Genomic DNA, 144179 nt, shown 5'->3' with positions numbered 1-144179 from the left:
ATATTTGCTCTTGCAGCAATTATGTCAGCGCTGCTTGAGACAGAAGTGCAAGTGAAGCAAATCACAGAATTCCACCGTGTTTTTTGATCTACAGGCCATGAACATACAGGACGCTCTTTAGGAAGCAACACCCACATCTCATGCTCATTTTGGTTTCAAGCTCAACATATTTGAGCTTGTTACACTGTGTATTTCATAACTACAAATTCAATAGCAAGGACCACACCATTGATTTGAAGCTTGATTGTTCATTGGATGCAAAGTGTCATCATGTTGGTGATGATTGAGATGAGCTGATGTGGTGTCGGGGAAAAGCTTAGTTGGAGATCAGCAGCAGCTCCTGGGCTGGTGGACCTCCTAGGAAAAGGAGAAGACAGGAAGAGGAGGCTGAAGTAAAGGGAGGATGGGTGGCGAGGCACAAGAAGTGAGAACGAATAAGCAAGTGGGAAGGGCAGAGTGGTATGTATACAGTACATGTATACAGTCTATACATACCACTCTGCCCTTCCTACTTGTTTATTCACCTCAATCACTCCCCTGCGTCTCAGATGTACAACAGAAAGGGGAGTGATTGAGGTGTGGTCCTGCTTCTGAACCTCATCTAAAAAATCTTATCTACATAATAACAACAAAAAACAACAACAACAAATGAAACACTTGGCAGCTTTTGCTTGATTTTAATGGTCATAATTTCTAGGTTTATGGTGTAGTATCTGCATGCCATTTATTGATTTAATGTTATCAATATAACTCAGCCTGATGAGAATTACCATCATTTGGAAAGTGAGTGACTCTCTGCATTGCAGATTCATTCTGCATGTTGTTGTTGTTTTTGAAACTTTACCCTACAACTGTCAAGTAAAAGGTGAATAGTTCCTGCTATGATAACATTTTGTCTTTTTTCACTTTAAAATAGAATAGCATAGAAGTCTTTTTATTATCATGGCAAATTTTTATCATCATTGCAAAATTAACCAACAATCTCTCAAAGCATTATAAATGCATACAAAGTGCATTAGGTGGTTGATACGTGGCTAGTAGGTACTCAGGTCCAGACAGTTAGTTTGAGTGTAGTGGGATAGAAAATTTCCTTTTAATTATGATTAGTGAGTAATTCAAATGGATGCATAGTGTTCTGGCATCTGTTCAGCCAGTCGAGCTGACAAGGAGTTAGTTTGACCCACTTGGTGTTTTCTAATTTCTGTAACTGTTAAAATAAAATCCATACATTTTTAAATCATGACTTTATTTGACATTGGGTTTAATAATCATCAAGTGAATTATGAGGGCATAAGCCAAAATAAAAAAAATATAAATAAATTCAGAAAAATTTTTACTTTTACTCATCATAGAAACTGCCGCAAATATACTATCTATCTATCTATCTATCTGTCTATATATCTGTCTGTCTATTTTTAATACTAAGTAGTGTCAGCTCAACTGGATCCAAGCTAGCTGCATGAAACTGGCAAGGACAGAACTATACAGCCAGGAGGGCAGACAGGGACAGTGTAGTCACAAAGCAAATTAATAGAAGAAGCTGGTGTAACAGCCCCCACACACCACAGCACTGATGACCCTCTGAGCATTAGTTCATGTGTTTGATGGATCCTGTGATACTGCAGCACATTTATCAGTATCAGTATCAGTATTCCGTGGAGAGGAAGGTTGGGAGGTGAGCGTGATGGCACTGAAGACAGAAACTGCACTTTTCCCAGCCAGGTGTGCATAACAGAAGAAAAACAGTCATGGAGACTTGTCAAAAGAATAGGATGCCCCCTTTTTTTCATCATGCACTGGTGGTTAGCTTCCAACAGTTGACTTGAAAAATGTGAGTTCCTACCGCAGTTTGTGAAAGTCTACATCGTGTGTGCCTGTTTTAAGTAGTGTGCACTGTATATTTCTTGTTGAAACGGTGGGAAAGGCACAATTTTCAATAACAAGTGAGAATAGAAGTTATAAACCATTTTCATCTGAGGTTTAGAAATTATTAGTCAAATCATCCTTTGGGAGCAGTCCCAACTGTACTAACTGGTAATCTAAGTGTGAAACATCATGTGTCTGAAGTGAGTAAAGTGAGTAAAGGACCTGCTAGATCCTCACCAGTCACATCTGTCACATAAAAAAATTATTATATATTATGAGGTGGTGTGCCATGTGCATAGAAGTGCACAACTTGTCTCTTTAGGAGAAACCCATGTGGATCCTGCTCCAGGGACTTATTAAATACAAAACCTATCCCACATGAAAACAGCTGGAGGCAACAAACAGAGCTTCAATAGCCTTGTTGATGTTTTGGAAAAAGCTCTGAATTACTCTCAGTGGCAAAGGGAGAAAGGGAGACCTGGTAACTGAATCTGTAGATAACAATAATACATTTGTTTGTTAATTTGGGTTTTACTTAAGGTCTTAATGGATACAAATGACCAGAGTTTTGGAGCTGTGTCAAATATTATTGTACAATAAAATCAATATGCTGATCTATATTTCAGAATAGAATATCATAGAACAGAACAGAATTCTTTTTCATCGCAAATTTGCAGTGTAATCAATCAATAGTCTTGCAGTGCATTATAAATAAATACAAAGTGCATAAGTAGGTAACAAAGTGCTGTTTCAGGTCACATTGACAGCTACACAGCAATGCTTTCCTGTTACTCCTGGGGGACCCTGAGGCAGTCCCAGGCCATATGAGATAATATTGCCCTCCAGTGACCTCTGTGGCTACCCTGGGGTCTTCTCCCAGATGGGCATCACCTGAGCTCCTCACCTAATCTCTAAGGCTGAATGATCCTCAGGAGGAAACTCATTTCAGCTGCTTGTATTCACGATTTCCATTGGAACACCGGTGGAGGTGTTAAAAAGTGAATATATCACCGAGCTTTCCATACCTTCCATTTAAATATGATTCCATCTATTTGAAGTAATTAGCTCAAATATGAGAGGCACAAGACTAATATATATATATATATATATATATATATATATATATATATATATATATATATATATATATATATATATATATATATATATATATATATATATATATATATATATATAATATAGACTTCAACACCAAAGCCACTGACTGGTTAAGACAATAATAGCAGTTAGGCAGAGCTTATGGGCAGGTTGTTGAAATCACCAGGCCTGTGTTTTCCCTGTGAGAGTGCCATGCACTCTACCATACATCTAACGCTTGAAAACGCAGACTTCATCTTTTCCACTCTAGTAGCCATTCTTTTTAATATCATAAGTGAATCAGAACACTGTCCATGATGTGAAAGAATCATTATTCCCATGTTAGGTGTTGTCAGAGGGATCACATGCTTTTCGGTTATGAATAGTCATCATCTCTATCTCACAGTGCAACACTAAAAAGCACTAAGGGTGCCAGTAACCACTTTTATCCCAGCTTTGCTGGAAGTCATCCACAAGTTTTGAGAGAAAGTCAAACAATTTGATGGCTTTTCTCTTACATGCCCTGCTGATCTCTTACTCCCGCTGCAGCCCACATGCTGCAGCTTTTCAGCTTCGTCATTCTCGTCATCCAGAGCTTCTAGTGTGTCAGAGGGCTGAGGTGACCTAGCCATCTGCAAGGTAAGAAATCAACAGCAAACCCTCTGCCCAGGTGAACAGTGGGTAGAGATCTTATTCTGAGGTCTTTATTGTATGCCCATGTCAAGATATGTAGTTCACTGGCACTCAAAAACATGTGGATGGCAAGGTGTTAAAAGACCACTTAACAATAAGAATGATATATATGTTTTTGAGTACCTGTGAACTACACATCTCAACATGGACATACTATATATATATATATATATATATATATATATATATATATATATATATATATATATATATATATATATATATATATATATATATATATGTACACTAGTCCATACCAGACTACCATATTTAGATGATTGAAATACATATGTTGATAAATACCGAAATAATATATACTGAACTATCAATTAAATGCAAAAAGTAATAACATTGAAAGCTGCTCTTTAACACTTGCTGTAACAAAGCCCAAAATATTAAATACAGCAAACAACAGTCTTCCACAATAAATAACATACATTACACACAGATTTGATATTGATAATACACGCTTTACAAATCTTGCTAGATCATTTAGCAACAAACTCTCTTCGCGTTGTGAGTGATGTTAATGTATACAATATGATGTAAAATTGGTTTAATCAATCTTCAATATTGGCTGAAATTAATTTTATTCATGTAAAAAAAACACATTCATATGTTACCACATTACATACAAACAAATACATTGCAGTACATCTTAATTTTACTGGAATTATGAATATTAAGAAGTTGAGGTAATAATTTATACTCTTTTATATTACTTACTTGCCACAATGAAGATTGAGTTTTAAATTTGAAATTATTAAGGCCTCCACTACAAAAGTTATACTTATTCAGTCTGAGCAGGATTGATAATCCCTCTCCAGAGCATGCAGTCTGTCATTAACGACTTGATCTCAGTCGCTGCCTGTGCACCAATGTCTTTACGCAGGCAGTCCATGTAATTAAGAGGCTGTCTTTCTTTGTTAGTTTTAGCACTGGAGGACTCCCATAAGACTAGTTTGGAAGCCTCCTCATCCTGATGTCTGACAAGGTGACCGGCCAGCTTTAGATGCCTCCCACCAGCTTTTGCTCATACTTAGGAAATCATCCTTACAGGTCATTGTTTGTCCTGTGGTCTCTTCAGGAGATGTTCAGGACTATGTGCAACAATTTCATGTATGTGCCATTGAGAGATTTTTCTTTAGCATCTGTCAGTGTGCACATACTGCATCCATACAATAGAACTGATTCTACTGTTGCAACGAAGAGATGGATTTTGATATCTCGATCGCTGTTACTTTTCCAGATCTTTTTTTTAAAATTTGTGGCATGCTTTCCATGCTAATACTTTTCTGACCTTGATGTCTCGCTTTGAAGTTAATTTAAACACAAGATACTTGTACTCCAAACAAAGAGGATGTGCACTCAATGAAGGACCTAGGATCCCTGACCCATCACTATACACACCAGTGAGCAGTGATTCCTAACACATCTCTGGGGGTCATCAGGTGGAAACCTCCCTTCAACAGTGTTTCATCTATTTAGCCCCACAACACCTCCAGGAGGCTAGGCGCTGAACTCTTGCATCCCAGATTCACCCCCTAGTGCCAGTTCACACTGCTCCTACACAATCCAAGCAGCACTACCATGTTCAACTGACCCAGGCCCGTTTAGGAGATGGTCCAGGTAGTGAGCAGTGCTGATGCTACCAGTTAGCTAGTGCAAGATGCTGAATACCTAGTGTCAACTGCTAAGAAATGACAAAGCAATTATACATACAGACTCTCCAAACCTGCTAGTGCTAACTCTCAATGCTAATGCTAGCTGCAAGATTACTACAATGTCCAAAGCAAACTTATCACTGACAAATGCTAAGTTGAAGAGCTTATCCACGATCCCAGGTACACGAAGTCGTCAACCTGTGAAATCATTTCTCCTTTTCTGCCTAATTGTTTGTCTGTGTTAACATTAAATGACATACCTTCAGTCTTTTTGGCATTTATATGCAAATCAATGTTTGCACATGAATTTTCGACCCTGTTCAGCAATTCCTGAGCCTGTAATTTCCATAACCATGGCTATGTCATCTGCAAAAAGAGGTGCAACTGAATTTCTTCTCCTCCACTGTACCTTGAAACCAAGTTCTTCACTTCTACCTTCCAGTGCAACATATCAACATCAAAAAGTTTTGTAACTCCACCTGATGATTTCATTCTGGCTTGTGTGCCCTTACATAGTTTTCCAGTTGAATCAACTAGCTCACTGAGGATGTCGTGCGCAGCTAGTATCTTGAGTATTTTACGTCTAAAGTAAAATGCTCTAATGCTTTTTTGAAATCATTAAAAGTTACTGTGGCATGCAGATTGTTGCTTTTTACACCTTCAATAAGACATCTCAGAGCCAGAATTTCCCAGGCCTAAATCCATTTTGATTTCATCTAAGATGTCAGAGCTCCTGACTCCAGCTCACTTCTTGTTGGCGCCCCCTCATGTTCTGCTCTGCTCTCCAGCCACAGTCAATTAAACAACAATCAAGTCACCAGGAACTCCAGTCAGCTGCAGGCCAGCACACCTGCAACACATTAGATCACCAATTAACTCTGCAATAAAGCCTGGCTCAGGACTCCACTCAGCGCCAGATCCTCAGTTCAGCTACAGCATCCTGCTGACCACACTGCTACAATCTTCCTGATAGAGGGCTTGGACCCCTGCAGTCCTCCCGATACAGGACATGGACCCCCTAACTGCTTCACTTGACCCGGCCGCTTGCCGGATCTCCGGATTTCCCCCGACCCAAAGAGAACCCAGCTCTCCTTTCTGCCCGCTGTTGCTGCTCTCCGCTGACTGTCGTCCATGGCGACATGTGCCTCCCCGACTGCTGGTCCCCGGGAGCCTCTTTTCTCCTCTCCTGTCCTTAGTGAGTTTGGCCATAGTTTAACTCCTTGGACATAGTTCTGTTTTGTTTAATCCTGGTTTGTGAATAAATCTGTTTAAATTTCAACCTTTCTCTGCCAACTGTCTGTGTGCTCTCCCTTCAGGTTCTCACCCACCGTACCGTGACATAAGATAAGAGCTGAACATTTGTTGTATATGATTCAAGATCATGCGATTGATAAGCTTGACTACAATTGCTGGCTAATTCCTCTGTAGTTTTCGTGCTTGTTTCCATTATTGGCAAACATGGGAAACAAAAGTCATGTTATAATCAAGTTACACTCAATAAAACAAAATTGTAATCATATCTCCAAATAAAACTGTAACCAATTTGCCAACGGCCATCAGTGGACACTGTATGGGCACCAATGCATGATTCCACCAGGTAATGGCTTCATTGTCCATCACAGCAGAAGTGCTAACTCTTTTTCATTTGTTGAAATTGTTTGAACCACAGCTCTTCACTTCTTTGGCTAAAAATTGAGTACACTTTGGTGAAACTTCTCTTCATCTGAAGGATTGGGCGATGTGGCTCTGAGTCGTCTGTGTGGGGAATCTTGTACAAAATATGTTGTATCTAGTGAATCAGAATAGGTGAAAAAAGTTGAAAGAGAAAACAAGGAGAGTGGACAGAGATGGAGCAGAAGAAAAGATAAGTCATAATTGTTTACGTAGTATGCTTATAATATTGACGGTGTACAGATTTTCCACAGAAGCTTAATATACTGATCTCTGTGTGACAGAGTGCCCACAATATGTTTCCTAGCTGCATTCTACCTGCACATGTACTGTAGTTAGGTGAAAAAGGTTTAATCTGCCAACTTGAAGAGATTCATATTTCATATATATTGCAGTGCTCTCTTTAAAGGAAAGACATTTTGGTCATCAACATGTCTTATTTCCCAGTGTGTGCTATATTGTTTGATCTATTAATATACTCACGGAATAAAGATTAGGGAATTATCTAGTTTTAAATTCATATGTTTTTCTGAAATCAAACATAGTGATTTATTTCTGTAAATATGTTTAGATTCTGCAATAATACTTTGCAACTCTATTAAGTGACGTTTGCAAAACTATCACCTGCTTCCTATTTTAATCAAACTGTTACTTAGATTAACAAGTGCATTTTCAATAGGGGTCAATATTTACGCAATAATTTGCAGGATGACATGCCTGATTGCTTGGAGGTCAGGCACTGTTCTGTTCTGATCTCCATCATTTCAGACTACAAGTCTGTCTCAGTGGGATAGACTTGCAATATTTCCTTGGCTGAGATCTACCAGCATAACTGTAGTTGACATATCTCACATGGTAAGGCCTGGGATTGGAGCCAGGTCCCCAGATCACTGCACAACATCTCTTTGGCTCAATCTTGTTTTGATACACTATCTGTGTAATTGCACTTAATTTATGTGTGACCTCTTTCGAGATACTTCTGTATCACTTGCTTCAGTTTTTTCAGTAGAGTGCATTGCTTATGTGCATGTTTCATTTCTAGTAGTTGCATCCATCACTCTGGAGAATGTTCTCTTCCTACAAGGGATTTGCTTGGACAAAGTGCACAATAAGTGAAGCAGACCTGTTGGCAGAGAAACCAGGCTCACCATCATGTCAAAAGTTGTGCATTGATCTTCAGGAAAAGTTCCATGTTGCTTCAACAGAGAAGACATACTGTGGTAGGATAATGTAACTTATAGAAGGTCCAGAAGGAAGAACATCCTGCTCTTCTGTCCTCAGTCTCAGTCTCACTCTCTCTTCTCAGAACTATCCCCCGTTCTCCCTCTCTATTTCAAAATACACTACTGCTTTACACTTTGAGCTGACAGGAAACAAAAACATTAACAACTGATGCTGGCTTCATCTTCTGTTAGCCACCACTTACACTGCTCACCTGCACAAAAGACTTAACAACAAATTTCCTCTCTCTTCCGACCAGTTTTCCATAGAAATAGTTAAAGATCTCCTACTTTATCAATTCTTCTACTTTCTACAGTGCTGTTTAATGGATTTTGGCAAGTCACAGACAAGCATGGCATCCTTGTTTGTTCTGCCTTCTGCAAAACAGGCTCTTGAGTCTTCCTCCCAAGATAGGATTGCAACTCATTCTCCACCATTTCTGGATGTTAAAGAAGTTCTAATTCATTGGATTTGCCGTCAACGTCGGCCTTCATTAATTAGTCTTCCCACATGAGGAATCTTCCTCAACTTCTTCTCTTTCTAACTCAAAGAAAAAAATGGACAACACATATTTCGTAAATTGATGCTGTTCTCACATTATGTTTCAGTAGATTTCTGTGTTTCAAACACAAGAGTGTGCAAGACAGTGGGCACACATGCCCACTGTCTTGCACACTCTTGTGTTTGTTTTGATTAATACTTCTGAGATCCAAAAGAGACACTTGTTAAAGAAGTGATGTAAGAAAACATCTTTCCACTGCTCATTGAGATGCCCAGTCAACAGAAGATAATGTGCATGTTCCATCTACAGTAAAAAAAATTAAATAATCAAAAATTGAGATAAGCGGTTTTCATAAGACAGCAATGTACTGCCAGCTCTTAGTCACTGCAGTAATGCAGGGCTGCTATTCCTTAACAGTACTGAGCTTATTTCACCTGTTTTGGGTAGAGTTTATAGACTTAATGTCAGCAAGAAGTGTGCATGGGCCTGGCGGATTACATTGTAGCATAAACGCTCTAATTCTACTGTTGTTTACTACTACTAATAACTTACTTGTATGATTTCCCAGAACTGTAACATTATATTTCATCGTCAAGAATGCAGTGAAGTGTTTTGTTGTAAGAAGACAAGATATGACATTCACATATTTGTGTCAAAAACTGGAGTACCTGGATTGCATCGATGCTCAACTGGTATCAAAAGCAACAAATCCCCACTACATTAAACGAAACCTTGCACTGCTTAATGCAGGGTTAATTTTATTATGAACACCTGTTATGTTGATATAGTGTGGGGAATTCTTATGAATATATGCTGTAACAAACTGACAATCAGCGCACCAGCTTCTGGGAGCTGTGAGGGTCTGTGGCCCTGGGGCAGTTCCACTTTGCTTAGCTGATTAGTCAATCTTGATGGCAGAGCTGTAGGTGAGCTTGGTTAGTGCTGCCTTCATGCTCTGTATGCGTGATACATCTAAATCCCAAATGGTGACATGAACAGTATTGCTGACTATTGTCATAAATGTGTTTTTTAGACATAACCCCAGTTATTAAATGTATTGTATCAGTTTGTATGCACATGCTCAGTTGCCTTCTACATCACTATGAGACTAATATGACTGGGGCTTTCACATGTCTCCAAGCAAGATTGAAGTGTTCTCATTAAAAAGTAGGTACTATGGTCTGTGCTATTCAGATCACACATGCTGTAATTTGAATCATTCGGATCCCCATGAGTACTTAAAATTCCATTTTATTGTGTCTGCTTGCTGGGTCATGAGGGTGACAACAAAACAGCTATAGATGGTGGCTGTTTATGTGGAGTTTCATCAAAGCTTTAAAAGCATGATTTATGAACATTTTATTTTCTCCACCTATGATTCATTTTTAATGTGTGTTATTAAAACAGTAAACTGTCTTATTTTTTTCTTTTATTTTCTTTCTTTTTGCTCTAAATGAGCTGCAACTAAAAAATTGGAAGTCCAAGGGCAACAACATTATTAGAAAGAATTTTAAATCACCCTAAAGGTAACAAAAATTAGACATGAAGGTCAGATCATGCTGCTTTTAAACCTGCCTTCACATTTACCGACAATAACTCCAGAACTTGGAGCTCTTGGGGAAGAAAAAAAATCCTCTTATTGTCTTTGTTTTTCAAACCTTAGGCAAGTTAATTGCACAACAAATTTCAAATGTCTTATTATTAGTATTATTATTTTTAAGTTATTTTTTGGCCTTTTTGCCTTTATTAGATAGGTGCAGTGAAGACAGACAGGAAAGGAGGGAGAAGAGTGGGAGGAAGACGTGCAGCAAATGGCCGTGAACGGGAATCAGACACAGGCTGCTGCATCAGGGACCTGTACATGGGTCGCCCGCTGAACCCGTTGAGCTCACCATTATCAGAAAAGACATTCTGGCACAACCAGTTCAACCACTGCTACCAGAACTGATCGGAACTACATAATCACGGTCTTGTCAACGTGATCTGGCTCTTGTCAGTGTCTTTGAACTGTGAAAACCTTATTCTGCACCTAGACCCCTCAGATTAGTGCTATTATTAAACTATGCTGTGTGCCGTGTAGTGGAAAGCTCTCTCTCCATAAATGACCCGGTCGTTGAGCTATAATGCACCTTTATGCCTGGATGCCTGAATGTATGAATGCGTATCTGAAGGAACCAGGCAGTCAGTGTAAGTAACTGGACAAGCCTGGTCTTAATTACCACATAAATGTTCCTAACAGAGGGCTGTAGAAGTAATTAGTTTTGTGTGAATGTTCAGGTCTTGTGAGTCACCCTGAACATTGGGGGGTGGACAAGGTCTACTAATCATAAAACCAAGACCTGCATGGCTCGCCTGCAGCCCAGATAATCTTCAGACTTGCTTAGCTGGTGGGAAGAGGCCTCATCGGAACCTTACAGAGTATCACACCAATATGGCGCATAAAAATGACAATGGCAGTCCTTGATGCCAGTTGCCACCCTCGGCAGGACAATGCTCCCCGACACACTGCAAAAACTGCTCAGGAGTGGCCCAAGGAATGCAACAGAGCTAAGGTGTTCACTTGGGTTCCACACTCCCTAGATCAAAATCTTATTGAGCATCTGTGGGATGTGCCAGAGCAAGCCTGATCTAGGTCGGTCCCACCCTGCAACCCACAGGACCTGCAGAACCTACTGCCACCATGCTACTGCTGCAGGACATCCTCAGAGGTCCTGTGTTTATGCCCCACTGAGTCAGAGGCGTTTTAACAGCATAAAGGGAACCAACACAATATTAAGCAGGTGGTCATAATGTTTTGCCTAATCTGTGTATAATTACTCTTTTGCATTTGTTTAATAAGGTCCTTTTGATCTAATTGTATTACTTGTGTGAAAATATGATTATGTTTTAGCTCATACTTGTGCAGAAATACAGATATTTCTTAGAGTTCAAAAATTTTCAAGTACCATGTATATAATATGATGTAGAATATACTGACAGTTTGGTCATTTATGATGATCGTGGATGATCGTGTGCAAAGCAGTCAAGGAAAAACAATAGAGAATAGGACCAGTCCCTTCAGATTTCCAAGTTACTATGCATGCTAAATATGAAGCTCTTGAAGCAGTGTTTGTTCCATGAAACATTTCAATAGCTACTTAGCATTTGCATTTAGAAACCATTTTATAAATGAAACTAGAAGCCTGACCTGTTACTGAAGGTTTCTTTTTTTTTTCCTCTTGTAAAATTGTTGCTTCTTCGACTGTAGTCAAAAATGTTCTTCTGCCACTCACTGTTAAAGGTCTTTTGCAGTAGAAAGACCTGGAAAAATATGTATATAATGTCCCGTTCAGGTACAAAGAACTCCTTGTTGCATAGCCATTAGTGATCACAATCAGAAATACAGTTAACGCCTACTTGCCCAGAAAAATCTTTTCCCCACTCTTAAGTTATTCCTTCGCCAAAGTAAGAGTTGAGGCAGAGGTATGTTTTCTGAGTTATGTGTGATTTGATGTTTGTTGATATGACAATGTCAGCTATGACGTGAATTCACTTTGATTTAGGGGCTGATATGAGATTGATATGAGACTCAAGTTAAGACAACCAATTACATTTACATTATCGACACAAAAAAAAAACTAAGAAAATGGTGGTTTCATTTGGCAAAATATTGTGTTCTTACAGACATTTGTTTTTAAAATGTCATTTAGTTGTTTTCATTTATTTATTTAAAAGCTTATTTTAGCGTACTTCCACACAACAGATTTGCACACAGGGGAGCAAATATCTTCTCTTCCTTGCCTTGGTTGCTTGCTTTTATCTGAGTTCCTAGTCTAGTGTCGCTAGCTAACTAACATTAGTACTTCACAGTGCCGTTGTCCTTTGCTTGGGAGGAACAGGATGTGTTAGGTTACCTGTGGAGCAGAACTGGTAACGTGGATGCGTAATTTCAAAATAAAAGTGCACCGTTATTGTCCCAATACAATACGGATTAAGTCGGGGATTTTCAGTCAGTGCCATTGTATCATTGACTGTTAAGATACATTAATCTAGATGTATTTTGACACACATGGTAACTAGTTTCATTAAAATGTTTTTTGTGCCCTTTATTTGTGTGCCAGCTTAACCAGAGGACTCTACTGCATATATTCTACAGGGTAGAACATACAAAACTTTTGAAGGCCTAATAAATGGGGCCAGCTGAACAAGATGCTTTTTTAAAGTTATTTTTTGGTCTTTTGCTAGCTTCATTAGAAAGGCTGACAAGAAAGTAGGGAGAAGAATAGGGGGAGACCTGCAGCAATGGACCACGAGCTGGAATCGAACAATTCAATTCAATTCAATTCAATTCAGTTTTATTTATATAGCACCAATTACAGTCAAATTGTCTCGAGACGCTTTACAGAACCCATATGCCTGACCCCCAGAGCAAGCCAAAAGGGGACAGTGGCAGGAAAACACCCTTTTAACAGGGAAAAAAACCTGGAGCAGAACCCGGCTCTAATGTGGGGGGACCCATCTGCCTGCTGGCCGGGCGGGTTGAGAGGAACAGAAGAGGTAGAGATAGAGGGGTAGAGGTAGAGGAAGAGGGGTAGCGGTGGAGAGGTTGGGGGGGGGGACCATAAAACACACAATTTGACACATGCATGATAGGACAGGGGCTGCACAGTGGCGTAGTGGTTAGCACTTTCGCCTTGCAGCAAGAAGGTCCCTGGTTTGCGTCCCGGCTTTCCCGGGATCTTTCTGCATGGAGTTTGCATGTTCTCCCTGTGCATGCGTGGGTTCTCTCCGGGTACTCCGGCTTCCTCCCACAGTCCAAAAATATGCTGAGGTTAATTGATTATTCTAAATTGCCCGTAGGTGTGAATGTGAGAGTGCTTGTTTCTCTTTGTATGTAGCCCTGCGACAGACTGGCGATCTGTCTAGGGTGTCCCCTGCCTTCGCCCGAGTCAGCTGGGATAGGCTCCAGCACCCCCCCCCGCGACCCTAGTGAGAATTAAGCGGTGTATAGATAATGGATGGATGGATGGATGATAGGACAGATGATACATGCAAAGTACAACTAACATGGAAACTGATTATAGTTTACTGCTATGGTGTACAGCTCTGGCATTAAATATACTACATACATAGCTGGTGGTAAATTCAAAAATATGTAGATGAGCAAATCAAGTATAGTAAGGGCAATGCAGAGTAGATTGGTGGAAATGGGCAGCTGGAAGCAGTGGGCTGGAGGAAGGTCAGCAGCAGCATCTCACAGATGGAGATTAGGCCAGTTGGTGTGAGAACAACCACAGATCTGAAGCATCCAGCTCTGGGACCTGGGACACTTGGAGAAAGGACACAGGGAGAAACAGAGTGAGTGTAATGCAATAATGGTATATATAGTAAATACATAGGTAGTTAGAGAAGGGCTCAGTGCATCAAGAGAGGTTCCCCAGCAGCCTAGGCCTATAGCAGCATAACTAGGGGCAAACTAAAGGACGTCAAGAGGGGAAGTCAGTTGTGCAAATGAAAACACCAGCTCACCCCGTCAGGGTCACCCAGTCAGCCCTAACTATAAGCTTTGTCAAAAAGGAAGGTTTTAAGCCTGGTCTTAAAAATAGAGAGGGTGTCGGCCTCCCGAACCCAAACTGGGAGCTGGTTCCACAGGAGAGGTGCCTGATAACTGAAGGCTCTGCCTCCCATTCTACTTTTAGAGATTCTAAGAACAACAAGTAAGCCTGCAGTCTGAGAGCGAAGAGTTCTGCTAGGATAATATGGTACTATCAGGTCTTTAAGATATGATGGAGATTGGTTGTTAAGAGCTTTATATGTCAGAAGAAGGATTTTGAATTCTATTCTAGATTTAACAGGAAGCCAATGAAGAAAAACCAATATAGGAGAAATATGATCTCTCTTGCTAACTCCCGTCAGTACTCTGGCTGCAGCATTTTGGATCAACTGTAAATGTCTGAGAGAGCTTTTGGGACAACCCAATAATGAGGAATTACAATAGTTAAGCCTAGAAGTAACAAATGCATGGACTAGTTTTTCTGCATCACTCTGAGACAGGATGTTTCTGATTGAAACAAAGGCCGCTGTGTCAGAAACTATAGCCCCTGTTCATGGGTCACCCGCTAAACCAGCTGAGCTATCTGGGCTCTTGGGAAAAAGAGTCTTGTTGAAGAAAAGAATGTTACATTTGAACATGGCATTTAAAATGCATCAGTAACCATGTATAGGAACCAACAAACAGGACTCGGAGTGTGTTTATGCCTTCAACTATTATATCCCTTCTAAATGCCAGACAGTTGATTTCTTAAAACCATAATAATATTCTTCGCTCTTGTTTTAATTCTGTAATAAATTAGGACATTAGAGTAATACAAGAGTCTAACAGTCAGAGAACTGACACACTGATGATGGTTGCACAGAAATATGTGGCTCACATTTGTTACCATATACTATAAGTTATACCCAGACCAAGTACAGCTAGGGAGGAAATCCCAAGTGTATGAAATTGAGCAACCTGTGACTTAGCACTTGGGTTAAGTTTAAGGGAAATACAACATGAGAGATTTAAAGTTACACAAACCACTTCAGTTTATCCAATTCAGACTCTCACAGAGTGGTTCAGAAACTGACTGAGATGTATGCCCTTCAGAGTGAATAAACTGTTACTGATCCTTAACTCATTCACAGCTTACAATAAAAAACAAAACAACAACTACCAATAAAAAGAAAATCTGAGTTTGTTTATCTCGTATGGCATTCACAGAAAGACCAGAAAATAGGTCTAGCTATGCATCACTCTTTAGTTGCTGTACATTCATGCTGCATTAGTCTCTTTCTGCTATAGCCCAGAGAATTTACGCAGCTCTGTTATTGACCTTGCTGTGTTCAAACAAATGATGAATAGAGCATGCAATGCTATACAATGGTTTGTTCAGTCTTTTGTGCAAGCTGTTTCCTTTTCAGCGTATTGTCTCAGTGAAACGCTTTTTGTTTTCTGGAGGCAGAGAGGCTTAGTATGCATGCCAAACAAACCTCTCCAGTATGTCATCACAGAACATGTGATAAGTATCTGCTTTCCAGTAACGAATGGAAACAAAGACATCAGCTTGAGCATCCTCCGAAGCCTTGTCATTTTGTTTTTCATGCATTTTTAAATCCTCGTCAGGATCCAACCGACTCCACTATCTAGGTGTAATGTGTTGAAAAATGTAAATATCATTATGCATGAGCATTTGTGTGTGTTTCTGAGATCTGACTGTGGGTAGCTTTGTGCTCAGTGGACCCACATGGTTCCTGCTCTCTACTGGATACACAGCATCCCAAAAAGCCAGCCCAATAATCCAATTAGGGACACTTGACTGGTAGAGCTAATTAGGGCTGGGGACATTGTCTTCCATCTATGGATCAAGTCTCATGGACCAGTGAGCTAACAGCCTGAGCACTGGCCCCGACATCTGGATGCAACTTGGGCTGATCCACTTTCACCATCCATGGGAATGCTAATTACCTCCTTCAATTCATCTGAGCATTGACCCGGACCTAAATCGTGTCTTTACATCTTTAATGAACACGGGGCCCTGAACCTCAGAGGGTGCCTTTCTGTTGGATCTCAAAACGTGAAAAGCTTGGATTTTCACATGATAAAAAGCATGAAATAAGCTTGATTGTTGTCGCTGAAGTAGCTTGGTTCTAAAGGTTTTTCTGAAGCCATGTACTTGTCCATTTGTGCTTTTCAGGGTTGTGGTGCATTTGGCATGAAAAGAGCTCATCAAGAAAGCAGGGCCAACCTTTGTACCTCACACAAAGGTAATTGGAGCCTGACAGAAAGATGAGGCATTGAGATTCAGAGAGAGAGAGCAAGAGAGAGTGATGCATTCTTCTCGACTTCAGTCCTGCTCTTGTTTCACATAGCAAGTGCAGGACTGAAATTGGAAGGCAGGAAAACTTTTAGGCAAGCTGTGTTGATCGGCATCAGATGCATAATTTTACAAGTTGCCAATGCACACATAGATTTACATGTTAAAGAGCAAGGCAGAGAGTGAAACAAAGGCAGACCCTCTCGCTTACCCTCTCTCTATCCCCCATCTCTCTCTGGACTTCCAGCTGGCAACTACAAGCCAGTCAAGCAGCATAAGAGGATTGAAGCTCAGATACCACTTGATTAGGCCACAGTGAATGAAGCTATGTGCTGAGTCCCAACAGGATTTCCATGGCACTTGACTGAGGACAAATGGGATTTAACCCAGTGCCGAGAAACATCCCGTGTTCTGCTGCTTTTCTTTTTCTGTGCATGTGTTCAACATGGGGAATAAGAACACCCAGGCAGCTTTAAACCATCCCAGTTAGTATGCACAGAACAGCAGAAAGCATGCCACGACTGCTGCTTAAAAGAGTTGTACCCTTGGAATGGGTCACGGAGCTTACACTAACCTAATTACTATATGATAGAGCTGAGTTAGGAGCCGTTTTAATTAATGTAAGCTTAGAAACACAATGGTTGTTGTTTTCTCAAGTGGAAAGGGGAATGAAATGTAGATAACGTATGCAAACATTATGGAAGTCGTCATGGATAATTCAGACTTACAAATCCACCTCTCAGCAATATAGAGGGTATAAAGGCAAAAGCTGATCTTCATTTTCCTGAGGCTTTGCCAGCTTTCTGTAAATACATGTACTTGATTGACCTTGTCCCCACAGACAGCGAGCGTTGTAAAGCTGTAGGGGTTTTTGTTGCACTGCTGGTGAAGTTTGACAGCTGTACTTGCTAAAAAGCAGAGTAAATCTGTCAGTCATAGATATGTAAAACACTGGCTGGGAGAGATCGAGTGGGAAGATAAATTGTACATGAAATCTGTAGGTTTCTTCATAAGGTTAACAGGTTGCATATCTCACATAACAGAAGGGGCTATGTAGCATATTAATCACACATGCTTAATGTGCTGCACCAAAGATCCTCATCTCATGAGGAATAATCCCCATGATTGTCTCCAAACTAGAGAAAACTTAAACCATATCTGGCTGTCCCTAACCATGATAATCAACATTATAAGTTTTTGACTCCTAAAAGCATAGTTCAACATTTTGAAAATATTATTCACTGTCCATTTGTAACATGTACACTGATTAGCACATTCCATGTCTTATGTTAAATGCATTGATGAAAATAACTGCTAAAACAAACAGTTCTTTTACAGTGATTTAAATATTTCTTGTGAATTTTTTTTCCCCTTAGCATACTGTTTGCTGACTTTTTCTTCTACTGAGCGATTAATAATGGTCCTATTAGTATTGTTACAATATAAATGTAATACCCACAATGTGGCAACTGGACTAAGTAAAAACAAGGGATTTTATCAGTAAAGATAGGTTAGTCAGTACCCAAGTTGTGTATAGCAAATAACATACTATAGGAAGAGATGACAGGTCTTTGTAACCTAGCTGAGCAAAGCATCTCTTGGTCCATTGGTGTCTTGCATACTTGCAGCCACTTCCATCCTTGGGTCTGACAAAGTGTGCCAGAAATGCAACTATTTGCTACATTTTAGGAATGTGAATGGTGTTTTTAAACCGTAGCAAACACGTGTTTTTATGCTCCGAGTACTAGGCTGAATGTGCCTGACAGCAATGGCTAATGGTTTACAATGCTGTGCAAAAGTATTTGTGGCTTGTGGCTTATCATTGTATAATATTAAATAAATATAAATCTTAGTTCGATGATCTGGATCATTTAAGGGTGAGAAATATGCATGTAGGGGGGCAAATACTTTTACACAGCACTGTAGGTGGCTCACAGGTCTGGTTACTAGTGTATGTAGTTGTTTTTTGTGTGCTTGTTTTTGTAATGTGCTTTTAAATGTTTCTAATCCTAGAGGGGGTTTTTTTGGATCAGCTTTTTGATTAAAGTTTGCTTTTCATTTCCTTAATACCTCTCATTTGTGTCTGCATTTGGGCCCATGATTCACTGATTCATGATAATTTCAGCTTTTGCGTTTACCAGCTTACGTTGCATCACTATTACTCCATAGTATTTAATGACTCTAAACCCATTAAAACTCAGTGTAAAACTTGATTGTTTTTGTATTGAATGTCAGTGCATATTCTGTATAAAAATATGAGGTTATTTTAAATATTTCTGAGAAACAAAACAAACAAACAAACATTCCTTTCATTCAGCTTTGTAATGGTTACTTAGGAAAAAATGTTTCAGAAAGAAAAGAAATGATGTTGATAATTCACACTGTGAATTCTTTGGAAAGTGAATTTTAATTTCCAGGGTTTGCTTTTTTAAATAATAAATAAAGTCTGACCACATTTCTAATTATTTATTTAATTATTTAAGCTTCCAGATCATTCTGTTTCTCAATGTTTGTCCTTAACAACGTTCTGATATGCATACACGATGAAAAACATTGTTTTTGTAATGTTTTATCAAAAATGTATAGGCCATAGGAAAGAATCAAGAAGGGTATCAGTATAGAGCAGGGGAGTGAAATTCATTTTAGTTCAGGTTCCACATTCAGTCCAATTTGATCTCAAATGGGCCAGACCACTAAAATCATATCTTAATAACCTTTAAATAACCACAACTCCACATTTTTTCCTTTGTTTTAGTGCAAAAAAAGTAAATTCTGAAAATGTTCACATTTAAGGAATTATCTTTTTACGCAACATTATGAACAACCTGAAATTTCTTAAGGAAAATAAGTTCAATTTTAACAACATTATGCCTCAGTTTATCATTTACACATGACAACTTCCAGATCACAGTGTTTCTACAAAGGCACAAAACATTTAGTTGCAGCTATCTGGAACTGAATGATATACTATTTTACTTTATGATCAAAACACCAAATGTCAGACAAAAAAAAAGACAAAAAACAACAAAAATAAGAGAAAATATTAGAGAAATGAGACATAAAATGACAAAAAATGTGACAAATGACAGAAAACCAAATTAAAAAAAGAAAAAATTAGACAAAAATGTTACACAAATAACACAAACAAGACCAAAAATGACAAAAGCAAGAAACAAATGATGCACAAAACAACAAATAAAGCAAAACACTAATGACAAAAATAAGACAAAGATCACATGTGAGACAAAAAGGTAACACAAAATGACAATAACGAGAAACAAAACAACAAAAATGAGAAACAAAGCAAACACATGAAGCAAACAACAAAAGTCAAAGAACAACAAAAACAAGACAATTTTTTTAAAAAATGAGACACAAAATGACAACAGAACAACTAGCAATATATTATTTTACTTTAAGATTTAAACAACTTGTCAAAGTCCAGAAATTATTTTAAATTCATAGTTTTACAAATTTACAATTTGCAGCTAATGTCTCCTCTGTGGTTTTTACACTTTACAAAGTCGTTCCACAGGCCAGATTGGAGCTTCTGGTGGGCTGATTTTGGCCTGCAGGTTACATGTTTGATACCATTGGTATAGAGCATAGTGGTGGAGTTTCCAGTTTGACCTAATGGTAACAGTGATGTCTCACTGTTGCAATGCCTGAACCCAGCCACAATGATCCAGAAGTGTGACTGTGTGGCTCAAAGTAATATGACGGAGCTGCAGCTGGTTACAGGTTTAGTTCAGAACAGCATTTCCTTTGATATTGAAGATTCTGATGACAGCAGCTCTACACATGAAGATGCATCTAAGTAAATGAGAAGGTAGTTTTTGTACTATCCAGGAGTCAGGTCAGTTAAAAGTAGACCTAGAGTGTAAAAATGACAAAGCTGGCTCATATTGTATAAGCTCTGAATGTCTAAATGGTAAACAAACAAACAAACAAACACCAAAATAACCAATGCTTCATCTGTCCATCCATGCTGACAGATCTGGGTTTGACAGGTGTCACTTATGCTGTCTTATCTTGCACACAGCTAATATAGTAGACGCATGAAATATAGCAGTCTGCACTTATCATGTCTCGTTTCAAAAGACTAACACAATGATGGGTAAATGCCAAAATTCAGGATTCAAAACAATAGCCCAAAAGCAAATGAGTGACATCACAGTCGCCACGTTCATATATGTACACTCCCCTCCAAAAGTATTGGAACACTGAGGCCAATTATTTTACTTTTCCTGTAGACTAAAAACATTTGGGTTTGACATGAAATGATGGATATGAGACCAGAGATCATCATTTCAGCTTTGATTTCCAGGTATTTATATTTGGATCTGATGCACAACTTAGAAAAAAGTACCTTTTGTTTGAACCCACAGATTTTTCGTTTGAGGAAAAGTATTGGAACATGTGACTGACAGGTGTGTTTTATTGTCCTGGTGTGTCCTATTACATTGATTATTTAAATGATAAACAGCGCTCAGTGTCTACATTCAGTTTCAGATTTGAGTTTTGCTGTGCAGACTGCATCTATAGTTAGAGGTGTAGCCAGCATGAAAACCAGAGAGCTGTCTATGGCTGAAATACAAGCAATTGTGAAGCTGAGAGAAGATTTAAAATCAATCAGAGCCATTCCACAAACACTGGCCATAGTCAGTACAACCATCTGAAATGTCAGCAAGAAAGAAAGAAACCACTGGTGGACTCAGTAACAGACTTTGAACAGGTAGAACAAGGAAAACAGCTGCAGACAGAAACATTGTGAGAGCTGTAAAGGAAGACCCTAAAACAACTGTTAGTGATCAACAACAACCTCCAGAGGGCGGGAGTGAAGGTATCACAATCTACTGTTCACAGAAGACTTCATGAACAAAAGTACAGAGGCTACACCAGAAGATCAAACCATACATTAGCAAGAAGAACAGGAAGGGCAAGCTGGAATTAGCCAAACAAGTAGAGAAATGAGCCTCAAAAAACATGACTCTTTACCAAAGTGATGAAAAGGCTAAAGTCTGGAGAAAGGAAGGATCTGCTCATGATCCCAAAACATACAGTGGAGGTACGGTCATGGCTTGGGCTTGCATGACTTCTTCTGGGACGGAGTCATTAATCTTCGTTGATGATGGAACATATGATGGCAGCAGCGAACTGAACTCAGAAGTTACAGAAACATTTCATCTGACAATTTAAAGAAAGATGCAACCAAACTGATTGGGAGATCAAGATAACGATCCAAAACACACTGCCAAAACAACACAGGGTTCATCAGGGCCAAGAAATGGAAGGTTTTAGACCAGCCAAGTCAATCTCCAGACTTCAACCTATGGAGCTGCATTTTACCTGATAAAGACTGAAGGGAGGAACGCCCAAAACAAACAACTGAAAGACGATGAGGTGAAAGCCTGGAAAAGCATCACAAAAGAAGAATGCTAAAGTTTGGTGATGTCAGTGGGTCAAAGGCTTGATGCAGTTATTGCAATTAAATAGTAAGTCTTATTCACCTTAAACTAATTTAAGTCTGTCTGTTCCAGTACTTTTTTTTTCACCTGAAAATTTGGTGTTCCATTAAAAATAAAATGCTTTCTTCTAAGTTGTGTATCAGGGAGTGTACACCCTTTTTATATACAAGCTGGAGTCTGGTGTTCAGAAAATTACTCAGTTTGCAGGTTAGAAGTGTTGATAATATGGGACACAGTGGCCATGGGTTCAAATCCAGCCCATGACCCTTTGCTGCAGGTCCTTCCCCCATTCTTCTCTCCACTTTCCCGTCTTCCTCCCTCTACGATCCTGGCAATAAAGTCAAAGGGCAAAAAAATAAATACAATTTAAAAGTGTTGATTATATGATCTCAAGAAAATATGTGTTTTCAAACCAGGTAAATTATTTCTTTGAACTTATTGTTTGCAGTATACTAAGCTGAGATGTGAGATATGTGAATAATGAAACTTGATTGCAGATCCTTATAGATGCAAGAGCTCTATTGTTTTTACTGCAGGAAAAAAGAAGAAAGTGTTAATACAATGTAAAATGTAATATCGACAATCACAGATGTTGATTACACAGAGATTTGTTATTTATAGCAAAAAAAGGTGATTTTAATATTTCATTTAGTGTTTGTCTGGGGATTGACTAAAGATACATTTATCATAAAAGCTTTGTCAGTTCACATTTACATCTTCAAACAGAGCCCAGCAGTCTTTACAGTTTCCAGAAAGATATGTTTCAGAAAAAGATACAGGTGCATAGGGCTTCAGATGCATGAACAAACACACACATAAGCACACTGATATATACCTTTGAAGACACTTGCCAGCACACACCAGGCCTGAGCTGCCAGACCCTTTTAGATCACATCCCCTCCCATCTCTCTTTTACAAACACACACACACACACACACACACACACACACACACACACACACACTGCTGAAGGTGTGTGAGTGTGCATGACACGTACAGTCTGTCTGTCAGGGTAGCCACAAATACTCTGACATCTCCCGGCTGTGTTCAGCAGGCCTTGTGATCCTTCATGTCCCCCCTGCCATTCCTCTTTCCCTGCCCTCCATACCTCCCTCACCGCTCCTTTACCTGTGGATAGAGGCATCACATCCCATCATGTCTAACCAGCCAGGCACGGCTTCCTCCTCCCCCTTTACTAGGATTAGACTGATGGCAGTGTGTTGATATTTCATACCACCTTGGACATCGTGTTTACTGCATGATGTAATGTCTGATCTGTGTCCAGGGCAACTAATGATGCTATACAGCAAAAGACATACTGCAGTTTTAGATGAAGGGGACATTCCTATGCTGACAGATCAACAGAAGCAGTAAATATCCCCACAAGCAAGTCTGACTTTAGAAAAATCAAACACTTTAATTTTCTTACAGGTTGTTTGCATAATCCCTGGTGATCTATTTTAAAAACTGTTCTTTTCAGGATGAGATAAGCTACTCAGAAATCTCTTCAATCTGTATATAAAGTGTGACTCTAGCATTTAATCTATGCATACAATACCCAATGCAGGTGGCCTATGTTGTGAGCATAGATGCTTGTGCTGTGCAATTACACCAGTGCTACTAGTTAGTTTGTACTGCAAACAACAGTTGCTGAAACATAGTGGATCATGTTGGAGTTGAAGCTACTCTGTGTAAAGGGACTTTTAACAAAACTACAGCACAGTAAAGAGAGAAAATGTTACGGCAGGTGCAAAAGGCTCAGGAGCAGGAAATGAAACAACACCAGCGTAAGCGTTTTAAAAATGCTTTTATTCACAACAAGAAACTCAATACAGGAACCGGAACTAGAATCTTAGACACAGAAGAACTAAACTACTACTAGAACTAAAAATCGAAAACCATCTAGAGGTACGGAGGAATAACTACATGAACATAGAAACTGAAACTAAGGTTAACCCACGTATGCTAACACCAAGGTAGGGAAACAACTGAAAATACAAAACTAACCCAGCCTAGACTACCAGTAATTATGAGCTGAAACCCCAGACTAAAGCTATCCTATGCAAAGCATAAAATACATTAAGTTAAACACGGAACGCAGATTATTTAATTTGACGTATTAACAATACAAATAGTCTGGTAATACTAGGGCTTGGAGACTTAACTGATGAGCTGAGAACAGTCCTTTTGGTTTGATTTCATCTAGAACTCTCCCTCCCGGTGTTTGCCATGTGCTTGGTAAGTTGGTATCAGTAGAACCCGGTTGTAGCAGATGTTTCCAGAGAAAGTCCTCTTTCCAGGTGTACGTTGATGTTCCCAGGTTAAGCTGGCGACAGGTGGAGATCCTCCGGAGAAGAAGGCAGAATCCGTAGCAGAGCGGAAAACCAGCAGACGAAGGAACCCAGGCAACTCAGCAGGCAGGAATCAGCTTTCTAAACACAGAAAACAGAATTACTGGCAATTCTAGGCTGGTGGCAAAGACAGTTCTACTCCCAGCACTAACTGGAGATTAGACGACGGTCCAGCTTGGAATGACGGGTGCCATCTGCTTTTATAGAGATGCTCAGAGACCAGTCACTCAGCTCCACCTGCAGCTCGTTTGCTGATTACGATGCACCACACCTGCTGCCAGCTTCACCAAGAACACACCTAGGAGAGAGAGAGAGAGAGAGAGAGAGAGAGAGAGAGAGAGAGCGAGCACTACCACAGCCCACAGCCTTAAGCTGTGGCTGTGACAGAAAAGGTATTATCTCTACTGAGTACTTCTCTCTTAGACTGCAAGCTTACATGTGGTTCCTAGAATTTCCAGAAGTAGAATGGGAGGCAGAATCCTCAGCTATCAGGCAGGTTATCCCGAACCATCCCTTGACGATGCTGCTTTAGATCTAGACTTCTGGGAGACTTCCCATGATGCAATGAGCACTTCTCATCTACTCTACTCTTTCCTGTATATACATTCATATGTGCCCATTGCATGTTGCTGTCTTCAAGATTTAACATTCAAGAGTTTCATTTATGAGGCTATAGAGCAGTGCACACAGTGCAAGAGTGCAATTGTGTGTGTGTATGTGTGAGTCATATTATGCATTAGAGCATGATCTTCATGATCCTGTTTGTACTGACCACACTCCTCCTGGTGTAGATATCCTTAAGGGTAGGGAGCACTGAGGCCATGGTACGCTCTGCTGACCACAGCACCGTCTGCAGGGCTCTTAAGTCTCGGGCAATGCTGCTTTCCATACCACTGGGGAACATTCCCAGTCAGAGCGATCCACTGTTCCATTGTAAAACATTCTCAGGACCTTCAAAAAGACTCTAAAGTTCCTCAGCTCTCTGAGATGATAAAGACACTGCCTTACCTTCTTCAAATGGCTGTCAAAATGTTTGACCCATGACGAATTCACAGAGGTATGCCCTTCTAGGTACTGGCCTCTCCCAAAGTCCACAATCAGCTCCTTGGTTGTTTTTTTTCATTTTTTTGTTTTTTTTTTTTTGTCTGACACTACTGTGACATACTGTCAACCTCCTCTGAGTACCTCTGTTTATCATTATAACTGTGTAATCTGCAAATTTCAAAATAATGTTAGAGCTGTTTGTAGCCACACAGTCGTGCATGCAAAGAGAGAAGAGCAGATGGCTATTCTGTACCTCTCTGGACTGCTGGTCTCAGACTATATGATGCCACCTTGTATCCCTCCAAACAGCCGTTAAGGCCCAAGATGCAAGCAGTGGAGGGAGTGTTTAGAGTGGTGCAGATACATTTATCTACCTCTGGCATTACATCATCCACTAGCTTGACTGTGAAGCCCATAACTACTTCCGTAAACTATTTCACATGACTGAAGCTGGAATGGAACATGTCCCAGTCGACGTCACTCAGTGTATCCTGCAACATAGCCTCTAAATGGTCACTCTAGCGCTTTACCTGCTTTTTCACAACACCTCCTTCCTTACATTTTTTGTTTCTTGCTTGGGATCAGGAGAATGGTAGCACTGTCTGATTTCCCAAGTGTAGGCAGAGAAATCGCTTTGTAGCCCTCTTTGAATAGTGTGTAGCAGTGGTCCATTATGTTGCTCCCTCTGGTGCAGTTGTTGATCATGAAACAAACTCCACCACCTTTAGACTTGCCAGACTTTTCCGTACTGTCCTTATGAAACAACAACAAAAAAATACTCCAATGGCTGTATCGGTCGGTCAAAAAAAAAAACAGTGAGAACAATGGAGCTTCACGCTAGTTCATACAGGTACCCTTTTCTGTCCAATAGTTTTCCATTGTCCAGCCCACCCACTTAGTGTGCTTTATAACTCAGTGTTCATTCATTCTGTCCGCTCCACGCTCACCGCATTGCTGCTACACCAGCCTCTACAAATCTCCCCCTTCTCCCTAACCTCCTCCTTTTTAAAGGTTCCGTTTCATAACTCTGAAAATTTTGCAAAGCACTCTGCAGCACACCTCTGCATCTACCCTGTTCAGTTGATGGAAGAGGACAAGGAGCCAGCTGGGAGCAGTGCATATCTTGTCATGACATCTCAACAAGCTGCAAACCTGAACTGCTCATTCAGAGACACACTTTCTAATCAGTAGAGGAAGAAAGAATTAAGGGATGGGTTGTCTCTCATAATTTGTAGGACTGTAGAACTGAACACAGATAACTGTACATTGAAACTATGTGAAATGATCACAGGGAGTGCCTTTGTCATGCTTGCTCAGATTGTTCCAGTGATGTAGGTGAAGTAAATACACAAATTAGAGATATTGGGATTGAGTACCAGAGCAATATCTAGTCTCCCAACAGCTGTCTCATTCCACTGTCAGCTAGCTATAGTCATTCTTCTCCATCTCTAGGCCTATTTTTTTAAATACTACTAAACTCATACATTTTTCTGCATAATTTTTTTCTGTTTTTGTTTTAACGTTAAGAGCATGTTGCCCGTTACAATTGTGTTTCACAATATGCACATCTCTGTGAGTGAAGTGTTAATTATACAGGGTGTCCATAAAGTCTCTTTACAATTTTAAGAATTTATTACAAAGGCAGTTGATAAGATATCTTAACCAGATTTGTTTTATTGTAATCAGTGGTTCTCAAAGTTTTTTCTACCTCATTTAATACACCTCTATATGGGCACCATTAGTTGCACGAAACACATCAAGATGGTACTTGATTTCTTGCCATGCTCGCTGTAGCATAGCCTCATCAATGGTGGCATGGCATCAGAAATCTTTTGCTTCAAGTCAGTAATGTCCTGTATCTTTGTTTGATACATAATATCTTTAACATAGCCCAGTGTCCAAAGTACAGACTCCTGAGAACGGGAGAACGCATCGTTAATGTGCAGTCGGAATACCAGCATACTTGATCACGTCACGTACTCGGCTCATCTACTCCGATTATTTTTTACCAGTGATGTCAAACATATGGCCTGCCAGACGGTCCATTTCAGCCCGTGGGACGACTTTACAAAGGATAAAAATTACAGTGACATTAACTGTAAATTGTAAATTTGTAAAATTGTGAATTTAAAATAATTTCTAGACCATGACAAGTTGTTTAGATCATAAAGTAAAATACTAGATTGTTGAGTTGCAGATGCCTGTGACTGAATGTTTTGTGTTTTTGTAGACAAACTGTGATCTGGCAGTTACAATGCATGTGTAAATGATGAACTGAGGGATAATAGGCTACTGTTGAAATTGAACTTGTTTTTCTTAAGAAATTTCAAGTTCATAATGTTTTGTAAAAAAGATTCATTAAATGTGAACATTTTTAGGATGTAATTTTTTAAAACTAAAACAAAGGGGAAAAGTTGGAGTTGTGGTTATTTATTGGTTATTATGCTGTACTTTTACTGGTGGGGCCCACTGGAGATCAGATTGGGCTTTATGTTGTTTGACACCCCTGATCTCTACTGTGAAAAACAACAAAATGGAATCAGATAAAATAGCACAGCCCTGCATATTCATGTTTTTGGGTGGGGCGCGGAAGCTTTTTGTCCTCCGAAGAGGGTTCCCACAGAAAAAAAATTGAGACGCAATGACATAACCCCATAGAAAGGAGTCCAAGGGAGTGATATCTGGTGAACGCGGTGGCCAAGGAATTGGCCCATCCCTTCCAATCCTAAGTCTGAGGAGTTGCCATTTTTTTAGGGTTTCATTTAAAAGTACCTCTTTCACCAACAGGATACCTGAAATACACAGTTTCTTTTTTTTTTGGCATTTTCACAGCTTTATTTGATAGGTGCAGTGGAGATGGACAGAATAGGAGGGAGAAGACATGCAGCAAAGCGCCATGAGCGGGAATCGAACCCGGGCCAATGCGTCAGGGATGCCCCTGTACATGGGTCGCTCGCTTAACCCATTGAGCTATTTGGGTACCCAAAATGCACACTTTCATTGTGACTACAAGATAGGATATCTTATCAACTGCCTTTGTGATAAATTCTTAAAATTGTAAAGAGACTTTATGGACACCCTGTATGTTTGCTTTTATCATATACACTGAATTATTGAACATGTGCATGCCAGGCTTTTACTTTTAAAATTGGAGAAGAAATACTGAGGAGCTATCAGTTTTACTCTGGGTCAAGAAAAATATCTTTCCAAGTTAATCTAAAAAACAAGCAAACGACAAATTAAAGTTTTATAGTATGATTTTTACCTAAATTGAATGTTCTGTCTCATATTTCCATGTGATTTCTATGTATGATATGTATAAAAACTCAAAATAACATGCCCTACAGGTAGGTCAGTCATAAATCGTTATGTTTGGGCCGACTTAAAAACATCATTAAACCTGTTCAAGAATACATTTGAGAGAACGTAGAAGGATCTCTGCAGGGTTTGGGAGAGGAGAGGGGTAACTCTGGGGGTGCTGAAGGGTGAGCATGGGAACTGGGGGTGGGCAGCATCAGTATGATCCACACTGACAGTCCCTGTCTATGTCTGCAGGAAAGGCCACAACACCAAAAACACCCCAGATGCCACACTGACAACTGGAAATGGTTAGAGAGACATCGCACTAATGAGTGTGCTTGTGTGTTTGCATGTGTAGGTGTGTGTGTGTCTGTGTATGTGCACGCGTGTCTGTAGGTGAGTGGGAGTGTGCTCCTTATGACACTAGTTGAATGGTTGGTTATTTAGAAAGGTCAGAGTCAGTCTTATGCCTATTCTATCTTTAATGGTTTATGGTATTATCCTCATTTTTGCAATTTTCACACACACACACACACACACACACACACACACACACACACACACACACACACACACACACACACACACACACAAACACCAGAAATGCAACCAATCATCGTCGTCATTGTTGTCATCATTATTGCCACTACCTTGTGCGTACTTATCCTTATCTTCATCCGTATGGTGATCATCATCGTTATCACCACTACAATGATCATACAGTAATTATCCTCCTCCAAATTTTTTATCATCTTTCTAGTATCTTTACCATGGCTGCACAGTGACTTGACAGTTAGCAGTTGCATGTTCTCCCTGTGAACGTGTGAGTTTTCTCCGGGTTCTCCAGCTTCCTCCCACAGTCCAAAAACATGCTGAGGTTAATTGATGATTCTAAATTGTGTGTAGGTGTGAATGTGAGTGTGGTTGTTTGTCTCTATATGTAGTCCTGTGATAACCTTTCCAGGTGTCCTCTGCCTTCACCCAAAGTCAGCTTAGATAGACTCTAGTCCCCCATGATCCTAATGAGGATTAAGCATTGTATAGATAATGGATGGATGAATACTAGTTATAATGAGTATGGTAATCCTTATCATGCTCATTCTCATTACTATCTTCATCATCATCATCATCATCATCATCATCATCATTACCATTCCCTGATCATTACATCCTGACATCAGATAAGGATATGGATTTTTATTGTCATCTTTATCCTATTCTCAGACTTTTTTTTCTTTCATTCATTCACTCACACACAAATAGTGGCATTTTGATGATGATGATGATGATCATTGTCATTGTCATCATCATTGTTATCTTTGTCATCATTCTCATCATTTTGCTTATGATTATCATCCTTATCACATTATCATCTGGATGATCACCACCACAGTTATTCTCATCATCTTCATTCTCATCCTTACCATCACCAGCAATGCAACATTAAGTACTGTTATCATCTTGCTTAACTTTCTCATCTTAATTCTCCCAATCATCCTTGTGATTATTACCCTTATTATGTGTATCATCACCCTTATCGTCATTTGTCTTACATGATCATAATCATCATCGCCATTATTTTCTTGACTACAATCCTCCTCACCATCATTATCCCTGTCAATCTTCACGTCCTCATCGTAAGCATCATCATCCCTATCATCATTCTTTTGTTCATCATCACCATCCTCATTATCATCCTCAATTGTCCTCATCACCATCAACATCATCATCATCACCAAAATTGCCATTTTCATCCTTATCATCGTTACTCCATCCTCATCAGCAGTGCCATTGTCAGGATCATTATTTTTTTGATATATCTTCATCCTCATCATAACCCTCATTATCATTATCATCACCATCATCCCCATTTTCATCTAAGAGCAGTATGTGTACATTTTATGTGTATTGTACATATACGTTTACAATATCTTGAGACACATGCTAATATAAAAACACTGTTTTGTCATTTTGACTAAATATACATATGCACACTGTATGCACACACAGATAAAGAGCCTGGTGCACCAACTGGGGTTTGTCTCTGTATATAATACTAATGTTTTATGAAGCTCCCATCTGTTAAAGTAACCCAGGCTGTCATCAATCTTTGCACTTTATCAACAAGCAGTCTCAGATTCGCAAAGTGATGCTCAATTAATTTCTAGCAGCACTATATAGGTTCCTGCCTCACCACTCACAAAGTGTCTTCCATGCACAATTTATAAGGGGCTTCCATAAAAGTGGGTGTTATTGTAAATCTTTCACGCAACACAACACACAGATGCACATTTTTCCCTGAGCCCAGGATCTGTGCGCCTGTCAACATAAATATGCAAATCAACTAATGAGAATGCCATAAAGTAACGTGGCAAGGTGTGGAGCAGGCAAAATGGAAATGAGCAGTGGAGGAAGACTGAGTTTAGGTATCATCAATAACCCCTTGTCCTGTCGCTGTCATGGAAAACAAGGCTGCAACTAGAATATCTCACATATTGTATACACAAAAGCACACACAAGTAAAGTTAGGTTAGCAGGTTAAGACACATAGCAAACAAATGTGCATTTGTGCATAAATACATAAATGGCACAGATATTAGAAACACACATTCTCAGGGATGCAAATCATTGTTGGGTATATTTTCCTGTTTTTTGCTTTTAGCTGTAGAGGGCCATAGACAGCAGAAAATAGCAACTATGTAACATACAACTGTAAAGTGATCACTAATGAGATAAAAAGTCTTAATGAAATAAATCAAATCTTTTGTCCTAGGTTGATAAAAATAGGAGAGAAGATGAGTGTTTTCATACATTTCACATTTCTGTGAGATGTGCGTTCTTATGTAAAATGAATGTCAGAACTTGCAGCTCAATTTAGTTTGAAGAAGTAATGATTGCATCTTGCCTTTATAAGGCAGAATACTTATTTGACCTGATTATTTAACATGAACCTGTCAGATTCCTCAGGTCAGAAGTATCAATCAAAAGTTAAACAAACACCTTGTTAGTAATAACATAATACTTTAGCGGACACAGATTGGCCTTCTTTGGAATGCCAAGGAAGAAGTCAAGCCAGGTAACAATCCCCCTTTTGTTCAGGTTCTGGACCTAAACTTACCATAAAACTGCCATCTTAGCCACTACACAGAACATGGGGACCCTCCCATTCTCAAGAAGAACCACCATTACTGTCAGAAGAGAATTACAGAAGGAGTCTGTTATCAAGATCGCCAGAAATTCACTGGAGCAAATGGTGCCACATCTATTTCTTTCCAGTATGGGTGTGAGTCTCATACCTCCTGTGGAGGGATGAAACTACACGAGGAACACTAACATTTTAGAGACAACAATTTCATTGAGTTGTGAACTCTCCTGCCCTCCTTGCCTATGCATTCATTCTCTCCCTCTTCTACAAACACAGACGCTCTGATCCCAAGCAGGACAGTTGATAAGAAACCACCAGAAACTGTTGCTGCATACCAGCACAGATCTGGAGTAAAGCTCATGTTTTCCAGTTGATGCAAACACAGACTAAATAATTGTTTTTCTAGCCTCTGTTTTCTGTATTTGTACATACTTCAGTCCTAATAAGAAGTTATTTTATTACCTATCTAAAAATGACATCTGTAGGTGATATGGAGACAAAGTTTATGTTTTAGCGAAATATTCACATTTTTAACATGGACCCACAGTGCCACCTAGTGACACTGGATGGTCAGGCGATGTCAGGACTAAATCAATATTGATAGCTATGTTACTGTTGATTAAATGTGGGAAATGTGAAATCATTTCTATTTACAACTATACACTTCACTGAAATGTGTCACATTCTCCCACAATAACATACATTCTTCATATTTAAGCATTTTTATATATCATGCTTAGATGTATCATTTCTATGTTTGGTGTAGCCTACGCTATCTGTATTGTATATGTACATCATTGATCTTTTATTCCATGTTGATGGGTCCCGGTGAAAGACGGATAGATCGCGTTTGAACATGTATTGTAATTTTAATTTGATTCAACAAATGCAGCCTTCTCTTCTCCTGATAGCAAAGAGAGAGGAGTAAATTTACCCAAAAATTTGTGGCAAAGTTTTCTCCACGCATCCGTGCGCACTCCCGAATTTTTGAGTATAAAAAGCAGTAAGAATCAATCAAAAATTAAATTCCCTCAATTCCACCGCACTTTTGCTCTCAGTTTTCAGAACTTTTTGAATCATCAGCCTAATGCCAAGCATTGCTGAAAGCACAGCGAGAGCCATCATTAATACCACAGTTATTTTTCATCAACCCTGAGGACCGGGCACACTGCACACTGAACACCGACTGTCTACCAACACACCACCGCCTGTGTGCCAACGTTGGAAGTCTGCTGGCAGACCTGTGCTGCTGAGGGCTCCACGACAGAACTCGTTCCCCAGCAACCAACACTTCAGGACGAGACAGCCTGAGTCTGTTGTGAAGACGTTTCTGGCCCAACCACAACCAACCAGCGCTGCACAAAGTGGCCAAAGTCAGCCTTTTCTATCTGCTTCAGATCGGGTTAATGTTCAATAACTTAGCAATAGACATTAAATTTATTTGTTCATCAGTGTATCAATTGTGAACCCAGACCATAGATTCATAACATTAGGTCATTTGCTAACTATCCTCCTTTCACCATAATCCTCTTCATTTAGTTGGTTAATCTATTCAGTTCAATTTTCAATTCAATTTTATTTATATAGCGCCAATCACAGGTCAAATTGTCTCAAGACACTTTACAGAACCCATATGCCTGAACCCCCAGAGCAGTGGCAAGAAAAAAGAAAAACACCCTTTTAACAGGGAAGAAACCTTGAGCAGAACATGGCTCTTTATGTGGGGGGACCCATCTGCCTGATGGCCGGTGGGTTGAGAGGGACAGAAGAGGTAGAGAGGTAGAGGTAGAGGTAGAAGTAGAGGGATAGAGAGGTAGAGGGTTAGAGAGGTAGAAGGGTAGAGGTAGAGGTAGAGGGATAGAGAGGTAGAGGTAGAGGGATAGAGAGGTAGAGGTAGAGGAATAGAGATAGAGGGATAGAGATAGAGGGGTAGAGAGGTAGAGGGGGAGGCATGGGAGAAGAGGAGGGTGGGGAACAAGGAACATACAACACACAGTTCAATACATGCATGATAAGCTAGATGATACGTACAAAGTACAAGCTAACATTGAAAATGATTGATAACTTTATTGTTATGGTGTAAGGTTCTGGCATTAAATATACTACATATATAGCTGTTAGTAAAATTCAAACAGTATGTAGATGAAAAATATCAAGTATAGTGAGGGTGATGCAGAGTAGGTTGGGGGAAATGGGCAGCTGGAAGCAGTTGCCTGGAGGAAGGTCAGCAGCAGCATCCCACAGTGGACATGATGGAGACTAGGCCAGTTGGGGGGACAGCAAACACAGATCTGAAGCATCCAGCTCTGGGACCAGGGACACTTGGAGAAAGGACACAGGGAGAAACAGAGTGAATGCAATGCAATAATGGTATATATAGTAAATACATAGGTAGTTAGAGAAGGGCTCAGTGCATCAAGAGAGGTTCCCCAGCAGCCTAGGCCTATAGCAGCATAACTAGGGGCAAACTAAAGGACATCGAGGAAGTCAATTGTGCAAATGGAGACACCAGCTCACCCCGTCAGGGTCCCCCAGTCAGCCCTAACTATAAGCTCTGTCAAAAAGGAAGGTTTTAAGCCTGGTCTTAAAAATAGAGAGGGTGTCCGCCTCCCGAACCCAAACTGGGAGCTGGTTCCACAGGAGAGGCGCCTGATAACTGAAGGCTCTGCCTCCCATTCTACTTTTAGAGATTCTAGGAACAACAAGTAAGCCTGCAGTCTGAGAGCGAAGAGTTCTGCTAGGATAATATGGTACTATCAGGTCTTTAAGATATGATGGAGATTGGTTGTTAAGAGCTTTATATAATATATAATAAAATAATAATAATTATATAATATGACACTACACATCCTCTACACACACTCTAATTCCATTGTATATATATATATATCACGTGTATTATGTTAGTAGAATAGTTAATATACATTTTTCATTTAAACCAATTCACGGTCTCGGGTTTTTCTTTGTTTCTTTTTGTAACTAAGGTCAATTTAATCAGAACTTTAGACTTTCAGATAACAGACTGATCAACAAAGTCTCTTTGAGACTTCGTTGAAATTAATATTTTTCTCAATAAACTGAGATGGTGCCCCTAAATTAACGAGTTCAATTTAACTATATTAGTAGTTACGCTACAATACCTTATATGTTGGTATTATGGTGTCAACTTTTGAATACTTTGATTTGTCAGTTTTGTTTTACATATGGCATTGTTGTATTTGTTTGTTGCTATGTGTGTATGTGTGCATTCCATGTGTATGTACTAGACTGTATGCTTTAAATGTAAAGTGCATTTAATTTTCAGTGGGAATAATAAATTGCTTTAATTTTCTTTGTTAACTTATGACAAAATGTTCATTGTTTCATGATACAGCATCTGTCATCACAACAGTAGACACCATCGTAGCTAAAGAGTATTTAACTTTGATATTAGGGTGTTGGGCGTATTTGTCCCTCATTGAAGAGGGCAGTTCAATAAAAGTACTAATTTTGATTGTATTTTTAAAATATGAAAAAAATGTTTTTCCAGTCTGTTGTGAGAGTTTTCTGGAAGAGCCCACCAGCAGATGGCCTTTGATACAGTGGAAGTTGGAGGGCTCAGTGTGTGCTCATTCCAGCATTATCCACAGTGGTGGTTTTGTTTGCTTTGGCATGTTGTCTTGGGTCTATCAGCCTGCTACTCTCTGCTTCTTAATCCACACTGGAATTGTGTTTGCTTTTTTTTGTTTGTTTTGTTGCTGTTGTTACCAATGTAGTTTATATTCTGAAAACAGATCTAGTCGTGAGGTAAAGGGCCTAATAAGGTCGTAGATTTATTTCACAAAGGTCTGCAAGATGTCTGTATGGAAGTCAACAAATTAGACTGTGTAAATGACATGTATACTGTGTTTTGTGAGAACTTTCAAATGAATGCCAAAAATCAGTGAAGCCACACAAAAGCTAATTTGAGATGCCTATTGAACCACAAGTTTGTGATACTAGTGAAATTGCAAAACAAATGTATTTAAAATAAGGTCTGAAGGGCTGGCACCGCAAATGAACATATCGTAAATGTTTTTTTTTTTTTTTTTTTTTTTTTACCTTTAATATCTTAAGCTTCCTCCACTCCAAGTTTGTTAAAACCTGATATGCCATGTTGTCTCAACATGATCTGACAATGTTCCAAAGAGCTTCTTGCCATGTCATTGTACATCCACTGATTTTTCAACATCCACTTTGAAATGCTGATATGTCTTAGATCAAATCAAAGTGTTTGTCCTTGTTTTATACATCTGACTGCTGTGCTGCATTGGTCTGAAACCACATCTTTAAGTATGCAGATGATACAACAGTGGTGGGTCTCATTCAGGACAATAACAAACTGTCCTACAGAGAGGAGGTGAAGCAGCTGGTGGACTGGTGCTCTGAGAACAACTTGATCCTGAATGTTGATAAGACCAAAGAAATGATCATCGACTTCAGGAGAAAACAGCCCAGCCATTCACCAGTCATCACTGACAACAAGGCTGTGGAGGTAGTCAGCAGCACCAAATTCCTGGGGGTGCGCATGACTGACAGTCTGGACTGGTCACTACAAACCACATCACCGGCCAAATGGGCTCAACAGCATCTGCACTTTCTGCATCAGATGAGGGCACAGCTGTCCCCTCCCATCCAGACCACCTTCTAGAGAGGTTCCATAGAGAGCGTGCTGAACAACTGCATCTCCATCTGTTTTGTCAGCTCTGGGGTCTCCGACAGAAAGTCGCTGCAGAGGGTGGTGAGGACGGCAGAAAAGATCATCCGAAATTCTCTTCCATCCATTCATCCGTCCATGACATTTCACACAAACACTGTCTCAGCAGAGCCCACAACATTATCAGAGACTCCACATACCCCCATCATGGACTGTTCTCCCTGCTCCCCATCAGAACTAGGACAGCCAGATTCTGCAATAGTTCCATTCCCAAAGCCTTCAGACTGCTGAACACCTGATAACATGACCATAACCTTTTGCACAAGACAGCTGTTGCAACTGCTGCTGTAGTGTTTTCAACTGCTGCTGCTGTACTGTTTTTGTTACGATTTTTGAGGCTCAAGCGCAGGAAAAGAGATGGAGAACGGTATTGTTAAACAAAGACTTTTATTTTGCAAAACAGAACACAAAAAAGGACTACAAAGCTAACCGGAAAACTACAACCGGAAATGGAATATGAAAACAGGTACCGACGACAAAGAATAACTCAGAAGAGCCCCTAGTGGCCTGGAGGGGAATTTCGACTTAAACGGTATTCAGGAACAAACTAACCCCCGGAAGGTAATACCTAGGCAGGCAAGTATAGCAATTCAGAACTCGACCAAGCGAGAATAATAACTGAAACGACAAATTCAGAAGAGTGATTACACTCACTAAGAACTACTAGGAATACGGATTCAGAAGTTCACTCAGAACAATACAAACCTGAGAATAATTCTACAAGCAATAGTACAAGACTGAGAATACAAGAACTATAAGTACACAAGAGCAACTACACTCACTAGACAGAAGAAACTCAAATAACACTATACTTTGATGAAAATACTAACCTAAGAACTACAATGAGACAGAATACTATGAGCAAGATAACTCAGATTACAAATACTTAGGTACGCGAAGCTACTCGAGTCTGGAATATCAGGACTGGGACTTAGCTGACAAAACTGAGGGGAAGGAGACCAGAAGAACCGGAGAGCCTTCTTGCTGAGATAGTACGAGCTGGAGCAGCGGAGAGGACTAGTGTGCAGCTGGAGAGGAACACGGTGGCTGGAGACTGCAGCGACAGGTTAGTAGTGAGACGTCAGAGGAAAGGAGGCAGTGGACCAGGTGAGGGATTTCCAGAAGGGCTGGAGGACGTGGACAGGTGGCAGGCTGGTGGTGTGCAGTGTAGCGGATAACTGCCAAGAACTGGAAGATCCAGGAAGACGAGGGGCAGACAGTACACGATAGTGATGTTACGAGATGTGCCGAGGCTTCGAAGCGTGTGTCAAGTAATGGTAAGGGCGTTTCCATGAAGGGCGTATCGAGGCTTGCTTCATTTAGGGGAGGAGCCAAAAATGACCACGTCCGATGCCTCACTGCCTGGCTTGAACCACATGACTGCTTCAGAAAGTGGTTCAGATTTTGTGGCGAGGTTTGACAGCAATATAAACCCCTCAGGCTCCGTTCAAAATGTGGGTTTTTGATAGAGAGTTGCGGTCAGTTGAGAGCTTGGATAGTCTGGATAGAATTCTGATAATTTGAATACTAGAGTTTGGATAGCATTTATGCAGTTTGGATATAGTTTGGAGAGTTTAGAGAGAGAGAGATAGTTTGGAGATTTAGGAGAGTGAGGAGAGAAGGATAGATGATAGGATGGAGCCAGCTAGGAAGAGGATGATTTCCCCTGTGTGGGAACATTTCGATTTGATAACTCCTAATAAGGTAAGCTAAATGTAACATTATTACAGATGCATTAGCTTTGCTTATCAAGAGCTGTATTTTTCACCGTTTTTTATTTTATTTAAATGTGAGGTGTTTATTGTGTGTCAAAAAAAGGAATTGTTTAAAACCAAAAACTCTTGAGAAGCTGTTATTTCTGAATAAAAGGAATAAAATCTCCCCTTTCTTGTACATCATTGTCCAAGTTACACAATCATATTCAGTGAGATCTTCCTAGCTCCACAAACAGTTTCACTGTCCTCTGCCTGCTTAAGGCCATGTCATCTTCCTAAAGTGACAGAAAAGTATTATTACACAACCTGCCACATCATATGATACTACCATTTTGGGGAAAATTTACACACACAGAATACATGAAAATATATTTTATTATACACATGTGATAATTTATCTACAGAATTTGTTTGATCATACATTTTCTTGCATTTCATAGTCATTCCCAACAGCCACAACAGACAAAAAATCAATGCAGCAGGCTTGTGGTTCAGATACAGCTGCCTGTGATTATACACTTGGCTAGTAGCTGGTTTCTCATGTTCATGAAGCTTCAATAAATGAACCCTTTCTCAAACCAATTGGCTCAAGTGGTTCGATGCCTCATGAGGCTTCATCTCACCATCGCTAGCACATGAGCAGGTGGGAATCCAGACTAGGAGAGAACAAACACAAGTTAATAAGGGTTATGAGACCCAGAGGCTGGAGAGAACGGTGCACAGAACTAATCGATTGTCGTCCACGGTCCGGCAACGAGTGGTGAGTGGAGTCAGTCTTTATTGCAGCAGAGGTGAGTCTGATTGACCCAATCCCACCTGCTCGTGCTTCTGCTGATGCTGATTACTGATTACCCACACCTGCCATTGCAGCCTCTGTGCCAAGAACACCTAAAAGAAACAGAAAGGGCGGGGGAAGGGGAGAGCACTATCTGGAGCCCGCAGCAGTGGGTCTGACACTTTATCAATTTAAATTATTTAAAAAGTTTTACATTGTGTATATATTGTGATATTTTGTCCAAATATTTCTGAATTATTTTTTTTACCAGTCCGATGATGAGCAAATGCGCTGAAATTTCATTTGAATGTACACCAACTAGTGTATGAAAGACAATAAAGTGGCTATTCTATTGTAATGTATTCAAGTAATTACCACCTGAAAAGAGGCTTACAATCTTAGCAGAACTACGCATGCTGCCTTGTTTATTCAAGAGAATCACAAGGTAAAAAATATTTTAAAAATGAGGTATGGGAAGAAAAAAATAATGTAAAAAATACTGAAATTTGGCATCAATTGATACACAAACTTATATGCAAATAGGCTGAGTTCTAGCATGGCATTTCAACAACACAGCATCTTACACCAGAAATCAACTAAGGTGATGTTTATTTCTCTTTGTAAAATGTAATATGATAAGACAGCCCAAAAAATAAATAAATAAATAAAAAAGAGACAGTAAATAAACCCAGGCTAAATTATTAATTCTGTTTCTCTCTCTCATGCCGAAAGCTCCTGACGTTCTCAGCTGTCTTTGCTAACTCTAATGCTCAAGGGAAATTCAAGAGCTCTCAGAATTTCAGGGATTTCAGATTTACAAAACATCACTGGAAACCTCCTATGCAATGTCAACTTCACCTCCCCAAACTGTTATTTGGGGAGGTTATGTGTTAATGCTCTGTTCTAAAGAAGACCCAAATTCAAGGAACTACACAGGAGCTCAAGGAGATACAAAGGAGGTAAGCAGGACAAACTGGTAACTTAATGAGGGAAGTCAAAACTATATGTACATACACAGGAGCTGAATGAATGAGAAGACACAGGTGAAACTACTGAGGGTGGGGCAGACGCTCAAACAGGTGGGAAAATACAAAGACAAAGCAAAACTAATGATGACACAAGAAGGACATCTTTTCAAACTAAAACAGAAAATCAACTACTGGGAAAATCGCAAACCATGACATAAACAGAACTGCACTCTGTTGAAGTCATGTTTGTTTCAGCATTTTAAATTTGATTTCAACATGAAATAACATTTTATCAATAACATTTTTGGTGGCTTCACATGCAGAATTTATGTTTGCCTAACAACTTCTGCTTCAAAAACTATTAGAATTCTGCTTAGAGTAAAAAATGTCAACTCTTAAACATCAGCTGTCCTACTTATTAAAGGCATCTGCCAGAATTTTGGTGAAACTGACAAACTATTGTATGTTCTTGCCATAGCTTCAATAATAATAATAAGAACAATGAACCTATATACTCTTGGGAAAAGATTATATCAATGATTTTGGGATTCCAACATAGGCAGTAGCATAATCCTGGTTTAGTCACTAAAATGAATAGATGCCAATATAAAACATTAATTAAAAATAGGTTAAAACATTTAAAAATAAAAATAAATAATGTGATAGTCAGCAGGCAGCTGACGTAGTATATCCGTGGATCTAGACTATAAGCCGCATCACTGCCAAAATCTAATAAATGAGTCTTTGTGTCATTTCTGACCTTCCCTGAAAATTTCATCCAAATCTCTTAGCCTGTTTTTGAGTAATGTTGCTAACAGACGGAATAACAGTAGAAACTGAACTTTTAAATAATAATACACACCAGCACACTAAAGTGTTTTTAAACATTTTCTCCAATCAAACCATATCACTAATATTTGTGACTTCTTAGAACTATTTACAAAAGCTTCTTTACAAATAAAACACAGAAACATGGTATATATTCCAAATAGTAAATGCAAACTTTACAGTCTCTCAGTAACCACAATGTGATGTACACAGTGTGCATTCCAACCTAACATGACCAGACGTCTTTCAATCTTGTTCTTCTATTAGAACATGAATATTGTGAATATTAGTAAAGTGATGGTGTGCTTCCTTTACTGTAAGCAGTGAGAAAAACACCTGCATGCCAGTGGGTCTGATCTAGCCAGACATCACACTTAGGTTAATATTAAATAAATGAAGAATAAAAGAAAAGACACACACACATAAAAATAGAAGAACATCAATGTATGTTTAATTTTGTTTGAATCAACAGAACAAAAAACTGAATTACTTACAGAAATACTATATACATACATATATATATATATATATATATATATATATATATATATATATATATAAAGAAATACTATATACATACATATATATATATATATATATATATATATATATATATATATACTGTAAAACCCCAAATCATGCACTGTATACTGTACTATACTGTAAATAATAGTAATAATTGAAAAACCTTATTAAAAAATGTAAAAGTTGACACATATTTTACAAAACTGAAGGTCAAATAAAATAAAACAATTTGAAATTTTGAATAAATATTGCAGGTGATAGAAGATGGGGAAGGTGGGGAAAAATCTAAAAATGGGATCAATAAGCCATGATTAATACAATGCCTTAAGGCACCTTGTACAGTAAGTACACAAGTACTGGATGTTGTGTTGAGAATGTTATATTAAACTGTTGTGTTCAAGAATAAATGAAAAAAACAACAAAAAAAGAATAAATAAAAAAGCCAAGATATTTCAAAGTTTCATCACTAATAAGTTGAATAACACTGTTTAGGCTTATTTAACAATTACAGTAATAATAACTATCAAATTAAAACTCTTTGAATTCCATATGCATACTACTTCATTTATGTATTTTGAATTAACCAGAGTACAGGCATCACACATACACACAAATAACACTCTTTGCTGGCTATATGTGGTATATTGTGGTATATTTGCAGATGAACAGTGACTTCCAACAGTTGTTTACATGAATGGACTCAGGCCTGCAGAGATAGCTGCAGATGTTGCTCAGTACTAATCCAAAGAATGAAACCATGGAAGCAAATGATATTAAAAACAAAGAAAGGGCAACAGGGGCTAATCCCTGCTAATGCCATGTGCTCAGCTTATCAATCAAGTTCTCCCCTAATTCTGAGTGATAGAATTAGAATTTCATTAGAATGGAAACAGGAAGACCTGGAGAGAGATAAAGTGATGCACATAGGGAAGAAAGGCAGCTCTGAAGCAGACTGGTAGACCAATATAGGCTCAGCAAAACGGCAGATCCAGAAAAGTCAGAGGTCAATCTGTGGATGATTAGATCCAATATATCATCTCTTCAAGCAAAATGGTTTTTTTTTGTTTTTTTTTTTTATTGTTGTTTTGTTTTTGTTTTCTTGATTTGATAGCAGCATAGATGACTGCTACATTACAGTGGGCACACAAAACCCACGAGCTCGTGTGTGTGTGTGTGTGTGTGTGTGTGTGTGTGTGTGTGCGTGCGTCTGTGCGACATGTACGCATGAGACAACGGCTTGTTTTCATATCCACACGGATGTTCAGTGGTCCCTTAAGTGCTTGTCACGCTCACACTGGCGCTTACTCAGGTGATCCCCGTGGGAAAGCACTGGAAAACAAACAACAAACATTAGAGAGAAGAAGAGAGATGAAGATAAAATACACACACACACACACACACGCACACAAACACACACACATGCACAACAAAGTAGAGCAAATGGAGGAGTAAAGTGACGCTATAAAAGATGCATCATCAATCCCCCCTCGCTCCTCCATCTCTATCCTGTTAGTTTGCCTGGAGGTCTGCCTGCCTGTCAGTCTCCTATGAGTTGTGATAGCTGTCAGTTTGCAAAAAGCTAAATGAAATAAGTGACACCGTTTAATATTCATACCGCAGCATAAATCCATACAGCACTTTTATGAGCCTGTTTTGTGTTTCATTTCAATACTTCATTGGCATGAACCACAGTTGCAGCAGATGCTAGTTATTTATAGCTGTCTGACAACCTCAGTCCTGACGCATTAGTCACTGGGTCATTTTCTGATGCCTATAAATTAGCCATGTTGTTCTTTAAGCCACTCTGTCTCATTCTACATCCAGCTAAGTGATGAATATGATAGTGAGTGTTGTAGTGAATATACTGTTAGCTAACAGTTTTGTTTTTGTTGTCGTTGTTTTAGTGCTCAGGCTGCACAATGGCGAGGTGGTTACTCCCGTCACCTCACTGCTAGAAGACCCCTGGTTCGTGTCCCGGCCTAGGCCTGGGATCTTTCTGCATGGAGTTTGCACGTTCTCCCCGTACAGGCGTGAGTTTTCTCCAGGTACTCTGGCGTCCTCCTACGGTCCAAAAACATGCTGAGGTAAACTGGTGATTCTATATTGTCCGTAGGTTTGAATGTGAGTGTGATTGTTTCTCTCTATGTGTAGCCCTGTGATAGACTGTTACCTGTTCAGGTGTTCCCTGCCTTCACCCTAAGTCAGCTGGGATAGACTCCAGCCCCCAACAACCCTAATGAGGACGAAGCAGTGTATAGATAATGGATGGATGTTTTAATGCTTAAGTGAGATACTGTAGGCTAAACATGCCCTGAACCCATCTTTAAGCCACTGCTATCTAAATCATGGAAAATCTCCCTTTTTATTTTGCACACAACTTATGCATTTTGAAACAGTCTGAACATATGGCTCGGTGGAGAAGCCGTTTATGCAGGCAGAGTTGTGGACAGAGTGTTGGTGAAATTTCAGCAGACATCTGATAGGTCTTATTGTGATGACATTTACATTCAGAATTCATTGCCAGTGGGCATTTTGAAGTGAAGTGTCCCATTACTAACCTGTTTCCACAAAGATTTTGGGGTCATGGATTCCACAAGATGTTGGAAACCTACCTCTGAAATTCTTCTCCATGTTTCTGTGATTCATCACATCAGTTCTGTGTCAGCTGCACATTCATGCTGCCAATCTACAACATCCCAAAGGTGTCCAATTGGATTTACAAGTGGGGACTGATGAGGCCACTGATGTCCAGTAAACTCATTGTCATATTCATGAAACCAGTTTGTCTGCTTTGACATGGAGCATTATCTAACATTAGAAGACAGTAAATTGTGGCCATGAAGAGAAGTTTATGTAGCGATTGTCTGCAACAACACCTTACATACAACAAAATCCCTTTGCCAGGGTAGGCCCAAAAAATGGCACTAAAACGTACTCAAATCACAGCATAACTGTCCAAACCAATGTGTATACAAATACATACAAAGTACCCCAATGAGCAATGCTCTATGTGGCAACTCTGGAAACTGGGCCAAAATATTAAATTTGCAGACTGTGAGAGCAAGAAAATGATTGTAGAAATGACTTTGACTATAAAACTCCATAAAACTGAGTGGAACTGAAGAGTAGGTTTTAATTCTCTGCGCCTATCGTTCCTAGTGACACTGTTACATTAAACATTACTGATCCTTGCACTGTCATTAACTTGTAAAATGCCTGTTTAAAACGTGAAGTTCAGAAAAGGCCAATTGCTTGCCAACAGAATGGTGCTGTCTATCACTTCAGTCTTTTTTTGGGCTTCTGTTGTCTGAGGAATCCATTCTTTGACTGGGTGCTGCCATTTCTACTATATCCATCCATTATCTGTACACTGCTTCATAACCGCTTAGGGTGAAGGCAGGGGACACCCTGGACAGGTCACCAGTCTATCACAGGACTACGCATAGAGACAGACAACCAAGCAGACTCACATTCACACCTATGGACAATTTAGAATCACCAGTTAACCTCATCATGTTTTTGGACTGTGAGAGGAAGCAGGAGAACCTGGTGAGAACTGACACAGGAGAACATGCAAACTCCACACAAAAAACCCAGGCTGAACCCAGGACTTTTGAGCGACAGTGAGGTGACAGTGCTAACCACTACACTACTGTGCCACCCTCTTTGCAATATGCCATGGTCATGCTCAATGACATTATCTCCCCCACTCACTTAGTGAGTGACTGCCATTTAATGTTTATCTTCTTACTGTGTCTTGAGACAATCTTTCTCTTATATATATATATATATATATATATATATATATATATATATATATATATATATATATATATATATATATATATATATATATATACACTGTGGCTAAGCACTGACAGCTACCTGCTGTCAGTTTGACTAAAAGTATCATCCACTATCAGCAGCAAGCTACAAACTGTTCAGATCCAGCAGAAAGTAAGAAAGTATTCAAAGATTTGATTTACTTTTTAAATAGAGTATATTTTCACATTATTGCGGTCCTTTAAATACTGTATTTTTGTTGTGGAAGGTTCAACTTCTGTACATTTTTGCTATGTCACAGCTACATCATGGTCATTGTACTTCCCTGTGTCATATGCTCTCAGCTCTCGTAGGAGGCGGTCGCACTTTTCTTCACTCCGCAGCTATCTCTGTTCCTCCCCATACCCTCATGTTTCCCTGCTTGCTGCATTTCTTCGTCTTTGTCTTGTCTGTCTGACTTGGAGCGATCGCTTGGCACTGGACCTTCGAAACACCGATCATGCAATTGATTAACTGGTCTCTCAACGCAATTGACAAGATTGTCGCCACAAAGCACAGGCCTAGGGGAGCCTACCTGCCTGGATGGGAGTTTCGCATCTGGTTACGTGATCGATGCCTGGGGGAAGTGGAAGGGGATCATGTGCCTGGCACCCCTATCCATGGAGGATGTGGGAGATGTTTATATATTTGGATTTATGATGACAGGCCTGCGGATAATTGGCTTGTTCACTGGCCTGAGCTTCTGGAAATTCAGGAAGACCGCAGACAGAAACGACGTCCAAACACTGCTGGTCTATGCAAACAATCTGATCACGGCTGCCGATGCTCGGTATGACGAACTCAATCGTAAGATGAACAATTTGCTTGGTGTGACTGTTGATTTGAGTCACAAATTGGAAGCCATCAGGGTAAGAATCGCTACAGCTGGGGTCTAACATTGTTGAGAGCAGTAGGGGAAAGGTGAAGTTACTCCTCTCCCACCTAAACTTGAAGATAACTGATTACATTCTGGCACCCCTGGAACAATAACAAACTCCTCTGGAAGTTTCATGGCCAAGAGATAGCTCTCCTTCACCCCCCCCCACTTTCCCAAGGACACCTGTTGACTTTTGGACCGGGCCAACCGAGGACGTCTCCATAGCAACCTGATGTGTTATCGTGCTCCCACCCTCACGAACTGAGACACCGGAGGTCTGAGACGGAAGAAGATGGGCTACACGCATACACAAACATTCGGACTCATGAACTGAGGACTGAGCTAAACATTCGCACACATGTCCATATCCCCCATCCCCCCCGCCTCCACAAGCTTTCCTCACTATACACAGGAGCCAGGAATCCGTGCGCAGTAATTTGCTGCACAGGAACCAGCTAACTGTGCGGTGCTCCCCCCTCCACCACCCCACATCCTTATCCCAACTATCCTTGTCTAACATCATGCTTTGCCTCTTTTACCCTCTGCTATCCCTGCCCAGATCCCAACATGTCCTTTTTCCCCTCAAGAAAGGTGCACGCAGCACTGCGCAGCAGCCAGAGCTGTCATTGGCAGGGCAGCTCAATGAAATTTTGTTGTATATGAAAGTGTGCAATGACGAATAAAGATTGATTAAATATTCTTGGCTGTAGTCAGCTAGATTTTGTAATTGGTGTGGTGGAATATGAGTAAACAATGGCATGCTTTGATTTTGAAGCTTTTTAGGTTTGAAGTGAATAAAAACCATTGAGTTCTACCTTTTGCCTGGTTATTAGGTACCCACACAAATCATTATGTCAGAAATGAGATTCCTGGACAAAGTAAAGAGAGCGGGCAGCTGGAAGAGCTGTGCATAAAAATCCCCATCTGCGGGCAGTGAGTTGAATGAAGACAGCAATGCAGAGGCAGCAGCTAACAATTCAAATGCTGCAGTGGTTAACGCTCCTCTTAGCACTAGGTATACGATACAACCTCCTGAAGTATTTGAGTTTTAAAAATCCCAGAACTTTGAAAGGTGGATTCGGAGGTTTGAGCGATTCAGATTTGCCAGTAATCTGCATCTTATTCTACATGGCCAGGTCCTCTCAGAGGCAGAGAGACGACAATATGATGCAGTCAAACAGTACTTTGAAACATATTTTGTTGTCAAGAAAATTGTTATATATAAGAGAGCAATATTTAATCAAAGACTGCAGCAAGCTAATGAGACTGAAGACTTTCTTTAATCACTGCACTGTATGCCCTTGCTGAAAAGTATACAGCTATGAAGCACTCCATGATGAGCTAATCGTCATAGAGTGCAAATACGATCTTGACAAACATGGTGCTGTTGGAGCCATGTTTTTAAACTTTAAGAAGGCATTTGACAGTTGATCATAACATTTTGCTTTCTAAGCTGTCTAAATTTAATGTATCTGTCAAAGCCCTGACCAAGATTAAATCCGACTTAAATGAAAGGAAGTTTGTACAAGAGAGGATGATGAGTGTTTTCCATTTAGTAGTTGTACAGAAGGGGTCCCACAAGGGTCAATTTTAGGAACAGTTTTATTTAGTATTTACATTATTAACCTTCAGGTGTGTCCAGATGTATGTCGATGATACTGTGATTTTTACTCATGCACAACCAAACTCACAGCTGCAATGACCAACGTCACAGATTGGTCACAGAATTCTTGTTTAAAACATAACAATTTGAACATAAACAAAGGGCCAAATGATGGATATGCTGTCAGTTAGTCTTCCCATATGTTTTTCTATTTGTCTTTGGTCTTGACTGAGGAGTCTCAGCAACTATGGAACAGATTATTATTAAATTTGTGTTATATCACAACTCCCCAGAGGATTATTTCAAACTTTTGACATTTTAACCCACTTAATCCCAAATTTTTCCCTGCAAAATAAGTGCATGTATTTCACTCCTTAGACCTCCCTAACACATATTATGTGTATTTTTTTTTTTTTTTATTTCATGTTGGTTTTGTTAGTATAAATGTAGGTTTTATGCTCGGCAACAATTGTTGCTGGTGGGAAACTGCATAGTCTAAATTTACACAAATTCTTCAGTTTGACCTATTTACACATTCTTTTAAAAAGTAAGAATAACACTAATAAGTGTAATATATCATAACTAGGCATGGTTATAAGTGTGTTCACAACTTTATCAGACACATAAAGATACCATGGCAATTCATACTGAAGAGAACTAAAATTGAAAACATTGCAATTACTGCATTTCACAGTCTCATAAAACAGTTAAATAACCGTAGAGCTAAGAGTGTTTGATCTTACAAAATAAGAACTGACCATAGTTTACAAAAACAAAATAAATACACATTGTGGCAGCAGCTTAGATTGACTATTTACTGACCACTAACATCATGGCCAGAAGATGAGTGTACATAATGCGTTCATGCAATTGATAGCTGTTTTGTGTATGGCATCATGTTGTGAGCACCCTTAGAGTTAGAGGATACATCAGCAGGAACAAATCAACAGGGTCTGCTTTAGTTTGTTTCATGCAGTCTGCTGCAGTTCCTCCATAGGTCACAAAATCTGGTTTACTGGATGGACTATGTATTGACTATGTATGTATGTATTGGACTATGTATTATGCTCGCGGCAAAAAATGTTGCCATGCTTACGTTTACTCTTATGATCAAAAGATGCATGCAGGCATAAAATTCTCATTATATATCAGTAATAGACAATTTTAAAAATGTATGTACAAAATATCTCAGTTATATCTGTTAATTAAGGTATTTAAATAAATTCTTCTTGTACAAGTTTGAGGCAGACATCTCCTTCCGTCGGTGCAGGCAGGAAGTAAAGAGGCCTAGTCATGTGACCATTCACACTAGTTACATGACATTGATGCAATTTAGAGGAGACAACCTATTCTTTGATTTTAAAACTTGCATGAGCTGCCCAAAGGCAAAACAACACTTTTAGAGAATAAAAATTAAAAGTAAAAATGAGCTGCAACAATTGTTGCCAGTGGGATTAAACGGGTTAATGTCATGTCAAAACTCAGTTATTGCACTGGCTCTTGAGAAAGTAATCTTGAAAAATGTATTACAATCATTTTGAAGCCCAAAGTTGCAGTTTACGGTCTGCACCATCATTTTTGTTTGGAGCCAGGCCCTTCAAATGAACAATGTCAGACTGTCTTTCTCACACTGGAAACATGTTAGCTTAGTGGAAACATCAACTGGTCCAACATGGGCAAAATTAGCTGCTTTAGCTACACTGTACAAACAGTGCAAGTACTATACAGTTCAAACAACTTTGTAAAAGAATTTCAAAACTTTGTAAAATATTGCATTGCAACATTCAGTGAGAGTCTTGTCTGGAGAAAAAAGTCAGTGGTGATTGTTCAAACTTCAAATGCTAGGATCTTTCTTCATGGACTTTGCATGTTCTCCCTGAGAATCTGTAGGTTTTCTCCAGGTGTTGCAGCTTCCTCCCACAGTCCAAAAACATGTTCAGGTTAACTGGTGATTCTAAATTGTCTGCAGGTGTGAATATGAGTGTGATTGTTTGTTTCCATATGTAGCCCTGTGATAGACTGGTGACCTGTCCAGGGTGTCCCCTGCCTTCACCCTACATCAGCTGGGATAGACTCCAGCCCCCATGACCCTAATGAGGATTAAGGGGTGTATAGATGATGGATGGACAAATATTGGGGAATGTAGTGCACAGAGTCTAAAGCATGCAGGTACTGGCTTTAGGCTGTCAGTCTCATTCCTGCATTTCATTCATGAATGTCAAGCAGCTTTCTCAAAAGTTACTGAATACTCTATTTAATATTGCTGGTCAAACCCACTTACATGTGAAAATATATATAGTTATAAAGCAATAAAACTTTTTTTCTATTTTTTTGCTATTGAAGAATAAATGATGCCTTTCTGTTGCAATAGAGTTAATTACCATTGTCAAGACAATTACAACATTGCATGATATATGCTTCATTTAGGTTGTAGTTTGAGTCTGATGCTGTAACATGCAGGGTGAATAAATGAGGCGGAGCTAAAGATTTTGTGCAATGACAATAATTCAAAAAAGAGGAGAAATGTGAATTACAAACAGAAATATGACAGGTAATAGAAATATATGTTGTAAAATTCATACTAACCTGGTGTGTTGATCTACTTTTTAGCCATATTGTAACTGAACTTATTACGGTTTCAGTGAGGCTCAGACGCAGGAATGAGAAAGAGAATGAATGAGTTCCAAAAGAGGTTTATTTACAGAAAATTCCAAATGACAAAAACTACGGAACAAGGCCAGAAGACTACAACCGGAAACGACGCTAAATACTTGCGACTAAGAAAACTAGTAAACTCAAGACATCCCCTAGAGGCCTGGTGAAGTACAAAGAAGCAAAAGCAATCAAACTGAACCACTTTAGGCAACACCTAGGTAGGAAAGTGCAAAAACAAAGTAACGAAAATGCAAGGAATCGAATCCGAGAACAGATAGTCAATAATACTAAATAGGTTATGCAAACCAAAAGACCAGACTAAACTGGAGAACAAAATTTACATGCTGAATGACTACACTCAGCATAATCGTACAAGAAATACAAGAATACGAAAATATAACTCTAAGCTGGTGAACCAGGAATTTACAAAGGCAGTGACTACACTCAAAAACAAACTCCAGAATACTAATCTACAGAGAATTAGAAAAAAATTTGCTAGTCTGGAATGCTCGTGCTGTGACTTAACTGAACGGCCAATGGTTAAAGGGTGAATGGGGAACCAGATGTTTGTCCAGTCAAGGGGGAGGAAGCTGGAGAAGCTCAGAGTGGGGGGCCTTTTATTTTTGTTTGTTTGTTTGTTGTTCCTGTTATGATTTCTCTGAGGCTCAGGCACAGGGAAAGAGAAAGAGATGAGTGAATGCAGATACAATGATTTATCTACAAAAAGAAGCTGATATAAGGACTATAAGTCCCAGCAGTAGTGAACTAATGGAACTACAAATTCTAACAGAAACTCTAGCACCTCTAATGGCGGGCGGATGACAACCAAGAGTTACAAAAAACAAGATGACTAACCCACGGCAGGTATTACCTGGGCAGAAAAGCTAAGAATAAAGATAAAAATTCAGACTACAAGATACCGCAAATACTATAGGTAAATACAGAAAGAGCTAAGGACTCCAGAAGATTCCTAAACCAGAGCTGAGCTTAACAGAAACAAAAGAGTAACAATGCTCTCTAGAAAAATACTAGTACTGAAACTTGAGCCGAAAGAGCAACCACGCTCACTAGGAAAACTAGATACAGAACTCGAGAGGAAGAACTATTATTCTCACTCAACAAAGATCTATAATCATCAAAATACGGAACAAAACTATGAAGCTCGAAAAAGCAACCGGTGATCTCTCCACTACTAGTTAACAAGAACAAAAATACTAACCCACAATACAAAATATCAATCATGAACTGAGACTGCTCATGCTGGAACAAACTGTTGGCATGGCAGCTATGGAACTAAAGGGCTGTGACGGGGTGAGGGAATGGGACCCAGGAGGTTGGAGCTGGATGGTCGCGGCAGCGACGGCAGATGTTGGCGTGGATGGTTGGATGGGTGTGGAGATGATCCAGGTGTCGGCTCGGAGGTGAGCACGAAGGCTTGACGGATCCAAAGGGATTCTGAACGGGTCATCTGCAGGAGCTGGCAGGGTCCGGACTACCAAAGAACATAGAGTTACTGAACGTCTACAGAACTTGGCTTAGAGTGAATGTGTCGAGACTGACTATGAGCATTCGCGATCCGGCATCGAACTGATGACTGGAGTCCGAATATATTGTGTGGAGGTAGTTGGCCAATTGGCACTGGCACACCTGCTCCTGCTTCCACTGATTACCAGGATTGTTCTCACCTGCCGCTGCCTCAGTGCCCCAAATAACTAAAAAGGAAAGAACAACAAAGGAAAGGAGGGGCCCTAACCAGAGCCTGTGGTGGCAGGCCTGACAGTTCCGGAGGCTGCGGCGGCAGGCTTGAGGGTGGAAAGATGAAATATTTATGCCCCTATCATGTCCTGTCTGGAGCTGTGTTGTATTGCATTTTGTGCAGCTACGATCTGTCTTGTACAAATTCTTTTTATTTTCTGTAAACATCTTTAATGTGTTAACAATATATGCTAAAGAGTGTAACAAAATTTAATGGACAACATTTTGAGTTGAAACTGTTTCTTAAAAGGAAATGAATAGCGGCCACATTTTGTTGTTACGGTTTCAGAGAGGCTCAGGTGCAGGATGTGAGACACGACATGGGGAATGTAAAAATAGAAAGCTTTTATTTCACAATGCAAGATAACAACAGGGAAAACTATAATCGTAACTGGTTGACTACAACCGGAAGTGACGATAGGTCACAACAAGATCCGCTTAAAGCGACTAGAAGAACAGGAGCCTTCTAGTGGGCTGGTGGACAGATAGCAATCGACTGGGGTAAAGCACTGCTAAACTAAACCCAGGGAACACCTAGGCTGGCCGAAATAGCAGAACTAATATCAAGATAGAGAACATATGACAGAACACTAACCAGAGATAACCGGGCAATAATGAACCCAAATATTAATCTAAGAAACAAGTAATCGAACTATACACACAAATACTAACCTGGAAATACTGGGCAACAGAATAATATATGAAATACTAACCAAGAATAATCAAACTAGTCTACCAGTCTGGCTCGGAAATACACAGGGACTTAACTGGGGGAATACAGGGTGGAGAGTCCAGAGGCCGAAGCAGAGGAGATCCTTGGTGTGTGGTATGTGGAATGGCAGGACAGACAGTGGTGTAGCCTTGGCGTGTGGTGTGGCGGTGAAGGAGGAGACGATGGGGCGGACTGTGTCGGAGGTGGACAGGAATGATCTGGAGAATAGGTGGGTGCAAGAGGTTCCAGGAACCACCAAACCTCTGCTGCTGACAGCAGAGGTTTGGTGTCGGAGGTTCCAGGAGTAACAGCAGGTGGGAGTCCAGACTGGAAGGGAGAAAAAACAGGATTAACCAGTCAAGGGTACGGAAAGCTAGACTGAACAGTGCACAGAACTAACTGTTGGTCGTACATGGTCCAGCGTCGAGTAGTGAGTGACGTCTGTCTTTATGTCTCAAGGAAGTGACTGATTGAATCACTCCCGCCTGCTCGTGCACTGCTCTCGCTGATTTGGAATCTCACACACCTGTCACCACAGCCTCACCTGCACACTCTCGATCTAGGAAAAGGGAAAGGAGGGGGGTAGGGAGAATACTGCCACTACCTAGGGCCCGAGGCTGCGAGTATGACATTTGTAACAAGAAAAGCACTCAGAGAGTGCAGTGCCCCGCCAAGGCTGCTCAGTCGTTGTATAATTTCCTACAGATAAGTCCCGATAAAAAATCCCATGGATTTGTAGTAGGATCGCAATCACGTGATCGTCAGCAGGCAGCTGACGTAGTGTTCACTTGTTGTCATAGTTACAGTGACGCTGTGCCACTATCTCGCAATGATATGGAAATCCTTGACAAATCTATGAATCCAGACTATAACCTGCATCACTGCCAAAATCTAATCAGGGGGTTCTTTTGTCATTTTTAACCTTACCTGAAAATTTCATCCAAATCCGTTAGTCTGTTTTTGAATAATGTTGCGCACAGACAGACAAATGTACACCGACTGTCACAGAACTCTGCCGCGTTCCTTGGCAGAGCAATCAGGATCACTATTTTCACCACACCTATGAGCTTTTCCTGACTCAGTGCATCTAGAGGACTGAACTAGGATCGTCCAAATACTGACTCTTTAAAATATTGTAAATCAGATGCTGACTGATCAGATTGTAACCACTAACTGTAAATCTGACCCACGGGTACAGGCTATATTTCAACAGCCAAATGATGGGGATGTACTGATAAACAGACAAAATCAAGCTAATATCAAACTGTCCAAACAACTAATAGCCTAGTTTATTTAGGCTTTATATAGGCTATATAATAAAAATTATGCCCATGCATGACAATAATCTAACTACTACATTATCAACAGCAAAATTAAAATATGCAGACAGGACTAAACCAGAGGATAACAAATGAGTGGATGAGAAAGGTGTATTGTGGTGTGTCAGACAACTGTTTCTTTTGCTCTGTACAATGTTTTTGGACCAGTATTTGTCCTGAAATGTGGGGAAAAAAAGCCTTTCCCAAATCGTTTCACTCAACTCAGTTTGTGTGTGTCGATCTATTACTGTGACAGCAAGTAGAACACTACTTCAGTGTGTCAGCATGGATAAAAAAGAAAAAAACAAACCAAAACATTAATGCCACAAGACACTGGCCTACTAAGTTAAACCCCCAATAACGTAAAAGTTTTAACAAACTGTTGTTAAATCTGTAGAGCACAGTCATAGCCGCATACAAACTACAGAGACATCAAAAATCAGCCCCAGAACCCAGTACATTTAAAAGTTGCATCACTACTAAACTCCAGTCATACTTGTGTGTTCAGACTGAACTTGTTTCTATGTGGTCTGATATCTTGTTAACTGTGCTGACAGGGTGAATGAGTCTTCCAGAAAGTTGCATGGCTGACTAAACTGTCTTAGTATTGATCTCTACAACCTCAACCCATTCCAACCTAGTTTCAACAATCAATAAAAAAGATGGCCTCAGACACTACTTAGTCAAAAACACATACTGCAGACTCACTATGTCTCTAACTCAAGCTGAGTTTCAGTGCACAACCTTTTAAAATAATTTGTCACTTGACTTTTCTCTTTCCCTGTCTGTATTTGGTTTTCTGCATATTGTTTAACAGGAAACAAAGGCAGCAGCCACAGAGGAGGCAGTTAAAAAAAAAAAAAACACAAGCGCTCAGCTCTGGACTCAGTTATCCACAAATTTACTCTTTTATTCATCTCTCCCCCTCAAAAGACACAGCTCATGGCTTGCACCATGCCTTTTTTTTAATCTGCCTGTTACTGTATTCCCTCTGGCCACAGAGCAAATACCAACCCAAATCAAACAATTTTTTATTTACTTTGCTCAGCATTGGATAAAAATGACCTCTGCTATCCTTCCAGTGCAATTGAATTTAAGCCAAAGTGCTTGACACTCAGCTTTCAGGACATTACCAAATCTCAGCAGCTACAAAGAAATCAGTTTAACCATGGAAGCAGTGTGGCAGCGGATTGGACAGCCACTGGCTCTTATCCAGAGAGAGAGAAGATCCCGATCAGTGTCCGGGACCCATTGACTGGAGCTGGGAAATAGCTTTGGATTCTCACTAGAGGCTAGACAGATTACCAGTCTGGGAGACCTTAAAGTTCCTGTTTCCTTTATGGCCTTTGGAAACTATATATTTTTAGGTGAAGAAAAGAAAAAGAAAAAAAAAATCTGGTCAGCATGGAACAGGAGCGGGGACCGTTAAAACCTTAGCTGAATGAGTTATACACGGTGCAGTTCCAGGTTATGAAAGACATGAACTCAGCACCTTGGCATTAGTTACTATTTATCTTTGACAGTATTCTGGTGTCAAAAGGTAAAAAAAATAAAAAATAAAGAAAAAAAAACAAGCAAAACAAGCAAGTTTTTTTTTCTTAACAGTATTTGTGGGGCTACTACTAGTACCCAGAGTTATGTAGGAGAGTACTCTTTTACAGGATGCTGGATGAAAGTGATAATCAGTATTGTTATTTTTCCAGTTTGATTTTATGGTTGTAGTGTTGTGTCACAGTATCACGATGGGCTTGCAGCTGCAAGTTTCATTGATGCTGCATTTTCTTTAATGATAGCTTTTTCTATAAATGAATCAGACTATTAATACGATTATGTGTGTCTATATATATATATATATATATATATATATATATATAGAGAGAGAGAGAGAGAGAGAGCACAGTGTACAGTTATTGCCATCATGTTTTATTTACTTACTTCACTATTGATTACCTTTGAACTCTTATGTACCTTTTTCCTGTTTATTTCCCCTTGTTTACAAAACATAAAACTCAAGAAATATAATATTTGTGACATTGCATTTGTAGGGTTGCATTTGTATTTGTATGTTTGTATTTGCTGTCTTCCACAGTATTGAAAAAAAAGCCATTTAATTATATTCTGCAATATTAGGGTTATATTTTCCAAAAACCCTTCTTTTCAGATCTTAAGAAAGTTACATGTACTATACTATACTATACTATACTATACTATACTATACTGTGACAGTTCCTAGGCCTCATGAGCTGTTCCTGTTATCTGGTTGCTAGGGAGCTGGGAGAGTGGCTCATTGGCCATGATGACTGACACCTGGGTTGACTGCTCACCTCTATATGATGATGTTCACGGAGTCATGGCTGAACGAACTCACTCCGGACTCACTTTTAACTCTGGACAAATTTCATCTCATCAGAGCGGACTGGAACATGAGGGAGAGTGTTAAGATAAAGGGTGGGGCCTCGTGATGTATGTGAATGAGAGATGGTGTAATGCTGGACACATTAGCGTAAAAGAGCAGCTCTGCACTAAGGATGTAGAACTACTGGCAGTCAGTCTGCATCCGTTCTATCTGCCCCGGGAGTATTCACATGTAATAGCTATTACTGTGTACATCCCTCTGTCAGCTGATGTGGCTGCAGCCTGTGAACTCGTCCACAGTGAAGTGTCTCAGCTGCAAACATCACACCCTCAGTCTCTTATCATCATCTCAGGAGACTTTAATCATGCATCGTTCTCTGCCACTCTCCCCACGTTCACCCAGTATGTGACCTGCCATACTAGAGACAGTAAAACCCTGGACCTGCTGTATGCAAACATCAAGGATGCATACAGCTCCTCCCCCCTCCCCCCACTGGGCCGCTCAGATACAACCTGATGAGACAGCAGGCCATTTACATACCTATGGTAAAGAAACATCCTCCCACCATAAGGTATGTGAAGAAGTGGTTTAACGAGGCCACTGAGGTGCAGCAGGACTGCTTTGAGACCACAGACTGGGATGTGCTGTGTGGTCCACATGGGGAGGACACTGATGCACTGACTGACACTATTACGGACTACATCAACTTCTGTGCAGAGAACACCGTACCAACCAGGAAAGTACGGTGTTTCTCTAACAGCAAACCCTGGGTGTCCGTAGAACTGAAGGCCCTGCTGAAGAAGAAGAGAAGGGTTTTTGGATCCGGGGACAAAGAGGAGCTGAGGAGGGTGCAGAAGGAGATAAAGAAGATCAAGGAGGACAAGGCCAGCTACAGGACCAAGATGGAATCTCCCCTGCAGGACAATAACACAAGGGAGGTCTGGAGAGACCTGAGATCCATCTCTGTTTACAGCAGAGGCCATGAGAGGGGAGCTGCAGCAGGAGGCCAGGAGTTGGCCAATGAGCTGAATCTGTTCTTTAACAGATTCGACTCTGCTCCCACTCCTCCCCCTCTCATCAAAGCACCGACCAGCCAGCTTCTTCTTCACACCTCAGCTCTCTACCACCAACAGCACCCCTCCTCTCCCCATCCTCCACCACCTCCAGACTCCACATACAGCCCTATCACCCCTCCTCCTCTCACCCCCCACCACCACCATCATCCCTCCTCCTGCCACCCTCCTCTACCACCCCCGGCCTCTCCATAACAGCTGATCAGGTGAGAAGTGAGCTTAAAAAGATCAAGACCAGAAAGGCCGCAGGTCCTGATGGAATCAGCTCCAGAATCCTTAGAGACTGTGCAGACCAGCTCTGTCAGGTGCTGCTGCACATCTTTAACCTGAGCCTTGAGTCTGGAGAGGGTTCCCCTGTTATGGAGGACTTCCTGCCTGGTTCCTGTCTCTAAGACCAGGAACCCCAGGGAGCCTAACCACTTCAGACCTGTGGCCCTCACTTCTCACCTGATGAAGACCATGGAGAGGATCGTCCTCAGGAACCTCCGTCACCAGGTGAGCCCACATCTGGATCTACTGCAGTTCGCTTACCAACCGAACATTGGAGTGGATGATGCAGTCGTCTACCTGCTGTACAGTTCGCTGACTCACCTGGAGAACCCCAGCAGCACTGTGAGGGTCATGTTCTTTGACTTCTCCAGTGCTTTCAACACAATCCAGCCTTCTCTGCTCAGGGTGAAGCTTGAAGGAGCGGGAGTAGACTGTCACCTGGCTGCTTGGACCATCGACTACCTCACCAACAGACCACAGTACGTGAGGCTTCAGGACTGTGTGTCTGATGTGGTAGTCAGCAGCATGGAGGTCCACAGGGAACAGTGCTCTCCCCCTTTCTCTTCACCCTGTACACATCAGACTTCCACTACAACTCTGGGAGCTGTCACCTCCAGAAGTTCTCCGATGATACAGCCATTGTCGAGTGTGTATCTGAGGGGGACGATTGGGAGTACAGGATGGTCATCTCTGACTTTGTTGACTGGTGTGAGTGAAACCATCTGCAGCTCAACACTGGTAAGATGAAGGAGATGGTCATCAACTTCCACAGGAGGATGACACCTCAGACTGCACCGGTGAACATCCAAAGTTTGGACATTGACATGGTGGACACATACAAATACCTGGGTGTTCACCTCAATAATAAACTGGACTGGACACACAATACAGAGGTTCTGTACAAGAAGGGCCAAAGTCGTCTCCACCTGCTGAGGAGACTGAGCTCCTTTGGAGTGTGCAGGACTCTGCTCAGGACATTTTATGACACTGTGGTAGCGTCTGCTATTTTCTATGCAGTGGTCTGCTGTGGAGCAGGGAGCACTGAAAGGGACAGAAAGAGACTGAACAGAAGGTCAGGAGGAGGTTCTGTCCTGGACTGTTCCCTGGACTCCATAGAGGAGGTGGGTGAGAGGAGGATGTTGGCAAAGCTCACATCCATCATGGACAATCCCTCTCACCCACTGCATGACACTGTGGGGTCTTTAAGCAGCTCCTTCAGCAGCAGACTGAGACACCCACCCTGCAAGAAGGAGCGCTATCACAGGTCCTTCATCCCATCTGCTGTAAGACTTTACAACATCAGCATCAGTGGCTGATGCTAGCATATACTGGACTCATATCACCCCAAACCATAAAAATTTGCACAGCAATTCTTGCACTGCTGGCATTTTCTGCGCTTTTACAGTTACATTTATTCCAGAAGCCACTTTATGCTGATGTCACTTATAGTGTAGTAATACTGTATTTTTTCGTTCTTCATTCTTGTATATATTGTATATATTATTGTTATTATATTTATTATCTTTACATATGGTTAGTGCTGCTCTAAAAGATTTTTGCTGCTGTAACACTGGAAATTTCCCCAGACCTGGGGAGTAATAAAGGACTATCTTATCTTATGTTATCTTATGTTATCTTATCTTATCTTATCTTATCTTATCTTATCTTATCTTATCTTATCTTATCTTATCTTGTCTTGTCTTATCTTATATACTGGTGTTTTTTTGTAGGCAATCTCGCTCGTCATCTACTTCTTCTTGGGTTCCCTGTGGTCTGGTTTGGCTGAGTTATTTTGTTTTCTCATACACATGATCACACATCCATACACCACACACATTACTGATGAACTGACTGCACATGTAACTCAGTCTCTTTAATAAATGTCATTTAACTTTAATTTGCCATGTGTGATCTCCATCTTTTGTCCTTCCTCTGAGCCAGGTTGTGACTATACTATACTATACTATACTATACTATACTATACTATACTATACTATACTATACTATACTATACTATACTATACTATACTATACTATACTGTACTATACTATACTATAACAGCACATACTCTCTCCCATTGCCCCTCTTCATTTGTTGTTCTTGGTTTGTCCTTCAGGAAATGACTCTTTTTCTATCTATATGTTTCCTGTCTCCAACTGCACGCTGACAGAAGCTGGGATTGTAAATGAGGCTTCAGACTGCAGAATGTGGATTGAGATGTAAATATGGAACGTGCTGTAACCAGCTAAGAGACATGCAAATGTGAAAATATGAAACGGATCAACTGTGCATTTCGACTTATTATCCTGCTAGAAAGAAAGTAAACATGTAGTGCACTTAAAGTCTGTAGCCTGACATGCTTTTTTGTTCAAATATTGGTTACATTTGTAAATTTTCATGCAACTGTAGCAGCATTGATATTGCATCTCTTAATGCTGTACGGCCTCACCTGATGCTGTGCATCTGGTGACCAATCATTGACGGGGGGCTGAGTGTTTGAGCTGTGGCCCTTCCCCTGGTTCTCTGCTCACAGCTGTGTCACTTCTGTGCCACAAGTTTGTCTGCTCCTGTATCTCACTGGTGGGGTTTCTCTGTTGGTATGCTTAGGGCATTTGCTTTGTGCTGTAGAGCGACTGGTGTCCCCGGTTGGTGCGCCTCAGTTGGTGTGTGTGTGTCACTTGCTCCTGGCTGCATGTGGTAGGTGTTCTCTCTTGTAGTGTGCTATTGTGTATGCTATTATCATCTGGCTAACCCGCCTGTGGTCACAGGAAACATACCGAGCTCCATAGGCTCTCGTCCTCCCTCCCCGTGTGTGTGTGTGTGTGTGTGTGTGTGTGTGTGTGTGTGTGTGTGTGTGTGTGTGTGTGTGTGTGTGTGTGTGTGTGTGTACTTGCCTCAACTGACTGGTACGTACATTTCTAAATGTAGTGACCACACCGTCTGTTAGCTATTTAGCGTAGTAATGCTAATGTTGTTTTTAGCAGGCTTGGGTGCTTGTGCATGCTGCTGATGTCAGCTGACTGGGACCGCTGCTGTTTTGTCTCCGGCTGCTGCTTTGTCTTCGCTGCTTGGTCTCCTACCGCTGCTTCGCCTCTGCAGCGTGGACCTCTGCTTCGCTGTGTGCAGTTTTAAATGTTGTTTGTGCATTGTGTGTACATACCGCGTGCACTAATGAGCTTCATTTTAATTGTATGACTGGAGAAATTAGATTTCGATTTGAATTATTTTGTTTATTGGTTAACTGTTGTTTCTGTTTGTTTTGATTTTGTTCGGGGCATTTAGTGTTTTGTACAATTTATATAGTTTAATTTGAACCCGCCCCTTTTTGTATATTCTGTTTTTGTAGTATATTTTGATGTCTTAATTGCCCCCCACCCCCCTAGTAATTTGTTTTTGGTTTCCTTTTCAGTTGCTGAGGGCCGGCGGTGGTGGTGCTGGTGTCTGGGTGGTGGTGTCCCCCTCCTTCTTGTGTGCTGTGCTCCCAGGGAATTGGTTCACATCATGAGTGTATGTCACGTATGCTTGGGGTATTTTTATATTATTTTGGGGTATTCCCTTCCCCTTCACTAGCCCCATACACCTGGTGGCCCAGCAACTGATTTGATTTCTTTTGTTTCTTTTGCCCCTAGTGTGAATGGTGTCTGTTTAAAACAAGTACGTTTTTTAGAAAATTGTATTACAATAAAGTATTTTAATTTGGGGATCCACGTCTCAAGCCTAATGAGTAAAACGAACTTGTGTACCTCCAGTGGTAGAGGAAGATAATTCTCTGGGTGAAATTCCCAGAGTGGCGTTGTCTGGCACCTGATCTCATCTCGAAATCATATAGTGTATTGTGCTCGTGTGGTCACCCTGCGACACTACTATTGTTCAAAAGTCTTTATTAACTGTTGTCCAAATTGATCAACCCAAATATAAGGCACAAATAAGACCAAGGGATGTGGAAAAGTATATGGTTTTAAACTACGCCAAAGGCAAACTTTAAAAATATTTCTGAAGAAGATGTCATTCTTTTGTTATTGTTTGCACAATGACATAATGTAATTATTCAACCAAATGATATTAGAGACCACTGACATATCCATTATGATGTTTTCACATGCAGAACTGATGTTTCTGTATGTGCCCCATCAATATGCACACCATCAGTCAGATGTTCAGTAGACCACAGGAGGTGGGGAAACATTGTCTTTTTTTCGGGTTCACCCACCTGTTCTCCTTTGGTGCCACCCACCTACTTTAGTTCCAGGAACATTTTTGAACTCCCAACAGAGGTTTATGTCGACATGTTATAACTCATTACTTGCAAAGACTTTTTTTTTTTTGCAACTTTGAATTTTCATTATGTTAAGTTGTTAAAATGACAGCCTAGATGTGCCTGAGCAATGTTTCATAATAACAGACAAATTAAATTCAGATCACTTGTTTTTTTTCTTCTTGCATTGTGAGATACTCAGTTGTCCATGCAATGTAGCCTTGTCACTTGATTCCCCCTCAAGCCACGTGTCCACTAGATCCGTTTTTCCCGCATGTAAATGCGCCGCATCTGAAAATCGCATGGATGGTGGGCGGTCACTAGTGGACCACAACATTGTCGCATGACATGGCTTGAGCAACAGCGGGTCACTACGTGGTCACGTGACCGCGCTTTCAGCTTAACGGTCCGGCAGACATGTCGGATAAACAAAGCAGCTCTATTTCGAAAACACGTCAGCCACAAGTATGTCTGAAAGCATTTGAGGTGAGAAATAAGCTGTGCAGTAGCTGAATCTGTCCTCCTTTTAGGTCAGCGATGGCTAGTTTAGATGTTTGAGGACAGTTTCATGATGCATGTGATCTACGCACGCTGCAATGAATTTGCATAAAGTAGAAGTCAACTCTACTTTATGCAAATGAGCTCCAGGTAAAAACGCCGGAACGCAGCTCGAAACACACCATGCTGGTCGGGTTGCGGTGCGTTTTCGGCTGTGATCCAGTGTGTTTACCTGGAGCTCATTTGCATAAGGCCCCGTTAAAATAAACGGTGCCTTCTGCTCCTCTGAGTTCATGCTGTTTCAATGTCTCACATAACCCCGGTAATGCAATTTCAACTGTCAAGGTTCTAACCTTTAAATGTCTAGCTTTACAGTCACAGAGCTGTTCTATAAGTATAGTATAATATTTAAGTTAATATTCAGTAGAAACCAACTCAGCTCCATGAGGTTATTAGTGCTCCACACCGAATCTATCCACAGTTAATGTATTTTCATTTAATTTGTAAAATATTAAAAATAAAAAAAATAAAAAAAATGCATGAAAACTTTGCTTTGGAACGGGGCTTACAAGCTGCTCGTCGTTCAAGTTCTTTACTCGTTAGACACTCTGATTGGCATAATCAGGTTACAACGAACCTGAAAGGAAAAGACCATCAGCAGGAATTAGCATCACTGCGTTGCACTAACGATCAGTAATGTCAACAGGATCTGTATCAGATATGGAGGAGGCAATGAAAAAGCACATTTGGCTGTGAGTCCTTAGTTTAGGACCCCACCTGATCAACCAGGAATGGCTGCTTGATGAAATCTAACATTAGCAGTGCTTTCTAAGGAGGAGTGGGGTGCTGGGGGGGTTGGCATAGAAAACAGCAGTGGCAGACAGATTTGAGGTGACAAGGCACCTACAAAGTCCTGTCAGGAGCCTGAGATGTGAAGAAAGGCTGTCAAGCTGCAGAGGAAGGCAGGCATGCTGTGGTCTTTTGAAGGAGCTTGTCATTACAACAAATTGTTTCTTCAGGTTTGATTTCTAATTTAGCCGTCTATTTACAGTGATCATTTGAATATTCACCGCTGATCACTCCACTAAATTGTTTTGTGCATGCCGTTTGTTGGAAGGGGTTTGGTGTATTTTTGGAAGAACTGTAGCTTTGCACCATTTAATTACCTGCCGGGTTGACTTGTAATTATAAGTTGGAATGACAGCGTTGGAGTGATTAAGTCAGCGTAATTTATAAGTTTGCATATTGATGGAATGTCAAACCCTGACTATGCTGTTATTCAGTCAGTGATGGATTTTCAGGTACTGCAAGCTGTTGGAACAAGAAAAAAAAGGACAATTTCACGATCTGATCCACAGGAAATAGTCGGCACTGTGTTTGCAATAAAGATGCAGTGAAAAATTAAAATAGATCAGAAAAATATTCAGAAATAAGAAGAGAATTAATATAAATAAATTGGGCACTGTATAAATATTAATCAGCAGGAATGAGATAAAAACTAGCTAAAAATGAATTTTAAAAAACTAGCACGGAAAATAGAAACAAAACAACAACAAAAACATACACACTCAAACCAAAGCATAGACTGAATGAAGGGACAAAAGAAATATCAATCAAGATGCCTTCTGAAACTCTGAAATGGAAGTTGGAAAGCAATTTAAATATAACAGACATCATGCAAAGTGGAAAACGGAGCTACAGTGTGATAATGAGTGTGATCAGGTTGTGATCAGCATTCGAATCTGCTCTGGCAAGTTGAGCTTTGCATAAAGGTGTTAATCAAAAAAAGAAACACTGTATTTATATGTAGTGAACTGTGGGTGGTTCTGTACAAATGATTCATCTTGAAATGCAATTTATGCTGTTTGCGGTTTGATAAACGTACTAGTCGATGCATTAACACCTTCTGAATAAAACTGTTGTATTAACCTCAGATGTTTTTTGTTTTCTTTTTTTTACATTTGTTTTTTTTTTTTTTTTAAAGAAAAACAAACTCAAAAGTCACAAAAGCAACAAATGTCCCTCCAGACTGTATGGGTGGGTGAAGTGGTGAGGAGCAGCTCAACACACTTTATTGTTATTCCATGTCCTGCTGGGGGTTTCTCTTTTCCTTCCAGATGTTTTCCTGGGCATAGTAAATGCAACACATACAGGGTCTCATTATCCGATAACATCTTAAGGTGATGGAAACTGCATTAATTATTCATAAATATTAATCATCTTCAAATGTACATCACACTTCTCACATATGCGCTATCCTCCGTAGGTTCCAAGCTGCTGTATATAGATCAACACAATCTGGTTCATTTGACATAAACTGGATAACAACTATTAGAACTACCTCAAACAACCCATTGTGTGTTGCAGCCGAATGCCCATGTTTCTGTGGTGCAAATTGTATGATAACTTGTACATTTGAAACAATCTGTATTTTTTTTTTAGTCTGGAAGCTGATTAATCGATGTGCATTACCGTAAAACATTTCAAAACAAAACTCACACAAGGGTCAATTTCTGCTCAGCTATCTCTGATGTACGTAGAATTTTTCATTGCAGGAAAAATTGATGCATTAAGTACTTTCGTACTTGAAGCACATTTTCGATCTTTGAAATTACAGGCTACGTTTGAACAACAATATCTTGAGACCAATTCAAGATAAAAACCTGAAAATGTCCCTGTTACATCTTGTCATCCCATTAATTTAGAATGTTGGACAACCAGATCAAATAGTTTCTGGTCAAGCGTGAGTTGAAATAATCAAAAAAAAAAAAAAAAAGAAAGTCCCATCTATGAGCACACATTAAAAAAAATACATAAAATAAAATAAATGCTAATGTAGTCAAAAAATCAAAACTAACAAATGTGGAAAACAAAATTATGTATATATATATATATATATATATATATATATATATATATATATATATATATATATATATATATATATATATATATATATATATATATATATATATATATATATATACACACTGCCAAAAGTATTCGCTCACCTGCCTTGACTCGCATATGAACGTAAGTGACATCCCATTCCTAACCCATAGGGTTCAATATGACGTCGGTCCACCCTTTGCAGCTATAACAGCTTCAACTCTTCTGGGAAGGCTGTCCACAAGGTTTAGGAGTGTGTTCATGTGAATTTTTGACCATTATTCCAGAAGCGCATTTGTGAGGTCACACACTGATGTTGGACCAGAAGGCCTGGCTCTCAGTCTCTGCTCTAATTCATCCCAAAGGTGTTCTATTGGGTTGAGGTCAGGACTCTGTGCAGGCCAGTCAAGTTCATCCACACCAGACTCTGTCATCCATGTCTTTATGGACCTTGCTTTGTGCACTGGTGCACAGTCATGTTGGAAGAGGAAGGGGCCAGCTCCAAACTGTTCCCACAAAGTTGGGAGCATGGAATTGTCCAAAATGTCTTGGTATGCTGAAGCATTCAGAGTTCCTTTCACTGGAACTAAGGGGCCAAGCCCAGTTCCTGAAAAACAACCCCACACCATAATCCCCCCTCCACCAAACTTTACACTTGACACAATGCAGTCCGACAAGTATCGTTCTCCTGGCAACCGCCAAATCCAGACTCGTCCATCAGATTGCCAGATGGAGAAGCGTGATTGGTCACTCCAGAGAACGCGTCTCCACTGCTCTAGAGTCCAGTGGCGGCTGCTTTACACCACTGTATCCCACGCTTTGCATTGCACTTGGTGATGTATGGCTTGGATGCAGCTGCTCGGCCATGGAAACCCATTCCATGAAGCTCTCTGCTGAAGCACTGTTCTTGAGCTAATCTGAAGGCCACATGACGTTTGAAGGTCTGTAGTGATTGACTCTGCAGAAAGTTGGCGACCTCTTCGCACTATGCACCTCAGCATCTGCTGACCCCGCTCTGTCAGTTTACGTGGCCTACCACTTGGTGGCTGAGTTGCTGTCGTTCCCACACACTTCCACTTTCTTATAATACAGCTGACAGTTGACTGTGGAATATTTAGGAGCGAGGAAATGTCACGACTGGATTTGTTGCACAGGTGGCATCCTATCACAGTTTCACGCTGGAATTCACTGAGCTCCTGAGAGCGATCCATTCTTTCACAAATGTTTGTAAAAGCAGTCTGCATGCCTAGGTGCTTGATTTTATACACCTGTGGCCATGGAAATGATTGGAACACCTGATTCTGATTATTTGGATGGGTGAGCGAATACTTTTGGCAATATAGTGTATATATATATATATATATATATATATATATATATAAATGGCTGCATTTTTCAATCTCAAACCCAATTTCGTAGATGAAGTAAACTGTCACCATACCTGTTATATTGAATGAATTCATATATGTACTGGAAGCTAAGGTCTTAAGCTAAAACTACAAATGTACATGTACTCACACTTTAACTTTCTGCATAGTCCAACTTTTGAAATTGGTCTTGAAGGTCAAGTTTATTCCCATTAGAACATGAAGCAAGGGAATCTATTTTGACTGACTTGTTTATTTTCAAAAAAATAAGACAATTAAAAGATGACATACATGCAAAGCAAAGAGACACAAATGTAATAGACACAGAGTTGTCCTCACTTCTTTCAGCAAAGTGCAGCTGCTTCTCCACTTGAGGACAGCAAATTTCTAAAGTACAAAAAGGGGGGCTGGAGCACACTGCAATTCACAGTCTTTTACTGTGTAAACACACTGCTGTGTCTTCATCACAGTCAAGACACAAATATACAAGGAGTAATTAAGCACTGTATGGCTTGACCAATGCTATCATTGCATTGAAAATTTGCACTGAAACAAATCTATTTAAATAACTCAAGAACTATTTATACTTTATAATAGTAATAATAATAACAATAATTTAATTTATGTAGCACCCTTAAGAACAGCGTTCACAAAGTGCTTTGATGTGTGGGATCAACAATTTATTTATTTTATTTATGTAACCTTTATTTTACTAGGTAATTAGTTGAGAACTGGTTTTATTTTCAATAATGACCTGGTCAGGAGGCGTCATACAACAAGATGAATAACAAAAACTGATTACATGTACAGCAAAGCACACAGTATTACAAGTCAAATTACACAAAGATTATAAATGTCGCTCGGGGCGAGACCCTGGCAAGCTTTAAAAGTGATCAGTAAAATCTTAAATTCAATCCTAGGATGAAGAGGGAGCCAATGGAGGGAAGCCTGGATAAGTGTGATGTGATGTCTGTCAACCAGGAAAGGCCTTATGCCTTGCATTATTAGTGATATGTGGTGTTTGAGACTCTTGTGACCAGAAGACAGACTAATTACTCAACAACTCGTTAAACCAAATTAGTCATTATCAAATATCTTGTTATTCAAATATGCCTGCACTCCTGTTGTGTGGCTTGTGTTCTCGTCCAACGGGGCACACGAAACATGCAAACCTGTACGGGAGCCCTCCTGCAGTGTGAGCAGTGTTCGTGGGCCCATCACAGAGTCTGAACGGTGTAATTAACAGCATCCCCCGGGTCCCTGCCTCGCTGCCTGAAACAGTCCTCTCTAATGAACTACAGCTACCGTGAAGTACAGGTCGCACAAACTGAAGACTTGCCAGACTGTTTAACCCTGCCAAACACTTCCACCACCTCCTGTGAACATACACACAGTGATATGTCAGAACATCACCCGCCTCCCCTGAAGGCATCAAACCAAGGGGCCAGTTTGTTTTGGCCTCTGACAGGTTTGTATGTTTATCCACTTGCTTTTTTTCCTCCTCCTAGCAATGTTTGACTATGCATCTCAGGGCAGCATCACAGTACTTCAAAGGTGTCTGTCCTCCCGCAAACGCACACATCAGGCTGAAATGTGTGTGTCTGCCTCTCTAGCCAGAGATAGGCTAGATGTAATTGAGCAGGCATTAGCTGATGCCCAGCAGAGACAGGTCCACAGCAAGCGAGCTGATTTAGCTTGAAAGAGATGGTCCTCTGCAGAAGGGTGGAAGAAAAACCACACACACACACACAAACACATGCAGCAAACTCCCCATCGAGCTGAAAACATACTACTACCCACTCTCTAGAGGCTGTGGTTATATTTACCTCGGGCAGAGTTGATGCAGAAGAGAAAACTAGAAAACTAAGGTGAGGGGGAGCTGGAGAAGTTTCTGGCCGCTAAAATCGAGTGGCTAATGCTGGAGACAGAAGCTCCCCGGTGACCAGACTAGCTGGGCGGAAACGCATCACTGCCTTTTCCTATTACATCCAGAACTCTAAAGGCAATTTTCTCTCCCCTGTCTGGCCTTGAGATCCTCTCCATCCTCTCATTCATCTACCACCCACAATAGATAGATCCTACGAAGACGGCCTTCAAACCACGATCCTGAATGTGCCTAATGCTTCAGTACCTCCTCTTCTTTTCGAAGAGCTACGAACTATAGATGTGTCCATGCTCTTTTTATCCTGATGTGTAGTCACATATTGAAAGAAATCTACAACAGTACAGCAGTGGCAGCATTACCGGGATGGTGGTGGTGGTGGAGAGGGGTAACCAAACCAAATGCACTGGAGTTTGTTTGAAACAGAAACACCTTAAGTTGCTCATTTAAGTAGTTTATTGTGTAAGTTCATTTGCAATTATCCAGAACCTACTAAAAGTGGGGAACTGTTTCTTTTAGCACTATGATCAGAGAGCAGATTACTGTCAGCATCTTACTGCAGAGTCTGCAAACCTCCAAAACAGCATGAGAAGTCAATACATTATTATTGTTCAGTACTGCTGGTCGCTGTATTAAAAAGTTCTGTTGAAAAGTTCATAAGGATTTACAACTCATTGTATTATGATCTTACATACAGTTAACTGTATATATGTCAAAACACATAATTTCAAAATTAAAAGGTAAATTGAATTTATCTGCATGAAATTATAAATTTTATGATTCTGTTTTTTTTGTTGCTGTAGTGTCTTTTGTTGTATTTATTTTTTTAAAGCACAGGGGAAGAGTCCTTAAATTTCCATCATTCTAAAGACTTATTAACAAAAAAGTGGACTATGCACTTTGTGCTGCTGCAGCTACATATAGCAAAATAACAGGTGTGGTTGTTTGGTTTAAAACTGGGCTTTTAGTCTTTCATCATCTTTATGTCTTCAGATGACAGCTGCTCAGGATGTCTCATTATCTTTGAACTGGCAGGAGGCAAATCTCCACACTACTGCTGCTGTTTCTATGGATGTGGAGTAAACTAGATAACACACAACGCTTCCCAGCCTAAGTCATGCTTGAGAGCAAAATAAGGCCCGTGGCTTTTTCAAATGATGCAAGGTTTTGATCTGAAAACCCATGTGATCATACATCTGTTGTTTTGTTTGCAGAGCAGATCCCCATGTCCACCCTCAGTATTTACATAGCTGTCATCACTCGTGCATGAGCGGGTGAGTAATATGCCTGTACCTGACACCCTTAATGCACTGCACTTGTTCGGAAGAGATGCTGAACGTGTGACACCTTGACAGCAGCAGGCACTGGCCTCTTCACACCTGTTTGTGAAATAAGCTGAGCTGATGTGTTCAGACCAGCGCAGCCAAATGTGTGCAGCTGCTCCCCCGTACACACACATATACACAACTGATCACACTTTCTGTCCCATTTTTGTTTTGTGTCCTTGATGTAATCTTAGCACCTGAAAGACACGGCATCTGTGACTTGTGTCCATTACACAGCTCATCAGCAGCATGCCTGTCCTGGGTCCTGTAAGTGTCTTCAGCATAATTCCAAACTAGCTTAGTCCATCTGGCAGTGATCAGCATGTATTTGTAGTAGTATGTAGGCTATTTATGTCAGCACAAACAGTTTTACCAAACATAATATCCTCTCATACACTTACAGGCCTTGCATTTCTAGAAGTGGTGGAAGAGCAAATTGCTTTTCAATTCCTCTTACCGGTTTTTCTTTGCACTTTTTTCAGTGAATAACTCTATTATTCATCACGTTGTCCTATGAAATCTACACTTCAATCATTTGTAACTTAATAAAATATTTAATTTTAAGTCTAGGAAATGGGAGATCAAACAGCAGAGAAGTGGAAGGAAGAACACGCTTTTAGTTTTTTGTGCACTTTACTTAATGATAATTTTTCTTTTTAATTAAAAGGTCATTTGGAGCAGTGCTGTCTTTATAAATGGCACAAACGTCATAACTTCTCCTCTCATGACATTTACAACAATCTACCTTTCATTTAATTTAATTTCAGTAATTGGACCTAGAGTTTGGATTGCTTTGTCTAATTGAGATTTTATTTTTGTCATCTGGAAAGTAACAATGTCTGCAGTACGTAGGCGGATATATAGGGAGGAAAATTACAAAACACTGGTGCAGTATTCATATTGGCAGTCTCAAAATACAGAATCACATATAGAAACACATTCTTGATACATTTTGAACAACATTTTTTTTTTCTTTGCCAGACAGTCTGGGTGTATTGTTTATTAATAGGAGTATAATCTGTGCTTGGCATGGTGGGCAAGAAGTGCATAGATTACAGCATATGGAGCTGACTAAGTGCCTCCCTTCTCCTGATCCTTCATATTTAATTACAAGTGATTTTAAGTTAACAGAGAAAATTGAGACATTCAAGCACATCTTGCAAAATTAAGACATAATCAAACACGGGTTCAGCACCTACAATGGTCTGTTGATGTCTGTGGGAACCACTGGTGCATCTATGGAGCTTGAAAGCCAAAGAAAAAAGGATGTAAGTTGAATAAAGACCTTAGACTTTTCTTCTTAGGGCACTAAAACCAGTGCAGTTCAGTTAGCCATTTATGAAGTAAAATGTCCAAAATGACCAAGGCATGATTAAAGAAAGAAAGAAAGAAAGAAAGAAAGAAAGAAAGAAAGAAAGAAAGAAAATGACATTTTTGCAAATACGCAAGGCTTAGTGAGGACAATGCAGAAATATTTAATCTATTATTGAGGTTATTGTATGGATATATGTGAAATAAATCCAAGACTTATTTATCCATTGTTTAATTAGTTTTAATTATTTACCAAATCAACCAAAAGTATTCATCCCTAAATCATTTTGTGTTCTCCATACCTGGTGGGGTCATGCTTGTTCTAGGCAGTTCCATAGTTTGGTTCTTCCCGTTAGATTATGCAACATTTTCTCACCTGCCAATCCCTGATTGACCTGGAAATCATCCCATATCCTCCATCATGAAAGATCTTCCACTAATACTGTTCAGTGGAGTGAGAAATGACAAAGCTGCTTGAAGCTGCTTGAAGTCTGGTATTGGAGGACAATGAATTACTTCTACAGCTGCTGTGATACAGCACTGCATTTTATATCATTGAAAATGATAGATTTACTCAGGCACTAAAATCCATACCAATTTGTTTACTTATTTGGATTTGGCAACAAAATGTGCAGTCTTGGAAAAACGATCAATGATTGTGAGAACTACGGTGGTACCGTCAGATGAAGGTAATCCAACGATGAAGTTGACAGTGATGTGAGACCAAGGTTGGTTCGAGATCGGCAGCGGCTAGAGTGGACCAGAACTGGGCTGATTTAATATGTTATTCTGTGCATAGATGTAGCAGTCAGCCATGAATTCCTGAGTATCCTTCTGTATGGAAAGCCACTAAACAGAGGACGAGGAGGGCATGACAAATAATTTGAAATTGACAAAAGTATTACTAAATAAAAATAAAATAATCACCAAATTCCCTGGAAATTATCTAATGTGGTTCAACAGAATCATTAAAAAAAACAAAAAACAAGCTAATGAAACTGGCCTGGACAAAAAGGATGGTGGAAGATGGTACTCTGAGAAAAGATTGAGAATAATTTTACCATAGGGACATGTTAAACTAAGGTGTGCCCTGTAAACTTGTAATCAGTCAATCTGCCTATTTGGATTAGGGTCAGGGTGAAGAGTAGTCACTGAGCTGTTTGGTATCATGGTGTTAAAGGTAAAGACTATAAGACCATCTCCAAGCAGCTTGATGTTCCTGTGACTACAGTTGTACATATTATTCAGAAGTTTAAGGTCCACAAGACTGTAGCCAAGCTCCCTGTACATGGCCACAAGAGGAAAATGATGACAAATGGATGACAAAACATGAAATTTATATGCCCTGACTCATTGTGTTTTGAGCCATGCTTTTATTCTGAAGGATGTGTGCACCGATATGCAGAAGTGAAGTATTCTGTGAGTGCTGGGAAATTGTTACTTGTCATTTGGCGGCCTATGTTGATAAAGTTCCTAATGAAGATGCGGTGATTTTACTTATTCCATGAAGAAGCCTGGCATGAATTCCTTCACAATTAGTTATTGATGATCAAAAATCATGGCACTATAGAATGCCAAATACACACACAAACAAAATGACCTTGTGCTGAACACAGGCGTGTGTTATGTATGTGTACGTTATGTATGGATACCGAATCGCATGACCTAAATATTTAGTGGAATTGATGGGACTCAGAAACACCCCCACAATTTGATCAATCGTTTTCAATTTCAATTTAGTTTATTTGAAAGGGGACAATACAATTTCATAAAACACATGATTACACATTTTAAAAAGCCAGAAATAGCTGGAAGGCTAGTTTTCATCTGTAGTCCCCTGGCCATGATGTAAAAAAAAGCAGTAAAATACATCTACAAGAGAAAAACATGATAGACACTTGATAGGGTACTAATGTAACAAATAACATATACATAACAAACTGTTAAGAGAGCACAGGGCACACAATACCTATGCAATATAATACAAAATACATGTTCAGACACTTACTATACAATTAAGAGAGAATGAGACATCACAACACATCACAACATAACATTTGATCACAACATCAAAACATCACAAAAAGGCTTGTCTTTTAGTGTTGGCAGCTTTAGGTATCAATAAGCCACATTTTCAATTTTTTTGTGAAGACCTTGTAAGTTGTAAGCAGTTTAACCTCCTCTGGTACTGAGTTTCACTCACTAGTGTTCCTCACTGACCAGGCCGACTTACTTACCTTGTATTATTTCCGACAGATAAGTCCCAGTGGAGTTGTAGGATCACAATCGTGATCGTCAGCAGGTAGCTGACACAGTGTTCACTTGTTGTCATGGTTACAGTGACTCCGTGCCGGAGTATCTTGCAATGGGAAATCTTTAGCAAATCTGTGGATCCAGACTATAAGCCACATCACTGCCAAAATTTAATGAGGTGGTCCTTGTGTCATTTCAAGGATTCTAGGATATTTATTGTCATTGCATTTCTGCAACGAAACTTTGTTGGCAATTCCAAAAAACAACAACAACATAGTATAACAAACACCGAACAGCTGTATAAACAAGTATTAAATATATATACAAGTAAATAGAAACACGTATTTAAAAAAAATGACCTCTGAAAATTTCATCCAAATCCGTTAGTCCGTTTTTGAGTAATGTTGCACACAGACAGACAGACAGACAGACAGACAGACAGATGGATTCACAGACAAACATACGCCGATCATCACTCAACCACCGCATTCCTTGGCGGAGTAAAAGTGGGAGATTGGAATTTTCCAAAATACATATTGATAAGCCACAACACTTTTAGGAGAATGTCCTTTGGACAGATGAGACAAAACTGGAGCTTTCTGGAAAGTTACATTAGCTCTATGTTCACAGATGCAAAAATGAAGCACACAAAAAACACTGTGCCTACTGTGAAACATGGAGGCGGACCAGTCTCAAAAAAAGGAGCCCTAATCTAAATCCTATTGAACATCTTTGAAAGGAGCTTAAACATGAAGTCTGGAGAAGGTACCCTTCAAACCTGAGACAACTGAAGCAGTCTGCTCATGAGGAGTGGACCAAAATACCTGTCAACAGGAACAGAAATCTCATTGAGAGAAATTGCTTGATTGCAGTGATTGCCTCAAAAGACAGCAAAATATTGAGTTCAGGGTACCATCATTTTTGTCCATGCCAGTTTTATTAGTTTGTTTTTTTAAAAAAATATTCTGTTGAAACACAATTCAAAACAATGTCTCATTTTGATTAGGTAATTTTCAGTATTTTTTAATTTATTATTACTTTGTCAGTTTCAGGTTATTTCAGTGACCATTGTGGGTTGTTCCTTCTTTAATGGAAGGGTACCAACAATTTTATAAACATGCCTATGTACACACATTATAATTAGAGAAGATCATCAGTGCCATCAATGAGTTATTTTTGGCACATGAAATGAATAGTGAATGAAAGAGTCTGGAGTCATAAGCAATGACACAAACACGGAGTTTATCATAAATAATAATCTCAGCCATCATCATGAAACTGTTTGAGGTAATGGTGGAATTTGCACTACATGTAATGGATGTGTAATGTCAGCCGATGCTCTGAATGGCTCTTCCACTGCAACAGTATCAGTAGTAAAAAATATTTCTGCAATACTGCTGTGGGAAACACTGGTTTTCTCACTGAATTGAGTAGGGGACAATAATTCAGCTGCTTACTCCCACAGCTGGCTGTGAATGTTACGGTGAGATCCACAGAGTGTCAGGCTATCTGTGATTTGTGTGTGAGATGACATGTTGGTCTACTTTGTGCCAGCAAAGCAGCGGGGTGGATTTTTAAGCTGAGCATTATGTTGCCAAGATGCTTTTGGATCTGGGCAGTGCCTTTGTTGGGTGTGACAGCACGCAAATAAAATAGCATTTGCAGAATTCACAGTGACAAAATGTATTATTGCAATCGCTTAGACCCCTCCACGCCAGCTGCAAACCACTGGCTCATCCTCAGAATGAGGACGGATGAATTCCTCTGGCTTCCAAGTGCCTTAGAAAAGAATGCCATTGTTCTGCTATTGTTCAAATAAGCCAATAATGCCCATCACACTGGCAGCTGCAGTTATTTTACTCCTACTAGCAGCTGCCGGTTTTCATAGTCATAATGTTCAGTAGCAAAATGACATATACTGAGGGCAAAATGACATATACTGTACAGAGGGAGAGCTGGTATGAGCAGAAGAAGAACAGAGAAACAGAGAGTGAGAATGAGAATGAGCCAAGAACAGATAACACAGATTTGGTAAAGATTTGTCTTGAAGTAAGGAGGAACGGGCTGCTGCCTTCCCCACTGTGTCGGTCTAAAGAGGATTGGTGCAAAGACCTGAACTGTACGAGTGTCTGATGAGATGAAAGCCTCTTGATGGAGGGGGCTGGAGGTCAGTCTCAGTAGTAGGCTTCTCATTGTTAAAGTTCAAACTTGCAGTAGCCAGTCAAACTGTCTGTCCACTCTCTGCCCTGCCCTCCTCATCTATCATGACCGACTTCCCACGCTCACAGTCATGATTCATTTCCTAGTCTGCAGGAAAGAACATGAAGCAGGCAGCTTCAATACCACATAAAAAAGCCCGGAAAAAGAAGACGGAAAAATGAGAGGATAGCTGGGAGACAAGAGGCATGTTTGATCCAGAGACAAAAGGAAGGAGTAACATTACTTTTCTCAGGTCAGTCTGTCAATTAGCCTGGTTCTCGCCGTCAGTAAGAAAAGGTGTTAAAGGTGGAGAAAGACAGAAGGCAGGATGGTGAAGAGGGTAGGAGGGCAGGCAAGATGAGAAACAAAGGGGAGAGAGGCTGAGGATGGATAGCCGCCGTTGATTTGTCTCTGACGAGAGGTAGATGGAGAGCAGAAAGCTGACTCGTCTCCTTAAGAGTCTTGCAGGCGGCTGGAGGAGTGTTTGTTCTTCCTCCACCGTTTGAACTTTTGTCTTGTTCACAGCAAGAATGCCCTGTTATCATTCTCCATGCATCCTGTAAACACAGTAGCAGGAAAGGTGTGCTGTTATTTACCACAATGCTCTCCTGAAGGAAATGCCAGAGACAGCCAGATGCAGGACTGAGAATAGATTTTAAAAAAAGAAATATAGAGAGGTGGTAAAACAAACTGAGGTTAATCCATGCAGCTCATGGAGAGACAACATGTAGCAGCCAAATACAGTATCTGTGGCATTCATACGCAGTGTGGATTTACATAATGTGACAGTGCATTAAGAACCATCCTGGACACAGAGCATTCCTTTAATCCTGGTCGACACAAAACCTACTTGCCCTGTTGAGCCTACCTGATCCTGTAGCTCAATCCATCCCTGAGTTCTCCCTGTTTTACACTGACAGCTAAATTCCCCCAGCAGCTGTCAGGGGGGAAGAATTTCGGCTGGATTGCAGGGTGTGTACGCTGCCAACTAGGGCTTAAGTTTGATTTGCCAAAGGCTTTATATCATATCATTTGCACAATTTGCATTGTGATCCTTTACACTGCTATTATTGAAATTGAAGGCTGCCTATTGTTGGCAGATCAGAAGCAGTATTTTGCATAGTGGTACAGAAATCCCAAGCAGTCAGCTGTGCTGGGATGCAGACGAGCAAAAAATGCTAGTTTAAAACCACTGCGATTAGATTAAGAAATCCAATTTTGACATAAAGGCAAAGCCGTCAGAAACAGATGGAGCGCCTGTGAAATCCTTGCCTATCACTCAAGTCAAAAACAAGATTATCTCTAGCAGGGGAGGAGAGAAAGTGCTTCCTCATTTGTTATTTTTCAGCTGGTCTCTCTCATTCCGATAAAGCCAGACTCTCTGCTTCAAATACCAACCCAAGATGATGTCAGGCAAGAGCAATCATTCTTTGGCTCCAACAGACGTGTGCAAATGACTAATGATCCTATCATACTGACGCTATAAAAGAAATGAAGAGGATATTGGAATAACAAAGTGAAGATAGTCCAGCTCTTTTGTAAAGCATGTGTTTTATCTCCCCTTCATACATCAAGCAAATGTTGAGTCTCTTTTTATGCTTTGACAAAGTTAGTTGGGAGGCGCAGCTGGCACACTGAAAGCTGTGTCTGAGTTGTAAACATCATAATTATGTCGTCAAGCTGTAAAAAAAAATATTTTTTTTTTCTTTTTTTGGTTGTTTCACACCCTGTGTGTTGAGTGAGAAGTTAAAGCCCAGAAAACAGTTAAAAACTCTACCCACTGCCATTTACACTGGACATTGGAGATGTTTAGACAAAAATGTTTGAAATAAAATAAATTAAAATAACCCACCTGTTCTGTTTATTTTAGGTGAATTAATTCTGTCTTAAATTATTCAGAATAATGCATACATTATAACTTAATGTCATATCACATCTTTATATCAGCTTAAGTACTTGTGAAAATGAACATTGAATTACTTGCTATTTTTGGTCAGTAATCCTTATTATATGACCTCCTACAGCGTGTTTTTGAGTGAAAAAACAGCATAACATATGGATTATTATTTGCGTCAAAGTTTAACAAGGACATTGTTTTGGAACATTTCAATTTCATAAATAGTGACACAAAATAACACTATTGTGTTAAAGGTCAAAACTGGTAGTATGTTTGTATTAGTGTATAATGGACAGGCCCAATACTACACATAGAATCTTTACCATTTTACAAAACTAATGTTTGAATGCACTGAAGAACATCAGCAACAATAAAGTAAAACTGTTCACCGTCCATGGAGGACCTCACCACCTCATGTTTCAAGCATTTTGTATGTATATATATATATATATATATATATATATATATATATCTTCTGGATGCCTTGAGAGAACTGTCAAGAAAAGTTGATTAAAGAACTTGGGAGAACTTTACAAGGAGTGGAAGGCTGGTGTCAGTGCATCAAGAGCCACTAGGCACAGACGTCTTCAGTAAAGAGATTACAGTTGTCACATTCTTAATATCAAGCTACTCCTGAACCAGAGACAACATCAGAGGTGTCTTACCTGGGGTAAGGTTAAAAAAAAAAAAAAAAAAAAGACTGGGTGGTTGCTCAGTGGCTACCAAAGGTGTTTCTGATCATGATATCACTGTGCTTGATTGGCTGCCTGGCTCACCTGACCTGAATCCAATAAAACTTCATATGTTTTAGGGTCAAGGAAGATGAAAAACACCTGATCAAAAATACAGATGAGCTAAAAACAGATATCAGAGCAACATGGGCTACAATAACACCTAAGCAGTACCTCAGGCTGATCCCCTCCATGTCACGCCACACTGATGCACTAATTTGTGATAAAGGAGCCCCAACCAACTTAGTGTATAGATTAAGATATTTATGGATGTTTCTGTATTGTAAATCATTTTATTTTATGTATTATTTAATTGAAAATATGAGACAGTAGATTTAAAATTTGTATGAGCTATGTGCTGTAAGCATCAAAATTTTAATAACAAAAACAGCTTGAAATAGTGTAATGAATGTAACATATCTGAAGGTTACCTTTATATATATGTATATATATATATATATATATATATATATATATATATATATATATATATATATATATATATATATATATATATATATATATATATATATACTAATGAAAATCAGACATTGCTTTTGAACATTGGTTTAACAGAATTATCTGTCTCTCTCTCTTTATATATAAATATAAAGATAGATAGATAGATAGATAGATAGATAGATAGATAGATAGATAGATAGATAGATAGATAGATAGATAGATAGATAGATAGATAGATAGATAGATAGATAGATAGATATAAACAAAATGAACTCCTATGTGCCACAGTAACAATAATCCTACTTGGGCATTAGAATAAGATGGATTTTGCTCAGTAAAATCAAAGCAGAACTGTTGCCAAGTGGCTATGCCAAGTCCAAAGTTAGACTAATAGAGAAATAGAACTCAGAGAGTGGAGGTGGAGTGGGGGTGGACTTACAAAGAGTCCTGATATAGCAACGTTTTCTGTAAGCTGAGCTTGTTTTGATAAATCAAGTGCAGAGCCACAGTAAGTGAACAAGACCAAAACTCAGACAAAAGAACTGTCAGGGGAAACAGTTTAAAGTTCAGCTTGTCTTCCAGACTGATGAAAATTTCAATAAATAAAAACTATTAATTTTGTAAAACCAAATGGAGGTTGCAGTGCATTTTGAAATGGCTACATCCAACCTAAACAATGTGTGTGTGTTTCTGTGTACTCCCACATCCCCCAACCACTTTAATGTTGCATTTTTACAATAGTAGAATGAACTGAGAAAATATGCCTTTCTGGCAACAAAAATCTCACTGCTAATTTATCCTTCTGGCCTTTATTCAACATCATAACTCAGGAACAGATGAGGATGTTGTAACCATATTTCAAATGTGGTCGGACGCTACTCATTAAACTGCAGTGACTGTACAGATTGTTTGTGCTGTCAGGGTAAAGATGTGTGTGTGGTATTCATGTCTGAGAATTTGTACAGCTTTGTATTCTATCACTACCAGCTCTATTGGCAAAACAATAGAATGTATACAATGACTTTCAGTGAGTACGTTAAAAGGCAAATGTAGGGATGCACGATATATCGGCGATCACATCGGTATCGGCCGATATTAGGGTTTTTCCCTATATATCGGTATCGGTCCGATGAGAAAAATTAGCCGATGTGGAAAACTGATGATTTTCTCTATAATTAGCGCCTTCATCTCTCTCTCTCTCTCTCTCTCTCTCTCTCTCGACCGTGCTGAGTTTGTTTGAGTTGCGCAGGAGTGAGTCAAGTGACACAGCAAAGTATTGTGGGAAGACTGGTTACATGTAAACAGGAAGACAAGTCTGCAGTCTGGGAGTATTATACTTGTCCAAGGAAGATACACAAATTGCAATATGCAATGCTTGCAAAAGTGGCGTTATCAGAAGAGGATGTCATGTCAAATCATTTAATGCCACTAATTTAATTACTCATTTAAAAAGCAACCACCCGGGTGTACACGCACAGTACAGAGAGCGAGCGTTAGCCGCTAACTCTCTGAAGCTGCAAAAAACAAGCGCCACGGCTGGTACGCCCATACAGCAAACTCTGAACAAAACATGTAAATTTGCCAAGGATAGTACAAAAGCTAAGGACATAACAAAGTAATGGAGATGATTGCTTTTGACGACCAGCCGTTTACAATCGTGGAAAATCAAGTTTTTCGACAGTTAATGGAGCACATTGAACCCCGCTACGACCTTCCAAGCCGGCGGTACTTTTCGGATGTTGCTCTCCCTGCTCTGCATGACGTGGTAGCTGCACACATCCACAAGATGTTAGAGACCAGTGTGTACTACGTACATTTGGAGCTCCGACGTCAGTCAGATGAGTATGTTAAGCCTCACAGCTCAATAGATCGATGATGACTTCGAAATAAAGTTGTGTTGAATGCAAAAGAATTCCCCGTTTCACACACAGGGACTGCCATCGCTAATGCATTTGACAGTATGTTAGCGCAATGGAAAATACCGAAAGAGAATGTGCACGTCGTGCTTTGGGACAATGCATGAAATATGAAGAAGGCTGTGGACGAGTGTGGCGTTAATAGCTTGGGCTGCATGGCTCACACGTTACAGCTGGCTATACATGACGGAGTATTTAGCCAGCGAAGCATCTCTGACTGTGTTGCTATTGGACGAAGAATAATTGGACGGAGTATTTAACCAGCGAAGCATCTCTGACTGTGTTGCTATTGGACGAAGAATAATTGGCCACTTCAAGCACTCCTCTCTTGCCACCTCCAGGCTCGAAGACATACAGAAGGAGCTGGGCATGACTACCAAGATGCTTCAACAAGACGTCGTGACACGGTGGAATAGTACTTCTTATATGATGAGAAGTCTGCTGGAGCAGAAGCGTGTACTTAGTGTGTATGGAGCAGAACACGAGCTCCCCTCATCTTTCACCGCACACCAGTGGGGCCTCACTGAAAATATGGTCACGCTTCTCGCACCTTTTGAACAGTCGATGAGAGAAATAAGTTCTCATTGGGCTTCTGCTGCTGACGTGATTCCCTCTGTTGTGGCTCTGAAACAGCTGCTTAGCAAGGAAGCTGAAACAAATCAGTGGGGTCTGCACTGCAAAACCTACTCTGCTCGAAACTGTGAATGACCACTTTGAAAATGCTTTCTCTGAACCACTTCACTACTTGGCAACAATACTAGACCCAAGGTACAAAGACCGCTATTTTGACACAAACACCAAGCAGGTGGCAATAAACATGCTACAGAAGGAAGTGGAGAGGATGATGCGCAGCAACAGTGACACTGCCACAGAGAAACCTCAACAGGAAGACACGGGTGAAAAGCCACAACAAAAGAAGATGCGTGTATGAAATGATGGGAGTGAACATTCGCTGCTGGACATGTATGATAATATTCTGTTGCAGGAGGAGGAAGATACAGGAGGACAGGCAGGCCTGACGAGCCCAACAGTTGTACAAGTGTGTCCATACCCAAATTTGTATTCAAATAATCATCTGTCAATTATGTGTGTGAAACATTAACATTCATCCCCTAGATTTATTGTCTTTAATGTTATAATGTCCTAATAATGACATCATCTTTGTGATCTGTATAGTTATATACATCTCAATATTCCTGTAGGTGCACAGTTATCTGAGTAAGCGTCCCATCACTAGAACTGAGAGCCCACTGCAATACTGGAGGGTCAACATGTCTCGCTTCCCTTTTCTGGCCGGGGCAGCATGCAAGTACCTCTCAGCTCCATGTACAAGTGTGGACAGCGAACGCCTCTTCTCTGCTCCATCAAATGTCCCAGATGAAAAAAGATATAGGATCACATGCGAGAAAGCTGAAATGCTGCTCTTTGTAAAGAAAAACCTACCTCTGCTTAAGTAGGCCAACATTAAGTAGGCCCCTTACAGTGGGGAGGAGTTTAATTGTTTCAATGTTTGGGACTTTTCCAATAGTTTGACAATGTTAGGCCTATGCAGCTTGAGAAATGTGCACAGACTGTACCACAAAATTTGCACATCCCTTCTCAAAATATAGTCAAAACATGTTTCCTTTACATTTGATACTGCTGCTATTTCACAGATGGTTTTACTCAAATGGCCCTAAACTTGACGGTAAAATGTTAAAACATGTTGAAATATGTTTTACATTTGTTACATAATAAAGAAGACGATGTAGTCTAATTTGGTATGGGCTTCTTTTGAATAGTTTTCAGGTTCTCACAGTGCTTAATCATATTCATTTTTCAGTGTGAAAAAAATTTGAATATCGACATCGGTAATATTGGTTATCGGCGTTATCAGAAACATTAATATCGGGTATCGGTATCGGCCAGAAATTTTAATATTGCGCATCTGTCAGAGTCCCAGCCTGGCCCCCTGTCTGCCTTCTCCTCTCTCTCTCCCTCCTTTTCTCCTCCTCGTCTCTCTCTTCCTCTCTTTTCCTCCTCTCCCTCTTTTCTACCTGCCTCTCTACTCTCGTCTGGTACCTCCCCCCTCCTTGCTACGCTCCTGGGGCCTCATTTATAAAGCTTGCTTACGCACAAAACAGGGCTAGAAAGTTACGTACACCACTTCCAACGCAAAGGTTGTGATTTATAAAAAACTTGGCGTGAGAATATGCGCACCGGTGCGCCAAAATTGATGCTTGCTTACGGACATTTTGGAGACAGAGGGAACGGCAGTGCCAGACGGTGAGGTGGTGAATTGAAGCCAGATTTATCTCAAACCTTTATTGTCATCACATATTACACTTGTAGAGCTGGGGTGTTATGCAGCGTTTACAATAAGACCGAAAGTAAGTTTCATTTTTTTTTAAAAAGATCTTTAATAGAGGCGGCAATGTCAGACAGGACCTCACACATGTTGTTCATTACGGTGCGTATTTGCTGGAGCTCATCCCGCACTTCATTTATGGCACCGATGGTGTCCCTTTGTGATTGTAGGACTCTGTCTGTCAGGATCCGACCACTTCTGGGTGTGCCATGGTCTCAGGGTGTAGTTGTACTGGGGACAGCCAGGCTTCATCCACGCTGACCTCCTGAACCTCCTCGTCAGCCAGCGTTTCCAACTCTAGAGTGACGGAGAACAAAAAGCATAAGTCCACTGCCTTTTCACAAGTCTATTATATTATATTTAATACATTTAATAAACAGATAAAACTGTACTTTACTGGTCTCCTCTGTGGGCTCTGCCAAATCGTGTCTCCTTCCTCCTCTGACACGATTCCACACATGTTGGCCGTCTCGAGGATGGATGCTATCCTGCTGTCCAGAGGTGTGGGCTTGGGTTTGCCCCTATCCCCACCTGTAGCAGACATGTTTTGGCGATGACATGTCACTCTCTTCTTGGCCTCCACCTTCAAATCAGACCACTTCTTTTTCACCTCTGCCACAGTTCTCTCTGTGGCACTCACACTGTTGACAGAGGTGACAACTTGCTGCCACTCGGTGCCTTTTCTTTTGTTACTGATGCCACTACTAGGACCACCAAACAAAATACTCTTCCTGGCCTCCACCTCATCCACAAGCACCTCTGTCTTGGTCTCCGAAAAATTTCATTTTCTTATTTCTGCCATGACTGAGCGTAAAATGCTGTGGATGAGCAGTTTATTTATATGCAAATACATTCATGAGTTACTTTGCATTGACCATTCATGGTAAAATGTGGGTGTGTCGTGGGCGGGATGTAAGGTGGATCCACCTACGCAATCTTCCACCTGGAGTGTGATTTATAAATGGGAAATTGCGTGCAGTTGTGCGTAGGCAGTTTTATAAATCAGAATATTTTTTGGCGTACACCTATTTCAGATTTTTGATGTAGTCAAACTTTTAGTGTGGATCCTACGCAATGTTTTATCAATGAGGCCCCTGGTCGCTTCAGCGGTTTTTGGATTATGGACACAGCTGCGCTCCATCACAGCTGCGGCTGATTAGTCATCAGTGCCTGATAAAGACCTGCTCCTCCCTCCAGTCCCCACCAGATCGTAGCGTCTGCTACGCCGAGTCGTGAGTAACATTATTGATTTTATGATCATCTGTTTCAGCCATCGTACTGACCTCGGTTTTCTTGTCTTTTCCGTTTAGCTCTCCGCTGGACCGACCGGTCTGTAGCCAGCCTGTCTGCTCTGCCTGTCTTCTTGGCTGCCTCTGTGCCAGTTCCCTTCCCGGCTTTCTCCGTGGCGCATCCAGCCATTTCACCGCGACACGTCAGGCCGTTCACAGCGGCATGTCCTGCCGCCGCCGACTTCTGCGGCACATCCAGCAATGCTGGTGTGCGTCCTCAGGACTGCCGGTTATCCGGGCCTGCCAGCCCCCTTTCCCTCTGTTAGCTATTTTGATTTTGTGAGTATTGTCTGGGCTGCTATTTAGTTTTTTAGAGTTTGTCACTTGTGACAATAAAAAAGCCTTGTTCAGACCGGTGCCTGACTGAATGTTTGCACTCTAGTTTCAAACCCCCGCCTTACGACAGCATCACTAGTCCGAAGTCTTTACTACATATGTTAGCCTGGATAGACATGGATGTAAACTGTAACTTTGCTGGACGGTGAAGACAGACAGAAACTTATACAAAATTACACAAAACTGCCAATGACATGGAAACTAAGTCCCAAATCATGGGCCAGAGCCTAAGTTGAAAAAGTTGAAAGGCCTAAATGTTGATAAAAAGCTTCTTTAAAGACCTTCAAAAAATCACCAGGAGAAGTCAGCACTCGAGGACGACAGGATTTATTGTCAACAAAAAATCCAGGAGCATTTCTTAGCAGTGATAACACCACAAGAATTACTGAAGATACTGAGCTGTGTACCATCTTTTATGCTATGACAGTGGGTCATTTTTCCACGCCTATAAGGCGTATTACTAGAGTGACAGTTTTGACACCATTACACTTTTCTAAATCTGTTGGTCAGATCTTGACATCAGGTTATCATATTTCACCCCTATATCACACCCTACAGAGGACATGAGGTTATCATATGGTCATGTTTTACAGAGAACATGCCCAGACATGTTCAGATTTTTCCCTAGTCTCCTATATACTCATCCCTACTATATTGAGACAGTTTGTATGCATATTACAACATTATGTATTATGATTCTTATACATTTTTTATATTAAGTTTACACCATTATGTTTTGACTACTCCATTTTTAATTTCTAAAAGGCATAAGATTTGTCTTCACACCAAAAATACATGTTTTGCTTTATGATCTTCCAGCTGTGTGTGTGTGTGTGTCCTCCACAGACACACACAAAATAGCATGATTACTAGAATTTTCATTCTTACCTTTATTAGCCTTGGCAGAGTTATGTGATAATTGGCATTGTTCCATCTATCTGTCTGTTAGCAACATTACTCAAAAACAGATTCACGGGAAGGTCAGAAATGACAAAAGGACCAACTGATTCGATTTTGGCAGTGGTGCGACTTATTGTCTGGATCCACAATTTTTTTTAAAGATTTCAGCCATTGGAAATGATGCGACTGAGCAGCCTTGGTGGAGTATTGCGCGCTCTGAGTGCTTTTCTAGTCATGTATTTTATACACGTCTTAACTCTATTTTTCAGTTTAATAGCATTTTCCATAATTATATCATCTATTATTTTTAGCACATCGTACCCAAAAAATACTGCACTATACCATTCTATTTCTCCCCACATTTCTGCTGCTTAGCATGAGGATACAGTTAGGTGAAGAAGCAGATCACAACATACTGACTGAAGAAGGAAGACTGGAAGATGCCCTGGTGTCAACATTTCACTTTACTTTTGAATGGCCATAGATCAGTGTGTTCAAATTTAGATGGTGTCCAACAGATTCCAGCTGATTGCAGAGCTGGACCGATAAAGAGCTTTTTGAGCTGCCTGCTGGGCCTGGAAACACATTGACGAGAGCACAGAGAGTGAACCAGATCAGTAAAGTTGGCTGCCGTTAGAAACAGTGCACTGGAAGATGGTAGAAAGCGCTGAGAGACTGCAGAGCTGAAGCTAACTCTCTCTTGATTTGTCACTATGAGCAATGCCTCTCATTTCACAAACAAATGTTTGAGACAATGTAGAATCTATTAGGTGATAAAGTATTCTCAGATGTTATCCTAAAGCATACTGATTTCTGGCAATTAGTAGTACACAATTTTTAATGATGGTTTGTCTGCAAATGTTATTTTAGTAATTGGCGATGTCCTTTCAAGAGTGGCAGTCATCACGTCACACTATAATGTATGTTGCATATAACATTTGTAGAGAATTCTTTATTTTTTTCAGGATGGTAGATAATGTTTAAACACTAATCATAAATACACAATAACCAAAAAGTGAGTCACAACAAGATTTGTTCTAAAATCCTTCCTGCTAAAGTGAAAGGTTAAAAAGGTGACTTCAAACTACGGGCCTGTCTAATAGCGTATGGAATGGCTTAGTAACTAGAATATTTGCTAAGTTAAACATTTCTACCTCAAAAGGTGAAAGAAAAATATTCAGTCTCAAACTTCCTCCAACTGTGTCGAATCAATGTAGAATTAAGTCAAAGACAGGTAAATCTGGCAATCCACTGATCACTAAGCTACAGGGACTTCAGCTCCTTTTATCAAAAATAGATTCCTGCATGGTTAAAAGAACAGGTTGCTCTTCTTAGAAATGCTTGGGCTTTGATCAGTCAATCCACATAACTCCCAGCAGTTGTGAAATATGGCTTTATCCACAGAAATAAGGCTTCTGTGATTGAATGTGGCTCTGAAAAAGGAGGACATAAAAAATCTAACATGACAGGACATGGAATACGACTGGAAATGTTAATTTAACTCTCATGGAGCTGAAAGCTGGATGGATGGATAAATGGATGGAGGAAAAGATGGATGACGGTAATTAGGTGCCAAGGAAACTCTAGATTAGCACAATATCTGGTGAGAGGGAGCACATATTATGTTTACCTCATTAATAAGAATTTTCAGCAGTTCATCAAATTAACGTTGCTTAATTGTAACTGTAAATTATTTCATAAAAGAGCTATTTTGGCATGTTTACAATGTATGCACAGTGCAAAGTAGTGCTGTATGTCAGACTCAGGAATTGAATTAATGTCTGTAATAGCCACAGTAGCATGTACAACTCACCCAGCACCCCATTCAACATGTTGAAGCCTGTCTTAATAATGACTCTGGAAGGGAACACAGTGGAGTTATGTGACAATCGCCATGCATTTGTCTGTCTGTCTGTGCGCAACATTACTAAAAAATGGACCAATGGATTTTGGTATTGTGTTTTAGTCTGGTGCAAAGTGCCAGATAGAACAACAATGCTACCTCTAGGATCATGTTACTACATTGGCTAAAACACAGAACAGCCCAATGAAACAAATGAGTGCACATGGATCAGCCTCACATCCTTCCGTCCACACGCCCACATTCAACCACGCATTGCCATTCCAAGGTATACCTCATGAATGTTGATGCATACAGACAAACCTGCTGATTGATGGTTCTTACGGGGAATCATGGCAGCAACTGTGAAAAACATGCTGCTGCTTCTACAATTACTGCAATCAGTTTATTAAACAGGGCAGTAGACATTATATCCCAGAGCATCAGAGCATATCTGCTGCTGACGGGACACACCTGAGAGGTCACTGCTGGAAACCTATATGTCTGCTGCCCTCACTATGCATTTGCGTACATAGCTATGCAGTGGCCTAAACACTCTCCCATGAAGAACCCAAGACAGGAGCTGACTTTGGGTGTTTTAATGGAAGCTGTGTAAAACTGTAAAACAATACAAAGGAAATACAAAATTACTCTTAAAATACAGTTCCAACAAATGACTTAAATAATACTACAGCAAGCACGGCTGCATAAATACAGATACAATAAATCGGGTAAGTCTAAACAGACGTCCTCAAAATACTCTTCTGCTGCTCTAACAATTAAATGATATCAGCAGATGGTACAAATATCTGATAAAATCAGATAAACTTACAGATTATGCTTCCTGCAGAGCACCGTAGAACGTACAGATCAGGCTTGAGGGACAGCTTCAAAATGGATGATTCAAACCTGATAACTTTATTAAGCACCTGCGCTTTACACGATCAAGGCCAGGAGATGGCGCTTTACTAATTTAACCACATAAGGGATTACCCTCTTTTTATGTGTAGGAGAGGCAGAACAATATGGCCTCTGTACAGTACTTGGGGAAAAACAGTGTGCAGACCACAGATGAACCCAGTAAAACATGGTGTTGGATTTGATTGTGTGGCTGTGTAAACAATTAAACATAGCAACATGAAAAAGAAGAGTAAGCTACCGGGTTGTTTCATTTCATCTTGGAGATTGGAGAAAGCAGAGCCAGGGCTGTGTCTCCAGTGTGCTCTGGGCACTTTACATCACAGTCAAATTCACTGTAGTGACTTAGCAAACAAAAAGTGTATGAAAAATGAAATTGTAATTGACGATATGTCTGCAGCATTAGAAGATATAATGAAAACTGTTGATCCTCCCTTCTGTAACTCTGAAATGCTATTTGATCCTGGATTTCTATAACCAGTAATGGTAATTTTATCCATTAGCAAAATGTGTTTATGGTGAAAAGTACTCAGGATCATCACTAATATTGGGGAAAGGTAAGCCAAATTCCATAAGTCTGTCCCCCATCATCTTTGCATTTCTACAGCTGGGGTATACTTCCTGTTTTCCTTTTTTGGGCCCCATCATGTGCATATGCAATGCTTTAAAATCAGTACCCAAGATGTCAGGCTTATCAGTGTTTAACTGGAGGAATTTATTAGGCATACACTTCCATTTTGCTGTCAAATGTCTGTTGATAAAAGTACAGTATAAGCTTATTCCATTTACTGTAGCTTACAAGTCAAAGACAAGTACTGAAGAATTAGTATCCTATCAGAAAGTTGCTCCGTAGCTCCAACCTGACAGATCCTTACAGTAATCAGGCTCAGTTTCAGGTTCAGTTTCCTATAAATCAAACATTGCACATCTGTGTGTGTCACTCATTTCAAGCAGATTTTTTATTTCCCATTTGGAAGCATAGGATAGATGTACAGAAGCTATTGCTTACACAGTTACACAGCTCAATGTTAGCCTGGTAAATAAATGCAAAGAGATGGAAGAATAAAACTCATAAAATGCAGCTTCAGGTTTAGAGTGTGGGTTGAAGTCTCAGATCTGTCACTACTAGACAGGTTCATTCAGGCCTGATGTAGAAGACACTGATACAGGCTATACAGACATGCAGAAATCCACCACACCATTTAGCTCCTAAAATACCAAAGTTGTAATTGGTAGGTATATTTTTGAGCTGTTGAGTGCAGTAGTTTACTTCCTGAATACATTATGTCTTGTGTGCCATGTCAGTTTTCACAGAAAATAAGCCAACGTTGGGTGAGAAACTAGTGTATTCTGGGGTTCAAAGTTAGAAGCTTCTGTCAGTATGTGATGACAGTGTCCTGATCAGTGAAGGCTGCTGTAAACCTTTGCTTGCTAAGGACAAGCATTTCTTTCAGATGTTAACATCATGTGGATCTGAGCATCAACTAAGTTGATTGGCTGTCATTTATTCAGCCTGGAGAAACAAATCAAAGAAGTCCTCTGTTGACAGATAACCAGTGGCCGCAGAAACAGAAGGGAGCAGCATTATGAAACCAAATATATTAAATATGATTTCCCTTGTTTTGGGGAGTGATTTTTCCAAGGATTTCACTTCATGCTGTTTAAGGAACAGACCTCTATGCTACAGCAGAAAAAAAAAATTATATCTGTTGGACTTTATTATAAGTCATGGTATAAGCCTTTAAAATACAATACACTGAAAGAAATATTGTATACACCAAATAGTCCCATGTCCACATATCTAATTTCAACTGTCTCTTATTGTTAATATGGGCATCAATAGAGAAGCAATAAAAAAGTTGAGGTACATGTAAGTGAAGATCAACATCAGAAATGTAGCAAGAAACAACTGAAAATGTTTGTTTTCTTTGCTGTGTTTCTTTTGTAAAGTGTAATTACATGCTCCTGTCATGAGGCAGGGAGGGCGTTTCTTCAGGCTTGCCCTCAGAACACTGCCCTCCTTCACTTTCACATCCTGTCACAGCTTACGTCTGAGAGCTGTGCTCCACAGAGGATGAAAGAGGACCTGACTCTAATTGAATGTGATTAATACTAACTGGAAACAAAACAGCATGTAATAAATGTCCACTTTAAAGAGGTGAGCTCAGATGACAGAATGGGGGCAATGAATTAGACATAGACTAGAGATAGGCTGGCTGCTGAGTGCAGAGAATGAACTGTGCACACCAGTGCTTGTTTCAAAATACGTTCATTTATTCATTAAATACTGCACTTTAGAGGATGCTTATGAAACAAAAATGTATTTTGTGTACAAGTCCTAAATGAATTTATGCTGCTTGTAGCTGTAGTTACAATTGTGCACAAGGTGAAACAAGGCTTATTTTACTGTACAAGAACTATCTAGATTTACAAGCCACAGAATAGTGAATAATACCTATAATTATATTTGTGTAGGGAAAAAAAGAAAATATAGCATTTTTGACAGTTGATTGTGTGCCAACTTACAAGCAAAAACAATAAAAAATAAAATTTTGTCTTGGAATGCTTGTTGGACAGAAGAAAACATTTCAAAATGTCACCTCAGGCTCTGTTAAACTGACAACATTTTGTAATTTTGAACACTAAACAATTAATTTAGTCCTCAAAAACATAATGAAAAGATTATGAATAGGATATTATTTGCATTACAGTTTTTCTCAGTTGATAAGACACTAAATTCCATTCACTGCATACAGCCACTAACTGACTGCACATTTCTCAAAAACAGGACTCAGCTGTCAAAACCTTGAACACTATTCATGGTTTGCACACAGTTTCCAAAAGTCTTGCACTCATTTTGCAAAAGACTGAACACGTTTTTTGTTCATTTGAACACACTTTTTCACTCATAGCACAGATTTTTCAAAAAGTGAACACTAGGAAGCAGAATTGGGACACTGTTCCAACACTGCTGTCACAATTAAGACACAACAGGTCAAAAATGAAAACACTTTTGCCAATGAACTACACACTATAAACCCTGCTAGGAAACAGAATTAGCTATTCAGAATGGATGTCAGAGGAGGAAGAGGTCATGTTGGAAGAAGAGGACGACCCAGACCACGGCCAGAACCAGAACCAGAACCAGAACCTGGACCTGCCCATGCACCTGGTCCTGGACCACTTTACATGGTATGTAAATGTTGTTTGTCACTTCAGTGTCATGTCTATACTGTAACAATACAAGCAGTCAGAAATGTTCTGAGAATACTGTAAAAAAATCTAATGCATAATTCTGGTTCACAAGTGCTAGTAAAATTACAGAAAGTGTACATGACTGACTTTTTCTCTGTTTCATGTGTGTTTGTTCCAGAGAGTTTTTCAGTTGGATTCTGATGATACACATGAATACATCTATGTGGATGAGGCTGGTTTCAACCTGGCCAAGAGGAGGAGAAGAGGGAGAAACATCATTGGACAATGAGCTATAGTCAACATCCCAGATCAGCATGGAGGCAACGTAACTCTCTGTGCTGCAATAAGAAATCTTGGAGTAATTCACCATCATGCAGTTCTGAGCCCATAGAACACCCAGCATTTGTTGACTTTCCTAGATGGACTTGGTGAGGGCCGACTGACACGGATGCAGCAGGATGTTTGGCAAGAAGACACAGTTTTTGTTGTTGTCTGGAACAATGTTAGTTTTCATAGAGGACTATTGATTAGGTAATGGTTCAATATGAACCAAGAAGTTATTGTGGTTTTTCTGCCACCATATTCTCCCTTTCTGAATCCTATAAAAGAATTCTTCTCTACATAGAGGTGGAAGGTATATGAGCGGCAGCCATACATTTGCAATCAATCATCTCTTGCAATCAGTGGTCTTGTCATGTGGTGATGTTTCTGTTGATGCATGTCAGAGCTGGATCAGACACACTAGGTCTTTCTTTGCAGAGAAAACATAGGTGGTGATGTTGATGAGGTCCTGAGGTCTGACCAGGCTGAAAGAATTGATGCAGACGTGGTGTAAATATCTGCATACTGTACTGTGTACAATACAGTGCTGTATTTTTTGTCTAGAATTATTTTTATTTTGTAATCTACAGTCAGGCACTGCAATGGCCCAGTCTGATTCATTTAGAGGATGCATTTGTGTTTAAGTTGTCATTTTTGAGGACTATATCATTTTTTTACACCTCATTTGAAAACACAGTGAGAGAAGAGTGTTTTGTATTTAGCAGTGCAGTGTCCTACTTTTGCTTCGTGTGTCTTAATTTTGAAAACAAAGTTCAAAATTTGACAATAAAGTGCACTTTTGACACAAGTGTGCAGTACTTTGTGAATTGTGTTCATATAAAAAAAATAGTGTGCAATGTTTTGGGAAATGTGTGCTATTTTTCAGGAACTGTGTCTTATCGATTGAGAAAAACTGTAAAAACACAGCTCCACCACAAAAATTATGCTCAACAACTCCCCAGAGAACCTGAAGTTACAACAAATTTAATAAAAAACAAAACAAAAAATAACACATTTGCCAAAGTAACAAAACACATGTAGCAAGAAGAAAATCACAGATACCAAGTCACACCGTATGGTACCACACTGTACAACCAGCTGACCTTAGTTCCAGTGTGACCTTTTAAGAGTTGCATATTAAACTTGTTTTTCACAGGTTTCTGTATATGACTTAACTACTACAGAATCAGATCATTCATACTAACACACCTGTATAACCCCCAGTTACAGGTCTGTACCAAGCAGGCAGTTTCAGCCTGTTTTCTGTCTGTCATATTAAATGCAATTAGGCTGCCCTTGCCGATGTCCCTCTCTGGAAAAGGGCCGGTGCCACTGCCAGATACTCCAGTGAAAACAAGGTAAAAGTAAAACTGTAAAAATGTTAACCAGAATTTCCTGCAGAAAAGACAAGGAAGTTCAAACTATGTGTTTACATGTTGAATATAACAGCCAATCAGAGAGTATATCACAGCCTTATAGATGATGAAACTGAAAATATCCCAACTGTAATTTTATAAAAGCAGTTGCAGCCGAAATGAAGCACAACACTGCTATATCCATTTTAATCATAGTTGTGTAGGCTCTTCTTTGAAAATACCACACTAAGCAACTGTGGCTATGGTGGTACAGCGGGTTACTCACTGATCACAAGGTTGGTGGCTCGAATCCTGGTCCCTCCACACACTGAGGTGTCCTTGGGCAAGACACTGAACCCAAAGTCACTATGAGAATGTGTGTGTGAATGGATGAATGTGAAAGACTGTAAAGCGCTTTGAGTACCAAGAAGGTACAAAAATGCTATTTAAGTGTAGAACACTTGAAACACAGCTCCAAGCTCATATAACAGATACAGCATAGGTCGGGTTGCGGCAGTGAAATGAGTGGGAAACAAAACGCAGACCTAAGATTGCCAACCTAATAATGCAACTCTTGATGCACTGAACCAAAACAGAAAATGTGCTGTCAAACCAAAACTACGGGCTGAAAAACACCCAACAGAGCTCTGCAGAATCATGGGTTCATCATTATGACTGATCCTCAGTTTGATGTTGTGCACTCTCATGCCCATCATAGACTTGTGAATCAAAAACAAGCAGCCATTCACAGAAGGTAATTTCGTGTTTAAACGGAAATGCTGGTCGCAAACAAAACCAAGCAATGCATCTTTAAAACATGTAAACCCACATCGCCATGTTTTTATCTTCCCACATCGTTGAACAACTGAACACCAACAAACAATCAAGTGATATGTTGTTACGGCTTCATCAGATTGCCCTTTCCTTCTTTTCTTTTTTTATATATATTTAAGAATATTAACAAAGACAACTTAACATACTCAATGTGCTTGTGCCAGCAGCATGTAGTAAGGCAGGTATAATATGGTGTCAGTGTGCAGTAGTGTTGTCTGCATCCTGCAGTGGTTCAATTTGCTAGAATTTTACCCACAAAAAAAAAAAAAAAAACAGCGAGTGAAGAGAAGCAAGAACACGGAACGTGTGGAGAGATATCTAGAGGGAGGAAGAAAGAGAGATGACACGTGATGCGAGGAACCATGGGGGAGAGAAAAGTGAAGAAGGAAGAGATGGAGAGAACTGAGGAGAAGCCCAGGACCTGACACATCTGGTTAAGTTTAAAAAAGAAGAAAAAAGGAGAGAAGGAAGGGAGCTGATCTAAAGTAAAACCCCAGATTCTTTCTTAAATAGAGCATGAACACCACACGCTTGCTGAATGGAACCTGCCTGTTGCCAGCAAACTGGGCCGTGATTGCATAGTTTATGGCTGAGGCATGATGGGTAAGGATTAAAGATGGCTGCCCTGAGGGCATACAGCAATACCATTACTCTTGATGGATTCCTTCTTCGCTCACATATTCTCTGCAGACGTCAAAGGGGCCACAAGGCTTGACTAATGCATGGTGTGATGATGGGATCAGAAGAGGCAGCAGAGGGATGCTCAGCAGCTTCACCAAACCTCCTGTTCCCTTCTCTATTTTCTCCTCTCATCCCCATCTGTGTCCCACAATGCTCTGCTCTGCACCCAGCCTGTCAAAATACGCTTGTTTTCTGACATTTACAGGACTGGAATATATGAGTATAGATCATTAGTCTGATCCTTCAAAACTCTGACAATGTGCTTTGCTGACATTTTTTCAGGTCATCTTTCTTAAGATGGTGAACTTTGAGCTCAATAATGCAGAAGGAGGAGCTTCAGTCATTTTCTTAAGATTCACTGCTTAAATGGCAAATCATTGTAAATAATGTTTTGTTGTCTTATTACTTGGCTATGTTTTTTGTAATTGTTATGAGTAAGCAGCTTTGCTTTTCAAAGTTATAGAAAAACTATTTCAAGATATGTACACAGTCTATGCATAAAGTATGTATTACAGCAATCTTAGTTTGTGTTCATGATAGAACGTTCAGGTCATGTTATTCTGGGCTTCTACATGTGGCTGAGCTCTATCTCTGTGAAATATAGAAAGCTCTTTTTTTCCTAAGTTATCCATGTCTGATTGGGCATTCTGTGGAAATGACCGTCTGATTTATGAAGACAGAAGCAAATTTTAAAAATGAAAAGAAAAGGTCAAAAAAAAATTGCCAGTATGGAAATGGAAAAAAAAAACCAAAAAAGAAGAACAAAACAACAACAACAACATGAAGAACAAGAGAAACACCCAGAGAGTGCAGTACTCTGCCAAGGCTGCTCAGTTGTATGATTTCTGACGGATAAGTCCCGATAAGTCCGCAGCGGTCGATTTGTAGTAGGATCACAATCATGTGATCATCAGCAGGTAACTGATGTAGCATTCACTTGTTACTCCTCCAAGGAATGCGGTGGAGTTATGTGACGATCGGTGTATATTTGTCCTTCCGTGTGCAACATTTCTCAAAAATGGACTAATAGATTTGGATGAAATTTTCACGGAAGGTTAGAAATGTCACAGGAACCAACTGATTAGATTTTGGCAATGATGTGGCTTATAGTCTGGATCCACAAATTTGTTAAATATTTCTGTATCATTGTGAGATGGTGTCACTGTAACTATGACAAGTAACTAACAAGTGAATGCTTTGTCAGCTGCCTGTTGACGATCACGTGATTATGGTCCTCCTAAAAATCCCCCGCTGTGGACTTATCGGAAATCATACAACGACTGAGCAGCCATGTCGGAGAGATGCGCTCTCTAAGTGCTTTTCTTGTTGTCATAGTTACAGTGACACCATGCCGTTATCTTGCAATGATGCAAATCAATCAAAAACCCCACAGTAAACCATTAGGTTGCCAAAACAGTGGTAGCACCTGCCCAATGTTCAGGCAACACAGCTTAGACTTGTCAAGGCCTGGAACCTGCAAGAGTTCAGAGGGTGCTGTGTGATATGTGGCATCAGAACACTAGCAACAGAGGCTGTAAGTTCAAATTTAAATGCTTGTTTCAGCACAACGCCTTGTCACCAGTGCATGGTTTGTGACTTGGCAAATCTCTCATGTCAGTATGTACTCACCATGGCTGTCTAGAAGCAATCACAAGACAAGCATTTCAGAATTGCTCTGACCCAGTCATTTGGCAATAACATCTGTTTCTTGTCAAAGGGGCGCTGATCTTTACACCTGCTCATTTCTCTTGCATCAGATATCTTGAAGAACACCAAATGTTCACGTCATCTCGTAAATCCCAGATATGTGCTTTTGTTATGAGATGATCAACATTAGTCATGATCTGAGTCATACTGTTTTGTCTAGCGTGCATATCCAAGCGTTACGTTGTTTGTGTTTTCTTCTTTTTCATCCACTTAACATTTTTAAAGTGCAGTGTTGTGAATGCATACAGTATGTTCATGTTTTTGAAATGACCTTTCGCTTGAATTCATGTATCTGGAAACAGAATGCAAAAAACTGAGTCAGCTGAGTATCTCCTAGCTCTGCTCTATGATTTATATTCTGATGTGTGTAATGGTTCTGAACCCATGATTTATTAGTTGTGGGGTCTGTTTCTTTAAATACCAACTTATTCCCACATTGCATATGTGCGTGTGTGTGCATGTACATATATGTGTGTGTGACAGTGTGACAGAGCTTATTATTTAAAGCTCAATGATCAGAAACATGCAGTTAGACTAAGAAGCATAACAGACATAACACTGTGATCTTCATTTTACCCACATGCAGTCTGCTCACACGCCTCTAAATGAACCAGCTGAGTCACTGTGCCTTCGTTTTTTGATGCAGGTGTGGAGAACTGCTGCAGCCACTGGAGGAGCACTGCAAGGCCTTTGAGCTGTGAGAGCGCGCTTGATAGGAAGGGCTTGCATCTTAAAAAGCTTAGAGGACTTCGTGGAGGACTGTCGGGTTTCATATACAGCCCTGGCATACAAAGCACACTGCAGTTAATTGATACTGCCGAGCTGGAGCTCTGTCTGTCTCCACATTCCCTTCCAGTGGCTGCCATAATGAATGACTATTCTCTGAGACAGGCCTTGGCCCGCTGTCTGTCTGTCTGTCTGTCTCAGCTACGAATGTTGTTTTGCCCAAATTGCTGTCACAATTGTTTAATCTGCTCACCCCAGAGAAAAGAGATACCCGCTTTGACATCTTTCACTGTTCTCCTAGCCTGGTTCCTCACTTCCTCCCTCTCACTCTTTGTCCTTGCAATGTGCTCTTCAGCAAAGCACAGTCTTATCCCATGTCATTACCCTCTCTTCTACCTCCCCACTTCTTGTTTTCACTCCCTTCCTTGAGTGCGTTGTCCAGAATTCCTATTTGTCTCTCTGGTGACACTAATTGGAAATAGCTTGAGGCTTCCCCTGGGCTGCAACCCCTACAGGCTCTTTGTTGATTAGTGGCAATTTAAGAAAATTGGTCAAGAGAGTGGTGACAGAAAGGATTTCCCTCTGTCTATCTGTCCATCTGAGCCATATTTTGTTTTGGGACTCCTTGCTTAGACAGTTGTAGACAGGAAAGGATGCTGTTTCTGAGCTCTCATGTGGTCTGAGATTGGCATGAAGCTTTGATAAAGCAGCTAATATGCTGCAGCATGTAAATTCAGCTGGGGTGGCTATTTTCAGTATATTATGTAAATGTAAGTGGCCATGCTTAATTTATGAAGACGGGCAGGGAGTGTGTATCTTGTTGGACGTGAATCAAAGATGATGTTTGCTTGTATATCATCTCAGTATACCGAATCTCTTATGGAAACTAACTTTTGTGGTATATATTTATTCTGTAAGGAAGTAATTTGGCTGCAGTCAGAAATGTCATCTTACTAGGATGCTTAAATTTGTTCAACACAATAAGAGCAAAGAAAGAAATCTATATGTAACTTTTGAACCAAGTATTGACTGATATGTGCTTAAAATGTGAAAACCTATTTGATTCCCAATTGTTGAGGTGTCCCCAACTGATAATTTTGTGAAATGAATTAGATTTGGCTGTGTAAGACAAATATTTGACAGACTGTTTCAAACAGACTATTAGTTTCAGTGATGATTTTGACCACATAAAGCCTAGTCAAATGCTACAGAATTGTGGTAACATACACACGTGGACAAAATTGTTGGTACCCCTCGGTTAATGAAGAAAAACCCACAATGGTCACAGAAATTATTTGAATCTGACAAAAAATAATAATGACTAAAAATGCTATGAAAATTAACCAATGAAAATCAGACATTGCTTTGAACCGTGGTTTAACAGAATTATTTTTAAAAAATACACTCATGAAACAGGCCTGGACAAAAATGATGGTACCCTTAACTTAATATTTTGTTGCACAACCTTTTGAGGCAATCACTGCAATCAAACGATTTCTGTAACTGTCAGTGAGACTTCTGCACCTCTCAGCAGGTTTTCTGGTCCACTACTCATGAGCAGACTGCTCCACTTGTCTCAAGTTTGAAGGGTGTCTTCTCCATACGGCATGTTTCAGCTCCTTCCACAGATGTTCAATAGGATTTAGATCAGGGCTCATAGAAGACCACTTCAGAATAGTCCAATGTTTTCCTCTTAGCCATTCTTGGCTGTTTTTAGCTGTGTGTTTTGGGTCATTATCCTGTTGCAAGACCCATGACCTGCGACTGAGACCAAGCTTTCTGACACTGGGCAGCACATTTCTCTCTAGAATACCTTGATAGTCATGAGATTTCATTGTACCCTGCACAGATTCCAGACACCCTGTACCAGATGCAGCGAAGCAGCCCCAGAACATAACAGAGCCTCCTCCATGTTTCACAGTAGGGACAGTGTTCTTTTCTTCATATGCTTCATTTTTACATCTGTGAACATAGAGCTGATGTGCCTTGCCAAAAAGTTCCAGTTTTGTCTGGTCTGTCCATAGGACATTCTCCCAGAAGCTTTGTGGCTTGTCAACATGCAGTTTGGCAAATTCCATTCTGGCTTTTTTATAATTTGTTTTCAACAATGGTGTCCTCCTTGGTCGTCTCCCATGAAGTCCACTTTGGCTCAAACAATGACGGATGGTGCGATCTGACACTTGACCTTGGAGTTCACCTTTAATGTCTTTAGAGGTTGTTCTGGGCTCTTTTGTTACCATTCGTATTATCCGTCTCTTCCATTTGTCATCAATTTTCCTCCTGTGGCCACATCCAGGGAGGTTGGCTACAGTCCCATGGATCTTAAATTTCTGAATAATATGTGCAACTGTAGTCACAGGAACATCAAACTGCTTGGAGATGGTCTTATAGCCTTTACCTTTAACATGCTTGTCTATAATTTTCTTTCTAATCTCCTGAGACAACTCTCTCCTTGGCTTCCTCTGGTCCATGTTTAGTGTGGTACACACCATGTCACCAAACAGCACAGTGACTACTGTAACCCTATAAATAGGCCGACTGACTGATTACAAGTTTGTAGACACCTGTGATGCTAATTAGAGGACACACCTTGATTGAACATGTCCCTATGGTCACATTATTTTCAGTCTTTTCTAAGGGCACCATCATTTTTGTCCAGGCCTGTTTCATGAGTTTATTTTTAAAATTATTCTGTTGAACCACGGTTCAAAAGCAATGTCTGATTTTCATTGGATGATTTTCATATAATTTTTATTTATTATTACTTTTGTCAGATTCTAATTATTTCTGTGAACATTGTGGGCTTTTCTTTCATTAACCGAGGGGTACCAACAATTTTGTCCACGTGTGTATTTCTGGGAATTTAGAAATAAATAAAAGACTGCATAATTGCAAAACTTTAACTGTGGACTACTTTAATTACCAGCTTATGTTAGATCAAGCATGTGGAGTAATCAGCACTAGGAGACAGGCAGCACTACTGTTGAACAATAAGAAACATACTGAAACAGCATTATGGCCAAGTGCAACATGCAATTTGCAGGACCGATTTTTTGTTTGTTTGTTTTTTGCAACATACCACTGCATATGAAGCATTGTGGTGCCCCAAAGATGCCTCATGTTCTTATGAAATGAACAGACTGCAGCAACAATTACATTATTCAATTCAATTAAATTTTAGTTGATGTAGCGCTAATTCACAACATATGTCATTTTATATCATTTAACATACTAAGGCGAAGACCTTACTAATTCTGAACAGAGAACCAAACAATCCAAAGTTTTTTTTTTTTTTAGATTCCCTTTGAACAAACAGTCGGTGACAGTGGGAAGGAACCAAACTTCATTAAATTTTTTTTACCATGAACCTATTTCAATTGACACAACGTGGCCTGTGTGTCTCAGTGGGTCAGAACATATACAGAACATATCCCATTTGCACCCTACAAGTCGTGACCTTTTCCGCAGTGTAAGCTGATCCATTCCAACCCCATAATGTTTGAAATAGAATCCCCATCTTCCAGGCATGATATCCTGATTCTCCTAACTGGAATTCTGAATGAAGAGCTGGTTTTATTCCTTTGGGAATCAAGAGACAGAAAGATGTGACTGGCTCTACAGGCAGCCAAAAAAGGCTCTGCAACTGTTTACTGTAATGTTCGTACCTATCCTACATTTCTGCCCTTAGATTGATTCCCTTGTCTTGATCAGCTGTATCCTCCTCTACTTCCTCTTCTTCTCCCTCATAATTCTTTTCCTCATTATTGTTCATGCTATTTCTGGGATCTCCCGCCCTCCATTAATTAATGTTCTCAAAAAGCATGGAACATCATCGTGGGTATATCGCCATCTTTATGATCATCTGCCACACACTTATTATCACTCTCATCATCAACCAACAGACAGTCTGCTTTAAAAACAGAAAGTAGACTTCATATACCTCATTTCATCCCCACACAAACACACACACACTATTGACTTACTCAGATTACTATTGTCGGAGGAGGCATGCAGCGTGGCAGGAATGGCATCTTGGCAAGTGGAGATTCCAGGAGGTGAATGCAGACAGGACCAGGTTGAATATGGTCAAGCAGGAGCTGAGGTTTCAGCAGGAGACAGATGGAGCAGGCAGGGATGGTCACGGAACTGAGGTGGAAGAGAACACAAGTTAGTACAATGTAAACTGAAAGCAAACAAAGGCAGAACAATGACTAGAATTGACTAACAAAGATCGTTCAACGGTCCGGCGTCATGTAGCCATGAGCCAGCTATTAATGAAAAGGTATGATAACTTGCAGGTGGACCACTCCCCTCCACACGTGTACATGTCTTCCCCAGGAAATAAGGATCATATACCCAGCTGTCCACATGATGTAAGAGGAAACATTATTCAATCAGACCAAGCTCCACTGTTGACTGTTGATGGTCACATGCTCATTGTGGGCACTTTTGCTAGTGGACAAGGACCATTTTGACAAGTCAATGACTATGCTGAAAGCTGTGAGGCATGCTGTGTTCAAACACTTTTCTATCATAGCCAGTATTACGGTTTTCAGCAATTTGTGCTATACTGTGGGATCAGACCACAAAGGGCAACCAACAGTTACCATGTGCCAGTAAGCCACCATACACCATGTTAATGCTTAGTGTGCAGCCTCTCTTCCTGTCCCCTTCGCTACCTCTCTTGCGTTGTCCCTATTGTGTAAGTGGGAGTATTGTTTGCTGAGTGCTGTGCAAGAGGCCAGGTTGGTCACTTGTTTCCCTTTACCCACCTCTGCCATAAAAGCATAGGTTAGACCTGTTATAGCCCTGGACCACTGCACCCCTCCTCCTCTGTTAGAATCTGTATTGTGTTCAACTGTGTCTGTCCTGCACCTTCATTCACCCCGCCTCCATGTTCTTGCCCCTCCTACAATCTCTGTAGCTGAAGCTGGATTGGACCAGGCCTAGCTACTACCTCCAATCATGATGCCAGGTGGAGCTGAAAATGCTCATTCAGGCAGCATTTGGCAGCGGTTCTTCTTCAGAGAACTTGAGCTGCCTGGTGAATTGGTATCAAAATCTGTGCTGGTGGTTAGTGTGTGTGTGTATGTGTGTGCATGTGTGTGTAGGGGTGGGGGATGGGGGGTGGGGGTAAAAGGCAAGCAAGTGATTTTTGGCTTGTGAAGAAACGTACGTAGAGTACTCGTTAGTTTTCAGTTAGGGGTGCCACTGCAGTGTATTTTGGTTGAGTTTTTCATTGTATTGATTATCTTTTTTTTCTTCGGTTTTAGTAGCACCAATTTGGTTTCATCCCCCTCACTTTCTTTATTGTTGTTTTCATAAAACCAATCAAATACTCTTTGACTTGCAGCATGCCAAACCTGCATCTTGCCTGCATCTCCTATCTTAAAATGAATTTTATTGATATGATATTGTTGAATATGGCACAATAAAATGCAAATTAATTTAACAAGTCAAAACTGTAATTGCAATCCATGCTAGAATGCACTTCCACACAATAAAAACTGTAACAAAATTATGTTATTACAACTTTCTTATTTTTTTTAGCTTGCAAAAGTGGAATTTTATTACATCGGTCCTCTTCAACTTGTTCATATTTACATTTTGGACTTTGCTTGAACATCATAATGATTTCTGGTGTCTGAGTACTCTTAATTGGTGGATGGCATTCTCCTTTGCATCTCATTATATGTGAAACTGAAGGAAGCAGTTTTTTTCAATCTGTGAAGCACAAACGAGCATCACACTTGTTGCATGCAGCTGATGTACAGTACCAATCAAAGGTTTGGACACACCTTCTCATTTAATAATTCTTTATTTTCATGACTATTTACATTGTAGATTCTCACTGAAGGCATCAAAACTATGAATGAACACATATGGAATTGTGTAGTGAACAAAAAAGTGTGAAATAAGTTAAAACATGTTTTATATTTTAGATTACTTGCTTTGATTAGTGCTTTGCATACTTCTGGCATTTCTGGATGAGCTTCATGAGGTAATTGATATGTGTTCATTCATAGTTTTGATGCCTTCTGTGAGAATCTACAATGTAAATAGTCATGAAAATAAAGGAAAAACATTAAATGACATGTTGCGTACAATTGTGGGTGCCATCCTCAACTAGCTGGTAGCTGTAGCCTTTGGCAGGAAGCAGATGTTGTCAGGTGGTGCACAATCTTCACTGAGTGTTTTGGCCCTCAATCACAACACTTTCCAGTTGGTGGAGTCAGTGAGTGGCCAGCTCATTGCCCACGTGCTCCTGGCCTTCAGCCTTCCTTCTCTCGCTTAAGGATGGGTTATGCGTTCTGCACGAACGAGCCGTGCGGAAATGAGATGCTTGGAAATCCACTCGAGAGACCATGTGTGACTTTATACTCCATGCGGCATCGGCTCCCAAACTGCAGGGGCAGTGTATCGCAAACACACACACACTAGTCTACTCTAGTACTACTCTACTACTAGAGTAGAAGAAGTTTGCCATTGTTTACACCACTTACAACATGGCATTTTACCGAATAGCAGCATTTTAGTAGTTAGTTTTAATTTCACGCCATCAATTGTTCATACCCCGGTTACCGCGGTGATTTCTGTGATGAATCATATAAATGCCTGTATTTCTGAACTTCTGCGCCTAGGAGCTCCTGTTCTTCCGCCAGTTTTCCATGTGTTTCTGTCTGCATAGTTAGAAAAATTCAGAGGTGCACGACAGAAATTTTCTGCTTGAGAAGGGTTGTGTAAGGGAGCGTGGCTGCTGCTAAAATGACATAATTTGTCCGCACAGAGCTATATATATATATATATATATATATATATATATATATATATATATATATATATATATATATATATATAAAGTATAGAAATTGTATATTGGATAGATGGCACAATTGATGAATTTACTCATGACTTAGTGATGGAGCCTTCTGTGTAAATAAGTAGCACCCATTAAAGTCCAGTGTTGCATTTTTGCAATATTGAAAGAAATCCCTCAAAATCACATGTATTATACTTCTTTTAAAAAATAATTTGAGTTGTCGATCACTAAACATCTGTAAATAAATGTTGCAGTTTCGCAACCGTGGGTCTCTGAGGGTCAATTGCTCACAATGAATTTTCAATAATTCTTGTACGAATTCCCACCAGAGCTCCCTCGGATCTTCTCCTATTACTGCTTTTGCATGGATACATAGTTTTTAATGATAATTTTACAATTTTAGACTACTACACACACAAAAAAAATTATTATGTTTGTTGTAATACCGTTGGGTGCTAAAGTTGCATTTGATCCGTCGGCCATGTTTTTATCCCATAGCTTGCCATATTCATGAAATCAGTTAAGCACACCATAAACATCAAAAAAATGCAATATGTCATAGGCTGAAAAGAAATGCCTTGGGATGTCTACTTTCTAGTAAATGGAACCGGTCTACCACTGTCAGGTCTTCCTTTGCAAAACCCTATCAGTCACAACTTAGCACACCAGCTCAGCCTTTCCTGCTGTTTCCTGCCTGCTACTGCATCAGCTAGCTCCACTAATCTCTCCTGTCCAAACCCTGGCCTATGTCTGTGGTTCTGTACTTAGGTTCTCAGGCAAGCCACAACATAACTTTTGGTCAATCATGACTCTGTTGCCAGTTCACCAGTTGTCCTTCCTTGGACAGCTTTAGGTAAGTTCTTACTACTGCATACCAGGAACACCCAAGATGAGGTGGGGTAGGGGTGGATGGGCTTATTCCTCATTCTAACATGCATTTTAGACATACCATCAAGCTGTCCTGAATATTAAATGTCAGTAAATCCATTTTTAGAGTTTTGTGTAAAATTATGTCAATTTTGGCTTTTTTCCCTGCTTTTTTAAAAATGTTTTTCCAATATACATCAAGGAAATAAACATGTGTATACCAGAAACATTTGTAATTGCAACAATTCCTGTGAGAAATGGTGTATTTTTTTGAAAAATTCCAGGGGTGCCAATACTTTCGTCCATGACTGTATACAGATACCGAATTGTGTTACCTAAATATGTAGCGGGCGACAGTAATTGATGGGACTCGGAAACACCTCCGCAACTTAATCGATTGTTCCTTGTACCATTTCTGATGGATAAGTCCCGATAAGTCTGCAATGGTCGATTTAGTAAGATCGCAATCATGTGATTGTCAGCAGGCAGCTGACGTAGCGTTCATTTGTAGTCATAGTTACAGTGACGGCGTGCTGCTATCTTGCAATGATACAGAAATCTTTAACAAATCTGTGGATTCAGACTATAAGCTGCATCACTGCCAAAATCTAATGAGGTGGTCCTTGTGTCATTTCTGATCTTTCCTGAAACATTCATCCAACTCTGTTAGTCTGTTTTTGAGTAATGTTGCACACAAACGGAATAACAGACATAAAGAACAGACATACGCCGGTCATCACATAACTCCTCTGCGTTCCTTGACAGAGTAAAAATCCATGCCTCGAACAGTTGTCATGATCAAGGAAATCAGCTCTTCAACCAAAACCTAGTTGGACATTTTAGCATGAGGACTGAGTCTTTTTAAACCAGCCTCAAGGGGCCATTTGAGGAAGTACAGTTTATGGATCTTCCTCAGTGGCTTGATTTTTCAGCAATGGAGTATACAGTAGAAGCCCTGCAATCATGTTCCCCTCACCCCCATCAAACAATTCAGTTTTGAAAGGTTAAGTACAGATTCAAGTACAAGCCAACTACATCTATATCCAACACATATACATATGGCCATGCTTGCTAAAAGAAAACTTTTTTTTTTGCTTTTGTCATGCTCTCCACCTTCAGCGCTGCTTAATGGCGTCCCTCTTCCCCTCCTTCCCCTTCCCTTCCTGTGGGCGTGAGTGAGGTGTGTGGAATGTGTGCAGGTGCAGGGCCATTGGATAATTACCTGAGTAAGCACACCTGTGGTGGGGAGTGGTCCACCTGCAACTCATCAAACCTGCTCCATAAAAGCCAGACTCAGACCACTGCACGATGTTGGACTGTTGAATAAGTTCAGTTAGTCAACCTAGGCCATTGTTCAGCTTCTATTTGCTTTCGGTTTCAGTGTACTAACCCGTCTCTCCTTCTGCCTCAGTGACCATTCCTGCCTGCTCCACCAGCCTTCTGCCTGAGCCTCAGCTCCTGCCTGCCATATCCAACCAGGTCCTGTCTGGATCACTACTGATAATTACCACCTGGCTCCTGCACCCGCCGAAACACCACTCCTGCCACGCCACATGTCTCCTCCACCTGCACTCCCTCACCTTCTCTCCACGTCAGACTGTCAGCTAAGTTTACCCCTCTCTCATTGCATTCCATGTATTCTGTAATGCTTGTGTAAACTGTTGAGTGTGTTGGTTAAACTTCTCTGTGTAGTTTCTCTGTGTAGATGCGTTGTAGTGCTAATTATTGTCATGCCGTCTTTGCTCTGATGCCCATGCTGGGTGGTACCAAGTCCTGGTTCTCCATTCAGTGCATATATGTAGAATGTTTTTGTAAGATTAAATCTGTGTGATTGTGTAACGTTTGTCTCTTAGTATCTGCTCAGTCTCTGGTCCTGTGGTATTTTCTGGGTCCTGTGTAATTACTCCTCCAACCAAGTATCCCTTGGGAGTAGTCTGCCCTGTTTGACCTCTCATTACGTCAGATCCCTTTTCCTTTTGCCTTCCTGTGTAATCTGTTGTGAATATATTGCTAGAAATTTATCATGGCTCATAACTCCTGTCTTGGTCATTCCACATTTGAGTCTCTGATCCACTCCATGACAGATTTTTTTTTTTTTCTTATAGCTCTGGTGGTTGGTTACGATGGTGACGATAACACTGGACACACCAAAGTAACTGAAGTATGTGGGTTCAACAATGGTTAGACAATCAGATTTATATATAAGCTGACAGTTATTTAAGCTTTTTGTTTGTTTGTTTCTCAGGGTTCATCACCTTATTACTGTATCTGGAGATGAAACATTTAAAATGTGTAAATGCTGCTTGAGCTTTTGTGTTTATCAGTACATGGCATTGGAGTTTTTGTAATTACATGCTGATTTTTCTGTCTGGAGCAATTTTTTTTTTCTCATTCTTTTCTCCACAGAGAGACTTGCTGCCCTTTGCACTAAATATAAATACTTTGCACATGACAAAAGCACTGACCCATGATGGGCTCCGAATATAGTAACAGAAACCAAGTTTACAGAGACCACAGTCTCTTTATGGAGAGAAGTGTACTTGTATTTTATTTATATGCAGCAAAACTGCAGCATACCTTGTAATAGGAACCTGTGATGTCAGTGCTGAGACATTACTGAGTGGGACAAAACAGGCTGCATATAAAAATCCAAATTACTTTTTTTTTTCTCTAGAAACTGAATGCATGGTTTTCATAAGCTCAGTGTTAATAACAACATGTTGACACTATCTGTATTATCAGAGGGCTTAGACAAAAAAATGCAGTGAGTCAGGACTCTGTATGAACACTGTTCTTTTTTTTTTCTAGTACACACTCACAGTAGGCAGTCAAGAAATATTTGCTGAATTTGACAAAAAATATATTGTATTACTATTGTTGACTCAACCTTAATGATAAAATTAAATTTATAAAACTAGGATTAGGATTAGGGCAGTGGGTTTTTGGACACAGTTCCGACATGTATTATATAAAATAATCCAAAATACAACATTCATGTGCCAACAAACAGATTGTTTTTATCATTCCAACACTCATCCAAGCCAAACATATTATTCCAGTTCTCACGAATCATTATCCTCGCTGTGAGTAGTGTACAGTACACAGTATCATTTACACAATATATATATAATTGTTAAAAACACAACAGGATCCGCAATTGTGTAATTCTTTTAAGCCCAGTTATGTGCAGGGACATGCATGTGAAGGAGTGTATATGTGTGTGGGAGTGAGCCTCGGAAGCAACTGTAGGCAGTTGACCTTGAGGAGTGCCGTTCATCACAGTGGGGAAAGGGAACCAAGCAGAGACGCAAAGCCTTATCGGATGAAAATACTCTTGTTGTCAGAAATAGCGGTGATGAAACTGCTGACGCTGGAGCTCCACTGTAGTTTTTCACAGCATCGGCAAATTGAGCCACTCAATGGCTCAACACTCATACTCTTCTGTCCTGATGCAGTATTTTAAAGCTGGCAACCAGTGGTTCCATGAACTTTTTGGCAGGTTCACATTGGGTGAGGTTGCTGCAAGAGGAAGACCCTGTCAAATTTAATAACACCTGCATAAAGCAGCATTACTGTAGGTATAGTGTCTAAGCACGTTCAACACAAGATTGTTTGAGGGGATGCCCCCAAATGCAGTGCTGAGCTCAAGGTAAAGCTCCCTGATTAATGATACTACAGTACAGCAACCTCTTGTAGACTCAAGTGCAAGAACTAATGTTAAGGTTTTGAACCAGTTACAGTCTCCCTTTATTATTTCTGTTCACAACTTAAAGAAAGGATAGTTGAATGAAGAAGGAAGAGAATTTAAACTATGCAGTCACTTGGGCATCAAGGAAATTATCTTTACAGTTAATTGTCACATCATTTGTTTGTACAGTTCAGCATCATCAATTTCCCTTTGGGGAACATGTATTTATTTCTTGTGTATTTTTATTCTTTATTCTTATTCTTCTTGTTTTGGTTTGGAACAGGTACTCAATACATTTCACTGTTTGTGACAAATAAAGGTCTTGAATCTTGCAAACTCTTGTGCAGCAATAAATTACTAGTCATTTCTCAGCTGGTAGATACTTTTAAACGGACTTCAAAAATAACATTTTATATGTTCAGCACAGGAATGGTTGTGAACCAATCAGTGATTGTTAGTACACGAATATTGAGTGATTCTTGCTATGTTGTTTGTAGCTGAGATGATGTATATAAAGGTTCATCTTCAATTAATTAAATCCCTGCAGTCATCTAAAGGCAGTTGGACAAATATGCTAAGGTATCTGCAGCCTGCACTTTAAGAAGTGCCATGCAAGAGTGCAAGGCCATTACGTAGTCATGTCCACTGTGTTTGCCTTCACTAAATCACCTGAAAATGACACCAGGTTTCTGCCTGTTTATGCCAGAGACATCAAAGATACCAGAGACAGCAGATTACTCGCGCTCAATAATCTTGTGTGTCACAGCCTGCTCTCCAAATTCTACAAAGCCATATTTAAGTTATGAGGTAACCATGTGAAAAATAGCATTGTGTCTGAAATTGTCATGCCCTCCAGCTCTGCTTAGCAGCAGCCTTCCCTTCAACTTCCTTTCCTTTTTCCTCCCATGGATATAAGTGAGGTGTGTGTGAGTGGAATGTCTGCAGGTGCAGGCCATTGGATAATCACCTGAGTGAACACACATGAGGCAGGGAGTGGTCCATCTGCAACTCATCTACCTCTACCATAAAAGTCTGATTCAGACCACTACTCAACGCAAGACCATTGTCAACCCAGTTTTCCCAAGTTTCTGGTAGACTCTGTGGGTTTGAGTTGGGCTGATTCAAGCTGGATGTTGATTTCTTGCTGTATAGAGGGACTGACTGAGATGGCAAGGAGCTCAGTCTTGGAGAGATTCAGTTTAAGGTGGCATTTTTTCATCCATGTCGAGATATCTGCAAGGCTTGATGAGATCTGGGCAGAGACAATGTGGTCGTCCAGGGAGAATGACAGGAAGAACTGATTGTCATCAGCATAGCCATGGTAAGAGAAACCATGGGAGTGGATTATTGCACCAAATGAGGTTGTGTACACAGAGAAGAGGAGGGGACTGAGCACTGACCCTTGAGAAATCTTGTGGAGAGGCTGTGCAGTTCAGACACTTCTCCCCTACAAGATACTCTGATGTATCTCCTGAGACCAAGAGCATGAACCAATGCAAGACTGATCCTGCGATGCCAATCCCAGTGAGTGTGGAGAGGAGGATTTTGTGGTCAACCATGTCAAAAGCAGTTTACACATCTAACAACAATAGAGCTGAAGATTGTCCAGCAGCTCTAGCAGAATGAAGGGATCCTGTTACCGATAGGAGTGCAGTCTTGGTGGAGTGACCCCGTTTAAAACCAGACTGATTCGGGTCATACAGGTTGTTTTTAGAGGAAACCAGAGATTTGGTTGAAGACAGTCCGCTCAAGTATTTTAGACAGGAACAGCAGTTTATGTGTAGTTTACCTTCCATCCTGTAGATGTCTCCCACAGGAGAAGTCTGTCTGGAGAAGGGTTCCATGTGAGCAGCAGTTGAACATGGGTCAGTTGGTCCTAAGGGACTTGTTACATCAGTTCCCCTTTACCACTGACTTCTTGCGTAATTTAGTGTAAGTACATTCATTGTTAAATATTCCAATGTGCTGTGTTTCTGTTGTTCTGCATTTGAGTCTCTGAAATGCTCCATGACAGAAATACTGTTAGATTGATGCAGTTACATTATAAAATCTCTTTCACCAAATAATTAATTACATGTTTGTTTCTCTAATTATTGTTGTAAATAGGTTTTAAAAGAACCATGAAAAACAAGCAATCTGTCTTTGAACTGTATAGATTTGATTTGGACACACAGCACAACATATCACGAGTTGGACAAGCTGTTTCTTCATTGGTAGTTGTTGCATTACTGTGATTGGCTCAGAGCTAAGTAGTGATGAGTGATTAACCAATCACATCACAATGAGAAATGTGACTGGTTAATTGAGAGCGAAACTGTTATTCAGCTCAGCCTCTGATTTATGCTCTACTTGACCCAGTTCTATTGGACCTTGTGCTGCTGAACCTACATGAAACAAAATAAGGTGTGTAGTCAATGCGGCCACAAAAATCTCTGCACTCGTCATTGAGATCTCAATCATAACATTACAGCTTACCTTGATGCCTCTGTTTTTTGAGATGATTTTTTTTCTCTATTCTATTGTAATCAAAACTATGATTGAAACTATTTGTTTACCATTCCATCCATCCATCCATCATCTATACACCGCTTAATCCTCACTAGGGTCGCGGGGGGGGGGGGGGGGGGGGGGGGGCTGGAGTCTATCCCAGCTGACTCGGGCGAAGGCAGGGGACACCCTAGACAGGTCGCCAGTCTGTCGCAGGGCTACATATATAGACAAACAATCACTCTCACATTCACACCTACGGGCAATTTAGAATGATCAATTAACCTCAGCATATTTTTGGACTGTGGGAGGAAGCCGGAGTACCCGGAGAAAACCCACGCATGCACAGGGAGAACATGCAAACTCCATGCAGAAAGATCCCGGGAAAGCCGGGACGCGAACCAGGGATCTTCTCGCTGCAAGGCGAAAGTGCTAACCACTACACCACTGTGCAGCCCCTATTTGTTTACCTTTTTTTAAATTTTTTTTTTTATATGACAACAGAATGTCATGGTACCAGCTTCACCTTGCCTGTTTTCCCTTTTTTCATGGTGGGTCAGCGAATCCAAATGTATACACAGGACAGGCAGAGACTGATTTCCGAGAACAGAAATGTATTACAAAATGCAGGAAACTAAATAATACAGACAGGGAGGAATGCCGAAGGGGAAAATAACTAAACAGATGACCTAACAAATTCAAACTCAAGGATAAATGTCATGTACACTAACAAAAGGGCAGATCAATATAACTAAGTAGGGAAATGCAAACACAAGCAGGGATAACTGGCGATAGGAAAGACAGAACTGAGAACTATCCATCTATGCATCCATTATCTACACACCACTTTATCCTCATTAGGGTCACAGAGGGGCTGGAGCTTATCCCAGCTGACTTGGGGTGAGGGCAGAACTGAGAACTAATCAAATCTATTTCAGAAAATGGGTGATACTACAAAAACCTAAGAAATACTCTTAACAGCAAGTGAAATACCGTAAAGAGAAGTCATATGAATAAACTATGCAGGACAAAACCGGGATACTCACTAGACAGGGGAAATCAAACTAAAGGGAACAGGCAGAGTCAGGGGCTCAGAGTCTGGCAAGGTGAGCTGGAGCTGCCGAAGGTAGCAGAGCCGGTGGCAGGAACAGGCTGGCTACAGGAAGGATTGGTTGACGAGTGTGTCGCCAGTGAAGGGGGTTCAGGTGGCAGCGACTTGAGGAAGCAGGCAGGAGACAGGTCAGAGGCCGAGAGGAAAACGGGTGTGAATGTCTATGGCCTGGCAGTGTGGTGGAATGAACTGGGCTTTTCTGGGGTACAGATGATTGTGAACAGGTGAGCTGATCCTCACAGCTGTTTCTAATCTCTGTAATAATTAGGCATTCTGCAAGCAAGGCTGAGATGATAGGGATGGAGAGAGGGTAAGCCAAGCAGGAGGAAGAGAATGGAAGAAGAAGAGGGAGAGGGACAGAGAGACAGATGGGGCTAGGCAGGGCTGGGGTGGGGGCTGAGGTCCTGACACTTCAGGCCATCCAGGCCTGGTCCTTATTAGACCTCTGAAGGCCTCTTTTGGTATCCAACAATAAGGACTGAGCAGCCCTGTCACATCTTGTAAGTTAGAGCTAATACGCCACCAATGTTATTCACTCATGGTGATATTATTTAGACTTGTCAGTGTAGTGGAAGATTTTATTTATTTATTTATTTATGTTTGATGATTAAGCCGGTGTGTTTTACTTCATAATTATTGTGTTGTGTACATTTCATAGTTTGCAAAACTGTACCAGGATGTAATGCATCCATGTATTTATTTTAATTTGATTAGTTTTTAATCTGAAATGCTACATCCTTTCAGCTTATATCAGCACCAAATGCTGTCACAGCACCACACACACAACAGAATGTCCCAAAATTTTCACAAGATCCTGTCTTTATTACTCTGCCAAGGATCATGGCAGAGTAATGTGATGATTGGCGTATGTTTGCCTGTCTGTCTGTTAGCAATATTACTCAAAAACAGATTAATGGATTTGGATGAAACTTTCTGGGAAGGTCAAGATGACACAAGGACCACCGCATTAGATTTTGGCAGTGATTCAGCTTATAGTCTGGATCCACGGATTTGTTAAACGTTTCTGTATTGCAAGATAACAGCGTCACTGTAGCTATGACAACAAGTGAACACTACGTCAGCTGCCTGCTGACGATCACTTGATTGTGATCTGACGGCAAATCCACCGCTGTGGACTTATCAGGACTTGGAAATCATATAAGGAAGAACTGATTAAATTGTGGGGGTGTTTTCGAATCCCATCAATTGCCGCCGCCTGCTACATATTTAGGTCACACGATTTGGTAGCCGTACATAACTTATACATGCATAATACATGCCTGTGCTCAGCACAAGGTAATTTTTTATTAAAAACTGAGCAGTCTTGGCCTAGTACTGTGCTCTCTGAGTGCTTTCTTGTTTGCTGTGTTATGTAACAGATCAGTGTTAGTCTTGCAAACTGATCCTGGTAGTGTGTATTATGACAAGGCTTTAAGTTATTAGATGACTGTACCCATGCCCATGGAAGCTGTCAGAATAGTCTTGTCATTTTAATCATGTTGACATCTATATATATATCCTTTGAAATAAGACCAGGCATCCATGCCTTCCTTATTTGTTTAGTATAATGATACTTACCTAGCATATCTGTTTGCTTTCTTGCCAGTACTAAAGCCCTCACCATTGCTGCCCACATCTAACCCTTTTTATTTGACCACTAGGCTGTGAAAAGAAAGTAATGCATGAAAAAGAGATGTCACTGCAAATATTTTATAAACACCAGTCATTTTTGCTGATGAAAAGAATTTATTCAGTAGACAATACAGGATGAAGAAAAAACAAACAAAACAACAAAAACAAATTTTAAAAAACATGGCTGTCAGGAGAAGTGTAGGTAGCATGTTAATGTATGTGGAGGACAAAACATTATGCTGGGGACCAAACAAAAACAAAAAAGTTAGAAAAAAATACATTTATTTGCGATCTCCAAATTAAAAACCATCTTCACCCCCTGGTCGTTTCTTCAGAAGAAAAACAAAAAACTTTCAAACAATTCCTTCCAACACTTAAGCAATACCAGTCCATACTAGTGTCTTCAGAGCAGACCACTCCCCTGCTTCATTCCCAGTATACTATATATATAGGGCAGGCCTGCCTTCCCAGTTCAAAATGGTCAATCAGGTCTGAGCTCTCGAAGGGACCGCAACTGCATGTGATCTTCTGTCGTCTTTCAAACACCTCAATTTATAGTTCTGCAATCAGTTGTCAGTTATTAAAATCGAAATGACCAGACATTTGTCCTTTTTTCTCTTCTTTTTTTCTTCAATTTCATCACACATTTTTTTTGTCCAATCAGATTTGAAATGCCACTAACTCATTTAACATAGACAAGAGTGGCTTTTGAAGCATACCTCCTCTTAACCCTTTGATGCGCAGTGTAGGTCAGGAGATACCCATTGTCCATTGGATTTGGATCACGTTTGATCCATGTTGCACATCAAAAGGTTAAAGCTCCAGCACAATGAATTTGTCCACAACGGACAAATTCTGACAGATGATGGTTTTTAGAATTTACAAATCAACTTAACTCAAAAATTGGTACACTTCTGCCTGTAGCCACTGGAATTGTAAAGTTAAACAAAGTAAAGACAAACACAAAACAGTGTGAGATTTATGTCCACCGTTATTCAAAAGACTTGCATGCTGTCCTACAGCTTTCCAACAGTCATGAAAACATTTTGGACATTTTCGCGCCCAAATGACACAGCTTTAATAATGAACAAGGGATATTAAAACATAAGGAGAAAAAAAATACAACAAAAGAGACTTCTGCAGAAAGATTTCATGTTCAACACACAAACCCTTGCCTGCTAATTCAGACCTGGCCAGAGATTAGACAGTACAGGTTTCAGCTATCTGCCCTATTTCAATAGATGACCTTGTAGGGTCAAGTATTGCTTAATACGGGCAATCTAATGAGTAGCACTATGGTACATGGAGCTGCTGGACCAGGAGAGATGAATGACTTTCCACAAAGAGAGGTTAACCCTTGTAGCTGTAAGAGTCCAGTAATTAGACAGAGACAGAGACCTTGTGGATATGATTGACCTTTGAAATCAAGCTACATGTGAAGACTATGGACAGAAAATACGGAGGGAGTGGTGAGGCAAAGTCTCTGTCTGCACATAGGCATGACCAAGATATCTAGAAATCACATTTATTCTTCATGCATTGAGAAGTGTACCAGTTTGTATCTTTAGTATTTTCTCCAGTCATGGTAAAGCAGCAAGTAGTGGACTAAGCTAACACTTATTCTACATTAAAAAGAACGTCACTACACAGTAGCTAACCCCAGAGAAATAGAAATGTAGCAAGCTAAGCTATAACAACATGGCAATAGCAGTTCACTACAACAGAAAACTATGTTCTATTTATTTCATTTTAACTCAATCAATTTTATGCCAAGCTTGTGCTATGTTTCTGATGAACAAAATTATCAGTCAAACATTTAGATAGGGCAAAATATGTTCAGATAAACTGTTTACTAAACAGTGAGCTGTGACTTGTGAATCATTTCAGTGACCTGACAGTAACAACTATGCCAGTCCCAGAAATAAGGGGGACACTTTAAAAGGAGAATAAGTTATCTCCTATGAAGATTGTTGGGATTGCAAAGAAGCCTGTGCCCTGTATGGAAACAGTAATAAGCTGATACTCCCTATAAAAATTCTGAGCAAGGACTTCATGGTTGTCAGAGTGAGGTTCTCCAATACAGGGGGTCCAGGGAACCAAAAGTCTTTTAAGCAAACATTGAGGTGCGGACTGGAAGAAAGTGGATGGTACTGGAACCAGTGGATCAGGCAGAATCTCCACTGCATCACATGTAGTTTTGAACATGGTGATCGGTTTGCCCTGTGTCCAGTCTGAAACACTGCTGAGTGTCTGCGGGGTTGCTAATTTGTTGGTCAGGCCTCTCTTCTAGTCCTTTCTGATCATTTCATTGACTGCAAAAAGCATTGGCATTGTCATCATTTCTTCTTGGTTAGTAATGCACAATAAAAACTTAAGCTGCTAACTGAACTAACCATTTTTGTTTAGTGGAACCTAAGTAAAAGGTTTAAATGTGACTTGTCATCAGTATAGAACATTGACCAGCATACTTGCCCTGCTTTGAAACGGACAGCTCTTTATCTATGATGATTGGCATCAATTTCCAAGACTTGATTGGTCCAGACAAGGTTGGTTAAAAAAATAAAAATAAAATAAAAATCTCAAGCTTAAATCTTGTGAGCATCTTCTTTTGGCCATTGAAACTCCACTTACACTCCGCAGCCCACATATTGGCGGCATTGTGCTTTCTTTGGCAGCTTTGATGTCACCAGCCACAACTTGTTGCAGGGGGCAGCTAACTGTGCACAACTCTTTGCAAAGCGACACCTGCAGAAGCTAATGAATAATCAGACTTTTGCCATGTCCCCAGGCCACCTTCAGTTCTCCACCGCAAAGACTTTCTCTGGATCAGTTAATACTCCTTCTCTGGATACACATTGTCCAAAGTACTGTACTTTCAACGTGAAGGAATGGAATCAGCTGAAAATTATCTGCAGCTGTTGCTAGTACTGTTCTATGGATGAAGAAAAGACAATGGCATCATCTAATACAGAGGGGGGCTGTCTTTATCTCCCTTGGTGACAGGGACTTGATTGTGTCCACTAGCCAGGTCAAGTGTAGGGAACCACTGAAGGCACTCAAGGCATCCAGACACTCCTCAATGCAAAGCAGTGGACAAGCATATTTCTTCGTTTTATCATTAAGCTGCCAGTAATCCATCCAAGTCCTAAGGTCCCCTGTCCTCTTCTGCAGCAAAACAACAAGTGATGATCTGTTCAAGCCTGCCACTGTAAAGTTCCCTTATAGCATTGATGGACAGGGACCTCATCCAGGAGTAGTATTCATACCCAGTTTCATCTGTACAGCCCAGATCGCCTTTGTGTTTAGCAAAGACAGTATTATCTTTCTTCATCTACTCTTTCACCTATTTTTTTTTTTTTTTTTGACAGGTGAAAGACCATGCTAGTGCCAAGCTGCAATGGCCTCAGAGAAGGTAACAAAAAGGCCACCTACAGCCTGTGCACTACCTATTGTTACTTTGGCAACATCTTTTCTTTCTTCCTCAAAGCTCAACAGCTGTCCCTTTCCCCCTTGTTACCCCTTGATGTGATGTCCCCAACACCTGATATGAGTGATATGCAGCTTTTGTAACTCACACATTAATCACAGGTACATATGCCATCCCGCTGTCAATGGTTACTAGGAAGGGGGTGCAAGATCTAAACCAGGCAACATCAGGTTTTATTTACCCCATAAATCTATTATGTTTGTCCAAAGATGATCATCAACAATATTACTCTACACTACTGGAATAATGGGAAACAGAACTTGTCCTTACATTGATACACTCTGATTAGCTATAGCTTATAAATATATGTAGCTATATGGGATATCAATTTGAAAAATATTTTGTTATAACTAAGCTTTGCTGTAATTTATCACCAACACTACTTGTGTATACCTGAGATACAGCAGGCCATACAGTGCCTTGTGAAAGTATTCACCCCCCTTGGCATTTTTCATGTTTTGTTGCCTCACAACCTGGAATTAAAATGGACTATTTGAAGATTTGCATCATTTAATTTACATAACATGCCTCCAAATTTGAAGATGTGATTATTTTTATTGTGAAGCAAACAAAAAATAGGACAAAATAACAGAAAACATCAATGTGCATAACTATTCACTTCTCTAAAATCAGTTCTTTGTAGCACCACCTTTTGTGGCAATCACAGCTGCAAGTCATTTTTGATAAGTCTCTATGAGCTTGCCACATCTTGCCACTGGGATATTTGCCCATTCCTCAAGGGAAAACTGCTCCAGCTCCTTCAAGTTTGATGGTTAGCACTTATGAACAGCAATCTTTAAGTCTGATCACAGATTCTCAATTGGATTGAGCTCTAGACTTTGACTAGGCCATACCAACACATTTATATGTTTCCCCTTTAACCACCCCAAGTGTTGCGTTAACAGTATATTGGGTCATTGTCCTGCTGGAAGGTGAACCTCTGTCCTAGGGTGAATACATATGCACATGCCAAGTTTCATTTTTTTATTTTTAAAAATAATTTTTTTATATATAAATTTCTCATTTCACTTCAAAACCGACTATTTTGTGCAGATTCATCAAATAAAACTCAGATTTGAAAAAAAAATAAAAATTAGAGGTTGTAATGTGACAACATAAGTAAAAAGCTAATGGGGGGTGAATACTTTTGCAAGGTACTCTAAATGTCTGTCTCAAATCAAAAGACTGACATTTTTTTTTATATTAAATTTACCTGAACACAGTTAGTCTCTTTGTCTCTCTCTTTCACAAAAACAAATTACAACCCAAACACTTTAATTAGCAATGTTTGTCGAATCAAGGGCTGCTTATTATTAGATAAATAGTCAATCACTGTGATATGTTAACACTATAAATCAGAAGATTTCCATTTAGATAACTTTCTTATTTTTTTATTGTCATATTGTCATTTATTCAATACAGACTGTTGTGTTAAATATGATACTAAGAAAGTACTAAATATTACTTGTCATTAACAGAATCACATGAAAGTGCCCCATATATTTGCTGTGACAGAATCTCTTGTTCTTTTGGCCTGACAGCTGAGATAGTCTTGTGCATTTTGCACATCCTACATGTTTCATGTTGTCACATCCCCACAGTGCAGTATGAAATGTACGCTCAAAACTCACAAAATTAAACTGTGGAAATATTTAGTGCTCTAAACCAGCCTTTTAAGGTTGTGGGCTATTAGACAAAGACAAAGGCAGGGTCAAATCTTGTTCCCTAAATTTGTCCATTGGTCAGCACTTCTCTCTGTTTTTGTTTTATACACTTTTGGAGGCCAAAGAATCTGAGAACAAATCTTGCGTCTGCATGAAACAATTTTTGTCATTTTTGTCATTACATGAAAGACTAAAACATGATTACCTGCAGCCTTGTTTATGCATAATAAATGCAGCCATCCATCCTCACCAAAATGTCAAAACTTTGTTTGAAGCAGTTCCAATGTGCATTCCTGGACTATAAATAAATAGTATCTATCTGTGCTCATATTTCACTCTACAGTGTGATGCACACAGGTAGCTGCATATGTGTATGTTTGATACATGTCTGTCAGTAAAATAGATTTTCCACCCTGTGTCTTGCCTTGATCCCATGTGATGGGCTAAGTTTTCAAAGAGTGACAACCTTGTTAAAACACACCGCAGGGGCTTGAAAGGAATAAATAAAGTTGGCACAAAAAGGGAGAGGAGTGTGGAGGGAAAAATCAACACACTGACACATGGTTTGTCTAACAATGTACCGCCTGCCGGGGTTTTAAAAGATTAAAATGTCTGAGGTTCATTTTTTTTGTTCCTCCTCATTAGGACATGTCTTGTGTGAGTTCTCATTGTCAAGAGCGTTTGATACTGTTACATTTTGTTCCCGTTGATAGCAATTTGCATTTTTCTTTGTTGAAACATCTTGTTCCATGTGTCACTACAAAGGATTGATTCTTTTTTCTGAGATCCTTTTTCTATTGCACTTTTCTTCATCTTATACTGCCAAACCCAAGTTCCTTTTCTGCTGGATTTCAGGCTAATGTGTGTACCACTCTGTGTCCCCACTGTTCAGCAAAGAGAACTAAAAGAAGACATGCACCACGCGGCTGCACTTACATCTTTCAGTAAAGAACACATGAGGTGCAGTCAGTCTGCATCCTTCACCGAAGACCAAAGGATGCTATACCTGATGTGTTGGTGTATGAAGGTGAGGTAGAATAAAATACTCAGTGGAAATAAAATCTCATCTTTAAAAGTGTTAATATGGTCTCCAATTGGAACATCATTAGAGGCGCACAACACTCAAGATGAAAGGAATGAAAGGAGAGGCAAGAGGAGACCTGAACACAGGCTAAGAAAAAAAATTTGAACCATTCTTACTGATTCCAACACATTGCAAACACGCTGTTGCTGTGATGGCTCACAGTAATTCTGAGGCGACGTCGGCCTAGTTTATATAGCAATATAAACTTCTTGATAACAGCTATAAATAAATAAATAAATAAAAAACAAATGGAACAGCATGTAGTGGAAGAGTTATGCCTTTGAAAATTTGGCTCGATATGTGACAATCAGAGAAAAAAGCAAATCATCCTTCAGGCAGGGCACCAGAGCTTGTTCTTGTACTCACTATACTTTTGTGGTGTTCTCCAAATGTGTTCATCTGTTCAGATTAATATAGTGATCAAGAGAAGGCTTAATATCTTCAGTGGAAACTGGTATGACTTTCATCCTTGTAGTACCTTTGATTAAAAACTTATTAAGCAGCAAAGGCACCCTGGCACACTGTAACAATTTGTACCCACTGCAGAATGATGTGCTCACCATGAAGATGCTGCATTTAGCATGAATTTTTCAGTGGATTTTAGTGTTAAGTTTTTTTTTTTTCTTTTGTCACTGCTTCATTGCTGTAGAAACAGCAAAGAAATGTAACTGTCTGTATAAGTCAGTTGTGTAATAACAAAAGTATTTCAAGTGTGCATGTATTTATCAATGAATTGCTTATAATTTCACAATATAAATCAATCTAATAATCTGCAGCTCAATGATAAGAACCTTTATTTCAGCAACATTTTTTCTTCTTTCCAAGCAGATGTCAACATACTGTAGATGCATCCATATTGAAATACATGGAATGAGTGATGATAAGCAAAGAAAAGCCACCACACTTTGAAGGAGACTTTTTTGTAATGCAGATATCACAGTCTGACTGTTTAATGGCAGCATTAAAAAAAAAAAGGCACCCTGTGGGAAATTTTAAAGCATAGCCATGACCTAGTGCTGGCTGAAAGTGAACAGGGAAATGTTGTGATACATACAGTTTGCAATGGAAGTGAGTACATCCCTGTGAACAGTGTCAGATTATTCAAAATTGCATCACCGCTTAATAACTGACTTATTTCTTTAGTTGTTAAGTAGACTATTCCCACTTTAGACAAATGTGTCTAAACAGCATTCCATCCTAAAATGCATTTTCAAGTTACCTTTTGAAGGAAATGCGTATCACAGATGTATTTCTAATATGTGGACCATATCTTTTACTGTTTCACTGTCACTCTTTTTTAGTCAACCAATCATATATTAGAAGGTCTTGTCAACCTAGTGACCAACAAAACAGAGGAGAAGCTTGAAGCATGTAGTGAAAGTCTCTATTTTAACCCCAACCATGACATTTTTCTCTCCCTAAAGTAATGCCAAACATTCACCAAGCCAACATGTAAAAGCGTGTAACAAAACCAGGTATTTTCTTAAACCTAACTGCATAGATTTTTTTTTTGTAGTTTTAATAGTTTTTTGATGCCTCCACCTAACCAGGAAATGTGTGAAAAGTGAAAATAAAAACGACAGAAAACAAAACTTACTTCTTAGACTGATGATCTCTCCTCCCTCGCAGGATGCACACCCCGGTCATCTGAGTGAAAGCATTTCCACTGGATAATGCCACCTCGTATTCCAAACTTCGACTTCATCCCTCTTTCAAAATGGCTGCCTCACCATATCACAGCTTACAACTTCAAAACAAATTGATGCTCCTTTCAAAATGTATTTGAGAATGCAATTTTGTTGTATAGGAACGTGATTTTACTGAGACAGGGTTGCTCATGAACAATCACTATAAGTACCCTAAAAAGCCTTTATTGAAATCCCTGCTCCAAAGTAGAGATTCAGCATAAGAAAATGAAAACGATGATGGCTGAAACACAATAAATTGAGTACACCTCGGATTACAAACTAGCCTAATTGCATGAACATAATTATAAAATGACCTGAATATCAAAATTCTCTCCGGCTTGAACCTATGGGCTGTGCCTATCTATCTTTATAATTGCCTGAAAAATCTGACTGTGAGACTTTAAAAAGATGGAATGGAGATATAGAATGAGCCTATGTGCTACTAATAAGAGCCACAGTAGTCACTACTTCCACAGTCTAGCGCTGTAAAACAGACTTGACACAGGGGTTATTAATGGAAATGTGAGAGTCTGTGCAAGATCAGACAGTGCAAAGGACATTGTATAACATCAATCTATAGATGGATACAGTGATGAAATAATGATGAAAATAAAAATAATAAAAGTATAAAACACAGAAATGCTTTCTTACTCTGCAGCACAAAACTGCAAGATGAAATCTGAAGAACAATAATTTTAATTTTTTTTTTGTTTTAAGCCCGACATTGGGAGCACATTATTCGCCCAGATACATTTGTTTAGCTCAGAAATGGTCCAGCATGTTTAGTGTGAACCTGGCAAGGATGACCACAGTGAATGCATTGTCTTAATATTTCAGGACAGAGATGGTCATGATATGGTGACTGAGTCGAGGTAACTTCTCCATATTTCTCATAGCAAGATGGGGCCATGGAACGTCTTGGGATAGCACATAAAAATGAAGAACTATAACTGAATTTCAGTTTTTATGTTGCCATTGTTTTACAGAGGCTACATTGAAAATGTTGTCAGTGTGAGAGTTAAGAAATTAAATACTATATTCCTTACTGTCACCAGTGGTGCAGTGCAGAATATTGATCTCTGCCAGGGTTTTCTGGAGTGAGGTCATGATTGAGGACAGGTGAACTGGCCTGCTGCACAGATGTCTTCATCCCTGCTGATTAAATAGCCACTCAAGCACAAATATAAACTCACACCTGACCACGCCCACAGACCGGGAAGGAATGGAAGGGAGACTGCCAGCAAAGCAGAGACGGAGGCAGGGGGATTGACACCTCTTTCGCTATCTGTGGTTGCTTTCAAAATCTACTTCACCACAGAAAACAACACGATCACCCTGATAATCAACCACACTGAAAATTCTAAGTTTTGGTTTGTTCTGTGCAGTCGGACAGCCCTGCTAGTTTTTTCTTCAGCGACCTATGACAAATGACAGTGTACACCTCCCTGCATGCAAATGTTCCACCAAAACAATTCTCCCCATCAAAATTGTGAAGAAATACTATTGCTGCAGTGTCCACTTAGTTCTGCCTAGGACACTTGTGACTGGCTAAAAGTAAGGCCAGTCTGCAGAATTATAATGAGGTGCAGCAGGCCATTCCATCTTGCAAAACATAATTGTGGTGCTCACACTTTATCAAACAGTGAGTCTCAGAATAATTGTCCCACACAAGACACAAAATATGAGTGAAAGTTCTCTTGCGGTCTTGTGATTCCACCTCCCGTCCGGTCTCCTAGTGTGCATTTTGTGTTTCTTTCAAAGTGACAGTTGTATCTTTCAGGCAAAAAGTCTGGCCAGGAAGTTTAGTCTGTTGTGGCAGAAACGTTTATTAAGGCATTTTGCAAAGTTTTTAATACACAAATGCTGATAGCAAATCATATCAACTGTTTGCACAGGTTTGGGAAACATTACACAAAATTTGTACAGTACGCAAGCACTGGCAAATCTACACTAATCGGGGAGAAGTGGTAGATGTTGCGTCACATAATGGGACTTCTATCCTCTGGATGAAAAACATACTGTAACATCCACAGTGTTTGGTGGAGACCATCCACACTGACACTTGTGTTTGAACAGCTTGGTATAAAGTAGAATATTCTCGGTCGTCACGGTATTTGTCTCTCTTTTTGCCTACAGCAGATCAAAGGCAAAGTACATCCAACTATAGAGAAGAACGTGATAATTCAGGGAATCCAGAAAAAACTAATGACAAAGGTCAACCCACTGTGTATCTTGGTGTTTGTTTCTTCTGCCTCATGTGCCCATGTGGTTTATGTAAAGATGCACATAGCAAACACCCCCACAGACAAATCTGAAATGTTTTTGAGCTGTGATGTTGGATATTATGGCTTTAAATTTACAGCTGAGCTGGAAGAAAAGACCAGTGTTTTTATGGGAATCCCCTGGCTAATTCCACGAGTGTATACTGTAGGATTAAGAGACTCAAATTAGAGATTAGAAGATGAATGCAGAGAAAGAAGAGACAAAGCAGCAAATCAAATGTCACCCCATTGTGTTAACACAACTGGCTCAATCTCTTCCTACAAGATCCCAGAGAGCCCTTTGGCGGCTTAGTAAAAGTAATTCAGAAAGAAATCAAAAATAGTTACGCTCCACTTATCTCATGGACAGTCTTGCTAATGGCAAGCCTGACATTGGCTGAAGTTGTTTTTTCTCTACCCTGCTGAGACAGAAGTACCACATCCCTCTAAACACTCGGCTGTGCCATGTCCCTGACACATACAAGCATAATTATTCAGAACCTCTAGCCAAGATGATAGATCACTGTGTGAATCTGTATCTCTTTATCTTTCATGGCTCATTCACATGTTTAATATTGAGTCTTAATTACCAGAATTGTTTGCAGTGGTCAAGTGGGCAATTCAATGAACGCACTGATGGGTTAACAACTAATTGTGCATGTTTAGTGGACTATAAGGACAAGAGTTCCATCACCTTGAAAGCACGGCAGTGCTTTTAACAACACACAGAGGTGAAACTGCCACTAATCTCAATGCTCTGATCAGAAAGTATCTTTGTGAGAAGACTAGTAGGGAGTATTGGAGAGTTTATTCAGCCCAGTGATGCATTGAGCTAATTAGCAAGAGTATTTTAGAGGAAAGACATTGCTGGGGAATTCTCATCATCACTCATGTCTCTGTCTCTGTAGTTAAATGAAGTGTTATCTTTCATGTAGGCGCAGGGAAGAAAGGAGCAGGTCGGGGGGTGGGTTTGTCAGCCAGCGTTCAGGACACTCATTATCTCTCCAAAGTGATGGTCATGTTTGAAAATGACTGAATTTTTAATGCCTCCCTCCCACACTTGGGTTTAAAGAACTGCCGCATTGGCAATAGATCTCAATCCAATTTACTGTCACTGACGCTAGTTTCTCTGACACTCTTTCCCTTACTCTCTCCCTCCTCCATCCTTCCATCCTCCCTTACTTTTCCTTCATTCTCCTCCTAGAAGCAGCCCTATTCATCCTCCTGTCTCCTGACCATAGTAATTTATGCACCGATGGTGGGGCATTCATGACAGTGCCAAAACAATTATGCCGATAGCTCCAGCAGCCATGTTTAAAAGGGTTTTTAGCGTTCCAGATCTGGTGGTGCCTGGCAGGAGGGAGCCAGAGACAGGGCCTGAATCGGGTGAAGGAGAAACAGTTTGAGCATGCTGAAGATTTTCTGCTGATCCATGCACAATGTGGACAGCCAAGGGATGGAACTGAATTGCAGCCATGTGGCTCTAAACACATGAAGTGCTGCTATTATAGACTCTCCGCCTGGCACAGCCAAGGGAGAAGGCTGTGGAGGTCAAGCAGGGATCATTAAACTTTGCTGCTGCTGCTTATCTGTCCAGAATCGGGCCAAAAAGAAGAGACTTGAGGGGAAGAAAATAAAAAAAAAACAAAAAAAGAAAGACATGAATAAACAATTGAGAACACACACACACACGAACACACGCACGCACGCGCACACACACACACACACACACATATATATATAATTAGGTTTTTTTTTAAATGATTCTGTTGATTCTGTCATCTGTCAATTTGAAAACAATGTTGGATTTTCATTACTTGATTTTCTGTAAATTTTTATTCATTATTACTTTTGCCCATCTCAGCTTATTTCAGTGACCATTATGAGCTTTTCTTTCTTTAATGGGAGGGTACCAACAATGTTGTCCATATGTCTTTGATCCAACACAAGTAGCACTCGCATCTTGTATCTCATACCTAATTAATTTAACCACGGAATGATTTGTGTGAATTAGAGATCAGCATTGGCATGCCTAAGTTGATGGAATATGTATATAATATATATATATATATATATATATATATATATATATATATATATATATAGAGTTTGTTTGTTTTTTCTAAATGCTTTCATTTGGAGACCACTTTCACCTATGTAATTTACATTACAGGTATATTACAAATCTACATTTCATACACACTTAGAGGTTATGCTGTCATATGAACATCCAGCAAAGACAAGGTATGACTATTAAATGAGGTATTAACAGAGTCATTTGAATGTTAAAGCCCCTCCCAATCACCTAGACTCTCTTTTCCCAGCATGTTGACCCCTCTGTGCTCTGAGATTATTAAACATTAACTCATACCTCCAACAGTTCAGCTGTGGTTTTTAGATTTCAGGAGGCTGATAGCAGGTCTTTGAGGTGGAGGCGTTTGATTTGTTAAAAGAATCAGACACATGGTCATAGGCCCTGAGAAAGCCACATCTGGGGAAACAGTCACCCACCACCTACTGCTGCTGTAACCCGTGATCACACAGCCAGCAGGCCTAGAGCTTTCCAGATAATGGGTGAGCAGCTTCCCTTAGTGTGTGCGTTTGTGTATAGAGCTGGCTTGTTATTTCGCAAAGAAGGTTTTGATCATGAAGAGCATGCGGGAGGCCTGTCACTGTACAGGAGAACACACACTTTGTCTGTGTCCAATCACAGCACAGAGTAGAAGCAGAAGAGTAGGGCCGCCTTTCACCACCCACACTCACAGCATAGATAGACAGCAAAATAAAAGCCACATTTTGACAATCTCTCTTGTGTGTCTCCATAGTGTTGGTGTATTTTTATTGGGTGCAATAAAGAGAAGGTAAGTAATGTGCTTCAACAAAATGTTTTCTAATTATTTTTACATACGATGAATAGTATGTAGGTTCATGATTAATTCATATAATTGCCAGCCATCTAGATCAAGATTTGAGTTTCATAAGATATTTGATTTTACTATCATAATCATCTATTACTCTCAGTCAACTCTAAGACCAAGAACAAACTGTAAGCTGTATGAGAAATCTTGAAAGTGATGAATGAAGGTAAAATATGTTTATCTACATCCATGATAACTTAACAAAGTCCATCTGCTGAAGATTATGTGATCCCATTGAAAGTCTGAAAAGGGTAAGTTGTTTTACCAACAGTTAAGAGCTCCCACCGTAATATACATACGCCTAAACATTATGACCACTCACACATGAAATGAATAAGAGTGATTACTTTGTTACAATAGCACGTCAGAGTCTGAAATAAATGAGACAAAGTGCGATTCTAGTCGTCAACATGTTAGAGGCATGACAAGGTCAAATGGTTATGGCCAGACAAATGGGTAGGAGCATCTCAGAAATGGCAAAGCATGTGGGCTCTTCTTGGTTAGTGGAGGTGAGTACCAACAGTGGTCTGAGGGAAACAACCTGAACCTGCAACAGGGTGTTGAATGATTTATTGAACAAGTCGAATCCACAATTTTCAGGAGTTAGAACCTCCTGATAACATCTTAGCAGGAGATCCTCCAAATACAACAGGACACCTTCAGACTGCTCAGCAGTTTTGAAAGCATGTCGGGAGTAAAGTATATTAAAAAATTAAACACTCATAAGTTTGGTACCTTTCTAAAGATTCAATTCTTGATCATGTGAGGGTAATACCTGGCAGGAACTTCGATCCATGATTGTGATGAACAATGTGGGATCTAAGAATGTGCAGTCTTGGAGGTAATTATCCTACTTACACTATGATCACTTGCTACAACATGCCACACACCATCAACCTAAAAATATCAATTGTTTATTTTCACACAAAGCTTTACAAATGTCACATACATAGCTAAATGTAATTTTACTTAATGGAGATAAAATATTAACTGAGGTTCAAGAGCAGGACCACACTTTAATCACTCTCCTTCCTGTTGTACATTGCTCTTCCCACTTGTTTGTTCTTATCTCTCATGCACAGAGCAACACATCACCACTCAGGCACACTAGCAGTCTGAAAGTTTGAGAAAACTATTACTTACCATGGACCACTCGTCCATTAGCTCTGCGATGAGGAAACATTGGCCCTGGCTCCAGATCTCCTCTACACCGATCAGCCTAACCCACAACGAGGCCTCAGAGACGAGGGGATAAGCATCACTTCAGAAATGCCATCCTGAAGAGACAACCTCAATCAGAATTCTTCTCTCTGTTCTTCAACTGTATCAGACCCCCTCATCCAATCCCAGGTTCAACCTGAGAGGCTCTTCCCAGGAAAGACCAAAACATAGTTACTCCCTCCTCAACTTCCACTCGCTCGTCATCGGGTTGCCAGTTCCTCTCTATCACCCCCCTTCACCAGCAACTTCTCTCTCTCTCGCTCTCAAAAGAAAGAGCTCTACAGACATGCTCCTTCTGCCGATTTTGAGGGTTCTTGGTCAACAATGCTTTCCATGCCATAGCCTCCTGAGGTGTCGCAATTCCTTCACGCACCTCTTACCTCGTCGTGTCTTACGTGGTGGTCAGGCTCCAATCTGTCCTTTCTCCATATCGAACACTTCCCAATGCAATTGCATTATTCTCATTGACCCCCTTCACTCCATAATAGATTCTATTCATCTTTCCATCATTCACTGTAGCAATATTATCCAGCTCCATTTCATATTGCTCGCATCTATCTGGGGCTCAAACTTTCCACAATTCCCCTGCAGGATAAGTTATTAATTATGATCATTTTCTACTGACATTTGTCCTCCTATCCAAAGGCATCAACATGTTCTAGGAAGCAATGCTTTTGCTGGCCTTCCTTTGTTCTGGCAACACACATTGCAATGTCAACCAACCAGTCAAATTTGATCTGCATCATTTTACCCCACATCTTGTATTGACCCTCCTCCATCTCCAAAGATCGCCTAGTCTATTCAATTAAGTGAAGCCAAACCAATCAAGCAGGTAATCCATGCGCATCATGTTCAAACTAGATTCACGCCTAAACCTTTACAAATCTCTAGTACATCATATACAAACCAGAAAATATCAGGATGCTTCGCTTTCCAACCCTCAGTTCAGTACAGAGACTGGTGAAGTCGCAGCCTTTATCTCAATTTCTCTTCCACTTCAACCAAGTCCTAATGACATCTAGACTGCTAGCATGTTCTTTGGCCTTTCCTTCTGTACTGATACAGCTTTAAGCCAAGGATTTCTGGACCACCTATTCTTGGCCATGGGGCTCAAGTGTATCCGCTTCTCATTCGTTCCATCCCTCAAGACCTACTCCCTATGCCCACTCCTTGTTTCATTCTTATGAGAAGCTTTTTGGAGGTCCACTAGCCTGAGCTGCTGCTGATCCCTGACTAAGCTTTTCCCCTCACCACATCAGCTCAACTCAGTCATCGTCAACATAATGCTCATCTACATCCAATAAACAATGAAGCTTCAAATTGGTGATGTGGTCCTTGACTAGTGAATCATAAAATGTAACCCCTCAGCAGCAACATTGTTTTGGCAGCAGGAACTGAAGAGTTTTCTATGACAATGCAATAGAAGGTCAAAAGTCAGGGCCGAGAATTTTAGAATCTAGACAGGTTTTTAAACTGAGAACAAGAACTTTCATGTAGTAGTCGTTCTACAAAATATCATTAAAACTCTGTTCGTCAAATTCAGGCTGCCAGCTTTAAAATAGCTTCTGAAGTCCACTTACTTCTCCCTATTTGGTTTTGGACCTCTAGATTTGCTCAAATACGGCAAAAATATATGATAAAATTTGCATGATTCTCACTAAGTAGATCCTTTTATTTGGTGATGATGTTTTACAAAAATATGGTCATAACATGATGAGAATTAAGTTATTGAGTTATTACTTTATTGCAATAATATTGCATAATGACATTTTTTCCTTACATTAAGAGACACTAAGACTGTGCGGACTAACATTACTTTAAAAAAAAATCAATACTTTATCGTCAAAATCATGATTTCAAGTTACCCATACGCTCATTTCATTTCCTTATATTCATGATTGATTTAAACTAGACAAAATATCATATTTCATAGGCCTATGTCAAATCATTCATTCATTCAAGGCAACAATCAGATTGCTGTATGAAATTCATGTAGCAGGAGTAAAAGTAGAAATGTAAGTTAAAATTCTATAAAGTAGTATGCAGTTAGTTAAATGTGCTGGTGAAACGTACAAGCCACTTTACTATTTCTATACTTTCATTTTAGCAAGCTGTGACTCAAGCTAAGAAAAAGCATAAAAAAAAGAACTACTTCATTCCATGACTGTTCACTTTTGTTTGACACTTTTAGAATACTTTACATCACTGGCAGAATATGTTTTCTCATAACTTTAATGGAGTCTGACAGAGTGTCTGTAGTGATTATGGAGAAACTCTGAGCATCTTATTTTCTTACTGTACTGTATGTGAAGATGCAGAGCTGCCTCTACTGGGTTTCCATGACCCGTGACCTTTATACATTATAGCTGACTGGATTACTGTATGCCCATCAGGCATAATAAATGAATGTAATTAGTCAAAAGAAAATATCATACATTTGACATGCCACAGAGTCTGTGCATTCCTGTGCTGGTGCAGTACAATCACACAGAAATATGATGTATTGTATACTTAGTAACATACTGTTGACTGTAATAATATATTTTAAACTATAATAAATTCTGCAAAGAAATAAAATAAAATAAACACAAAACAAAACAGCAACTCTACTACTGCCCATGTTCTGTATAATGTGTGCATCCCAAACTGATCCAGAGTGTTGCAGCTCAGAGGATGTCAGGCAGAATACAATCTGTTCTGATGCTTTAAGAAGCTTCACAGACATCCTTATGTGGTGTGTGAGCAGACAGGATCTTAGATATAATTGAATGATCATTATGTGTAATGAATGTAGGGGGATGATAGCCAACTACTTATACAGCACTTTCCACCACCAGAGCTACAAGAAAAAACCTAAAAATCAAGAATGTCAGGGATGGGCCAAGACAGAGAAAGCAAATATATATATAAAAACAAACAACATAGGTTTGTGAAATGCCATTTAATAGAAGTGGGTTTTAAATGTGGCACTATAGCTGACCTTATTGTTCCACAGTTAAAAGTGTTGTTTATTGCTTGTTTTGTGTGTTGTTGGAATTTATGACATTGGCTTGGTTTTCAGTTCTGAGCTGTCTAAATGCAGAATAAGAAATTAAAAGTGAATTGAGTCAGTGTAATTTTGGAATTTAGCCCGGGAAAAATATATAAATATTATCTATCAAATAAGTGGATTGTCACAGAACAGGGAAATTCTGAACCCAAAGTGAGAAGCAACACAGAGCAGGCAGCAGGCAGGCCGAACTTAACCAGGTTTTATTCACAAAAAACAAAATACAAAAGCTAAAATGCCAACACTGGCCAGAAACTCACACACGGTAAAGTCCACGTCCTCTCTCCTGAGGACGGCTGAGGGAAAAATCAGGCTGCTCCGTGGCTCGATGTTGCTCTGTAATCCTAGGCGACAGAGGCTGAATGATCCAACGCTGCTTTCCATGCAGTGTCGGTCTTTATAGGGAGTCAAGATGAGACGAGTTGCAGGTCTGCTGCTGCAGCTCATCTCGCTCATGCAGCACACCTGCAGCGGCTGTGACAGGATTGATTGCTCTTCTGCATTGCATCGTGTGTGGATAAGTAGAATGAGAACTTTATTATTATTACCTATTATTATTATTATTATTATTATTATTATTATTTGGCTTAATTTGTAATGACTTTATCAAAACACTAAACCTTCTTGTAGGTTTCTCTACCAAGAGCATAGTTTGTTGTCTACTTCTGTTGGAATATTGTTTCCATTTCAGACAAATGCATACTAGGTCATCCTTTGTTCATAACACATTTATCATAAAAGTAATGCATAATAAATGGTGTTTATTTCACCCAAGATTACATTTCTTGAAAACATCAAAGAGTAATTGTCTTCATTCTTAATTATTTATTTGGATCCTCAGTATTTTCCACAAAGTGCACCTTCTTGGGGTCCTCATAAAAGCTACAACAGAAAAATACAACATAAAACAAAACACACAAACAACAACAGCCAAAAAAAAGAAACTATTCAAAATTACACAATATGAATAAAACAAGAAGGGCCAAAAGAAGTTAAATATATAGATCCCCATATGAAGATAGAAGCAATAGAACCATACAAGGTAAGCAAAGCCGGTATTTTACCAAAAAATGGCAGCAAAAATAAAACCCAAACCAAAAAGGTTAACAGCAGTAACTACATGAGATTCACCCTGTTTTGTCTCATTGACGTTTTTTAGAGAAAATCCACTTTTGATATGTCACATGTTTATATTCCAGGAACAAGAATCACCATAAAGAATAGTTCTCAGATGACCACGAGATAACCACTGCTCATTTTACATACCAATAACAAAGAAGAAAAACACTCAGAGAGTGCAGTACCAAGGCTGCTCAGTCTTTGTATCATTTCCGATGACATCTTCAATAAAAAATGACCTTGCGCTGAGCACAGGTGTCTGTTATGCATGTGTACATTATGTACATATAGCGAATCACATTATCTAAATATGTAGTTGAATTGATAGGACTCAGCCCCACAATTCAATCAATTGTTCCTTGTGTCATTTCTGACGGATAAGTCCCGACAAGTCTGCAGTGGTTGATTGTAGTAGAATCACAGTCATGTGATCGTCAGCAGGCAGCTGATGTAGTGTTCGCTTGTTGTCATGTGTTACAGTGACGCTGTGCCGCTATCTCACAATGATACAGAAATGTTTAACAAATCCATGGATCCAGACTACAAGCCAAAATCAAATCAGTTGGTCCTTTTTCTTTTCTTTTCTGACCTTCCCTGAAAATTTCATCCAAATCCGTCATTCCGTTTTTGAGTAATGTTTTGGACAGTAAGATAGACGTACACCGATCATCACATAACTCCGCCGCATTCCTTGGTGAAGTAAAAATAGCACACAGTAGTTTCTCACAAAAGTAGTGTGGTGTATTAGCAATAATAAAAATAATAATAGTAATAACAATAACCATAATTGTGCGTCCACAGTCATCCATGAAAATCATTTAAGTCTCTCAAGCATTTGCACAGAAATAACAATGAAGAAAAAAAAATCTGGCTGCTCAGTTCTGTACATTTTTTATTCTTTGTCTTTGAAAGGAAAGCTTTCTGTTGGGCCATTTCTGGACAACAACAGGCAAGCTTTTTGTTCAGCTTCAGGTTGATAATTCACAAATTTAAACATTTCCCCTGAGATGCCCTCGTCATTTCTATAGCATCAGGACTGGCACAAATCCAGTTCCACACAGCACATACTTTAATGAGGGAAAAAATCTGGCATGGGACTTTAATTAAACATTACAAGCTTGAGTGGGACAACAAACGCTTTTAACTGAAATGAAAGTGATGAAATGCATAGCATGCTGATGTCCATAAGCAGAGCAGCTGGTTTATAACATGGACTTACGGTAAGGAATTTGTAGGCTTTTCACTTCTATTGTTATTTAGATGTACTGTACAATATACTGTAACCAACTACAGTGTTGTTTTTTGTTTGTTTTTCATTTTAATCTCCAAGTTATTTCCTGATATCTTGTTTTAATGAAACTACTGACTGAATGCATTTGTCATTTTCTGTTATTTTTATAATTTAAAAAAAAAAAATTACATGAAGTTCATGTAATGGGTTTACTGTTACTTGGTCATCATCCTTGTACTTATTTTGAATATCAATCGCTGGCTCCATGTTTGTAACATAGTTATCCCTGCCGATTACATTAAGACAACTGCATCTTTCCATGATGCCCTGGAACCATGTTTTGTAGTTTAGCATATATTCATTAACATGCTGCCAAATTGTCATCATAGTCTATGTCAAATTAGATGCTAGTGGTTCCTGTTTTTGAACAATACTTTAAGTACATAGATTACTTTGATACCGAAGAAAACCTGAAGAATGTCAAGTGAGTTCTGGAGACAAAATGGGTGTTTTTATTCTGTCATTTCAATGTATTCAGTTCAATTCAATTCAATTCAATTTTATTTATATAGCACCAATTACAGTCAAATTGTCTCGAGACGCTTTACGGAACCCATATGCCTGACCCCCAGAGCAAGCCAAAAGGCGACAGTGGCAAGGAAAACACCCTTTTAACAGGGAAAAAAACCTCGAGCAGAACCCAGCTCTAATGTGGGGGAACCCATCTGCCTGCTGGCCGGGTGAGTTGAGAGGGACAGAAGAGGTAGAGGAATAGAGATGGAGGGATGGAGGTAGAGGGTATGTATTTAACATCAGAGAAATTATCCTCAAGATAATGTTTGTTCATTGTTTGTCCCTCCGTGGAGCACTGTGGGTTGATCATTATCACTGCTGAACAGGAGCACCGCACACAGATGCTCTGCCCTGTCGTCAGGCTATAACCGTTTGGCTCTTGTCAAATTCACTCAGGTCTCTGCACCTTTTTTTTTTTTTTTCACTTGCAGTAAATTGTGTACAATATTCATTTACTGTCTGATATATCCCAGACACGGACGTACATGTTGTCACAATATAATTATTGTTATTCACATTATATGTGTAGCCATCATGTCTTGTCTGATCAGTGTGCACACTGTACACAGTGTTGTGAGAGGGAAATTGAGGATGCTTTCAAAAACAATGACATGAATTCATTTTATCTATCATTTAATTTTCAGACAGCATGAATGATGGAATATATATATATATATATATATATATATATATATATATATATATATATATATATATATATATATATGTGTTGTGTGTGTGTGTGTGTATTACATAATATATATGTAGTCATTGCTTACATAAGTGCATAACTTTGTTGCTGCATAATATCTACAGCAGGATGATTAGTGTGTGTGGGCATGTTTCTGCTCTGTCCCATCCATGCTCAATCAACTCCTGAGTGCATTCATAAATCCTTTTACATGTGACCCTGCTGTGACTCAGCCTGGAGATAATAAAATACTGGAGCTCCACGCCGCCTGTACGGACACCTGTGATAATGACATATTTTCCAACAGCCCAGGGAGTCAAATCATCAACAGATGAGATGCAGCGCGCTGCGTCCCATGTTAAACAGTCACTTAACGGACTGACACTGGCAGTAGCTTCCACCTTGTCTCCATGACAACCCCGTCAGGGTGCCCAGCACTGGTTGGTGGAGCTGGTGAAAGGCCGGTCAGGTGTGAAATTACCTCAGTGCCCAGCATCACATGGAGCGTGAAGAGAGTTTAACAAAAGCAACGTGGTTAAAGGGGAGACAGCCCCCCTACCTCCACCAACACACCTTCACCTCCACAACAGACACACACGCACGCATGCACACACACACCAATACACATCTCTGTCTTTTCTGTCATACTAATGCAATTCACTTGAGGCAGTATTTCTTGTTAGTGCAACAACACAAAAGACAAGTTGAATTGGGAGATAGATGTTCTCATGCTAATGCTGAATGGAAGGATGATTTCAAAATAGAGTGAGATTTGTCTGGACATCTATATAGCATTGTTTCACAATCAGATTTTCTCTATTCTATGTTATGTCAACTTGGATTGAAGCAGTGCCAGTTACAGTTTACTTGTTCATATGTAACAGAAATAACGTGAGGTCTTAGATTGTGTGACTGCAAACATTCATTTGTATATGTGCTTTTATATAGACGCATCACCTCAGTGAGCAGTGGTTGTGTGCAGACTACCATACAAATCCTCTTTTCTATTTCATGTTTTCATCTATTTCTTTATTAGATTGTTTTGTGTTTATGAACAGAATTGGGCTCTTCAAGGTTGTTTGAGTAATTTGCTTCAGCACACTTTGTACCTTGGCCAGAGAAAATACCCCTTTAAGAGTGGTGGAAGATGTGCAGATTTTCTGAGATTATGCACACATCTCCAAGAAATTAAACAAGATACATATCATGATGCTTGCTTTACACATTTCTTAGTTCAGTCACTGAATAGAATTTCAAAGTTGATCTTTGTTGCCTTCTGTGTGACCTTGTCGCTTCTCACAGGGAAAGTTCAGCACAGCAGGGAATGAGAAGAGGTAATTATATTAAGGAAGGTAAACTCTGGAACTGTAACTAATAATTATTTCCATGTCCATATACTGATTAAGCATTCAGTGTACAGAAAAATCAAAAAATGAAAAAAAAATATGATCACATCGAGTAAAATCAACAAGTCTTGTTAATTACATGATTATCAAATATATTTGCTGATTATTCTTCTGTTTATCAGCCAGTGTGTTTATGTGAGTGACTTCAAAAAAATGTGCATGGGTGGATGTGTGGCATTTGAAAGGCTGAATGAACAGCAGCAGAAAGTTTCAACAGTTCTTTCAGGTGGCAGATGTGGCAGCAAGTCACACAGTATGGTTGCGTAAATGTGACTTAACTAATGACCAACCAGCTGATGAATGAAGCTTCTGTTGCAAATCAGCTAATGCCAGCAGTGCTTTGCCAAAATATTGCTATGCCCTACACTGAACCTCCAGCCTCACCTTCTAAGAAGCAGATTATGCAACTTATCGACCTCACTGGTATCTCCCTGGACGAAGGATGCCTAAACATCTGAACAATGGGGACCATGCTGCCCTTGCAGCCTCTATGAATGAGAACCTTACAAAAGTCCTTGCAATCATGGACACCGATTAAAACAAACATCACTGATCAGTCTGACAGGGGAAACAAACAATGGTTTTCTGTGTTTAATTATTTTGGTAATCATCAACCCCAACCTCCTCCCTACCCTGACACTGAGATTCTGTAACAAGATCACCTCACTTACTTTTTCTGTCATTGTTACTACGGTCACTAATGGGACAGAAACATGCCATTAGGGGGCATATACTAAATCAACTGAAGTTGCCTCACACACCCACTAGAGCTAGCATAGCTATAAAACATAGCTTAGTTCATAATCAACTGCTTACACAAACATCAATGGGAGAGGCATAACACATGCCTGTGCTGAGCACAGGCATGTGTTATGCATGTGTACGTTATGTATGGATACTGAATCGCGCAACTTAAATATGTAGTGGGTGGCGGGAATTGATGGGACTTGGAAACACCCCCGCAATGTAACTAATCATTTCCAACAGGTAAGTCCTGGTGGATTTGCAGTAGGATTGCAATCATATGATTGCCAGCAGGCAGCTGACGTAGTGTTAACTTGTTGTCATGGTTGCAGTGACGCCATGCCGCTATCTCGCAATGATACAGGAATACTTAATAAATCTGTGGATCCAGACTATAAGCCGCATCACTGCCAAAATCGAATCAGTTGGTCCTTGTGTCATTTCTGACCTTCCCTGAAAATTTCATCAGAATCCGGGATTTCGTTTTTGAGTAATGTTGTGCACAGACAGACAAACAGACAGACAGACAAACGTACGTCGACCGTCACATAACTTTAATGCGTTCCTTGGCCGAGTAATAAATGGATAATAAGCCCTGCCAGTTTGCTACATTTTGTTTTACTGCAGTTTCAGTTCAAAACTGCAAGACTACTGGTCCCAAAGATGTGTAAGATGTGATACAGTGTAAGTAAGACCAAAAGGTGAGTCAGGGAACTGTCAGTCAAGGAGGGAGTGTCTACTCTACGTAGTCTGCTGCATAATTTTACTCAACTTAATTAAATAGAAAAAAAATAAAGAGTGCCTATTCAAGCCTTTAAAATCAATCTAAGTGCACTGCTGTCTTAGTTGTGTATACTGAAGCTTGTAAAGTGAGTGACAAGTCTGACTACACTCTGCTGAAATGTCAAAGCTTTCATGATGTGGATGCAGGTCAAAACAGCCCTATGTCAAAGCAATCAGTTACAGGGGCAGAAAAAAAAAAGAAAAAACATGAAAACACCACTGTATTTATCAGAAAAAAATGATGGGTCATAACTTTAAGCTTTCTGCTTGACATCTGAATTACATGTCAGACACAGCAGTGGCTGTGATGATCAGACAACCCAGTGAGCTCCGTGAATATGATTTATGTTAACAAATATTACAGTGTGACTGAAAAAGAAAGAAAGAGAGATACTGAGGGAGGCAGAGAGAGAGATATGGGTATGTGTTGGCTCTGTAGGGCTTAGACCAATCCATTATGCTACTAGAAAATGGCATGTGCAAACATGTACAACTGGAAGAACCTGAATTAATGTATGGAGACATTTCAGTTTTAGACTAATCCTGTTCAAGTCATTGTCAGACTGTAAGGTATCAGTGGTTTACAAGCATTATTCACAAATTGCAGCCCTCTGCAGTCTGTCTAGATTGTATTTAACAGTGGAGAAAAGCAACACTATACTTTTAAGCACTAAAGCTGCACTAATCAGTGTTTTCCATTTTGACAATGGCCATGTGCATGTTTTTTTTTTTTTTTTTTTTAAAGGCTACCTGCAAAGATAAAGATTTTTATCCTCAAACTTTGCAATTCCTCACAGCTCTACAGGACTTATTTTTGTTTGTTTTTACTAGCTCCCAGCTCAGTTAAGTTTTACAACTCTAACTCTACTGTTTCATTTAGTCTCAGTAATGTCTGCAAACAGTAGACAAATGTGGTTTGGATCAGGGGTATCCAACCACTGGTGAAAAATTCTGGAAGCTCCTGAACAATGTTTAAACTGACCAGGCTTGATCTAAAATGAAAACAGATGCAGCAAGGATTATTTCTTGCCTTAAATGTTTTCAACTATTTTAACAACATAAGCAAAAGTTCTGAAATGAGCCTCAAGCGTTCATCATCAGATTTACACAGCTGTAGGAGTGTGAATCCTGTTGTAATTCTGATGGAGAGCATCTGTTCATCATATACCAAGACACTAACTAGTCACATATCTGTCTAGTGTCCAATGTTGGTAACACCTTTGTGAACACGTACCAAGACAAGTGAATATGGGTCATTCCAGAACTGGAGGACATTTGGGCTTCAAAATTTTTGAAAACTAAACCTTCTCTTTTACAATCTTCCGCTACATAATCATCAATAATAGGTAAGAAACTATCAAAGGCTATATTGGCTCAGCTTACACATCAATGGTGCCATTTTTCTTACATGTCTTTTGTTGTTGTTGTTTGCTAACCCTACTCTAATCACAGTAACAGGGTTGCTAATCCATGCTAATGTTAGCTTTTTCTCAGCAGTAGAAGCTAGATATTTAGCTAGCTGTTACTGCTGACCAAGAGGACAATCTTTCTTATGTAAAACAGTCAAGAAAAATGTAAAAAGAATTTGTCTGATCCTGATAATATGCATAACAGGGTTGCATAAGGTAGAGCTTTGCTCTACCCATTCTTTAGGACAACTGTTTGATGATGTTAATTCCAGCATTTCACGTGATTTACTGTTTTATTCTTCTTCTACCAGCTTAAAAGGTTATGCTAGCATGTTGTGGTCCTATGCATAATAATTATTATTTAAAATATGTTGATTAAAATGTTTTTTTTTCCACAATTACAAAAGACATCAATGAAAAAAAAATTATACAAAAAAAAGTGAGATTTAATTTTCACTTTATCTGTTCTATTTGAGATTCAGTTTGGTCATCAGGGCAGCAGCACAAGAGAAAAAACAGCATTTTAAGGGGAATTCCAGACTTATTTGGTGTTTTTAAAAAACATTTTCAAACATTCTTTTCTCCAGTTTTTTTTCTTTAGATTTGGTCTCAGGACAAGAACATTTACACAACAACTGCATGTTGTAGTATTTTGTACATGGATTATGTGAAATTTGATAGTTGGGACATAAAATGTCCTCCAGTTCTGGAATGACACATTTGGTGGTGCTGCTAAAGAATCAGATATTTTTCTCAGGGGTTGGTGGAGACTAAAACAGAAATAAAAGGAGAGTGATCACAGATTTCATTTAAAAATTCTTAATTATTTTTCCACAATATTATTAAATAAGCAGTGGTTCTATGGGAGGTGTTAAAGATATCACTGACTTATTCTAAAAATTAGCATTTTCAAGAACCTTTGCATAACATAGTGCCTTTGTGTGTGTTGTTTGTTGTGCTGCTTTGTTGTTTTTTTTTTGCTTGTTTGCTTTTTCTTGTGTAGTGTAGTTTGTTTGTTTGTTTGTTTGTTTAAAAGAACCTCAAACATCCTCCCTCTCCAAGTACCTTAAAACTCTAAAAGATGTTTGACTTTGGAAACCTCCAAAGCACTGATGACAAGCTTGTTCTCCGTTAAAACACTGAAGAATGGTGACATGAATATTTTGCAAGGTGAATGATGTTTCATCATCACTTTCTGGAGTCTACTCAAGGTTTTGTTAGCTGCAGCCAACGTTTGAATTTACTCATCAGTGGTGCATCAAAGGCTATGGTGATGACAGAGGAAGCATTAAAAGCAGATCTTTGGAGGATGAGGGTAGGGAAGGGAACAACATGAAAATCTGCAGAGTGGCAGGGAGCCAGGTTCCTTCAGACTCAAAGATTGAAAGTTGCCGTATGTTTGCTTGTCCTTGTACCGCCCTCAGTGAACCAGATAATCAGCCATAGCAACGTGGAAGGCGACCAACAGTAGCGTGTGAGCACTGCAGGGATTCAGATTGGAAGCTGCTGAGTTACTGTTGCGTGAAAAATCATATTCATACTAAGCATGGAAATGGCATTACTGAAGAAGAACAGATTGCACAAACTAAAAGTCAATTAGATGAGGGAAAGGGTGAGAGATCCCATAAATAGCATGTGTTGCGACTTGTTTATAAATATTCATTTTTGAAATCATAGTTTCAGTTGGAAGTAATTACTGCACATTGTGAATTAACTCAATCCTTTTTTTTGTCATGTTGTCTAAATGCTCTAGTTTGGGATAGAAATGTCTAAGATTTATTGTCTCAGCACATATCATTCATTTTTATAATCCTGCATTTTTTTCATCCAATTATTGTTTTTTCTGTGTTATACAGCAGGGTAAATGGAATCAAGTTGACCACATTTGCACAACATTCCATTTACATTTTACAAACCAGAATGTTGTTCATTTTTCTTTTAAAATCAATGGTTTGTTCCAACATATTAAAAAAAGTTACATAATAATAATGTACTTTTTTATAAAAAAAACAACAACTTTTATTTATGTAAGCACGGCACAAGTCCAAAAAGCACTAATAGAGTAAAAAAGGAATAAAAGTAAATTATTTAATTTATAATTATAAATTATTTCAATCAGAAATTAGTAGACTCGACAATGACAATAATTCTGTGTCATAACAAGAAACAGTAATGGTATTAATCTGTCTGTGTACATTCTCAGTCATCCAGATCATGGTAACCCAAGTAGCTTCAGTAGAACACAACTGGGCTTTTCTTCTAGGTAAAAAAAAAAGAAAAAGAAGAAGAAAAAGCCCCTTTTCTTTGTGCTGAAGCAAGTATTAATACTATACATTTGAAGCTGATGTGTATAAAAGAGTGTGTTGACCTTTTAGTTCTCTCAGGAAACCAGCACAGTTCACTTTTGTATTTAAAATTTGAGTTGAGTATTCCCATTAGTATATCTTATCTTTTGCTATTGAGGCATTATTTTTTTCATCTTGAACAAATGTTCAAATAAAAACTGTTTGAGTTTGTTTGTGCAGTGTGTCCAGAATGTGTGTAGACTACCAATATCCATGCACACATAATGGACACATCAACTGCAAGTGTTAAACTGGACAAATCAATCCCCACCTGTGTAACAACATTAGGCAAATACTAGTTAATCGGAGAATCAAGTGGGTAAAACTAAATATCGGAGCTATAGTGGATGCAGCTGATGATGCTGTATTAGTGAGTAATCAGTGAGTAAGGGAGACAGAGACCTGTTTCCTATTCAGTGATTGGTGGAGGTAGATGGATGAGAGAGGGTGTAAAGGACCTGGATGTGTAGTGAGTGAGACCCCCAGGCTATGCTGCTCCACAGAGACCAATCTGGGCCTGGGGCTTCAACTGAAAGGGCACTGCTACTCCATCTGGAGGCTGAGGTAGCCTGAGGTGACCACACACACACACACACACACGCCACACACACACACGCACGCACGCACGCACGCACGCACGCACGCACGCACGCACGCACGCACGCACGCACGCACGCACGCACACACACACACACACGCACACACAGGTGAGCTGAGTATACACACATACAGTAGACACATCACACCACAATTGATGTCTTAGCGACAAAGAGAGATAAAGGGAGGTTATCATCTCCACTCCTGGCATTGTGTGTGCGTTGAGCAGGCTGACGTCTTGTCACTACATGGGAATAGCCTGATGCTCAGTGCCAGTAAATAACAAAGATGTCTGCAACTGCGTGTGGTATTTTGTCTCCATCCATTTTTCTCCTCCATCTTGCTTCTCTTTACCTCTCATCTCCACAGAATGACAACACTTGTAATTTGTATAGCTTGTTTGATTAGGGATCAGAAAATCTTTCTTAGCCTGTACTAATCCAATTACACACACCGCTAAGCAAAAATACAATAACTACACCTGTACCTTACCTTGTATCTGGCACCAAGAACTTGTTCCAGCACAAGTCCCTCTTACATGGTTGGTCCCTCCATGACTACTGTCAATACCTTGACACTTGCCATTGTTTTAATGTTTTCAATCAATGTCATACTTCATTTATTATTTTGCATAAAGTATGTTGACTTGTCTAGGTGCACTTTCCAGCTCAGCTGCAGTATACGTTACTGAAGACATGACAGTCATTGAGAAAATGTTTATCTAAATGTAACTTTTGTTCCCAGTTTACATTTTCTTTGTAGACATGGCCGTATGAATGAGCATGAATGAGCCAAACACTTTTGATTGGATGAATCATTTGCTTTCTCATAGAATTTGCTGAGCATCACAAATCTAATGATGATCTGCAATACACACAAAACAATGATAAAATATTATGCCAAGAAACGACGAGGGTTTAATGCCACGACTCCAACGATCTCATCAGGTCAAATATTTACTTTGTGCAAAATGGAAACTCAAAAGAAGATATTCTAGTGTCCACCAAGGGTTATTTGGCCCCGATCTGCCCCTTATTTGATATACTTTTTAATATACATAACATTCTCCATCCATCCACCACATGCAGTCTGAGTTTCTTCCCTAGTCTAAGCCTGTGTTATAAACAGCAATAACATCATAAAGTTTTAGACTGTCTCAAGATTAATATGCTAAGAGCAAGGTTAGAATTACTCAGCGTAGGGCATTTACAGCGTATGACTTTATGTGTCTTTGTGAGTTTCTTTAAAAATGCTCTTTGGTTCCTTTACACCACTTTTTCACTTGTGCACATAAACCAAAGCTGCCTCTGAGTCTCTGTTTCCTTCCTCTGTTGGTTGGGGAAGACAGACAGCTTGGATGTGGGGTATGTGGAGGCTGGTGGAGGGTGACTGTCTGTTTCTTTCTCCCTGCCGTATGGATGCACAGACTGCAAACAAGCCTTCACCGTGGTGGCTTGTGCCTGTGATAGTGCACACACGAGCAAGCCCTTTGGCCTCTGTTCTACTAGAGCAAGCCACATTAGCTTTGCTGCTTTGGCGCTAGCCTCCTCCCCTCTGCTCGCTGGCTCTTCTGTACTCCCTGCTTAAACAGCCCAGTGGTCCGGCGTCTAGCCCTCAAAACAGGAGTGAAGGCCCTCATGGCCCCGGAGAATGTGTGTGTTTGAAAACAATTATGCTAGATCACAGATGGGGTTGCAAGTTGTAAGCTGCACACACCATGTTTGACTGTTAAACCAGCAGTGACGGCTACGGAAACATGCCCCCTCCGGTGTCCAGTCTGTCCATGTGATACCCTGGGTGTAACCACAATTAGACAGCCAGAAAAAAATGTATTAACAAGTCCCATGAGTCCCCATCTAGCCTTCAAACTCACTTCAAGTGACTTAAACACCAGGCTAACACCTAGCTTGTATCGTTGCGTGCATCTATCTCTCTCTTCCCATGCGGTCTGGGAACTGGGCCTGGTTTGTTCATTTTGGTCTTGAAATTTTCCAGGATTAAATCAGAATGTATTTTTACATGCAAT

The sequence above is a fragment of the Amphiprion ocellaris genome, chromosome 13 (assembly GCF_022539595.1).
Source record: "Amphiprion ocellaris isolate individual 3 ecotype Okinawa chromosome 13, ASM2253959v1, whole genome shotgun sequence".
Classification (NCBI taxonomy): domain Eukaryota; kingdom Metazoa; phylum Chordata; class Actinopteri; family Pomacentridae; genus Amphiprion; species Amphiprion ocellaris.
Note: the sequence above shows the minus strand (reverse complement) of the source record.